General features: G+C 35.5%; 1 protein-coding gene across 1 annotated transcript; it reads right to left on the reverse strand.

Moving 5' to 3' along the window:
- Window positions 1–2,470: 2,470 nt before the first annotated feature.
- Window positions 2,471–119,105, reverse strand: LOC129266447 (rho guanine nucleotide exchange factor 12-like). The gene is made up of 39 exons (XM_064103408.1): window positions 116,336–119,105; window positions 112,632–112,689; window positions 111,704–111,840; window positions 106,228–106,377; window positions 101,901–101,981; window positions 92,684–92,812; window positions 87,574–87,705; window positions 86,952–86,990; window positions 77,358–77,573; window positions 76,268–76,399; window positions 74,785–74,973; window positions 73,869–73,889; window positions 67,930–68,037; window positions 67,438–67,536; window positions 66,743–66,785; window positions 65,889–66,126; window positions 64,869–65,037; window positions 63,990–64,101; window positions 63,128–63,271; window positions 62,388–62,471; window positions 55,562–55,588; window positions 52,437–52,639; window positions 47,742–47,825; window positions 44,449–44,501; window positions 38,390–38,422; window positions 30,170–30,250; window positions 29,481–29,653; window positions 28,381–28,613; window positions 27,384–27,536; window positions 26,542–26,659; window positions 25,805–26,059; window positions 24,842–25,006; window positions 23,736–23,964; window positions 22,843–22,937; window positions 22,307–22,371; window positions 21,632–21,710; window positions 13,640–13,722; window positions 11,972–13,235; window positions 2,471–4,597 (listed from the first exon to the last, which is right to left on the reverse strand). The coding sequence occupies exons 1-39, from the start codon at window positions 116,408–116,410 to the stop codon at window positions 4,551–4,553; spliced, it is 5,796 nt and encodes a 1,931-aa protein (XP_063959478.1). The 5' UTR covers window positions 116,411–119,105; the 3' UTR covers window positions 2,471–4,550.
- Between the last annotated feature and the right edge of the window lie 25,074 nt (window positions 119,106–144,179).

Raw genomic sequence — 144,179 nt, forward strand, 5'->3', positions numbered from 1 at the left:
CAATTTATGATCACATTTGGAGTTCAGACAACTAAGAATTGACCAAAAATGATCATCACCACTACAATAGCTCCCCTCAATATCAATAGAAAAGAACCTTAGAAAACACCAGAAAAACATAAAGTGTAAATAATGTGTGACACTTTGGGTTAACAAAATTTGAACACAAAACTAGCTAGTTACTTGCGATCAATTGCAAGTCTATTCGGTTTCTTGCAAAAGGATTGTTATCTCTTTGCTAGAGCTAAAATCGATCGATCGATCAATTGTGAATTTGAACAGAATATTTGCAATCGATTGCAATTATTTTCTTGCAACGCACCCCTCAGACAGTTGAAGCCAGAGTTCAGAACACAAACCAAACCCATTTACTTCTCCCACAGGTTGACTGGGCATATTAACCACATCAATCATGACTCTTGAATGAAAATATGATGTTCAACTACAATGGCACAAGAATGATGAAAATATTCAACAAAATACTAACTCTGGAATATGACATAGCCAGCCCGACAATCAAGTAAGAAAATAATATGACATAAAAAAACAAACTTGAACAATGGGGTCTGGGGTAGCGCTAAATCCAAAGTGAAACCTGTTCATAGAATGTCTCAAAACTGCATAATTATTTGCCATTTTTCCATCATTCTATTCTAGCTCCTAGTTAATATTTGTAACAAAGTTCCTATAAAATCTTTTTCAGTATTTACATGAGCTGCAATGTCTCCATTTCTAAATCTATTTTTCATCCAAAAAATTCCTTAAATATCACTGGAAATGACACAAAAGTATCTCTGAACATAATGGAAGACTTTTTGCTTCATGTGGGTATTGCTCAATATTTTTCAGCTCATGATGTACAAATGACGATCTATGTTCTACTATCCTCAAATATCAAATCTTGTACCAGATAAAACCAGCATAGACTTACATTGAACAGCACTATTCTAAACAACAGACATGTTTTTTTGCATTAACGATCATATCCAATTATTTCAAAAGGAGAAAGAAATTTCCTCTGTACTTACTTTGTCAAATCAATGCTCTAAATCACCCATCTTTATTAACCTGTTGACTACCGATTTCTGCAAATCCTGTATGCTTTGTACAGGGGTCACCCAGTTCCAGTAGGCAATGGGCTCAATTTAAAATTTTAAGTTTAAAATCAAACTTGAAGATTCTAGGAAATGCCTCTCAAGTTTGGAAAATCTTGGATTCAGGTTCATGAAATTTGTTTGAGCTGTATTTGGAGTTTCTCTCAAAATACAGAAAGAATCATGGGCACTTTTCTGTATTATTGTGAAGAGAATAAAACAACAAATTGATGTGGTTAAAATGCCTGAAGTGTGGATATTTAAATACTTAAGCACTTGTAACAGACTGGAATACATTAACATACAAAAAAAATAATAAAACCATGTACATAAATTCCTTTTCAGTGTATACTTGTAAATTAGTTTTAATAATTTGTATTCTATTGTGGCTATGGCAATGCATAAGAGAATGTACGGGTAACAAATCCAAACTCTAGAAACATTTCATGTAACTAAAGCTTCATCACAATAAAAGAAATATATATTCACCCTTATGGTATGCATAAAGCTATATATATATATAATTATATATAAATAAGATATTTAGAAATTAGATTTACACTCATATATGCTTACTCCACGGAACAGTACATTCCAATATATGCACTAAAAATAACAAAGATAATAATACATATTAATTATAAAATTCTGAGCAGGAAACAAAACCTCGATGTAGCAACCATAAAACGCACTGAAGACAACCAACGGCTAAACAGTTTGAATTTAAAGAAATGTTATCAAATCATTAAGAAATACCTTCTACATACTTCTTCAAACCATCATATTCCAGCAAAGAGAATGGGATTAGTGTAGATATGAATTCCAAATTGATATAAACATCACTTGAACATTTCTGAACATGATAAGAAAAAGAAATGTTTCTTCTGACCAGGGGTATATTTCATATTTTCAGAATAGGTTTTTTTTCCTCTACTGCTCTGCACTCATGTCAATGAATCTTTTAAGAAATCACTAGAAATTTACAGGGTCTCAATCCAAATTTGCAAATGCTTTTTAGCATATTTGAGAACAAAATGCTCTATACAGAGGGAGTGAGGGGGGATTGTACCAAACACCAAATGTACTACATCCAATTTCTTTGGGAATGAAATAGAAACAGCAGTTACTATGTTTTTATTTGGCTGGGGGCAATAGATCAAAACTTTTGTACATGGTTTCCAAATACACTTACAGTCTCACATAATTGAAAATTAGACTGCATCTTTTATGTTACAGGGCCAAGCAGGGATACGTTCTTAAAACCATAGAATGTACAAAGAAATGGACATTTGTGTAATGGTGGATATCAGCATGAGCGGGAAGCTGTTTTATAAAGTTGCTCGTAAAGTTATAAATAACTTTAAAGATGATTCAAACATTTTATCAATTGGATTCTCAAACATTGCAGATTTCTATGGCCAAGGTTTTAACATCACCTTGATGGGTTTGAATTCTTGTTGCCGACAAGCCTTTCAATGCACAGTTCATTATCTTATCATTTTTCAGGTTACAGGAAAGTCAGTCCAATGTTGTAAAAAACACCAGGCAAACATGAAGCATTCCTTTCAGCACAAGTACATATTCAAGTCGTTCACAAAGTCATGGGCAACATACAAATACTTTTATGAACATCCCCAAGAACAAAAAGAACATGATTTCAGTTCATAACATCAAACACCAAAGAACACTTGAGCAAAGATAAAAGTCCCAAATGCTCTTATACATGAAGTACATCACAATAATAAAAAAAACAATCATTTGAATAGCCCTCTGTATTCCATTCACAACAAGTGCACTTAGAACAAAGATCCTAGGAGCACCAAAAGACTGTAGCTTAAGATCGGCCAATGCTACGCAATCCTTGGACAATCGGGGAGCATTTCATTAAACAAAGTCAGTGATTTTCACCGACATATTTGCTCTAAACCAATCAGATGCAAGAATTTCAATAGCTTATAACAAATTCAGTCAGTGTAAATCAATGTCTAGTCTACTCATTTCATGAAAGGCTCCCCATATTGTAGACTGGGGGAAATAAACAGAGTTTAAATTAGAAATGCTCTCCAGGTTTCTCAGGAAAATGGAATTTGAAACAGATTCAGGAATTCTTTTATCTCAATCTAACTGCATTTTTCCAAATTACATCAAAGTCAGATTGTGTTACATGTGGTGGGTGTAACTGACTAGCTGAACCTTGAACCTTACACCCCTTGGAACAAAAAACCCAAAGGAGTTTTTGGGGCAAGAACCACACACTTGGACTCTAAATGAGATTACTTTCAATCAGATGAGAGATGTGGCTGAGGAAGAGATGGAACATTTCTCCCTGGTCTACTCTTGCAACTGATGTTCTCCCGATGATCATTCAACCCAGTCCAATCAGTTTCTACCTTTGCAGACCTTTGCTCAAAAATAGGAAATATCTCACAAATTTCAATGTCTCCAAACAGTGCTTAGGATCATCATTCAGTTCAAATACTGTCCTAGTGATGCTAAAATTGAGTTATTCTTGCAATAATGTTGGAGTGGGGAAGAGAAAGGTCTTCAGGAAGGCTCAAAAAGTTGATTGGGTCTCTGCTCTCCTGATAAATTGGGGAAGGCTATTCCACAGCTTTGGTCCGGAGATGTAGAAGGCTCTATAACCCCAGGTTGCTGAGAGAGTCATAGAGAGATTCATTGATGATAGATATTTCATCTTTCTAGACGAGACCCTCACTGCATGTGAGCCATCAAGATCACATGATAAACTTGAAAAGCATTTCATGAAGAGTTTTTGTCAGTAATTTGCGCTGACTCATTTGCACTCTGCTAATAAGATTGCAAGATTTCAGTAGCTTGTAACAGTTTCCAGTGCAAATCATCGTGAAACGCACTCTTGGTGTCTCCTTGGCAAGACTTTCTCCATAGGACCAAGTCTTGCTCTCTTTCCTCTAGAATGCTAAACACCATTCCTTCTACCGTAATCGGGCTTATCAATCCACCCCATGTCAAACACTTCAAGATAGATAGAACTGATGGTGTTCTCAACTGGACCTGGGGCCCGTTGCAGAAAGTTGCAATCAATCGCAACTTGATTTTCAACCAATCAACAGCATGCATTTGGGTCTTACGATTGATTTTTTGGCTTGCATTTAAACGCAACTCTTTCTGCAACAGGCCCCTGATCATGAAGTCCAAAATCACTTCTGAATCTCCTCTTAAATGAACAATTGTACTCTTGCTATTCAATCACAAGCATAGAATCAAATGAGATAAAACCCATGTGTCCATGGCAGGACCTGTCTATCTATAAGAGGCTATAATTCAGCTCATCCAATGAAGAGGAGTAAGATGTTTTTCTCCCCTACTGGGTGAGTCTCTATCCCTTGGAGCAAACTCAAGGAGGGAGCTGAAGTTTGCTGTATCCGTCTGACCCTCGTTTGATGCCCATGGCTGAGAAACTATCTACCATCTCACTCAGACCATCTCTGCTTCGGTTTCCTCAATGATTGATGACCTTTGACCTGAGAAGATGGACAGAAGGAAAGAAAAAAAGAAAAAGAAATGAAAATTAGATACATGATCATTCAATAAAGATATGTATAAAATAAAAAAATGTATAGGCCCTTATAATTTGTTTTTAATATATCCTAAATTTTACGACAGCAAAAATAGAATACCTAACAACAGCATAAATGGAAAACCTATCTCTTCGAGTACACATTTAGAGACACAATTAATTGTACAATAGCATGAAGATCTGTCTTTTAAATAAATAATTTGTGATCGATATCAGTTTAGTTCCAATTGAATCTATTGCAACTCTTTACAAGAACAGCTCTTGGTGAATTGTTAATCATTGAAAATTTGATTAATAGGAGAATGGGCTACATGGTAATTACAGTAAAATGAACATTAAGAAAAGAAGCAACTGAACACCACACTAATCTAAATTGATTAATTTACAATTACATGAGGTGTACATCTTTATTCTTTTCAACTTTCCCAATGTCTTTTCACTACAGAGAATGAGGTGGAGTTTCATAAAGCTGTTTGTAAAGTGTATGCATGACTACAACATGTTGTAATGAATAGGGGAGGGTGTGTTTCACAAAGGGTTATGTGTGACTTACATTCCTGCTTGAATCCCCTAGACATATATGGTCAAAATTTTATTAGGTTTGTAGGAATTCATCACCCTTTATATTTCAACAAGATAAAAATGGGACATCTCATTCAACACAAGAACAGGGAAGCGTTTTATTAGAAGACTGGTTGGATGTTTTATCCAAAAAGTCCTGTTTTATCAAACAGCTGCCATAGTGACAGTGCTTCTCAGCCAATCAAATTCAAGGAAATTGTTAGATCAGGGGAGTGTTTCATCAAAATTTTTGTCTGACAAGTCATCAGATCTAACAACTTTACATGATTCTGATAGGCTGACAAGCACAATTGCCAATGGTAATTGTCGGATAAAACAGGACTTGGCGATTGAATCAGTCCTGTTATGAAATACTCCCCAGACTAGTCAGAATGTTGATGAGATGCTCGTCCGTGAAGAAGTCATGGGTAAAATCATGCATAACCTATGGACAGCTTCATGAAAGACTACCCTGTACACAGAATATGACTAGAGTTATATATCAACACACACACAACTTGAAAATCTATATATCTACTGAATACAAGAGTGATAATGAATAAAGGAATATAATCAATGTGTTAATGTCTCTAATAACACCATAATACGAAGTGATAAAAGTTAGGAAATAGAACAGTCAAGTTCTTTAGATTTTAAGAATATGGAAATGTGACATGGTAAACTTGGGGACCTTTCATGAAGCATATTTTGATTTTTTTTATATACTGACTATTTGCTCCCAGCCAATGAGAGGTAAGGATTTCAGTAGCTTTTATCGGATCTATGTCAGTGTTTTTTTTTTTTAAACTGAAAAATTGCATCATGAAATGCTCCCCAATATATACATGTATGTTTGAAATGCATTAACACCAGAGAACCCAAGATATAGAAACCACCTCAAACCAAATGATGAAAATAGAGTCTTGCTTTAACACACATCAGGGGTCCGTTTCATAAAACTTGTTACAATTTACAATAACAGTTAAAAGCTACTGAAATCTTTTTTTTTTTATTTATTTATTTATTATTTATTCGGCACTTCAAACATATTTAAGAATTTAAGATAATTTACAAAGCAATATCGAACATTACATAAAATGACAGTATGATAGGCTGAAAGTAATTTGTTTATAGAAACATTACATTTGTTATTGTAACAAGTTTTTATGAAACAGAACCCAGAACTAAGTCTTCTTACTCCCTTATCACACAGGGGTGTACCATAGAAAATGAAATATGTTGGATAAGCACTACCATGCACCATCTTTCTCAAGGGTGAAGGGAAAGAATGAATCAGAGAATTCCAATTTTATTGTGTTATAGAACTAAGCAAAACAGCAGAGAGAGACCAGGGCCCCATAACACAAAGGTTAGCGATTGATCGTACGCTTGATTTTCACGATTGATTGTACATTGTAGTCAATGGAATCAATCGTAGAAAAATGTTCTACAATCATTGCTAAGCTTTGTGTTACGGGCCCCTAGCCCCCGTAACACAAAGATTAGCAATGAATAGCAAACATGAGAAAACACTTCTGATTGGTTCCTGGTCAGTATTTTGCGCCAAATGCGCGTGTAATGTTGATCTTGATTGATCAGTTCATTTAATAGCGATTGATCGCTAATCCTTGTGAACGTTATGGAGCCCCGATTTTTCCATGTCTTTAAAATATTCTATAGAGAGTATGGGGGGAAGATTTGTTATTTTCTAAGCAAAATATTTGGGATTGGAGTGCACAAATATTAGAATAGATTGCATTATTTATAGAAAACCTTGTCGATTGAGATTTTCAACAGTCGACAGACTTCTGAATTAAACCAGAGAGAACAGCACAAGACTATAGAAAAATATTTTGGCAAAAACCAGTCAAACAAAATATTTAAATAGATGAACCATTTCAGTTCCATTTACTTTATGAATATAAAAGTGTTAATAAGGTTTTGAAATTATAGATATTAAGAAACCGACAGCATCACTGCAATACACAACACTACAAGGAAAGAGATGTTTGGGACTACACAAAGTGTTTCTCACGAATGTTAATTCCCAACGTTTTAGATATTTCTCTTGTTAATCAGTCTTTTTTTCATCTTCACCGAATAATATCTCCCTGATATTGTTCCACTCAAAGTAGATGACACTGATTTAAAGTTTTATGAATGGTAATGTCACTACATGTATATTAAGGTCACACAAACACTAAGGATTTGTCTGTATTTAAAGCTAAATTCCAGTTTTGGTAACGATCTCAAAATGACTTTTTACAGAATCCAATATAATGACCACCCAAGTGTCTGTTTGTATGAATTAAAAATATGTGCCAAAGGATTCTGGAAGAAATTGTGTAATTGCTGAGAAATAAGCAAAATAAGCGCGGATTCGGGCACTTCCGTCGGATCTTTATTCCAGCAATAATAATATACTGTCCCACGTGTGCCTATCTGTGTTGGCGATCTTCAGTGTGATCGTTTTTCAGCTTAGATTTTATGATTTCACAGAGTTCAGTTCATGTAACTGTACCAGATCTAGATCCACGATGATATAGTAATATTTAAACTTGGTTTTACAGACTTTCTCACGAAATCAGTGTTTACTGCAACTACTATCATTTAGCTTTAACACTGCAAAGCTCTTTCAAATTACTTTACTATAAATGATGACAAATTTGATTAAAGGCTGTATGTTAGTAGTTGAGTCTTACATATGCATTCCAAGCATCATCAAAGAGGACCCCTGTTTTCATTTCATATCAAAATCATCATTAAGAAAAAAAGTTTGTTAGAGCCAGCATTAGACATTTAATCTAAGACATATTGAAGAAAAAAAAATCACTGTTAGAGTGCACCTGTTTTAATTAATGAAAAAGGGCACAATAAAGCAGATGCAAGCTTGAAAGTTAATAGAGAAAAAAAAATAGAGACACTATTTATATCATCAAAGAGAAAGGAAAGAAAATTTTAATAACTACAAAAAGCACTACAAGAGACAGTAAAGAGCAATTAAATTAATTCATTTAACTAAGCATTTTCTTTCATTGCTATACCCTTAAAGTTTATGTAAGGAAAATACTGAGATTGTTTCAAAAATTGCATTGCCAATTCAAAAATTTGCACGATTTATATTATTTGTTTGTTTGTTTTTCATTTAATGGCAGATATTGATATACAATTTACCCCCTTTAGAATTCTCACATGATTTTTATTTATGGTTCCACATAAAAGTTTATTCGACAAAGTAATGAAATTTTGTCCAAATGGGTGATACGACGGTTTGTATGTAGTACATGTAGATAATACATGAATATGAACTGGTGTATACAATGTATGGAGTATTACACATGAAGTACTGTGTACTATATTTCTGAGATTATGAATAAATACTAATGTATTGATATGCCAATTATAGTCATGTCAAGACTTGATTACCGTAATACTCATTTGGTTCATGAATGTGAATGTGAAAAGAGGCATTGATTTTGCATAGGAAAGCGGGGGGGGGGGGGGGGGGGGTCTCTGAGGCATCTTATCAAATTTCATAGCCGCATCTTTCTTGCAAGAATCCTGCAAGCATCCTTTCATTGCTAATGCTCACATTTCATCACAAGACAAAACAATTAGGAATGCAGGATTCCTGCTGAAAAGACGCTAGCTATACTTATGGCAAGGTGCCTTTACGAGCAGAAACAACAGTTGAGCTAGCCAAAATAGATAACTTTTCATTAAACAACTACGCATATATTTTTTCCCCAAAACCTTATCATTTCATCTGATCTAAACGAACTAATGATACAGTCACATTTCCCTACGGCTGCAGCACAGGAAGTCAAAAATTGCTGTTTTATCCATTTCTATTCAAACCACCTACATGTATGTGTAGCTGGTACAAAAAATGTTAAAACGGCAAAGAAAAAAAGGGGTATAAAGACACATCAAAAGCACTGCACTTCAGAATGAAAGAATCCTGAACTTTCCTATACATGTATGTATTTGTTTCTCTAACATTCGTTTTATTTCATCCCTACAAGCCTATTCATAATCTTGGCACACATTGCTTTGTGAGACATATTTACTTTAGATAATAAAAATAAAATCAAGCTCTTAAACCCGAGGCAGAGATAACTCAGTGTGGGGGTTCATAGAAAAGTGTATTATGTGTATAATATTGTGACCAAGAAGTGTTCATAGTGTTTAACCTGAAGTAAATGAAACTCCACAAATGAACAAAAATAAAATATTAAACTAATTACAGGTAACTTTGCCTATTAAGTCAAATCTTTTGTGACCACCAAAAATTGACAGGAGAAATTTTGATTGATAAGAGGTATACAATAAATGTTTAAAATCATAAGTGTATCGCTTAGAATTGCTTTGACATGGGCAAGTTGACTTAATGAAAGTTTACCAGGAATCGAGTCAAGAGGACTTCCGAAAATGAACAAGTATGGTATCACCCTTTAAAAAAAAAATGCTCACGAAACATGTAAGGAGTTAGGAAAGAAAGGAAGGGATGAATCGTGAGGCAAGGGCAGAGGAAATAATGACAGAACTGCAGAAGACTACAAACAACCAATAGGGAGACTTAACATACTGCATGGCATGGGCATAAAGCAAGTGAAATGCAGCCTTTAGACCCATTCTTGGAATACACGTTTAGCACGAGCAAGAAGGCCTCCTGAGAAAAAAAAAGGAGTTTCAAGGGGAAAAAAGACAAAAACAAATAAATATACGTCTCAATATTAAGAGGAAATTAAAAGACATGGCGTTCAGCACAAAGCAAGCCAGCATATCAAAAACAAAAAAGGCAATGTCAAAAAGTTGGAACTTTTGTAGTATGTTTATCAAGCTAACTTTATAGGTCTCTTGAAGAAATATTAATATTTCAATCAGTTCAACATAATGTCTACTGGTACTTGAATGAGCAAATTCCCTATTAAATATGCTTGGTAACAAATGATGTATCTGGTGAATATAATGTGACTGTTAATATTTGACTTGCATTCGTCAAATAAATCTACTACAAACCATTTCTTCTTATGTTCCAACAGATAATTTGCAATTTCGTAATATTCGGCGAATATAAATTTACTTGCCTTTCTCTCAAAATTCAATTGAATGAATTGATGTAATTGTAAAGCAATGTTTTTTTTCATTATTTTGTACTTATTAATGATTGGTTATTAAATATGAAAAATATTACCATTTACACAAGAGCTTAGTCAAACCTGAGCAAAGCACTGGGAATCAAGTCACTAGCTCAGTACATCAAGAAAATACTTATTGACAAAATAGTACAATGATAAAAATGCTAGCACTTTTAAAATAAGCTGCGCCATGATGCCCTATTAGTGTTGTGCAGTTTGTGTGAACTACTGCTTCTTAGTGTGTTTTTTTTTTTTATGAAAAGCTCTGTTTTGCTGATAAAATGTTGGATCACTTGTGACAAAGTCATGCATTAGTTGCTTTCTCACTAAAGCAAGGAGTGCAGCACATTACCTAGCACATGTATGAGAACCAATGTAGCATCATAAAAAAAAAAGCTGTAACAAAATTGACCATCAGTTGAGTTAAAGGTCTTTCTTTGAAGCTTAACGCATAATAAAATGAGATTTTTTTATTTTTTCAATGTATTGTTTTAATGAGTGCAGGAATCCACACTTAAAAAATTCTTAATTTTCGGATGAATAAGACGATAAAGAAATCAGGCATTTGCTCAGATGTGATAAATAAGTTGGAAAAGGGTTATCACGAGTCCTTAAATAAATGTTAAATAACATGTTTTTTGGACATCATATACTTCTTGTGATTACACACATACATGTAACATTCACACTTAATATCAATCATTGAACAGCCTCCATGATATTAGTCTTTCAATGTTAAATTCCTAAGAAAGTGCACAAGAATACCGATAGTAATAATGCATGTACATGTAGATCGATATGATACTCCGCTTCCCTCAGAAACCAAGAATAAGGGTTGCTCAGTTTAAAATTTGAGTTTAACTCACAGTAAATCTATGATAACATACAATGCTTCTCGTTATCGTTAGAGACATCATCTGAACCTGTCATAATTTAACATTTCAAGCAAAGGTATGAAGGCAGATCAAAATGTTCAATATTCTATTTTGCAATTTCAAGAGCAAGAACTGTTTTCTAATATTATTCATCAACACAGTAGTAATGATAGGAAATGTGAGAAAAATACTTTAATACATTCAAAAGCATACTCATTATAACTTGATCTAATCATATGCTGCCATAATGCACTATAGATAACTATTTATAATCACTATTACACCTGTATGTCAACCATGGACCATGATATTAAGAATATAACTTTGTTGAATAGTCAGTTTTCCGTTGAATAATTAAGTCCTACCTTAACCCATCTAGATTAATGACATGAAATTAAGACAATGAAACCTATCCAAGAACCACATGACTATGCTGAGGAGCTTTCTGCTCTGTAGATGGCGACACAACATTCGCTCCTGCGACAATTGCTCCAAGTATCTGAGGATAAATGTTAGAGCTGTGGCAGGGTTCTCCGTTCAGAATCAATTGTGTAAGAATAAGGTACGGTTGATGTTTGGTTGAATATCTGTGTGTTTACAGTGGAAGCAATTGTCGCAGGAGCAGACGTCATGGATCCTTGTAGAAATAAATATATCTATATCTGTGGAATGAATTTACAAGCAGCAAACAATAAGCCCTAATCATGCAGGAATGGATAATGTTTCCTTATCAATACAAACCTTGTGAATTCCTGTCTCCCGGTCTGCCCGCATCAGTGGTGTCTTCAATCTCCTCTGCAGAGCCGCTGATAAGGACGTCCGAAGAAGCAGAGTCTTCCGAAATGAGACTAACCGGTCGGCTACCACCTTCCCGACTGTCCAGCTGCGTCTGCTCGGAGACCGTCGTCAAGTCTGTTGTCGGGATCACGTCCGTCTTGATGGTCTGTAGCTTTTGCTCTTCCTCTGGAGTAAGCTCAACGTTGTCTTGGGTCTTTTCCTCTATGCTTGAGACAATGTCTTCGGCGTTGGGGATATCATTGTCCACAACTTCAATCAGGCACGGGTGGGAGCCTGGCTCCTCTTTGGTGGAAGATTCTAACTCATCAAGGGTTTGATGTTCATCAGATGCTTCAAGTTCTTGAGTTGTAATATTAGCATCACCTAATGACGAATCCTTAGTGTCAGCATCTACAGTCACTGGTGCTTTCTCAGTCTCACCTTCTTCACTTATCGTATCATCTTGGCTGACTGACTCAGTACTTACATTAGGGTTACTGTTAACGTCTACTACCGCGTTTAAATTTTGCACTTCAGAATTTGCTTCATCTCTGACCACGTCCACATTATTCTCCTCCTCGGCACATTCATCCTCCACCCCAACACCCACCTTCTCGTTACCATTTTCATAGTCTTGATTTGATTCGCTAATCTTGAGTTCCTCAAGTCCATTTGCGATATCCTCAGTGACTAAGGCCTCCGGTACACACACAGATGTCTCCTCGTCTTCAGTTCTTTCACTGGGTAACCCAGCGGCAGACTGCAACTCCAGGAGCTGCTCGTTCACTACCGGTTTCACTACCTGAGTGTCCGCATGGAAGATCTCCGGCTGTACCATCTCGTTGGGCGTCACCGGAACATCGGAATCCTGCTCATTCAAACTCTTATTCTCATCATCCACAACGACCGTCGCTTCCTCCGGGTCCGACGACTCAACCGTTTTAGAATCCTCCGACTCGGTAGCACTCGAATCGCCAGAGTAAGATTGCCGATTCTGTTGTTTGTCAGTCATTAGTCTGTCCTCATTGACAGTATTTGGGATAGAGTCTACTGATCCAGGGTTATTCTGGAGAGGGTCGGGTTGTAGGTTACCCAGTTCATGTTTCATGACTGTTAGTTCTCCTGTTAACTGTCTCCTTTCAGCTTTCAACTCATCATAATCTGACTGCAAGTTGCTGTTCTCCTCCTTCATTTTCTTCATTTCAAGTTCCTCTAAATGACGCTTCTCCTGTTTTAAAGAAAAATATCAAAGATTTGTAGGATATGATAATTTATAGAAAACAGTTCATGAAAATCCCTCAAAACTTTTTTTTTCCCCTTCCTCCTCCTCATTTTCATTCTTACAAAGGGATACTGACTCTTGAGCCATGATGGCCCTCCCTCCTTCCACTTCTTTCCGTCTTGAGCATCTCATTGTCCAGACGAACCTTACCTCGTTCCTTCTTCACCATATCTTTCCATGTAATTTGTGGTCTTTCATCTTCTCTTATGCCACTCATTTCCTGATCCCAAGCTCTTGTCACAGGTTCATCAACCCCCTTTTCTTTACCACACCTAAAATAATGTTCAAAAATTATTTTCCTTCATATATTCATGTCCTTTTAATATGAAACTGAATGGGTAACTACTTACGTTGAGTTCAGCAAGTTGCTTTGCCAATAGGTTCAGGGCCTTCACTAGGAGAGCATTCTCTGTTGACTCCCCAACAGCTTCATCTGAACAAAAAGGTAAAAAAAAAATCAGATACAAAGTGTTAAATGTGTTAAGTGTAATGTATTTATTACAGTAATGGAATGAAGTGATCAAACACTATTGATGAAGATTTCACAATAAGTGACCACAAAGTATTTTGGAGGTGATGTGGTGTAGTAGTTAAGGTCCTTGACTCTTAAACTAAGGGTCGAGGGTTTGAATCCAACATGGCTGTTGGCACTATTGTCCTTTGGCAAGGCACTCATTCACATTTGTCACCTCATCCCAGATGTTAAATGGGTGCCCGGAAGGATGCAAACGTCAATGTGATTAGATTGACATGTATGCACTGGTAAAAATGATTGCCGGCCTGGATACTCCCCAAGGAGTGGAGATGGTGCACTTTATGTGTGGAAAAATGATGGATCCTATGACCAGGGTGATAATAATTACAAAGTAAAGTGCTTAGAAACACAAAATATGAAGCACTACATAAATGTAACTCATATTATTCATTTATTATTGCAGCCTTTCATTCACCTCCCTCCCTAACACAGTGAGCCACTGCAGTTTTTTCGCCCTTTTTTCGCCGTTTTGTGTGTTATAACCTATGGGAAATTCAAAGTTGCAGTTTTTTCGCCGTTTTGAAAACGGCTAGAAAAGGGCGAAGAAAGGGAGAATTTTTGGAGAAAAAACGGCCAAAAAACGGCTACATTAGGTTTCCTATGTAAACCTTGAATTATTATGGAGTGCCATCATTGTTCAATATAAGCGGAGCTATTGATTTCCCCATGAAAACGGCGAGAAAACTGCGAATGTTAAGGACAAGGATCCTGTTAGAGGAGTGAAGATACTGAGAGAAAACGGCTAATAAACGGAGACAAAAGGGCGAGAAAATGGAGACAAAAGGGCGAATGGGTAGTAAGGCGTGTGTTGCATAAAACGGAGAGAAAAGGGCGAATGGGTAGTAAGGCGTGCAGTGCATAAACGGAGAGAAAAGGGTGAATGGGTCCCAAGGAGTGCATTGCAAGAAACGGAGAGAAAATGGCGGGAAAACAGAGAGAAAAGGGAAAAAAAACAGAGAGAAAGGGCAGATGAGTAGTAAGAGGTGAGAGCATGAAACAAAGAAAAAAAAAAGGTTAGAAAAAAAAAGAAAAGGGCGAATGGGTAGTACGAAGTGCATTGCATAAATCAGAGAAAAGGGGCAAGAAAACTGAGACGAAATGGCGAATTAGTAAGAAGTGCATTGCATAAAATTGCTTTAAAAATGTGAAAAAGTGTGATATGCATTGAGAAAAAGCAACTAGAAAACGTAGAATATATATTTGCAATATTTCTATAACCTTAAGATTTTCTTAAGAACTCCTTTTGGAAATAAGCTCTAGTTTTCATGGGTAATATTTAATAATAATTCTCATTTTCATTCATGTAAAAAAAAAATTGTTATTTTACTTTCGGGGGGGGGGGGGGGGGGGGGGGTTAGGCCTTCTTTCATAAATCTTATTTACATATTGTATAGGCCTACTACATTAATTGTTTTATTTCAACATTTTTTATATTTCATGTGGACTTATGTGAAAATAAAATTTAATTGAATTGGATTGACACTTCTTTGAATACTTCATTCTTTACTGTTATTTTCTCTTCTTCATGGGCGGGAACTCGAGGGGGACGCGTCCCTCACTTTTTGGAAAGGGGGGCATAATATCAAATCCCCCTCTTTGTGATCTTTTATGATGGAGAACAATAAATCATTTAAAGTCGAATGTAGTTAAAGAGCTTAAATTTGCCCTATTTACTAAAAAATGCAAAATTTCTCGCGCCGAATATTGGCACGCAGGTTGTCTGGGACATAATCTACAAAATTGTATCGTAATTTATTTCATGCAACTCCCTTCAAAGCTCAGAATGTTCTATGTTTCTATGGTATAAGAACTCTTTGTGTACATGAACAAAATTGCGATATCAGATCAATTTCTTATGTCTTATATCGTTTTTTTGCAATTTCTTATGTATTTCTTTGTTTTTTACATTTTGTGTTTCATTATTTTTTCAATTAAATTTGTTTGGGACTCTTCTGATATCATAAACAGCATTACATCTAGACCAGCAAAATAATCATACATTTATGTTTTTTGTTGAAAACACAATTTGCATTGACTTTGTACACGAAATCACATTTTTGAGCAATTTTGGGTGTGACATGTACTTATATAATAACCGCATACACGGGTGACGCAAAACTGGTCTAAAAAGTTGCGCAAGACTTGAAAGTAAAAATTTAGCGAGCGGCGAAAATTTTGCACGAATCGTTGAGGGGGGGGGCGGCCTAGATAGGTTTAATGGATTATTCTCTGATACCAATGACCAGTGGAGGACTGTGACCCAGAGGAGACAAAGCATTGGAGGGGCACAGCATTGTTCACAAACAATACAGTGCCCCTCCCATGCTTTGTCTCCTCGATCCGGGTCACGGTCCGCCACTGCCAATGACTTTTAAATGTATTACAAATTTAATTATGAACCAATAAAATCCTTCGAATAAACTGGCGTAAAGGGATGGGGCACATCCAAGAATCTGTATGGAAGTGGGCAGGGGCGGATCCAGGATCTTCCAAAAGGGAGGAGGGGGAATCTTTCGGGGGAAAATTTTGACAAGCCAAAAAAAAAAGTCTTCAATTCTAAAGGGGGGGGGGGGGCACATCTTGCTTTCAAATGGCAATTTTACTTTACAAATTTTAATTGTCCTTATCAAAAAAAGGGGGGGCACGTGTCCCCTGTGCCCCCCATGGATTCGCGCATGTAAGTGGGGGTATTTTGTACAAATATATATAGCCATACCCTCGCAAGTTAAGTGTACGATGAGTTACTGATGACATTGACCAAATCAATGTCGTTAATGAAACACAGAGGCAAATAAGGGCAGCAATATTAATTCCCACATACTTAATTTATTTCATCTGCTTATTATACTTAAAGGGAACTGTATATCACATCCTATAATAAATATTACATTTATGAATTTGGCTCAGAATTTTGAATGTTGCAACTTTCTCCAGTGGTTCTCTATTGCGTTTTCTGTCCTTTCACCTACGAACACACTGACCCCTCTTAAAAACTTCACCCCCGGTATGCACTTGCCTCCCACTTGGTATTTTGCCATTTTATGTTAATTCAAATACTCGCATGATAATATGCAGAAAGGCACTTTTCATGTTTCTGATGCTGCAGTCACATTTCCCCTACCGCGGCGTACGGCGAGTAAAAAAAAACAGCCGTTTTATTAATGTGTAGGTGGTACAAAAAAGTCTTAACGGATGTTTTCGACCCGCCGTAAGGGAAATGTGACTGGGCCATTGGTCATTTAAGCAGTATCCAACAAACCACTTTGATATACTTTGATTACTTGGGGGAGGCATACATCAGCCTCCATGATGTCATGAGCTGGTTCGATCTCGTTGGTGTATTGGTCAAAACTGTGTTTTATAGTGTTAAAGACCCCAATGCACTTGAGCTCCTTCATTTTATTTAGGAAAGATAACTCTTAAAATGTATAAAAGAAGCTTTGGAGTGAATGCCCTAGCTGTCGCGACTTGAATGGGGTCAATTAATTACACCGTCTCGCACCTTTTGTGAACAATGGATGAAGGTGTGAAAATTGCGGTTAACACCTAACAATAGGAAGAATCTGTTTCAACTTAAAGTTACGCCACATATCGAAAACTTGTACGCAGTGTACCGGACATGTAAAAACATAGCAGACGACGTTTGCAGACCTCGCGATCATCGTATGACTAGTGGTGCGGAATGTTCCATTGCGGCTTTATGGGTGAAATAGCATTACAGAGGGATAAAATGTATACACAGATAATGTTTCAGCGTTGATTCGCAATATTTTGAGTCAATTTTCATGAATTATCGTTGTTTGAACATTTAAACATCATTATAAAATGAAAGAAATAAGCAAAACTTAATTTTCAGACTTAGCTATGCAGTGGTAAGCTAGGATGCACCCCTCGTATACATAATGGACCCGTCACGAGTGTAGGTTTGCTCTTCGGACATCACTATCACAAAGAAAATCTCCTCTGATTTGATGATAAAAGTGCCCTATTTCCTTATTAACCAATCTCCATGGTTCTTTCATGAGTATTTGCCTTACAATGTGCCCTTTATTGTAATCTGGGCGGAAATTCATGATACCACCACCCACCGATGTGACGAGGGATATAATCCACCCGGGTACTATAAAAATGTCCCCCAAACCCATTATCCCAATACATATTCCTGACTATGGATGGTTTTTAGTGATTTTAATGTAATAAAGTGCCATATTTCCCACCAATTGAATGTAAAGAAAATTATGGTCATCTGATAGAAGAAGTTGTTACCATTCATTTCAGGGAGGCGGAAATTCTATCTGAATCAACGCTTGTCCTTGGTACACATTTGTTTGTGAAAAAAGGGTATAATGCAAGGGAATTCTGCGTGTTATAAGGGTGCGCGCGTGCAGCGAGGACCTTCTGTCCGCTAGTTTTCCATATGTGATCTCTTGTGATCTCTTGTTGTGTTTCTTCAACCCGGATGAATCCCCCAAACCACATTGTCCAATCCCTGACCTACTACAATAGTCAGCGTTTGTGAAAATGGAATGATAATCGAGGATGATAGTGTATTTGTGATGTAAATAATGATGTTGGTGATAATGAAGGGGGATGAAGAGGAAGAAGAGGACGAGAATGATGGTGGTGGTAATGATTTTGATGCGGTGATGATGGCGATAACATAATTATTTTTTTTCTTAATAAACGTATTATGTGTGTAAATTTATTTTAAAAAAAAAAGAAATTTTCTTTGTAAGAATGTGGATAAGATGCATATTATTTTATATTATCTTTGTTTTTTCTCTCTGATATTTGTGTTTGATTTGTCTCTATTGTTCTGATTATATATGCATGTATATATATCGTGATTTCGTTAATACCTTTGTTAATTCAATAAAACACATAAATTATATATGATACAGTGATTATACAATGAGCGTTATGGTTAACGATTTTGCACAAGCTGGTTATCAAAATGACGCTAGACGATTTTGGTAATAAGACCCACGTGGATTTAGACGAATTGGCATAACATGTACAATGAATCAATTGTAGCTAACTCAATAAAGTATCCAAGCACATAGGGCTTAATGTGACATATGGAAAGTACTCAATAGATCTTTCATTAGAAAAACAAAATCGAGAAAAGATCCCTGTCGTGAGGTAATAGCTTTACTCAAGTGATTGTCATGTAGACCTCTATATATAACTATAATGTATTTTATTTGTTTTGAACCATCTCTAATCATTGCTTTGGTTTTTAATCAATTATTTTTAATGTTTACAAGCTTTATACTTTTTAATATGTTCGGTAATATGTTACTGAATAGCATATTCAATGAGTATTACGTCGTTATAATCATCATATTCTTTAAATATAGTGAAAAAACTGGGAGCTTTATAACAATGCCAGTCACTTATTCGTTTTGTTGACGAAGGAATGTTTTGAAAGAAAAGTTGACCATGAGGCCGTTGTCTTTTGCTTTCTTGGTCAAGCTTTGATCTGTAAGAAGATCTTTGTCAGGACTGTATGAATTAAAGCAATAAAGTGTAATATTATCCTTCTATAATAATACAATAATATATGAATTAGAATAAGTATGGCACGAGTAGAACAACAATTTCTCAAGTAAAACTTATATTATTAATGATAATGTCGATAAAAACAACGATTACAACAAAATCATTAACTTTTATATGTACTGATAAGTAATTGAAAGCCAGTATATATATAGGTTCCTCTCTAGCCATCTTTATGTATTGTGCTTTTAATTGCAGATGCTAATTGCCCCGGTAGTTGCGTGCATGTCTTCTCCAAGAGAGCTTGTACATATAGCTTACAGGTGACATGCACGCAACTGAACACTTAAACAAAGTAAGAGCAATTAAACAATACATGTATACCTGTTCCATTACTGAATTTTTAAGTTAACAGAATTTGAGGAGACAATTTCCGAACTCCTTTATGCAGCATCTAAGTTCCCTTACATTAGTTACCATGTATTTAATTCCTTGATCATGGTCATATGATAAAACTCAAGCATCGCTTAATCTTCAAGGCTTCTGACAAAAAAAAAAATACTTGACGAATCAATGACAATTTACTTGTTACAAACATGTATCAATCGGCGCCTTATTGGCTTCATGAAGAGTGCCAATGTAGCTGATGTGATATTTATTGATAAATAGATTATCTAACGAAAATATCATTACAGCATCTAAGTTTTCAAATGGTATGAAATGCTACGGGTGTCTTCTCGTTTACATCAAACGTTAAGATAAAAAAGTCTTAATGTTTGCTCGCTCACAACTTAAAAAAAAAAAAATTTGCCCGATATGCCATATTTAGCCCCTTCAAAATCTTTGGCTCATTACGCCACTGATATGTTTCGTCACATGCACTTCTATGCAAATGCTAATATACTAAACGTTGTGAGCGAGGAAGCCTTAAAAAAAATTCGATATTTTCATTTTAAAAAGATCAAATTTTGTAAAGTAGATTTTGACATAAATGTATTTAGAAAATGATATATTTCACCTTTCTCTCTTTTCTTTTCTTTTCTTTCCTTTTTTAGTCGTCATTTTAAGGGGAAGCGCCCCCAAGTCCCCCATATGTGCACTTCTACCAATAGCATTATGTTGTTGTTATTATTTGATGAATAATTTTCGTAGAAACGACTGGCTCAGAAAACTATTAAACACAGCCTTTCATGAAAAGCTCCCCCAGTTGTCCCAAGAAGGTGTGTTTATTTGATTCCCCTCCCTCAACCCACCCTTTCGAGAAAAGCTATCCTGGTTTTCTCGAAAGGGTGCGGCCATCACCGCTCCGAAAAAGCAAACGATTGTAACAAGCCCAAGAAGATATAGAAAAAAAATACAGGAGAGTAGAGTATACTGCATACATTTAGCACTTTGCAACATCTTTCCAAAAGAAAATTTATGAAAAAATCATATTTACTAAGTATCTATTTTCTAAAGATAACAAACAAATGGTGAAAATTAGTTAATTACAGATTTTTGTTAATTCTCTTATGACAGCAGAAAACACATGTTTGGTATCAAACCACAAGTGACAAATCATTTCACATGCGAAGAGGGGCGCAATCGGAAGCTGAGAAGTTTTTTTTTTCAGATATAGGCCTATTGATTTCAGCCATTTTAAAATCTTAATATTTAGTAGGTATTCGTCATTACTTTATGGTGGAAGTTTGATGAATTTTAAGAAAGGTTTGATATGATTGAAAAAATGAAGATTGTTCGGTATATTCACCACCATACATTACCGTACATGTTATTCCAAGTTGTCACAATTGTCACTCATGCACCCGCTTGTGTGGTACAACATTATTTGCTGATTTGTACTTGTTTAGTCTTATTTATTATTACTTTTGTGCCTTTTGCCATTTGTTAGCTGTTTCCGCAAGGGAGACATTCGCCCTTTATTAGCCATTTTGTAGCCGTTTCCCACAAGGGAGGTATTCGCCCTTTATTAGCCGTTTTGTAGCCGTTTTCCACAAGGAAGGTATTCGCCATTTATTAGCCGTTTTGTAGCCGTTTTCCACGAGGGAAGTACTCGCCCTTTATTCGCCGTTTTGTAGCCGTTTTCCCGAATGGAGATATTCGCTATTTTATTCTGATGAAAATCATTGTTGGATACAGTTAGCTTTCCATAGTCGGTACACTTTTTTTGTCGCCGTTTTTTTGCCGTTTTCTAGCCCTTTTCTAGCCGTTTCCTGTGGGGGAAAAAGGGAGAAAAAAGGGAGAAAAAACGGCAAAAAAACGGCGAATCGCCCAAACCAGTCTGGCTCACTGTGTAAAGAACACTCACCTAGTACTGGTATTGATCTATTAACAATGTGAAGTGAACTTTGAAGTCTCTCTGAGATAGAGGCTTCCTCACCAGGTACCTGGATATTAAAAAAAAAACAATGATTGAGAGAAAAAAAGCAAGAGTTAATTACACAGGTTTTGAAGATAAGATGGCTACAAATACTGACAAACAAGGAAGTGCAAGAAATAAGGGGGATCAATGACATAAACATATGAATAAGGTGAGGATGGATGGGTCACATACATGTACTAGACAAAGACAGCACTAATATAGAGATGAAGACCTAAAGGGACACGGCGGAAAACTATTGAAGAGGAGATGAAGCCAATAAACCAAACCTGGACTGGGCTGGGGACACTTGCTCAGTACAGAGGAAACTGGCTCTCAACTGTGGAGGCCTTATGCACCGACAAGTGTGAAGAGGATTAAGGAAGTACATGCAAGTAAGGAGTTCCACACGTAAACTCATTTTTATTCAGGGTTTCATACAGGGAGGTCATCAAAGATAGTCAAAAAATATTTCTTCTCATTAGGACTTCATAAAAACAGGTTGGCTGTTAATAAGAAAGTTTGTAGATAAAACTAAGCATTGGAAGACATTTGTACCAAGTCCAAAAGCCACCGGCACAAAATCTTTTAATGGAAAGTATTTAATTTGAATTAATTTCTCACCTGATTAATTGATTTTTCTAGAGCAGTTCTGATGTCTTCAGTTGATTCTGAATCTGATTTGGTTTCTATTATAGGCAAAAACAGATAAGTTATTAGGTCAGATTAGCATAATCTAACAAAACATACCATGTATCTTTACTATATTAACATCTTTCTAGACTTCAATATATTTCTGTTATGTTACAAGTAGTTCAATTCATTCTTGTGAGATGGCCATAATTTAAATTAAGTGTGATCCAATCAAGGGCTTCTGTAATTATGAAAGATACAGATACTGAGGGAAGGGAAAATTGTCCATTTCGTAAAATTGAAAAAAGATAGTGTGTGACGTCATTTGGCCTCTCATTTCCATGTCATGTTATTATGATGTGCACATGGCTGCTTTGTGTGAAAACAGGTAAAACTTTAACATGTCAAAATATTTATGCTTACTTGAAATTAGGAAATTTTACTTCAGATCAAACTAAACCAAACCAAATTTTTCATCAGATCAAACCAAACTTTAGAGTCAAAGCTGTCACCATGGTAATACTGACCTGAGCTGTTGTTCAAAGTGACCACTTCTGGTTGGGGAGCAATGACCACATTGTTGACCACTTCAGGTGGCTCATTTATTTCAGGCTTCTCTGCACTGTTAAGAGAAAAAGGACCATGATTACATCGCTGGACTTCACTAGACTACACTGGATTAAACTGGATTAATCTGGATTTTACTGGGTTCTACTAGATTTCATTTGTACTCAATTAATTAGTAGTTTGCACAGTAAGCTGTCTTGCACATGCATCACAGATTTCCATGTCTTTTCCTGAACTGCCCCGCCCACAAAATGTTGTTTTCCGGTAGAGTCCTATTATTTAAATTGTGGCAGCAAGAGGAGGGGGAGAGTAGGAGGGTCGGGTTGAGGATGGAGGATGCAGTGAATGGGGCAAAGTGGAGGGAAGGGGTAAGGGCAATTGCTACAAGTGTGAGGTGAATTCAGCAACCCTCATTCAACAGGGACAAAACCAGATTTTGAACTTTGGACTCCTGCCGGACTGACTTTGTCAAAAGAGGGTAGAATATCATGGCATATAACAGCTTCTTCCTCTTCACGAAATCCTGCTTACAGCGGCGCCACTTAGAAATGGACGAAAAGTTTGAAAACCATCTAGAATCATCCCTGTCCTACATGAAAAGGGTAAACTTTCTATGGCCGAAAATAAGTTCAAAGAGTCTGTATTCAGCTTTAGTCTGATAAATGCATAACTGGGCACTGTGGCGTGCGCCTGTAATCCAGGCTGCATGGGGAAGTGACAAATTGATGCAGAGGTTCGAGGTCACGTCTTTCAGATGATGACGTGAAAGCATGGTCCCAGACGTAATTAATCATATCTGATTAATACACATCTGATAAAACTCAATTACACACACACGCATCCATGTACTTACGGCTTTGAGGTCTCCTCATACACAGGATGTAATTCCGGCGGTAGAGGCCTAGGATTGGGCGTTATCCTTGCGTTACGACGCCCTCCCTTGGACTGCTTCCTTTCGGTCTCCTGCGTGGTGTGGATAACATCCATCCAGGATTGTCTCTCCTGGGAAGAGTTTGTACAGAGCTCGTAGATCTGAGGACCAGCCGCAGACGAGGTACTGACAAGAAAGAAGGCTTTTTTATCTGGAGGAAAACAAAATGAAAACATAAACAATCTGTGAAGATTTTAAAGAAAAAGGATGCAGATAAGGAGGCATATAACAGAATGAAAAGGGCAAAGAGGATGATGTCTTTGTGGCAGAGTCTTTCAAAAGAGGAGCTCATAATACTGTAGATGTTGAGGTATAAAAAAGAAAGGGCATTTTTGCTTTCCACACAAAGTGAATCATCAGCATCAGGGAGCCGTTTTATAAAGCTGTTCGTAAGTTAAGAGCAACTTTAAGAACGACTGGTGAACCTTTCTAATGCGCTTAACCATCGCCAATGAATATACCATTTACCACAAGAAAGGATCACCAGTCGTTCTTAAAGTCGCTCTTAACTTACGAACAGCTTTATGAAACACCCACCAGGTTCGATCCCTCTTCAAATCATGGCAAAAACTGAAAATTTCCACATTGCAGCCCTTACACTCATGCCACGTGCCCATTATAAATTCCATTTGGTATTTTGAAAATTTGTACAAAGATAGATGTTAATAAGAAGCTGAACCTGGAGGTTCGGATCCAGACTGAAATGAAAATGAATTAAAAGTAAAAGCAGGGTTCCCACAGACATTCGAAAACAGAATTCCATGACTTCCCGTGACATCCAGGGAGTTATGTAGAATTTGGAATGTCACAAAACTGGGAAAAATGGAAATCATGAACACCAATAATACATGTAATAGCAGAGTATGAAAGTTGGGAACATGACAAACTGGAATGCTGCCATAGCCAAGAGGTAAATGCAATTCTATGACTTTTCACAAATTTTCCAAATTCCCTGACTCTTTCCATGACCACAATTTTCTCCAGGATTTTCCATGACTGTGGGAACCCTGAAAAGTGAAAGTACTCACTTGTAGCTACTGGCCTGCATAAAACTGTGCTGAGTTTGATGATTGGACTATGTGTTTTTAACTCTTCCCTTGCTTGGTTTGTTGTCGAATGGAGTTTCAGGACCAGCTTCTCATCCTGCTTTGATAGAAGTACTATCAGCTCTTCCAGGAGTAACACTTGGACCTCTGCATTGGGAAGAATGGGAGGATGAGAGGTTCATATGTGAGACATAGCTTTTCTTTGGAACCACTCTTCATCGATGTTGTCATCTTCTTTATCACTGACAAACTACATGATTGGATCATCATCAGATACCCTGATGATGATCCAATCAAAATCATTGTTAGTTCCCAGTGGGAGCCCTACTAGCCAATAGGAAAGCCCAGTGGCAGGTAGGGCGTATCCCCAATACAGTTGCTGGCATCGCCCAACTACGCTAATACTGATGCGCTTAATTACAAAGAGAGACAGAGAGCTTTGAAGGATTTTAGAGGAGAAGCAGACAAAGAAGGAAATCAGAGAAAAAAGGGAGGAATTAATATGTAGGGCCTAACTAATTGTAGCATGAAAAAATAATTTTGAAAATTGTCATGGATGATGAGTGAAACTGATACTACAATCTAATCTAAATAATATCATTATATGCTTGACATACAGTCGGCAGGGTATCGGGATATTTGGTACTAAAAGATATGACAAAATTTATGACTGCTATCCCCCTGTCATAACTTTTGTCATACCTTTTGCTTGTATAAAAGGATTACGCGCATCTAAAGCAGCGTATTTTTGGTGCGCGCTAAAGAGCTGAGACGAAATTTATGACAATTTTTGTGACAAAAGTTATGACATCCACCAGAATACCGATTTTGTCATACAGTGTATCTCTGAGAAAAGATAATATATGGAGAAAAGACAATGTTCAGAATACCGCCCCAGGATACCTCTCCTCCACAATCTACCGATTCGTCCAGCCATCCCCTTACCTATGCTTTTATTCCTATTGACTTTCCATGTCAAGATGCCATCATGGATCATCTTATATTGCGTCAGGCAGAAGTTCTTGTAATCCGTGACTAGAGGATTGTTGGACTTGTCCAGTGGTGTCCTATCCATCTTCGAGTCGTAGTCTGCAAGACGGAACCTGTTCTCACTCTCCTTCACAGCTTGGTTGACGTACGACAAGATCTCCTTGCTTTTGTCTAAGGCGCGTCCGAGTCGCTCGTACTCTGGACTTTTTGCTGTCAAGTAAAAGAGTAACGGTAAAATCTTGGAAAAGGTGCAAGTAATTTTAGCAAAGAAAAAGGGGACATGAAACATAAATGTAGATTTACATAGCAGGATAGATGTGTGATATCTATATGCTTGTACCCGATTTCCAGCTGCCGAGCAAAACAGGAAAACTCCCATGTCTAGAAACACCTATGAATCGTCAACCCAATGCTGAACACAATGCAACACCCACTGTTTCAAAATTCTTGATACTGCCCAAACAGACTATCAACTTAGGATCAAAGGACTTTTCATCGAATAGAGAAAGCCCCATCTCAACTAACAGAAGTACAATTACCAAAAAAGGTTAAAGATGCACATAATTTTGCATGTGCATGTCGGGCCAAAATTTGCTTAACAAAACACTTTCAATACAATTATGTTCTCACAAAATACCCCGGCCTAGTTAGAGTTAAAACAAACATCTGGGACTGCATAAGGGGGCACTTACCAGGTGTGTACTTGAGTAGATTTTCTATGAGTAGAGGATATTTGGTTAATCTTTGGTATCCGGTAGCAACAATGCCTGGCAGTGGTAATCTCCTACATAATGAATTCCCTTCAGCTTCCTGTATCCAACAAACAAAAAAAAATCACAATACGTGCATATCAAAGTTTTAAAAATATTGACCTAAAAATCTTGTGGAAATCTGTTGAAATCTGAAAATGCTTTGTTTTAGCCTCCAGTTCATGGTTACAGTATTAACAGTAACAATTTCACGACAACCTTAGAAGCAAATCTTAGCTTGAAATCACGCATTATGTGATGTCTTTAATTTTAATTCATATTCATCGTATGCCATTATTGTTGGGAAGAAGTTGACCTAAAAGCCAGTTTATAGTTACATGTACCTCTTGGGAAAGTTTGTACAATTGACCTTTCCTTTCTTTCATTATGATAGGCAGATTTCAAAGCAAGATATTATACATGCTAGCATGACATAGCAGGATGCACAAATTGTATAGACCAGGTGACTAGAATGGCACATCAATGAACGCTTGAAGGTATTTGTTGCATTTCCTTTATAAATGCATACGCGTGTTGCTATTACAATGTACATGGCAAACTGTTAAATACAAGTTGCTAATGGATGCATTGTTGCTTTCCGGTGGACATGAATAATCAAGACATCAAAATTGGTGCTTATCTCATTGAATATTAAACCACCATGACTGTGTCAATGCCACAAGACCATGATGAAAAATAACCTCGCTCATCATGTTTGATGAAATAAAAGAATAAATTACAAATTATTGATTTTCAAAGAAGAAAAGATAATTTTCTAAACTCACATCCATGAATCTTGATAAGGAGCCCTCCTTCTTGTCCTTTTCTTTCTCCTTCTCCTTCTTAACAAGTTTCTTGAGATGCTCCATGGCTATAGTCTGGTTCTGACAAAACACTGCACACACTCTCTTCATCGTCTCCCCTGCCTCACCATTAAACTAATGAGAAAAAAGGCAAAGGAAAATAGGGGTTAAAAATATTCTGCTAATATGAGCTTGTCATATTTAGGGAATATTGGATGGCCTTGAGTGGGATGCGTAGAAATATTGTACGAGCTGAAGAACAATATTGGATGAGTCGGAGACGAATCCAATATTGTTATTCAGCGAGTAACAATATTTCTACGCATCCCCACGAAACATTGGTCGTCCAATATCATTAATATTATTTGGATACCCCACAAAGCTAAACATAAATTAATAAAGCAAAAAAACGTTCTTCTTTACCATTTTATGTAAATCTTGTAATGAGCATGGCTACTGAGTATTGCCATTTTTAAAAAGAAATCTCTGTAAAGACGCGCTAGCGTATAGTGCAAGCGCATTTGAGTTCAATAAACTGACGCAATCTCGTTCCTTTGCCACACCTCCTGGCAACTAATATGCAATGCAATTTCATTGTGACGTAACAACAGCGCAAAATCATGTATTTACCAATGATAATTTTGTGGGCGGGGCAAAATATTCATGGACGGTTTTCATAGGCATACACGTTAAAAATCAGTTTTTAATATTTTGTCTCTTTGAAACAACCTTGTAAGACGTCAAAAAATATCTGCGCCTCTAAAACCCTACATCTAAATAATAATTAACCATATTTTTTGCAATAAATAAGAATTGAGAGATAATGCAGGTTTTTTTTTTTCAAGGATTATTTTCTTTCAAGTCCTGTGCAACTTTCGCTAAAAAAAAACGAGATGCCTGGGCACACTTAAGCACATGTAAGCTTGTATGAATAGTCAGATTTTGAAACCCGTTTATAATTTCTCTAAATATAACATACCCTTTCCAAAAGTATCTGGCTGACTTCTTGGATAATATGCGACGTTCTCTTTTCCCGCTTCATGGCGTTATTTAGAGTCCCATGAATTTCAATCATTTCATCAATGTTTGGGAAGATGAAGTTGATGGTTTCTCTCGTCAGACCTACGATCTCCTGATCTAACATGGGTAGGTAGAAGACCTTTCTTAGAACCTTGAGACTTCTGACATGGGTCTTTTCAGTATGGAAAAGTTCTGTCAGAAAAAAAAAAGATATAGTATGATATCAAAGGTAAATTAAAGTATTATAGCAAACACTTCTTTCATGAAAAGGTCTTTAAAATCAATGTTAATTATCATCATATCGTGACAGATCTAGATCTGGGGCCCGTCTTACAAAGAGTTGCGACTGATCCAATTAATGGCAACTATGGAAAGCCAGATGCATGTTTGTTCCAAAAAAAATTCTAGATATGAATGTATATCCAATTGAGTTCTTGACAATTTGGTGTGATCTCCTTGGTTTACAAAGGACATTTTGCAAATTTCCTGTAGAAAAAATTATGACACTGATGGATTTCCATAGAGTTACGATTGATTGGATAAATCGTAACTCTTTGTTAGACGGGGCCCTGGTTTATTTTACATAAAATCAACTTTGTGAAATCAAGAAATCTAAACAGGAAAAATTACCACACTGAAGATCTCCAACACAGATACGCACATGTGGGACAATGTATTATTACTGCTTGCAATAAGATTCAACATCTGACTAGAATGCAATGCTTGGTTTCACAGCAATTACACATTTTCTACCATAATCATTTGGCAAACGTTTTTTTTTTCTATTTATACATATGAACACTGGGGATTTAATTGCATGCTGTTCAAGCACACTTTCAGATCATTATTCAACCAAAAAGAGTTCCAACCTCAAATGACAGGCTTACTTCATTAGGCTTTCTCATCCTACCAGATTCCCATTCAACGCCTGGGTGGGGAGTGGCAAATTGTTTATTGATGCCTTGCCAAGGACATTAACCCGCCGGTGGGATCCAAACAAGCAACCCTCTCATTATTAGAGGATAGTTAGGACCATGACACCAAGGGCTCAAGACTTACCGTTGATGACCTCTTGCCTTTTAACTTCCTTTGGTTTGAGCTTCCTAACGATATCTTTGTCAATCATCTTCTGCCAGTTAGGTGTGTTTGCCTCGGCTTCAATGTCTGAATCGTCCTCCTCAACGGCTCGCGATAGATGTTCTAATGATGTCCTCGGCGAGTCCTGACTTCGACTAAGAAACAGAAAACAAAGAATTGTTGGCCTCATCGATATTATAAATAGTATGTCTATTAAGCCCCTTTCACAATTAATGGTGCGACTGCTTACAACCGTTGCCATTCTGTGCAACATATATTGTGACCAATTGATCGCAAACGATCGTGCAAGCAATTGTGAAAGCCCCTTTAGACAGAGATTTCTCAAAAACAGTTTGGATATATTTTCTAGTGATGGACATGGCAAGTCCCGACTTCTACGAAGAGCCAACTATTTTAACGCAACTGATACATCAAGCGCAAGTCCCTAATACACAGGTTTTATTGGCTGAAAATCAAGTTGTGTTCAATTTTCTTTAATGCGTCTGAACCCGATTCTTTCTCCATCGATTCCCTAGTCTATTATCTAAACTATAATGAATCTGCAGTCTACAAGCAGGTTCACCTAGTAAGCTTCTGAACAAAAGGGACATGACCTCAAAGACTACTGATAAATATTCTTAAGATGTCTTTGTGAAGTCACAACTACTTACTTTGTTGATAGACTTGATGATGAGCTAGCTTGAGATGGTGATAATACAGCAGCTACGGTCTGTCCATCCATATCAACATCACTAAAGAGAGAGGGAAAATAAAGCTCTTTGAAATGTTGCACCATACTTTAAACAAAATATAAAGCAAATCTTTACCCCCCCCCCCTATGATTGTTTTTCCCCATCACAAGATTGAGCTTACAATCTGAAAGCAATCAATTAAAAATACAATCAGATTGAGTATGTTATCAAAAATAAGATGTAATCAGATCAAAAATGCAATCAGATTCAATCAGGTTGAGTATGCAATCAGTCTTTCATGAGAGCAGTCAACAAGTGTAATGGCTATATGGTCACCTCCTCGATGACACTGAAATTCAGCACACAAAAAGTAGGGTTACTAAATAAATATCATAATCAATAATTTTTTCTTTGTCTTCCAATGTTCATCTTTACATCCCTTTTCAGGACTGCAAAAATCATTTAAGAGTACAAACATGCTACTGTGTTCTGAAACAAATGGAGGAATATAGTTTGCTTGGTACAACCAGAGTGATTCATTGTCAATAATTACAACTATTGATGCAAATTCTGATCTACAATCATTTATGATATTCATATTATTGTTTCAATTCCTAACATTTATGGTAATATGTATCCAATAATGCAATCGAAGATACATTTCTATTTAGATTTATAAACACATAAATACTGCTTTACTACTACACTGTACATGCAACAGATATACTAAAGACATCTACTATTAACAACACATGCCCACTATTACACAAAATGACAAAAGTGAGAAGAGTGGGGTTACTGTATAAAGAGTTTTTAAATATAATAACAGTAAGATTGAAAACAGAGAAAATTTGAGAATTGGGGTGGTTGTGATGAGGGCAGGTTAAGGGGGAATGTGGTTTGAGGGAAAGAAATAGATGGGAATAGCTGGAAAGAGATGAGAGGAGATGGAATCAGAAAAAAAAAGAGGAAAAAAGAGAAATGTACAGCTTGATAGCAAACAAGATGGGACATAAGGACAGAGAGGGAGAGAGGAAAGAAAAGATGAGGTAGTTAAAGCATGGACAGATCAATTTAATAGAGAGGGAAAGGGACTGAGAGAGAGAAATAGAGGAGGATCAAGAGAGAGAAAGAGTGAGAGAGACAGAAGAGAGAAAAGGAAGAAGATAATTGAGACAGAAATATGAAAAAAAGTTTAACTTGAAGAATGGCATTAAGTTACAGATAGGTGTAAGTGTGATATAAGAAAGAAAAAGGAAGATACAGGTAGAGTTAAGGGAAAATGTCATTGTGTTACTATCTCATCATCAACAAGTTGTTTTGAGAAAATGAAGGTGATAGAATTAGGTGCAAGAAGTGTAATACACTGTTCAGCCTATAACTCCCATACATGCCATTGATAGCTATGACAAGTCATTAAAGGTCAAGTCCACCCCAGAAAAATGTTGATTTGAATAAATAGAGAAAAATCAAACTAGCATAATGCTGAAAATTTCATTAAAATCGGATGTAAAATAAGAAAGTTATGGCATTTTGAAGTTTCGCTTATTTTTCACAAAACAGTGATATGCACAACTCAGTGACATGCAAATGAGACAGTCGATGATGTCTATCACTCACTATTTCTTTTGTTTTTATTGTTTGAATTAAACAATATTTCATTTTTTACAGATTTGACAATAAGGACCAACTTGACTGAACCATATAGTATTGAACAATGCTCATTCCACATGTTCAAGGAGGAATTAATTGTTGTTTAACTTGACAATAAGAAAATTAGAATATTTCATATGATAAAATACAAAAGAAATAGTAAGTGGATGACGTCATCAGTCTCCTCATTTGCATACCTACCTGGATGTGCATATCACTGTTTTGTGAAATTGAGCAAAACTTTAAAATGTCATAACTTTCTTATTTTACATCCGATTTTGATGAAATTTTCAGTGTTATGCTTGTTGAATTTTTCTCTTTTTATTCAAAACAACTTTTTGTTGGGGTGGACTTGTCCTTTAAAAAGATCCAATTGATAGCAAATATGTTTGTATATCTCATTGTTATATGCCTAGATCAACAGGTAATGTAATATGGATTTGAAGAAATATGACCAGTGCTCTCTTTCATAAAAACAGACAATTGATCTTTAAAATTCATTTAAACTTTTGTACATTTTTCAATAACCTATATTAGATTACACAAAATAGATTGTAACTTTAATATTACAAATGTTACAAATTTTCATGCTTTTATCAATTTTTCAAGATCGAGTAAATAACATATGGTAATGATATATATATAAATGTAATAGATTATAATTCAATAAAATACATTTCCAATTAGTTTCCCCAGAAACTCCCAAGATTGCTGGTATCAACCGGTACATTTTTTACTAATCTGAACTTGCAGAAGATTTAATTATTTAGAGTTATGTAATTAGGGAAACGGTTAGGTCAAGAAAGTATATTTCAAGATTAAGAATATGAAGAAAATAGGGAGATCATTATTAGAGGATGTTAACATCAGCACAAATTTGCTCAATATTGAGATACTATCCCGATCTACCCTCTAAAGGATTTAACTTCAGATTCAAGAATACCCATCTCCGTTATATAGTTCCTGGAGGGTGAAAGTTTCATAAACCTGTTCATAAGTTACGAGCCACTTTACAAACAATATGACAAATGAATGGTGACCCTTTCTTAAGAACTTAATCAACACCAATGGAAATCTGGTGTGTATTATTTACCACAAGAAATGAACACCAGTTGTTTGTAAAGTTGCTCAACACTTACGGACAGTTTTATGAAACACCCACCGAACCAATAACTGAGGGTGTCTTCACTTGCAAATTAATAGCTGCATAATTCACCACAGCATTCTACTTAAAAAAAAAAGTTTATGACTAAGAATTGAAATCTCAGGAAAAGCTGATGAAACAGCACCCTAATTGTATTTTCATTTCATAAGTGATTACTGATATAACAGAGGTACTCTTATGAAGAAGATATACCTTGTGAGATGCACAATTTAAGATATTGAACATGGATTAAATTTTCGTTATTGTGCTTCATTCAAGGGATATTTCAAATATCTGTAGGATTTGTACATTTTCAAATATTACTGTCGAAAAATGAAAATGCTATATATATATATCAAGATTACATTATATATGTTATTTAATTTCAATTAAAAATACAATTTCTCCATGAAAGATTACTTTTAAAGAACATCAAAAAAAAAATTCATGCTGTTTACTACTGTGCAAGTAACCTGGGGAAGTAATCTGAGCTTGGAAAGATAATGGGAAAGCTGCCAAGTCCTTTCTAATAACTAGGTGCTACAAATCTTTTCTAACAAGTTGAAAGTCAGGAATATATTTCAAATAGGCAAGAAGTTATGCAGAACAGGTTTCTTATAAAACAAACTTCATATATTTGGAGATATATACAGTATTATTGCATTATGTTAGTAGTCCCAATATGTACAAAGTAAATATAAAAAGTTTTGAAAAAAGCTCTTCATAGAGTGGTTATTTTTGCATTGAAAATTAGGAATAGAATTCTAATAGAGCCACCACTAACAAAGCACAGCTTCTATTCTATATCAGTTAAGTGTAATGAAATTGTAGTTACCTTATTCTTTTTTCAAATAAATAAAAAACAAATAGAAAAATATAGAACATATATTAAAACAAAAATTCAATGGACATAAAATGTTAGGCAAAAGGAAATAATATCTAAATTATCAAACAAAGTAACAAAACTGAAACCAGAGAAATTGAAAAATTATAATTTTGAAACCTTGGTAGTTAATTATGTAACATACTATTGATTGTCAATCATGTATTATTTGATATATTTACTTTTTATTCATATATTCTCCTATCACCCCCATAGACATATTCAAACATGCTAAAAACATCTTTTAAATTCCCCCTTCTTCTCAAGGAAGTTTCATTGTTAAAGGAAACCAGCTTCAGAAATGAAATAACATTTTTCAGGCAATTTGAGTTCTCACATTTTTATATTTGTTTATAATACTACAGAAGGGGCATTACACAAAACATGCAATTGGTTTCAATATAATGTTAACAGTCTGCTTTTTGGAACAGGAAATACCAATTGGCGAATAAAATAAAAAGAGACACTTCATATTTACCATTGATTTTTATCTTTAATGTTACAGGGTGTCTTTTTTTATCTACTTTATAGTCTGTCCAAGTGCATTAAATTATAAACTTTTTTTTTCTTGCTTTTCTTGCAACACAACCTAAGACATTGTTGTGTCTGACTTTGAAAAGTGTCTTCTAGCAGTGCCTAGTTTAATCTCACCTGGGTAGAGTGTGGCTAATATATAAATATTGTGAGATTTTAGGTACCACAGGGATTGGTGATAGGGCCCCTTTTTTTAAGGGCATTTGCATTGCTCAAGAACAAACAATAGCAGATACATTTGTTATTTTTCTTATTTTTTTTTATATTGTTTATTTGTCATGTTTCAATCGTTTGCTCCCTGTTTGGTTTTTTTTTTCTATTCTACATTGTTCTATTTGGTCTGCTTTTGTTGTGTTTGTTTTGGCCCTTTATTTTGTTGACATCAATCAGGACCATCAATGTAAGTAGACGTGGGAGACAAGTTGTCACTAACGTCACAGTCTTTAAGAATGATGTCAGTGAAAGCGTAAACAAGTGCTACCAGCACCTGTGGAGCGGGTGAAAGCTTCGAGATGGTAGCTGTCGTATCATTTACAACTGCTTAACCTGTGTTTAACACTGCTCGCCATGGTCTAAGTTTATTGTTATCTATAATCTAATCTCATTTCCGCCATAATTCCATTGCAGTATTTCAAGAAAAGACATCCTCTACTAGTATAACTGAACCTAGATGGCATTTAAAAATATTTTGTGTTTTTTAAAGCACCGCATTTTGGGGCAATACTATCAGATGAAATATAAAGTTAAGCAATCATTCAGGGAATCCTCTGAGAATACACAAATGGTTGGACAAATTTCTAGGATGGGCTTTAGCCCCATGATCAATCACTAAACTTTAAGTTATGAGGTTCCAGGGGTCTGTAACACAAAGGTTAGCGATTAATCCCTAATTTGAAAGGACAATTCTGATTGGTTCCTAGTCAGTCTACTGAGCAAAATGTGCATGCAACAATGATCCTGATAGGCCAATTCATTTAGCGATTAACCACTAACCTTTCTGTTAAGGGGCCCAGATTGAGAAAACAATCCCTAAAAGTTAAAAGCAATATTATGACCGAGAAAGTTTGTTTACTGTCTATCCATATACATGAATTATCTAAATATCGGGAACTTCCATCTTTATTTTCCTCCTTATACAACAGTGCTTACTGCCTACCAGTATATCTTGATTATGACTTGTCATGATCTTGGTGTTACAGCTATAAGAAGGACATCCTTGTAGTTGCTTTATGCAAGGGGCCTCCTGTCAAATGCTAGGACCAAGTTTCATTTATAATTAATTCCACACATCAAAAAACTATATTGCAATGTGTATATTTGAGTGTGAGTTGTGTATTTGGGTATTTCTTTCACTGTATTTGTTTATTTTCTTGTAAGAGGGCGCTTCTAATATTGAAAAGGAGACCACTACTTAATTTAGGGTCCTTCACCATTATTTCTATGTACAGTGAAATATATTTTTCTACGTAATCTTGTATTTTACAATGCTTGAAACAAATGGAATTGAATTATTTCACTTTTGGACTATCTGCCTTTTGGAGGAGCAAGAACAAGCAAAATGCAATGAGAAACATAGACATTTGGATAGATTTTCTTTCAGGACACTACTCATTTTTATCCAAGAGTAATTTTTATTTCAGACCTGCCTCAAATAATAAGTGATATTCCAAATTCCATTACTTCACTACTATTTCATTTTCATTCCTAAAAGAGAGAGATATGCTGCAAGAGATCATGTTTATTTTTTTGAATTGTGGAATAGATCTCACCTTTACAACATCCTACACCCTCCATATTTTTTTTATTCTTATTTCTATTTTTTCTGGTGATGGGGTCTATAGAATGATGGATATCATATATTAATATTTTCCTTTTAAAATGACTGTTAAAATTTCTACATAAATTTGAGTTATACATGTAAGAGACCAACACCAAAGCCCAAAACAACTAACAAAAAAACTGATTCCTTGATAGGTTAAAAACTTCAGGACACTTGACCTTCTCCCATAAATCTTATCAGTCACTGAACTTATCAATGTCAACGTCATATACGTCATAAAGTTACCAATCCTATGACAGGTACCTAGTCTATTATTACAGACCTTGTTGTCAAATGCTTTAGAGCAACATGTTGTTGTTGTTGTTATCTTGGGGTTTAAGGCGTGTACCATTCAGATATGAATATTTACGCCTCTTTACAGGTCAAAGAGTATATAGTCTGCACAACAGACTGCATTTTTATCATATTCAGAGTATTCTGATGATAATATGTAAAAACTTTTTTTCTTCAAAATAACTAGAAACGTTCTAATCTTCACAATATATGAATAAGTAAATAAGTAGGTTATATAATTGGCATACGTTTCAGTCAAGGGTGAATTATCATGTGAATAGACCCAGTATAAGAGATAAATCACTGAGTGCCTTATGCACATTATTCAGATAGACTTGCTTCATAGCTTTGAAAATATATAAATAAGTGGCATCATTTTGCCTTCATATGTAATTACAGGTATGCACCTCACAATCATCCAGATAGGCAGGTTTGTTTCATAGCTTTGGCCAAACATAACGTGGAATCACTTCGACTTAACGTGTAATTACTTGTATCTTTCTCACAATGGCAGGAAAGAATAACCTTTTTATTTCATAATCACTGCATATAATACTAATAAAGTTGAATCTTTTTAAACCAAAAGTTTCAAAGGGTCTGTATAATGAGACTAAGGCATGGAGTGTCACCTGTGCGCCAGGTATTACGTCAAAGAAGTGCCAGAATTCGGTCATTTCTTGGGGTCACGTCCGATTGGAGATGCACCCCCGAGGGGGGCAAGAAGGAAAGGGGGCTTGTTGATGTTTGATTGAACAGGGGGTTATTGGTGGTCAGTGGATTCTGTATGTCTGGAAATGATAGGGGGTTCGTTCGTATAGAGGAGGGGGTGTGAAGCTATGGCACTTCGAAAAAGTCTCGGCCACATTTTGTTGTGTCTTTCAGGGAGAGTATTCAATTCAGCATATTTTCCATCAAAATTGTGAATTGCATAGAGAACAGTCCAGTTATTATGCACTTCATATATATATTCTTTTTGTTGTTGTTTCAAATACCTTACTGAACTGTTTTCATGTACAGTGTAATCTTGAGAAGAAATAAAACATGCATTGCATTCGTTCAACACAAAGTTTATTACCCAGTTCTTAAAATCAAGATTAGCAAACACACTTGGGAAAATGTTACATACTGAAGATATCATTTCTATTTTTTTTCTAAAAGGGTTTCATAGCAATTATGTGACAAAACTACAATCTTTCGCATTCTTTTGAACAAATCCTTGTCTTAAAAAAAGTTGCAATTCTTTTTACACTTTAGGACTTTAACAAACTTCTGTTCTGCATCAGTTGTTGATAAAAAAAAAAGCTAATAAGCTTAATATCAAAAAGCTAATAAAGCTTAATATTAGTTTTAACTACTGAATTCTGTGAATCTCTCAGCCTTTGTGCAATTGGCAATGGGTTTTGGACAGAGAAATGAACCCCCCTCTACTCACAGGTCAAATGTGGTTATTGTCAATTGACGTCTTTATATAGCTTCACCACACCCAAACATTTATCCACAAAATCTCAACATTCAAATTCTGCCACCCACTACCCCGGGGAATAATATATACCAAGTAACCACTGGGGTAACATTTGTATGGAACTCTTTAAGAATACCAATAATTCAAATAAATACTTGATGTACATGTATAAACAAACAAGAGCTGACCAATTGCAACTCATTAAGACACAAGGAATGATCAAAAGGCCAAGTCTAAAAACTACTGTAGTTTTTTCACTGTGATACCATGGAAACGTCTTAGTCTATTCTATCATTGATATGCAATCCATAGCTGAAATAGAAGAGATAATAATATTCATCATAATTCTAGTGGCACGATTTAGTTGCACAATTCCCTTGCTATCACACAACACTATGGTGCAGACTTACTCAATTGATTTTGTATGGCTGCCTGGCTCAATGCTGTGCACAAGAAATAAGAATGACGCAAGATGATAGAATGCACGACAGTTCCCCAATCACAAGCATAGAGAGGAGACGTCGAAGGAGAGGGTGGATGGAGAGAACGAGGGATTGGTGCAGTTGACAGATGAGAAAACAAAAAGAAAACACCAAAACAAAAAGGGGGATGGGGCAAATGAAAGAAAGAGAAAACAGGCAAAAATCATATAAAATGAGGAACATTGGGTTATTTTTCTTTTCAAAATAAATCATAAACATGAAACGATGCAGGCAATGACGGACTAAAAATAACTATAAATAAAACATTGGGCATTCATAAAAAAAAGGATGTGGAAATTGCAAAATATGAATTGACAATTCTTAGAGTATTATCATAATGATAAAAAAAATTTAAAGGAAAATTATTACTCGAGTGAAACCTATTGAACATATACATTTCTTCTTCATTTTCTTTTTATTTCGAGGTATTCGTAACCAATTGGAGATAAAAGATGTATTAACTGCTGTTATTTTAATAAAAGTGAGTAAAAATTAGTAAAACATGCCTTGGGGCTTGGGATAACACAATAATGTTAAAATAACATTTTTTGAAAAATGCTACAAATCACAAATACTGAACAAATTTCACAAAAATTATTCCAAAAAATGCATATTGAAATAACAAAATAACAGTCAAATTGTTAGAATAGTATATATATATAACATGCAGAAAGCATTAATGTTAAAAGATGATGAAAAATAGTCCGAGAAAGTATAGGATGGAATGACAGGATAGAGATCATAGAATTTATCTCAGACCAAAGGGAACGGGTAAATGGGGGAGGTTGAAAAACCAGAAACTCTATCACTTCTGTAATTTCATTTTGAAATCTTGTCCTTCTCTCCGACAAAATATACAAAAGGACTCTCTCCCTCACTGGTGCACATACTTGAATTTGTTGCATCGTAAAATAAACTTTGATCTCGTCCTAACTGAATCTGAAAAAAAATCTCCTTCTTTTTCCTTTTCTTTTTATAGTTAAGTATACTACAGGTGGAATGTATTGCAAACAGAATTTTAACCTATACCAGTACAATCCCCTATGTTTCCATAGATTCACAACTGCTTGCATGATGTTAATATAATGCACAGATATGTAATTCATTAAAAAAAAAACAAGATGAAAATATGAGAGTGCCATATCAAAATCCTTCATATTTTTCGTTATTCAAATTGATCAAACCTTGGTCTGATAATATTTGACAGGAATTGAGAGATAAAAGGAAAATTCCAGTTGAGAAAAGATTTAGTACAGATATATGCCACAATATAAACACACACAAATACAAAAGACCAGCACAATATAGAATTATGTACACCAAGTATTTATTTCTGTTTCAGAGCCAAAAGGGTAGTAACTCTATGATGCATGCATGTATAAAACATTTGAGTTCGCATCCTTTTGCCTCCAAACAGATCATTATTGTCCGTTGTTACCTTTTCGATAGCCTTCCATTACCAGAGAAAGTGTAAGTAAAACAAGACAAGGTTTAATTTTCAATTCTTGTGCAACCAAAAAAATGCATACTAAATGAGAGGGCAGTCATTAGTATTAAAATAAACACACAAAACATTCCCAAGGCATCCTATATGTAGTTTGCGAGCAGAAGTTCCTGGTTTGGTGAAACACGTAATAAGGTCTGAATTTGAATGCTACCAAACAGGAATGGAAATTGTGTTGAATTGTCACAGCAAGTTTAGATGTTGGGCTGGTTTACTGCCTAGACCTACTTGATGGCCCGTATTCTGAAGTCGGGTTTAATCTAAACTCAGGTTTAAAGTTGTGGTTTAAGTATGGAAAGCCAATCGTGACATTAATCACTAACAGTAGAGATATACTATTTCAGCTTATTTGACTCTCAAATCATTCTCAATTGTCTAGGAATTATGCATAGATAATTGTCGTCACGATCAAAGAACCAGAAAAGAGCAGAGTAAACATAAAAAACATACAATGCAATACAAATTTTGACACTTTTGGCTTTCCATAATTTTAGCACAGAATTAGGCCATGGTCCAAGTTAAACCTGACTTCAGAATACGAGCCGATGAGTCTAATAGAATGTGAATAAGAGTTTATGCTTGAAGGCTATTAGCAACCTTTGATAAAGAGGAGGAATATTGGGAAGTTATAAAGTTTGTGATTCAAAAGGCCATGAAAAAAATGAGTGAAACCTGAAGGAAAACCCATTTTTGAAAGCAGAATAGGAAATTTTCATCAGAATCATTAAAGAAATTGCAAGGTTATCAAATTTCAACGGCCTAATTGACCTTTTAATGGTAATATCCTTGACAATTTTGCTTCTTTGTTTTTTTGTTTAAATTTGCAATCATATACATTGTTGTAAACAAAAATGTGGCTTATCTCTTAAACACAAGAAACATTTCACAAAAAAAGTTTCATTCATTTGATAACATGTACATTTTTTATAGGAGAAAAGCTCAATTTTGAGAGATTATAGGTTATGTCAAACATAAGTTGGTTCCCTTTTTTTGTGTGCAACCTACCTGTCTTATACTATCATGCTATTCCATTTTGTAACTCTATTATGTAATGATCTTTGTTCACCCAATCGGGTGTGGGAGGGACGGCCTGTGGGCCATGGCCATTAAGTTGACCTATTCCCTACCCAGGCTACCTGGTTGGGTGAGAAAGGGTCTAAAAACTATTCGTATTTTTGTACTATTTCTCAATCTTGCATTGTACATGCTGTCTTGTTTTTGATGAAGTGCCGAATAAAATAATAATAATAAAGCAGTAAAATGGGATTGTAAAACATTGACATATCTCCAGAAAATATGCCATTTTGAAACAATGTTGCCAATTTAAGGATTTGCAGGGATGAAATTGAAAGGAAAGGGCTCATTTTTTTTATAGTCCAAAGCACATACAATCTGCACTAAACCAAATCATAGGCCAGAATTAGTGAGAAAATTAATTGAGGTCATGTCCGTTAAACATGTATGAGTGTGCTTGAAATATAATTTTTTGTTCCTGTTTTGCCGAGGTCAGAGATTTTATATTATTGTTAAATTTTATCCTTTGAATAGAATTATTCTATATAAAAAAAAAAAAGTAATGTTTGTTTATATTTCTACGTTAAATGAATACAAATGTAAAGAAATACATATTGTAATGCCTGAATAAAAAATTATCAATACACAAGTAATAAATAAATATATAAATACATGTACGAAAAGGTGGTCGGCACAAATAAATCAAATATATGGGCGATTGTCTTGAAGTAGATGTAAAAGATAATGTGGTATGTTCAAAAACCAAATACTAACTTGTGCCTTTAAGAATCGGCCTTCATCTACCATTATAATAACTTGTTTGTTTGTGTTATAAGCACCTTCAATTAAAAGACATCAAGGTGCTGGTACTTCAAATAGACCTATTAATCCATTAAATTGTAACATGTTATATTTTTATTCAATAAAAATTTAGATTGAGGGTCAGTATTCCAACTGGTACTAATTCACATAGGGCATGTGGTAAAAGCCAGTGCTAACTTACATCAGGTTTAAGGAAACTCAATGGTTCACTGTATATGATAACCAGTTTGCTTATCAATAAAGGACCTGATATAATTCAATTCTAATTCTAACTGAAGTGATTTTAATGACTATCAAAATTACCTTGAAATATGGTTTCCAATAAATGAGCTTGTGATGATGTATCAAGATAAATTATTTCAATAAAATTTTAACGAGCAATTCATCAATGTGTTTATGTAAATAGCAATACTGAGAATAACTTCTTTTTTTTAATTCTTTTTATTTTGAACATGCTTTTTCTAACTCCATCTTCCCCTTTCCTCTTTATTAATCATAGCACTTTTTGCACTATTTGAATAAAAATTTTGTTTGTGCAAATGGAGTCCTTTATAAACTTGAATATGGGAATTTGTAGCTTACAACAGAGGGACATTTGTCACATTTCACGGAGCTGTGATTACCAAAGATCATCTGAAATATCTTAATTCAAATCACTGATTTCCGCTTGCGCAATCTATAGTGTATGTATTGTCAAAGCAAGTAGTACATAATAACGGAGTGTGTTAATCCAACAGATAAATTCATCAGTATAGATTCCATGTGTACATATTCAAAATCAAGGTTCAAGAGCTACTGTGCATGTATTCTAAACTAATTTTATCAATATTTGGTTATGATAATAATCAAATGATATCAATGTTTCTGGGCTTCAATGTTCACTCATGGAAATCAATATTCAACCAGAGCCCAATCTACACATGATTGATAAATGACACAAAATCTGAAAAGAAATTTTCTTTAAAATAACATATCTTGCCAGAAAAGCTACCAGCCAAGGAATCGCATGCAGAATTACGCAATCTAGCTCTTAGAAAAATTGTGATTTTTGCTGTCAGAGGTCCACCTTTTAATTAAAATCACTCAATTAAGGGGCTAAGAACACAGAATACAAATGCTATCACGTCATACTTCCCAAGATATATTATATGTGATGTTATATTAAATATATTTCTTTTACCCTCCATTTCCAACATTTAATTTCTTACTCAGGGTTCCCACAGAAATTTGAAAACAAAATTCCATTTCCATGACTTTTCCATGACTAAATTGCTGCTTTCCATGACTTCCCGTGAGTTATATACAATGTAGAATTTATGTAGAGTTATGTAGAATTGGGATGTCACAAAACTGGGGAAAATGGAAATCATGAACACCAATTAAAATAGCAGAGTATGATCACAGAGTATGGGAGTTGTGAGACACGACAAACTGTAAAGTTGCCATAGCCAAGAGGTAAATGCAATTCCATGACTTTTCCCTGATTTTCCATGACCACAAATTTTTCCAGGATTTTCCATGACTGAGGAAACCCTGATACTTCATGTATTTTTCATCTAGCTTGCATTTTACTAATAAACAGTTCAATTATAGTGTATGAATTGTTCTATATTTTTTCTATTATAGCTTAATTAAACTACGCATCTTGTTTTATGTTGAAAAATGAAGAATATATTTGTCGATATAACACTTGGTTTGTGTAATCTTAGTTATTGTTAGTTATGAGTATTCAATGTTTGGAACATATGGCAGACTTTAAAATAATAAGGCCCTTAATGTAGAATATACATGTATAGTGCATGAAAAATAGATACACAGTACTTAGCTTAAAATAATTTTAGTGTAGTTTATTTGGGGTTCTTTTTGTCAGAGTTAACTATGTGGTTTCAAAGATGATTATTAATGGTGCAATTGTTAAATCCAAACTCAAAAAGTTAGTTATTGTGAAAAGGGGTTCACTCTCATTAAGGATAACAAAATATCTAACATAATAATCAAAACGAAAATGATGAACATGATTTAAATAATAATCATGATAAGAGTACATGTACTATGATTACACTATAAAATGATAATAGTTACATCATGATTACCATAATGATCATTAATTACAATATAACTCCTATAACCTCAATGTATGACTACACAGAAGTACAAATTATGACTTAAAGAGACTACATGAAATATTTTTTAAATGGGATCTGTATTCATTCACTTCAACACACTGATATTCCCAGACAGGGGAGTGTTTCATGAAACAAATAGTGATTTTTAATTTCATTGACAAATGTGCTCTGAGCCAATCAGATGCAAGGATTTCCAGTAGCTAACAGCATCTGTGAGTGAAAATCAATAACAAAACTCTTCATGAAATACTCCCCTGGGGCCCGTTTCATAAAGCTGTTTGTAAGTTACGAATGACTTTACGCGTGACTGGTGACCCTTTCTTGTGCTATATGGCATATCCCTATGTAGCTGATTTATGTATAAGAACATGTTCCAGTCTTTCGTAAAGTTGTGCGTAACTTTACGAACAGCTTTATGAAACACCCCCCTGGTTAACAATCAATGATGAATTCAATGGAAAAATGAGAAAATTAATGAAAGAAATAAAACATTAATAAAGAAAACGAATAGAATTACTCACCTTCTTGATCTCTTGTTCTCATTAATTCTCCTTCCTTCTTTCTTCTCTTCTCCCTAAAGGTGATAGAGTGAATCAATAGGTCAGAGGTCATATAATCAAGCCTACATCTTTATCATGTTGCCAATTTAAGGATTTAAGAGATTATTTTCCTTTTAAAAATTTTTAGTCGATCGTGCGAAAATACCAACGTGATAAAAATGGCCATAGAATATAGATTTTTTTTTTGGCCCCAGTCTTCTGTTCTTATAGTTCATATGATTTTGTTTATGAACCTTTATAAAAAAATATATATATTTGCCAAGCCCATAATATATGTAGATAATTTGTCCACATTTTTATTTCTATGAAAATATTAGCCTTTAAACCAAAACTGAAAGCAAATGCCTTTGCAAAAAAAGCATTTAATACTCATTTTGTATACAATTTCTATATGCACCTATAAAAAAGTATAAGGGAATTTGGAATTTCACTCTTGTTTATCAAAAAAACTCTGATCAACACTTATATCAAATAATTCAAAGGAACATTAATTTAGTCAGTTGTAGAACTGCTAAATGTTCCTTCTATGACAACTATGATTAAAACAGTTTTAATTCCTTGTTCTGCATTATAGAAAAAGTAAAATACAATTAAAATATATAAATATATTTTGTATAAACATAAATTACAGTTTTACATGTACATGTAGGTATTACAGATTTGTATTTGTTGAATTTGCAGTACATGTAACTATCTAAGATGGGGGAAATAAGATATGGTTACAAAAAAATATGCACTAATCTAAGAACAAGCTTTTGGTATCTATTCTAGGCAAATGATATTTCAATGGGAACATATGAATCATATACAACACAAATGACATAGGTATGAAGGTAGTATGTAGAAGCCAGTCTCAACAATTTAGGAGGTTTTGTATTATAACAGGATAAGACAGGTACAAGGGAGACGGTTGATTGCAATCATCTTCTAATCTAATCTGGATTCAATACGATAAAGAGCTTGGGTAAATTGTCATGTAAATTGACCACGGCATAAAGATCATTCACATTTATGACCACCATGGCTCCTTCATGACCATAAGAAATATGATAGTTGTCAAGGAAAAATAATCGGATCATCTATCCATATTAAGAACGATGCAGAGAATCACGGTCAGAATCATAAGAAGTAGAATCAGCATTATCACATCTTTTTAGTCAGTCTCCTCCCCCCTTGCCTTTGATCTTCTCTCTCTCTCTCATCTTTATAATAAAAATAATCATCATCATCACCCTCATCATTATCATCACCACCATAATCATCATAAGCCAGGACTGAGAAAGACTCGCTCTGCAACTCAAATGGCAAAGAGAACAAGACAAAAAGCAATTCAGTCACAATCAAAACATCACTGCACTTCCACATCGTCAACACTATTAGAAGACAAATATAAACTAAAGATCATGTACTTACGACCCATCACTGAAACATAGTCCACATACTTCGCTACGCAACAAACGCCACCGGGCTTGCTAGCACACCGATTGTGACATTCAGACTTGAACCATCCAAACTATGTTCCAGATGAGTCCCTTGGTTTTCAAGAGGTAATGATGACGTAGCGACCTTTAAGGTTGAATGGTGGGAGCAGAGGGGTGCAGGAAGGGGGGTACGGAAGCAGCTAGGATGGGGGTCAAGAAAGGTCAGACAGGGGAAGGCATAAATAGGTGGTTTCAAACCGCCTCGATCACAAGAATCCCTGTTAAATGACGAGAACTTTTTTAGGCTGAAAAATACCCATTAATTATTCCTGCATTCACACCGCCCTAAAACATACCCTTCTGGATAAGTTCCTGAAGTTACGAGCATGCGCAGTATGGTCTGATAAGCAGCAAGGCGCGAAATTCAAAATCACTAGCCCAGCAGCAACCCATGCACGGCGCCGCACCCAACGACACGCTGGGCTAAAAGTTCCCGTAATTTGCTTTCAGACCGCCAAAATACCCACGACCTTGGAAAAATCCCCGCGAAAGTTCTCGTAATTTCGCCAAGTACCTACTATTTATCGGGTATTTTCTTTCGGGGATATTACGCGTAGTTTGCTTTCACACCGCCAAAATACCTGGTATTCTCTGATCGGGGTAAATTTCCCGATCAGAGAATACCTGGAACTGGCGAACTTCGAGGCGGTCTGAAACCACCTAATGAAGGCTGGGGATTGAAGGATGTGTGTCTGGGTGAGGTTCAATGGCAAAGGGGTATAGAAGGATAGAGGGGTAACAATGTAGCGCCCAGGGGGGAGAGAGGGGGTGGTAGTAATAGTAGGGTGCAGAATGGGAGAAGGAAGGGGTGCAAAAGCACCTAAAATCTGGGTTAAGGAAGGTCAGACAAGGGAAGATAAGGGCTAGAGATTGAAGGATGTTTCTTGGGGTTGAGGTTCACAGGTGAAATCTAAAGGGGTAAGAGCATCGCCCCAATGGGGGTATGCTATTAACAGCAGAGTGTGGATTAGGGTAAGGAAGGAGTGCAGATACAGCTGAAATAGGGTTGAAAAAATCTTTCACATCATCATGGTTGCGTAAGTCCTCCTCTTCTTCTTCGTAATCAGGACATCATCACCATCATCATCATCATCATCTACATCATCCCCACAATCATCCCCACCATCTTTACTCTTGGTACCTTCTTTCTAATCATTAGCTTACATAGTGCCATCAACATATAATCATCTTCAAAATTCGAATCACTTCATTTCACCATTCCTGTCTACATCATCACCACGACAACCACCAAATTCGTGATACCATTAATCATCAATATCACAGCACACTGGTCAATGGGTTAGAAGTATCCACAAATCAGTTCCCACCATATCAAATTGAACAAATTTTTTATAACATCAGAGGAGATCCTTAATTTGGAATGGATCACTGCTCTGCAAATTGGCAATAATGGTTGACTTCTTACCCATTTCCATAACTTGAAAAACATAAGTTGATAACATGACAATGATGGATAATGACAAATCAAGTTTTAATGAAAAGTTACCAATTATCATTATTAAACAGTTACCATTTTTTTGTATTACATTGCCAATTTAAGGATTGTGATTTTAACTTTCAATTAAAAAGTTTTTATTCAAGAACGGCAGAACACACTGCACTAGACACAATTTAATTTTTCTTTTGTGCATTTTTCTCTTTAGATCCATATATCAAGTGTGACTGCTAGCATTAAGGACAACAGAAACTGCAAAAGAGCCTCCTGAAGGAAAAACGGTACTTCCAAACCCCAACGATCATTCTCCAACTAACCTTCAATTTTAGACTTGATGATCGTTTGATAAAATTCTTCTTCTTCTTGTGATGTTCGGATTCCAGACTGGTTGGTGAGGGTTTCTGTAAAAGGGATGGAATACACATGTCTCTCTGCCTCAGATGCATCCCCTCACCCTCTGCCATGCACCCATTTATTATAGCTTATCACATCAAGCATACAGTAGCTTATATTATCCTCTCACTGCCCCCACAATAAGCCTGTTCACGGTTGTAAACTGTGCACGAGCAGAAAAATGTCATTGGAGACAACCATGAAGGTGGCTTTCAAATTCACTGACATAGATTGGATGATTATTCATGTATTCCTTTCAAAATATTTATCACATCCAAGCTGAAGAGTAATAAATAGAGCCTTCATAATCACTGGTATTTGACAGTAGCCTAAACAATAGTCAAATGTGCCAAAGCCAGACAAAAACAGATTTCCAAACTTTATCCCTGATGTACTATTCTAGTCACCTGGTCTATACAATGCCTTTTGTTCTTAGAATTTGAATACTCTACCGGTAACGCAACATCTACATTTGAAAATGATAGTGCTTATCCTAATGAAAAATCACAAAGGTCATTTGAGAAAAGTTGATCATGAGCTAACCGTGAACTGGCTTATTGGTAGCTTATCACACCAAAATCATAAGAGCTAATAACTATTCCCTCATCGGACATCCAAATAAATGCTGAATTGTAACACCTCTTTGCATTTATACATAAGTTCTTAAGTATTCCCTCAGTCACTTTAATACTCATTCACTCTTTCATTCACTCTTAGTTCATAGGCATACATTGATTCTGAATTCACTTTTTGGATCATGACCTTTTTCATCACTCACTCACTCACTCACTCACTCACTTATTCATTCATTCATTCAACCATTCATTCATCATTCATTCATTCAACCATTCATTGATATCACATTCCAAAGCCAACCCATATATAAGTCCAATACTGCACTGTATCCCCATAGCTTAATAAATGGATGGTCCAGGCTGGAGATATTTATATCTAAATAAATAGAGTAAAATTCACAGAGCAAAATGCTGAAAATTTCTTCAAAATCGGATAACAAATAATGAAGTTATTGAATTTTAAACTTTATCAATATTTTGTGAAAACAGTTACATGCACATCGCCATGAATATTCATTAGGTGGGCTGATGTCACATTCCCACTTTCCTTTTTCTTATATTAAAGAAATCATAAATATTTCATTTTTTCATATATGTGTAAATGATGTGTCTCCATTATGATGAAATAAGTTGCGGCAATAAATAACTAATACACTTAATCAGTTGTCAATCCAATTGTTTTAGTTCTTGGTAGAAAAATTTTGAATAAGCCCAATTTCATATAATGAAATACAAAAGAACAAGTGGGGATATGACATCATCAGCCCAACTAATGAATATTCATAAAGACCTGCCTAGAACTGTTTCACCGGAATAATGCAAATACTTAAAATTCAATAACTTCGTTATTTGTTATACGATTTTGATGAAATTTTCAGCATTTTGCTTTGTGAATTTTACTCTTTTTTTAGATATAAATTTTTCCCTTTAAGACATTCCTACCATGGCAGATCATGTCCCACCCATGCTCTATATAGGAACTTAAATATGATTGAAGTTTCTCCATGTATAATCAATGACAAAAGTAACATGCCAATTAACCAAATTATACCACCTATTAACGGCAGAATATATAATTTGTGTTGGATGAATATAAATAAAATTTATTATTGATAACAAGCAACATAAGTTTTGATTTTTTGTGATGAAAATGCAAAAGATATTGTATCTGTGTTCAAAAGTATTGAAGTTGATGAAAAAAGAAATTAAGAGAAACACTAAACTCCTTGTCATCTATTTCCTCATGATTTTAACCCCCATCTCCCCTTCATAATTATCAGTATTATCACCGTCATCATCATCATCATCACCATCACCATCATCATTGTAAATATTATCAGAAAAGGCAGCCACAAAAAAATAAATTTTCACAAAACATTTCCCAATACTGTAGAACAACACAATCTTCACAATACTAATATTACAACTAGAAGGAAACAAGAACATTTTCACAATGCAAACATATCAAAATTAAATAACATTCCGCTTTCAAATTTGGAAGAAAATAAAAGGGCAAATAAAACAATTCCAAATAATAGAAAGCTGTAAAAGAAACTATTCAAAATGATGAGATAGTTAAAAAAAAATACAAATCCATTGAGAACACCGATACCATGGTAATAGAAAATCAAAATAATTTCAGAAAATATTGACCAAGATATGAAGAGTACCCATGCAGAGTTGCAGAGCAAAATCAAGGTACTTGATGAAAAGTAACATGATTTAATAAAATCCATAGTGACTAACAAATATACATCAAAGAAGACAGACTCGCAATGGACAAAACAGACAAAATAATCAACCATTTTCTTTTTCTTATAACAGATTTGCAAAGCAATGCTACTGTGAAGAGCAGAGAGATCCTAAACTGGTAGTGAGTGACATAAGACCTATTCAACACAAAACATATCACAAGAACTATTCACTGATATTACTCTTGAAAAGTGAATGAACCACAATATAACATCAAACATTTCAGAACAAAAAGAAACGAGAGAAATGGTGCTTCCATAATCAGCATAATGAGATAAACATTACAAGTCAAACTATAGATGAGTTCACTTTGACAAAATAGACAGAACATGGACAATATGACACGGTAAACCAAAAGCTGATGAATTCAAGTAGATATTTATGTCGATGAGTGGGAAATAACAAGAGTGACCATCCAAATACTCAAATAAATATAAAAAACAGAGAGAATGTGTTGATTTCATGTTTTCGACATGGCAACTGAATTCCTCTGAAAACTGATAGTACAAGTAGTGCATAACCATGTGGCAAATACCACAAACAAGTAACTACAGATACATATAAATGAGCAAGGACCTCTCAAAATAAGCCTGAGAAACAAAATTTATACTTGAATTGAACTGAAAAATTGAGTTGATTTAGAGTGCACAGAAATGACGACAAGCAAACGGACATCATCATAAAAGAAAAAACGACTAACATACAAGTTGATGTACAAACAAATGATCCTCGCGATGTCAATCAATATCCAAACAGGTTATGATACACAAATATCAAGGAATATGAACAGCTATTTGGGGGGTTTGGAGGTGTAGGTTTGTTTGGAGTTTTTTATAACACAGTAGCTGCAAACAAGTGCCATGAGGTACTACTTCATGGAATGACATCCATGTAATCCAATATCAATTGAGGTTAAAAGATTTAGGTATGACGCCTATTAAAATGCTCCCCTGGGAGTAGAGAATATGGTGTGCAGTAGGACCAACCTTAAAGGGCAAGTCCGCCCCAACAAAAAGTTGATTTGAATAAAAAGAAAGTTATGACATAAAGTTTCTCTTAATTTAACAAAAGAGTTGCACATCCTGGCTGGTATGCTAATGAGGAGATGATGATATAATCCACTCACTATTTCTTTTGTATTTTATTATATGAAATATTCTAATTTTCTCCTCATTGTCAAGTGATACAACGATTAATTCCTCCCTGAACATGTGGAATTAACAATGTTTAATACTATATGGTTCAGTTAACTTGGTCCTTATTGTCAAAAAATCTATTAAAAAATGAAATATTGTATAATTCAAACAATAAAAACCAACAAAAATAGTATGTGATGGACATCATCGACTGACTCACCTAGTTGTGCATGTCACTGTTTTGTGAAAAATAAGCGAAACTTTAAATTGTCAGAACTTTCTTATTTTACATCCGATTTTGATGAAATTGTCAGCACTATGCTAGTTTGATTTTTCTCTATTTATTCAAGTCAGCATTTTCCTGGGGTGGACTTGACCTTTAACTGTCAGTTTTATGTTTGATATCAAGAATACAATGGTTGCAGGATGACATTGAACAAGGAAGAATGCATCTAGTCAACATGGTCAACCTTAGACCTGGTCAATCTCTCCTCAAAATCAGATAATGACCAACATCCATCAGGAACAAAGATCCAAGACTGGCTGATTTTGTTTGCAATGAACAGATTGGACAATTTACTATGAAAAAATTAAATGATAACATAAAACAAGAATGGAATGTATTCAGTAGTGAGACAAACCTCAGACTTGAGACTGACCAATTTTTATCACTTTAAAAGGACAAAATAACAGAAAGCAAATGATAACAGAACAAGAATGGCATGGATTCAGCAATGGAAAAAAACTAAGATTTGAGACTGGCCAAACTTGATCACTTAAAGAAGACAAATGAACAAAAATCAAATACTAACATAAAACAAATGGCATGCATTCAAAGTCAGGCGAACCTCAGACCCGACACTGGCCGACCTCGATGAAACAGACAGATGAACAGAAAGCAAATAACATAGAACTAAAATGGCATATACTATTCAGTAGCAGGATAAACCTTAGACTTGAGACTGGCAGATCTCGATCACATAAAAAGGGACAAACTAACAGAAAGCAAATGATAACATAAACAAGAATAGCAGGCATTCAGCAACAAGACGAACCTCAGAGCTGAAACTGGCCCATCTCGATGAAAAGGACAAACGAACAGAAAGCAAATGATAACAAAGAACAAGAGTGGCATGCTTTCAGCAGCGGGACGAACCTTAGACTTGAGACTGGCCGATCGTTTGATGATGTTCCTCTTCTGTTTGGGCTGTTTGCTTACCTCCCTATGGTCGTCACCCTGGGTCTGGCTGTCCAGAGAGGCCAGTGATGATATCCCGCTGTCAGCTGAGACGGACAGGTTGTCCTGCTTCTCAAACTGGTCCACCATGTTGGAGACATCGATGTTCTTCGCAACTTGAGCTGCAAGAGAGAAAAGAGCAGGTCATTAAGGTAACATGTTATCAAGGTGCGTTGCATCTTAAATGCATGATGGCCTAAATTCCCTTAAGATATTCAGCTGAGGTGCATGCAGATTTCTCGGTACCTATCTTTGTGCGTAATCTGGGGAGTGTTTCATCAACCTTTTTCATCTGACAAATCGTCGGAACTGACAACTTGTCAGATTATTGATAGGCTGAGAAACTTGATTCTCATTGGCTAAGAAGCACTGTTACTCTTGTTACTGTCTGGTAAAACAGGGCTTGTCGCATAAAACATCCAACAAGTCCTTTCATGAAAGGGTCCCCAGGTGATGTTTACCCTAATCGAGTAGTCCCGGTGGGTGTTTCATAAAGCTGTTTGTAAGTTAAGAGCGACTTTAAAACGACTGGAAATTCCTTCTTGTGGTATTAAAGTTGTATATTGAATTGGCGATGGTTTAGCACGTAAGAAAAGATCACCAGTCGTTCTTAAAGTCGCTCTTAACTTAAGAACAGTTTCTGAAATGGCACCCAGGTACAAAGCCTATGTGAATAACAGCAGTCAACAGTTCAATTCAGTGTACCCTGAGAAAGGACCAATAGTAAATATACTTTTTGCATAGATTCCAAAATTCATGCATGTTCCCAAGACTTAGACAATACTATATCAAATTATTTCGAACAAACTGTAGGTAGATTTTGTCAGTCAAGGTCTCAACCACAGCAATGAGCATGAATCTCAAACCCTCTACCCAAAAATGTAGAGTAATCATTAGACATTTTAAGTGTGCATGCAATTAATAGCCCTTTATACACAAAAACATATTAACATACCACTAATTAAAAAGAAAAAAAAATTGGCTAATAATATAAATATAATGAAATAAACAGGTACAGACAGACAAGGACAAAAATGGTTCACTATCATAACATTTTTGGGGATATCATGACAAGAGGCTGTTTTCTGGAGTGAGTGAACTCTTACTACCTACATTTAGAGTTCAGTAGGGCACACTACTTGCTGCTATGCCAGGCAAACCTTGGGAAAGCTACTAGGTTGCAATATATATTGGTCATTCAAAACTACACTTTGAATTCATATCCAACAGAAATATATTAACAGCAAATCAGTATGTACATTATTATGACTTACTACTCCCTGTTCTATAATAGCTAAATGTTAAAAAAAATCTTTATTTTTATTCATTCATGCAAATAGAGCAAAAGGAGTATGGAAAATGTCTCAGTTTTCCATGATAGAGATTACATTTCAAGATGCAACAAGCTCCTATACCTGTTTTATATTCCTAAAGCCATTTTCTTTTCATTTTGTTCCCACTAGGTATTCTATTTTGAAAAACTAAAGATGGGCATTGAGCTAACATGCATTTGAATAATCAATTGAAGTATTGATATCACTTATTTCATTAATTCATTTGATTCATTTTTTTTAATTCTAAAACGCGGTTTCAGAAATTCAACAAAGACCAGCACCTACATGCACCCTTTTTAATATTGAAATAAAAATGTAAGACATACAACTATGGGCATCAAAGCATGCATTAATCTTAATCAATGAATGATTATCATAATGAATAAAATTGAAATAAAAACCAATACAAAAGTAGACTCTGAGGCCCATGTTCTGAACTCAGGTTCAAATTTTATACTGGTTTAGAGTTGTGGTTTAACTATGGAAAGCCAGTTGGGGCACAAATTCACTAACAGTACACATCCATTTTATTAACTCATTGGACATTCAAACTGTCTGGGAATGATAACTGAAGTATTCTAAAATATTTTTCTTTATAATGAAAGCAACAGGAAACAAATAGTAAGCAAAGGAGATATACAATATAATCATAATTTTCTAAATTTTGGCTCCTCATAATTCTAGCACAGAGTTAGACCGTGGTCTAACTTAAACCTGAGTTCAGAATACGGGCCCGAGGGTGTTTCACAAAACGTACAATCAATTGTAAGTCACTTTTATACACAAATATCTATAGTAAGTCTTGGAATAACCTGCTGATATGTTTTTTCAGATAGAGCATATGAAATGATTATTTGCTGATTTGCTTCTGCAGACACAAAGCATTGGAAATTTATTTTATAATTTAGTTATAATTGATCCATCAGTTGCAAACTTGCAATGGACATTTCCAATTGATTGCAGCTTCTTGAAACCCCTTATGTCTGCATTCAATGGGTGTATCTCAGGTTTATAGCACGCTTATTTGGTATTCTACCAGTTCAATGTTATACCACGCTAGTGTGCAAAATACTAAACATGAGCAAATTTATTAATGCAAGACATGCCAAAACCATCTGTATTGGTACATGTCTCCATGCAAAAACTAAAAAAAAAAGAATGATTAACTTATCTTGAAATGACAATTGAAATAAGGTACCAGATAAAAATCTGCGGTTCCATGACATTTGCTCCGGCGACAATTGCTATGCTTTAAGTTCCAGACTCTAATTGAATGACCAACTTCTACCCTGCGTTTAACACTAAACCTAACATAATACCCTACTGCAACCCTAAACCTAACCCTACATTCCAGATGAAATGAAGCCCGGCATGCATGTAGATATTTCAATATGTGTTGATACACGTGTTAATTGCTGCAAATGACATACATGTACCAAATATACTACTAACTTAATTTTGTTATTACAAAGAGAAACGGACAGGCAAAAAGGTGATAAAATCGTCTATATAAAAATCTCCATGTTTTTACTATAGTATAAAATCAGATTAAACTAAAATGGGGAACTGCAATGCAAATTGAAAATAATAAAATTGACTAGGCAAAAACCATGCATATTTCCTACAATTTAAAATAAACAAAAACAAATTCATGCTGCACTTGCAAAATTATATGAGGAAAAAAAGCTGGAAAAAGCTGGCTATTCCTACCATTGTGCAACTCTTGTTTCATATGCGCTGTATGGATAATAGCGTGGCGGAGTAATCGAGGAGAGAAACGATACATAATTGATTAGTAAAGATCACAACAGTAGTCAGTGTATTTAACAGAATCCTCTGTGTACATCAACAGTGAGGTTTTCACTCCAGGTTTCTTGAAGACATCATTAAACAGGGTTTATTTCCAGGTTAACTTCCAAGAAAAGGCGTAGAAAATCCTTTTGGCTTCTTGAGTTTCTTCTTTATGTTGTTGATCTATAGTTTAATGCATCTACACATTGATATTGATATTCCAAAGTAAACCTAAAGTTGATGTCATGTTAACACAGCGACATGTATGCATACATATGTCAAGTAGAAAACAGAGCTTGGGTAGTTATTTAGCATGCACTTTGGTCGTAAACTCAGTTTTAAATGTCAGAAAATAATCAGTTGGAACATCACGTTTATCATATTAATCGACTTGAGAGTCTGTCAACGCTTAACAGGCAGGTGCTGCATCTCGACTGGGTCCGGATCAAGATTCCTGTGTGAACACTTCCTTTCCTGCAAGTAAATATTTCACTGATCCATGCAGGGAAAAAATGACCTCGTTCACATTGTAACAATAATCCGTACAATTAAAGATCCTCAGCTGTTAAATAGGACTTTAAACACAATATGTCCTTCACGAACGAGTTTAAGGAACAAGTTTCAAGCTATGTTGGTCCAAACCTACTGAGAAAGGTCAATCGATGTGGACAACTTCTAATGCACATTGAGAATTCAATACAAGACAGATTAACTGTGTTACGCTTGTTTATAGTATTCCTTACTCTCTCATCGACCCCTACGCTAACTACTGAGAGATAATATAACACTAGGATATAGATAATAGTTGATGGTAGTATCACTGCCGTCAATCCTATAGGCTTTGCTTCTTAGCGGAACACTATCTGGTTACAACACTTTTTATATTAATAACAATGTTCCATGAAGACTACAGGGCGACTCAAAAAAATAATATATACGTTCAAGTGTCAGTAGACTAAAATAAAGAGAGTTGCCATCTCCATACTCTATGGCATTATTACAATGTAAAGAAGGTAAGTTTTGATAAGTCAAGGAAGTAAAATAATTCATATACACAAAGACATAAATTCAAATGTGGCCCAGATCATTAAACCATAGTATAGAATACTACAGTGTGAGTAGTAAAGAAAATCAAAAATAGTGAGTTGATAATTCATAATTGTCTATGTTCGGTTCACTCTATTCAATCGGCTTTCCTTTTATTGGTTTCGTTTCACCCCCCCCCCCCCCCTTTCTCTCTCTTTCTTGTACTTATTTGTAAGTATGTTATGATTATGATTACATTGTTATTGTTCATTTTACATGATTGATATGATTTATTTTGATTTAATTGGGGCCAATTTATACAAGCAGCTGTGCTTTCTTTGACCCCTTTACACGTATCATATCTCTTTAATAATGTCAATGATTTGTATATGTATTCTTAACTGTGGAAATAAATTTTGAATTGAATAAACTTTAAAAATCAATTAATTCATACATAAATAACAATCATTATAAATAGAGTTTAAATGATTAGGGTGCCCCCTATAAGCAGAAGCCTGACGAATGGAGCACCCATTATAATAAAAGTGAATGAAAGTGTATCAATATATAAATAAAACATACATGTAGTAGAAAGAAAAAGACATTTAACCTACAGGGAAGGGAGGTGCAGGGTCAGGAAAGGCTGAGAAAATTAATTGTGATTTGGTAAATAATATTATCATTATTATTTTTGTTTATTGTATACATACAGCTAGTACTCTCTGTATACATACAGCTAGTTCTTGCTGGGAGAACAGTTTTCGGAACTGAAGTGGCTACCCTGGGTAAATATGCCGCTATTATTATTATTATTATTATTACTAGAAAAATTTTATGACTCCAAACAAAGGTGGAAAAAGCAGATGTCATTTCTGCAATCTTCTTCTTTATTTTTCCAATTGTAACTGAACTCCGATTCTATCCCTCTAAATAGAAATAATAAAAGTTATCTACATGTAGCTGGTTACAAGAAATGCACGACTTATTGACTTCCTTGTTTCTAGGAATACATCTAGGTAAGAGTGATCAAAGAAAAAAATCGGTAAAACAGTTGCTTAATACTGTACTGTCACTACACGCAATTTAGTTTCATGATGGTGTAACCCAATTACTTCTAAATACAAATCACATGTCAATTATACATAGAAACTGAAAGAACTACATGTAGTAATACAAGCAACTTCCCATACAAATGCCTTTTCAAAATACTGTTGTCAATTAATTGAGGAAGAAGTTCTTTAAAAATATCACTACTTATCATTTGTATTTTGAAATCCACTACTGTTCTGCATGTATTGATTTCATAATGAGGAAATCATGCAATATAACAAGTATTTACTATTTATTTTACAACATAGATGGGTGTTTCATATTCTATGCAATACTTCAATTTTTGTGTTCTTAATATTTCCCCTTCTTATTAATATTTTCCCTCTTCTTTTCTCTTTTTCTTCCTCCTCCTCCTCTTCTCTCTTCTTTTATTCTCTCTTCTTTTATTTTTTCTTTCTTTCTTTCTTTCTTTCTTTCTTTCTTTCTTTCTTTCTTTCTTTCTTTCTTTCTTTCTTTCTTTCTTTCTTTCTTTCTTTCTTTCTTTCTTTCTTTCTTTCTTTCTTTCTTTCTTTCTTTCTTTCTTTCTTTCTTTCTTTCTTTCTTTCTTTCTTTCTTTCTTTCTTTCTTTCTTTCTTTCTTTCTTTCTTTCGTTCTTTCTTTCTTTTCATGCAGAGAACCTCCTTTAATAATTCGAATGTTTGTTCTTCTTCTTCACTTTTTGCAATTCCTCTTTCCTATTTCTCCTCCTCCCATTCCTATTGTCCCCTTCCCCTCCCCCTCCACTTCTCATTGCATTCAGGCATAAATATCTAGGCTGTACAATATCCACCCAGCATATCTATCACAAGCTGTTAATCAACATTCAATATCTATCCGGTTTGACTGTCACATCTGATGTTTTTTTATGACATTTCAAGGTTATTTCCATGAAATACTGTGAAACTGATATCTGCCATGACATATATACATAATGGCATACAAAATATGCTTATGGTCACAATTAAGAAAATATATGACAGAAGCAAAGCACAGAAGCAAATCACATTTTTCAAAGAAAATTCAAAATTATGTGAAGTACACTCTGGGGTTTAGGTCATGAAAATATTTTGAGCACTCATTTTGTCAAACATTAAAAATATTCCAGGGGTTGTTTCATGCAGTTTATTATGACTAAATTCCATGTGCTAGTACCAACACGACATATTTGACAAGTAATCCCATTGATCAATATGTAAGAATGTGTGCCGCATTTGCACGCTCTGTCCAATAGTGTGATGCCTTATTTACTACATGTGACTTGGAATTTATGTGTGAGTTTCAGTCAAGTTTAAATCATTGTGAGGCACTCCCCCTGGTGACAAAAGTACAAAGTCTTTAGATATCAGCAATGCTGTATCTTGTTACAAATTACATCCTGCCCTCCGAATTAGAATTCATTAATAAAGACGTCTCCAGTAACAATTTAGGTCTAGATAGGCATATCGACACCCGCCTAATCACCAAAAAAATTTTTAAATATTTAGGCTATGCATTGAGCTTTTACATGTTCACACTTGTCTGACCCAGATGAAGTTCTTGTAATTATGAGCAAGCAAAAATCCTAGCAAAAGTTCACTTATTTTGAAAAGTACCAGAAAGTTTGTGAGTATTATCCTTGAGAGTTATTGCAAGTAACATATTTAATTAACACATCTTTTTTTTCAGGCAAATGTGTTCTTTTCCCCCGTTGATGGGCGAATAAAACACATTTTTTAATTTAACAAATGTGAAAGCTCCTATCATCAGTCAATGGAAGAAAAAGAACCTATTTTTTTTTGTCAGGAGAGTGGTAAAGCTCCTTTTTTAAGTTAATGGAACAAAAAAAGAACTTTCAACCCTTAAGTTCAATGATAAGGTCATATATCGTTCAATGATATCATATGTCATTGATCGGAGTATATAAAGAAAACACAAGGTCAACAATTCAATTCCTTAAGTACATGCATCAGAAAATATCCTCTTCTACTCAATGCGGAAAGAAAAGCATTTCCTGAATAAACAAATTTTGATTCCTCCATAAAACAGTTGCTTATCATATATAATTTATTTTAAAAATAGAGAGAGTTAATTCCTGGGGGCCGTTTCATAAAGCTGTTCGTAAGTTAAGAGCGACTTTAAGAACGACTGGTAAACCTTTCTTACGCGCTAATTAATCACCAATGAACATTTAATAGTGATAATCATTTAGTACAACAAAGGATCACCAGTCGCTCTTAACTTAAGAACAGCTTTATGAAACACCCACCAGGGATGCCAACCTTGTAAAATGAACTGCAGTATTTTGAGGGATGAAAACAGGTACATGTATCTTGGGTAGAAAGTGTTTTCAAATGTCAATGTATATTGTGTATGTGCATTATACAAATTGGAGAAAACTGTATTTCAGTAAAACCTGCAATATTGTCATTAAAACACTGTATAAGGTACTGCTATAAAGAAAAAGTTGGTGCCTCTTTAATTCCTAGATGAGGGCTATTTTCTTTCTTCTGTATTGTTCTGAATTAATGTTTGAGCTCGATCAAATAGCAAGAACGGCCTTTTGCAGCTTGCAGAGTTTAGTGGGAAGCACATTACCCTTACACACCTCACATGCCAACCACCCTCCCCACAAACACACTTTTTAAATAAAATTTAACATTATATCTCACATAACGGGACAAAAATAATATCTACAACTTCAAAAAGCAACAAGTGGAATGCCTCTGGCCGTCTCACCTGCATCACGCGATTCAATATAGCAGCAGTGCTGATTTTGAAAACTACTATAACTCGCACAAGATGTTCAGTGATACTTGGTTACTCTTATTTCCACGTTTTATGAACTAGACCAATACACTCATAGAGATATGATGGCAATTCAACAAATACCCCCAACGTGGCCAAAGTTCTTTGACCTTACATGATCTTTGACCTTGATCATGTGACCTGAAACTCGCACAGGATGTTTAGTGATACTCGATTACTATTATGTCCAAGTTTTATGAACTAGACCAACACACTTTCAAATTTATGGCTGTAATTCAACAAATACCCCAATTTGGCCAAAGTTCATTGACCCTAAATGACCTTTGACCTTGATCATGTGACCTGAAACTTGCACAGGATGTTCAGTAATACTTGATTACTATTATGTCCAAGTTTCATGAATCAGATCCATAAACTTTCAAAGTTATGATGGTAATTCAACAGATACCCCCAATTCGGCCAAAGTTCATTGACCCTAAATGACCTTTGACCTTGGTCATGTGATGTGAAACTCAAGCAGGATGTTCAGTGATACTTGATTAACCTTATGTATAAGTTTCATGAACTAGGTCCATATATTTTCTAAGTTATGATGACATTTCAAAAACTTAACCTTAGGTTAAGATTTTGATGTTGATTCCCCCAACATGGTCTAAGTTCATTGACCCTAAATGACCTTTGACCTTGGTCATGTGACATGAAACTCAGGCAGGATGTTCAGTAATACTTGATTAACCTTATGGCCAAGTTTCATGAACTAGGTCCATATACTTTCTAAGTTATGCTGTCATTTCAAAAACTTAACCTCAGGTTAAGATTTGGTGTTGACGCCGCCGTCGCCGTCGGAAAAGCGGCGCCTTTAGTCTCACTCTGCTATGCAGGTGAGACAAAAACTAATACATTGGTCCAGTATGTTAAGTCAGAATTGGGATGATTTCCAGAGAGCTATTACAGTACACAGAATAATGTATTCTGATGTAATATTTCACCCATCTTTCTTTACTGCTTTTTTATCTCTCTTTTAATATCTCTCCTATGACCTTGGGTGCCAAACCACTTGGACACTAAAAAAAATTCTCAAGAACATGAGACGTTACAAAACAAAGCAATATATTTCACACACATAAAGTATATGAGATATGTGAAGAAAAGAAAGGGTAGGTTCGTAGAGAAGATAGACTCGTAATGATCGTCCAAGCCAAGGTGAACATGGAGTTTCTTTAACAGATTACGATCAATATCACTGCCGTTTGTTAACAGGCAGATAAAAGGTAACTGGGGCCCGTTGCAGAAAGAGTTGCAATCAATTGCAACTCTAAAAATCATGCGTAACTTGATTTTCAACCAATCAACAGCGCGCATTTTGGACTTGCGATTGATTTTTTGACTTGAGTTTAAACGCAACTCTTTCTGCAACGGGCCCCAGAACATGTAAGTGCACATAAAAGAATTATGAGTTTTATCCAAAATGATGTAAAATTCATATTTGCGTACGATACCAACGCATATAGGCAATAATGTATATTTAATGTTATGATTTGAGAAAGAGAAGTGAAAAGAGAGGACTAAGTCAGATGCAGAGAAAAGGAGGAGTGGGAGGGGGAAGAGGAGGTGGAGAAGGAGAAGGAAAAGACAGAATAAAAAAAAAACAAGAAAAGGCAAAAGAAAAAGAAGAAGTAGAAAAGGAAAGAATAAGGAGGGAGAGGAGAAAGAAGAAAAAGGGAGAAAGGAGAAAAAATATAATGTGATGCAATACTCAAAGAAAAATACCTCCTTAAAGAAGCAAAACAGGAACTTTCCACCTCTTTAAAAAAAATGTAATTCTAATTAATAGAACGTTTGGAATGTGAACTGCATGGATTTAAAACCTCTTCAGAATACTCACCTAATTCATCATTATCTCCTTTCATATGGATAACATTACTGGTTGGACTAATAGGATTGGCCGTTGACTTGGAGTCATCTTTACCTGCAAGAAAAAAAAGTTCAAGTTCAAGTAAAGAAAGGTAATAAATAAAGTAAACAAAATTTTCATTTCTAAGCACCATTCCATCCTGCTAATCGCCAACTTTGTCTTCTAAGTGGAAACACTCTTGTGGAGCTTTTTGTGAAATGTACAGAAGATTTTGTTTAACGACCATTGTTATAAGCTACCGAAATCCTTGCATCTGATTGGCTCAGAGCAAATTAGTATGCGAAAATCACGGACAAAACTATACCTACTGTGGTTATCAGCATTTACATTTGGGAAATTCATTCTGGGGGAGCATTTTATGAAATGATACTACTAATAATAATAAAAAAGTTGTAGTATAGCACTTATCACATTATGATTATAACATCTCTTTGCGCTTACAAAGGACTTTGGCGGCCATAATTACTTACATGTACAGCGCACACAAATTTCAAGGAATTAATTCCTGCCGGGTACCCATTCACATCACCTGGGTTGAGTGCAGCACAATGTGGGTACATTTCTTGCTGAACAAAACTACACAATCGCTGGGATTTGAACTCACGACCCTCTGTTTCAAATGAAACACCTAGTCAGTCATTTTTACTGGCTGTTGTTATAAGCTACAAAAATCCTTGCACGTGATTGGCTCGGAGCTAAATATACCTTACCTTGGTTATTGGCAACGACTATTGGAAAATTCATCCTGGTTCTTCTATGCTCCTTATCCTTCTCTTTCTTTTTCTTCTTTCCAGGGCATTCCGTCGTTATGTGCTCTAGACATGGACCCGACTTATGTATGTTGAATTCACAATCTGAAAAGAAAAATGAGTCACAAATTCAAAGAGTAATTCATTAACATTTGTTTTCTAACATGTTGTCAGATCTTTGGAGTGAGTCATGAAGTCTGTTTTATCCAGCAGGTACCGCAGTAACAGCCGGACACCTGTGCTTCAAAATCCAGGTAAGTTGTTAGATCGATCAACTTGTCAGGCAAACAGAAGGTTGATGAAAGACCCTTGACAACCAGTGAATTGTGCAACAATCAATCACAAATATCAATTACAAAATTTGCAATAAATAGATCAATTTCAACTATGGCAAATCAATTCTTATAGCCTATTCTCTGCATAACAACTCTGTATAATTTTCAGGATAAGGATTAGGTATATTCACCTTGAAACATAATTTCTTCTTTCTCTTTTTTCTTCATCATCATGTTCATCTTTAGGTAATACTATGGCAAGGACCAGTAATTAGCTAACAAATGCAAATTATTGGAGGTTTTTACGGCAAACACCATGTATGTAGTCCTGAAAAGGACTGTTTGTAATTCTTTCTTGATTGTATGTTAGCTCTGAAAAGAATAACAAACAGTCCTTTTCAGGACTACATACATGGTGTTTACCGTAAAAACCTCCAATATTCTCTCCACCATGGAAACCTTCAAAGATCATCTTAATGCAAATTAAAAATCAATTGAAAGTCTTATGCTTGAATTCTTGCAAACTTGCCCCTAGTCTAAACACTTACATGTACATTGGAGTCCTTGATAGCCTATACCCCAGAGTAATCCATTACACTGGTTACAGAATGTTGTATTCAAGTACTGATTCTCTTGAAACACATGACCTTTCACAGATTGCTGGATGAGAAGAAAGAAGAATGACAAAGAGTTTGGTTAAATTGATGGAAAATGAACACCATGACAAGAGAGAAATGTTATTATTATATTATATTTAGTATTGGAATTTACAACAGAGTTTTCAAGTTCAGATGAGAGATGCATGAGATTTAAAGCAGGGAACCATTACTTGGTGTGAGATCATCAGGCATTGTGTTTAATGTATATGGGGATGGGCTGTTATACAGGCATGAGTAAGAAATTTCAGGGGATGAGCCAGTCCCTAATGTGGGAGTCTTACGCCGAAGATGTGGCATATCTGTTACAACTTCATACTTCTACACAAGGAGCAAAGAGTTACTCTTTCAGACAGCTTATTTCATTCCAAATAGAGAATGATTGAGAGGTCCAAACAGGACCTAAAATTAAAAGTATTGTTGCATATAGGGTCATTAAACAATGTCACCTGGACTTAACCAGCGATCTAGACGATTAATAGCCCCGCACTCACCTCCGCGCATGAGTGGACATTACGTACGGCGCACCCGCAATACCCCCCAATGACCAAGAGTCAGTGTCAAGGTCAGTTGAGAGTTATGTGTCCGTAGAGTCAAGTGCCTAAAAGTGAAGGTCAACTCGTGCAGCAGCTAACAGGCAAGAAGCTACCACAGAGTTGCTGTACAACAGGGCATCTTGGACAGACGGACACGTTTTAGAGACATCAATTCAGTAAGTGCCTCTCACCTAATTATTCAATAGTATTCATGAAACAGGTTTCCAGCACTGACCTTTTTGGTAGAGCGGGGGAATTTTAGAGGGCCTCTCCTGTCTTTGGTCATAAAGCTTGGAGCTCTCTCTAGGGCACTACTGGTCTGGTTCTTCACCCCAGCTTGCTTCATGAAGGTGTTGAGTGCTGCAGCCAAGGCTTGGTTCTTCGGCTCCTTCTCGGCCTCAGGTCTGTGGAGAGGCAATGAGAAGATGAACAAATGGCCTGATTTAGGAGTGTTAGCTCAGTCGGTAGAGCAATCTAGTGACCAGGGGAGCATTTCATCAACATTTTTATCTAACAAGTTATCAGGTTTGACAACTTTACTTGATTTTGATTGGCTGAAAAGCAATGTTTCTGATAAAATGGGACATGTCAGAGAAAACGTCCAACAGGTCATTTCATGAAAACGCTCCACTGGGTCTATTCCCACTTGGTGTGATAGTGCCCTTTGGTAAGGCATTTATTATCATATTCAGGTCCCTCACAGAGGATAATATGCCTTCGGTGGGAAAATTAATTATTCTTTTAACTTTAATATTGCGAAGCATGTAATGAAGCTTATGACACACAATTAACAGTTTACTGTTGTGTGAGCTAGTGCCTGTGGTAAGGCATTTAACCTCACTCTCAGGCCCCAAAGAGAGAACAATAAGCCTTAGGAGAAAAAAAAAATTTCAATTAAATATTTTGAAGCATGTAATTATGCTTATGAAATAACATTTCAGTTTCCTCATGAAACATCATTGCAAGCACTGACAGCACCTGGGGCCTTACTGCTCAAATTTTTGCAAACCTCAAAAAAGCTCCTCAATACCTTTACAGGGGTATTCCTGACTGAAAAAAATATAATTTGAACAGATATTTGTTTTCAGATTTTGATGAAATTTTCAGCATTTTGCTCTGTGAATTTTACTCTGTTTATTTACACATATTTTCTGCCCAAAGTACCCCTTTGAGTGCCTTATGAATCACCATATTACTATCATTACATCTCATCTTTTATTATTTTTGCAAAGAGGAAAAGATAGATCACACTCACGTTGTTAACCTATCAAGATGGGGTAATAACGTTGACTCTACGATCTTCAGTTCCTGTGCCTTGTCCATATCTTCATTAGTGAGGTACTGGTCTCCGAAGATGGAACCAAGTCCTAGCGCCCTCTTGTGACGGAAGTCAGCCAGGAGATCATCGACCTCCTCCCTGGCTAGGTTGCGAGCAGCGATGAAGACGTTCCTCATCGCCTCTTCATTGCTCTGCTGTGTGTTGATGGTGTGTTCTGAAAAGGGCAAAATATGAATGTTTATCTCTATTTCCATTTCCAGAATAAGAACAAGTGCATTTCTATGTCCCATTCAATTCCAATTATGATTCTGATTCAAATCATTAGCAGTTGTTAATTTGAATGATTTGTTAGAATAATAACAACTTGCACTGAAAGTATGAAACTGGACGGGAAGGAGACTGTACTACCACCAGAGGAGATACTACGATTGATGAACAGGCACTCAACTCAAGCCTACAGAATAGTGGACTTAAAGTAAGGAAAGAGACATATTTTATTATCAATTTATGGACTAGCATTACAGGTATATAATCTACATTTACTTATTGATTTAAGTACATTTTCATAAAACAAATAATTCTATACTTCCAAAGAGAAATATGCTTGCTCCATAAAACTGTACTCTGTGATATACTACACAGTTTAATACCAGAAAAGGGATATGCATAAAATGACTTTCACGCATAAACTTTTAAGGAGAATCTTGATACCATTGGGGTGTATAAACCAATTACCGGATGGGCCCTGGCTTACATTGAGTTGTGATTGATCCAATCACAACTATGGAAATCCAGTGACTACATTTTAAAAATCCATAACATCAACTTACCTATATTGTTGACAAAAGGTTCAGACATCTGTATCCTCAGAGGCTGGAAGAGATTGAAATGAAAAGAATACACAGTGAATACAGACATAAGAACAACGTCAAGCTAAACACAGAGACCATGCCTGCTGGAAGATAATTGTATTGTGAATTCATAGAAATCTTGATGAATAGAAGAGAAAATTTTCTAGCCATAAATGTTTTGGCCATTCCTGTGATGCCGTTCCTGAATAAAAGCTGTTCAACTCCCCAGGGAGTGGAGAATGTGCATAAACTGTGTGAGGGAATGACGGATTGAAACCGATGGCCAGGGTCATGTCAAATCTGTAAGCGCTTAGATACGTGCAGTGGATGTCTAAATCATGTCTTATGGACGTTGCATTTTAAATAACCAGATAGTAACTATAATATTTTCACCTTTAGCTAATCATTATACGCTCTGGAAATCACTGCGCAATAAAAAGCATAAAATCAGATTTTAATAATGCAAATTGGCAATGCTTCAGTAAAATCATAACTTGGTAAATAAAAATAACCATTTCGCTAGCCATATAATGCTTTGGCCATTCCAGTGGTGCCATTACTGACTAAAAGCAGTTTAACTTGAGCTAATCACTGCGCAATAAAAACCATAAAATCAGTGTTAAATAATACAAATTGGCAATGCTTCAGTAAAATTACAACTTTGTTATACTTACCCCTCCACTTCCTAGAAAAGTTGAGAAGATATCATAAACCCATTTCTTCATATCCCTCAAGTTTCCACTTGCATATGAGTCTGTGACTAGGTAGAAAAACTGTATAAAAAAGAATTACAAAGCACAGGTTGATTTCAAACATAAATGCCCGTTATTGTAACGATCTCATAATGAGTTCGCACAGAGTGTGTTTGTATGTACATTATTTTGGTACAAAATGTGTAATTGCTAGGAAAGTCTGATAATTGAAAATGTAAAAATTACAATGCATTTAGTGACGCTATACATACAAAACTACATAATACCGTTCACACATTAGAAATAAACATATCATCAATCAATACTAAAGACTATATGTACATCCATTTTGGATAACATAAGTTTTCAACTGTTTCTTGGAATCTATCAAGAGGTTTCATATCTCAGAGTGTGGGAAGCTTTTTCATTCTCTTGCTTCACAAAAATACATCAAATACCGCGACACAAACTTACCAGACTTGAAGGGTCGCTGTTTGAGATAAGATAATGCAGGAATACAGCCATGTGTGCTGATTTCTTCTGAAGCTGCTCAAGGTCATTGAATGGTCCATGATCTTCAAGCTAGACAAGATTCAATCAAGAAAACAGCCAAAAATTAGACAATCAAAGAAATACAGTGAAACCCATCTATACAGATTCAATCAATGAAAATTTAGAACGTTTGATAGAATAATAGACACACAACAGGAGAGTGTTCCATGAATCAAATAATAAGTTAAAGTCAATGACTAATTTGTTCTAAGCCAATCAGATGCAAGGATTTCAGTAGCTTATAACAAAGATCACTGAATATTTGTTTCATGAAATGCCCCCCTGGAGGTAAACTAGGCAATATAAGCACAGGATAAAAAGGAAAACAAGGTCCAAGAAATCTTTGAATGGTATTCTTTAAATATTCTAACCGAAGCAAAGATATCTTATTGGGCTAAAAAGCACTCTGAAAGAAAGCATTTTTGTTATATAATACCAATATGTTAAGAAAGAGTGAAACGGAGAGAGCGAGATATGTAGTACCTTAAAGATGGTAAAAGCGCACTTAGTTCCAGATACATGTATATCGCTGCCTTCTACTCAATATGTATTTGTTTTGAGCTTCGCAAAAAGACCTTACCACAAAAAAATATTAAATGAAGCCAGACCTAGATGAGTTAAAAATGTATATCTTTTTTTCTTGAGCCATAAATGATCAGCATTTATAACTGCAATATTAAAGATTCCTTTATAGGAAATCTTGAAAATTGCAAGGTTATTTTTCCCTCATTTTCCATAACCAGTACATAATACCGTTCTTGTATACATATTGCTGCATCCTACAGCATATCAAAATTAATGCAAAATACACAAGCACAAAAAGATATTCATTATTTTTTTGCAAGAGCCTTTTATCTCTACTCAAGATTTCCGTGACTTTTTGAGGGGGTCAATCAATCAAATTTCTAGGGCCCCATTTATACAAAACTTAGCAATTGCATGTACATGTATGACTGATCACTCTGTTTGATCTCTTTCTAAGCAATCAACTTTAAAAATAAGCTACACAAATCACCTTTCAGCTTCATATTTTATACCACGCCAGGAAGGCCTGTTTTTATTTTAATTAATAGTATACCCAGACCTGCCAACCTCTGGGAATGAAAAACTGTATTCTGTGATTTAAAAAAATGTATTTTTCCCCCAAAAAAATGTATTTCATAATAAAATGCTTGGCGCTCAAGCTGCATGCAAGCTAAAATGCGCACTGCTCTTGCAGATGGAAAAAAAAACATTGAAACATGTGTATATCTTCACCCTGGTTTTAACAAAATGATTGAAAAAAAACAAGTTACCTGAAATTACAATGATCTAATAACCATATTTGTGTACGTTTTAAGAAATAGAGACATATAGAGATGATTTTTATCAATAAAATTACGATTTTGTAAAAAAAAAATTAAAATAAAAAAAAAACATATTTTTTAAAGAAAAAACGTACTGCCGTATTTTGGTTGCAAAAACGTACTAAATACGCCTAAAACGTACTGGTTGGCAGGTCTGTATACCACTCATTTCATGGATACCATTAACTAAACTCTTGCTTGTCATAAAAAAGGGCAGATCCTGCTCTGTTACCCTCTTAATAATGTGGGTCAAGGACGATATTCGATATCAAAGGCTGTTCATAAAGTAACACAAAACATTATGAACTGGAATAAGGAGGAAATCAAACTGTGTTGCACACAAACAGTTATTACTGCAGACAATATCTATGATCATCTGATCATTAAACTCCTACATCTAATTTTCACAGATATATAGTTTTCCCTTTAACTGGGAATTAAATCATTGGAGATGTATAATATTAATAATAATGTATAATTATGTCTCATATTTTGATGCTTTGTTTGTAGATATAAGTATACTTTAGATACGGGTTTATAAAACCCTATGAGATAATGTTGACAGTTAAGGAATAGAATTTTAAAAAAACATTGTTGTTTAATAACAAAAGTGATTTCAATGCATATAACATTAGATAATCCTAAACACAATATGAAACACAATACAAAATCTAAATGAAATTGCTAAATAAATCACTTCAACCTCTATCATGAACAAAATCATGGATTCTAACTTATCACATGCTTTTATGGAATGAATAAAGTTCATCAAAATGGATTTACAACCTGGGGTTAGATTTGAAAATATCTCCAAGATGCAAAACAAACTTTTACAAATTCAAACACATGATCAACTTCAACTATGAAAACTTTTACAAAAATCTTTAAAAAATGAAAATAAATAAATAAATAACACTCTTCATTTTTTTAAAAGAAATGTACAAGTTAAAGTAAATAAGAACAGACAGGATTCTTTAAAACAAGTTTCTTAATTTGTTAGTTAAAAGGTGCACAATCATAGATTTAAAATCACCATCATAAATAAATTAGTTCTTGAGGATTCTACATAAAAGCATTACAATGAATTCCCACAAATTTAGGAGTTGTATTCATTAACCTAATTGACAGAAAAATTGGCTATTTACAAAATGGAAACAATTTTAACTGTAAAATTAGAATTTCCTTTTTTATCTCATCAAGAAGTTGCAAGAAGATAAACTCTACACTATAAAATATAAACCCCATTCAAGCAAGATCATATTTCCAGAAAATTTACAAAGTACTGTAGGTCTGTGTATAATGAGAAATGCTACTTGAATCTAGGCAAATTTAATTTTTAAGAACATTTTAAAGAAGCGAATGTATGCGTTATACAGATTCTTTTCAAGTTCTAGAATTCTAAGGAGAGGTCATGTTCCAAGAAAATATATACAGAAACTACATGTTTATGAATACTTGAAATAAATGTTAAAATAATATCCAAGTCCTTTGGAAGCGCATAGAGACATTTTTCATAATCGTGATATGCGTGCGCTATACAAGAACTGTTTATTATTATTATTATTAAATAGTGAGAAGATGCTGATGTATATAATTTAGATTTTGCTCTAGGAAAAAGAAAATCTGAATGTATGCATGAGGTCGTTAAAGAAGAAAGAAATTTGCATAATGACACGAACAAGCAACACGCAAGCTTTACACTGATAACAACAACAGATGGGAACAAGTACGTTTGTGTCTGTTTATGCCTGAAGAATGGTTTGTTTTTCATACATTTTCAAACTGGAATATACTTCGTCAGAGGTTAGGCTAGCTATAAAGTTTGTTTGGGAATTGATCGCCTTGTAATGTTAACCAACACCCCTGCATAAATGAATATAACTTAGTCTGCAGGCACAGACCCTTGGTTTTTGCAATACGCAAAGTGCACAATGCAGAGTCTGAAGAAGTAAGACTAGATTCACTATGTACTGTGGCTGGCTGTACACAGACAGACAGAGAGTTTGGCATCTAGTCTTCACTTTAAGGCGACCGCACACCTTACGACTGGTCTGCGACCCGATTTCAGAATAAAATGCCGTAGAATTTGATGCTAATATTGAGATTTGGAATATCTTACTGTGTAATGTTATAAATCATCGTACGAATACCTATGATCAAATCTGTGACTATGCTATCATCCTTCTTAGAATAAAAGAGAATTTAATATCCAGTCGTAATGACGTCATAGCAGTCGTACGATTGGCTACGATTTGAAACTAATTTGGCCTTTACTCCAAAATAAAGGCTTGCAATCTTTCAAAATGGTTATAAGATTATTCTTTCAATTGATATTAACCTCAAATAAAATGATATGTTCCATTCACATCTTCAGAAAATGAACAAAATGCGATTTGTTCCAAAATCGGATCGCGAACAGTCGTAAGGTGTGCGGTGGCCTTTAGACATGGTTTGGTTAAAGTGTCAGATATGAGTCTGTGCTTGCAGACTAAATGTAAGTGTGCATTTTACTCTCTTCTCCTCACCCTCCCCCCCCCCCTTATGGAACTGCTAGAGGAAACAAAATTGAAGCCTGCCGCATCCTGAATGTCCCTTTCTCACCACACTTCACCAAAATACATGTTAGATCTTGTAAACCCTACTCTTACAAATAAACATACTTTAATATACTACTCCCTTTCCTATCAATCTTAAATGTTCTATCATTAGCAAGAGCATTTGCATTGTACAATCCATTCGCCCTAATATAATGTTTCATTTTTATTACCTCTATTAGGATTGCTGCTTTCCCAGCCAAAGTCTTTCAAAAGAAAGGCAAAAAATGCTACTGTAACTTAATGATCTATCTACATTTTTAAATTTTGTTTTATGTCTTTTATAGCGTACTAGTACACAAAAGCTTTCCGATAAATGTGTTTAGTGATAACAAACGCCATTTCTTGTTTAGCATTACTTCTAGCACTGAGTTTTGCAAGAATTTCCTTTTTTTTCTAAAGAATTCCATGGCTGCATTCAATCAACACTGGAAACATGTTATTAAAGATGTTTGGTTCAAAGCTTTTGAGGTTGGTAAAAAAAGAACGTCTTTCAAAACACAAACAAGAAAGACTTAAAACATGTATGTTTGTGGAAAGGTAATTTTGCAGAAACATGATGGTTGAAAGGACTCGAATGTAACATGATCTTAATGATTCTATTATCAATTCTCTTCTGGTAACGCACTTTAATGCAACAGTCGCATCAGCAAAACAGACTCAAGACCGACAAAAGCTATAACGATCGGTTTGGAGTCAGTTTCGTTGATGCGACTCTTGGATTGATCAAGTGGCAGGGCTTGAAATGAGGGAGAATAAGGGCTAATGAACTTTACATGTAGCTTGAATGTTGTCTCAAAGTTACTATGGTTTGTGTTTGGGAATCATGAATTTGGATGTCTTGGTGGGTATTTCATAGAGCTGTTTGTAAGTTAAGAGCGACTTTAACAACCACTGGTGATTCTTTCTTACGCATTAAACCATCGCCAATGAACATTTAGGTGTATACCATTTACCACAAGAAAGGATCACCAGTAGTGAGTTTCATAAAGCTGTCTGTAAAGTCACGCATGACCTCACACATGACTGGAATATGTTCTCAGGTGCTAATTGAGCTGCATAGGGATATATCATCTAGCACAAGAAATGGTCACCAGTCATGACTGGAATATGTTCTTAGGTGCTAAGTCAACTACATAGGGATATATCACGAGCACAAGAAAGGGTCATCGGTCATGTGAAAAGTCATTTGTTACTTACAAACAGCTGTATGAAACACCCACCAGCGACTGAAACTTGATTGAATACACCCTTTATTGATTAGGTTGATCTACACCTGGGTGAGTGGCAGCAGTCTTGAATAAATGTTCTCTCCACTTATGTTTGTGTTTCTGGTGTAACAAAACAATTCGAACCAACCAATCACTGAGGCATTGTTTGGAAACGGCATAGTGACTTTAAAAAAAAAATGATTTGAATGAATTGAATGAATTGATTTATTTACTTCGGAACTGGTGCTTACAAAGGTGGTGTTTAATGAAATGTTTTAATTTTTATTTTCCAATGTTAAATTCACGCTTACCTAACACTGCAGTCAGGTTGCAATTTGTAAGTAATAATTGGCAATTAAATGCAATGAGATCCTCTACCCTTGCTAAAGAGCGGTTACTAATTCCAAATAAAATCATTTCCTATCAATTACAAAATAGTGGGAAATCCGCTACATTTGAAATGAAGAAAATCAAAGATCTATAGAATAGAGTTGAAGCTCTAATTCGGCATTTCCATCTTGAGGAAACCTATAGTCACATGACCTTTAACACCTCAATTGATTGGATGGTTTGAATTCCTTATAAAGCCAACTGAGGATGAATACAAAACAAACGCAACAAGCTCTTACAAAGACAGAAGCATGAACATGTCTATCAACCGTGGAGCAATATGCAGTATTGTCTTGTAAAAACAATGCATTTGCACTTACTTCAGGAGGTACTGGAGGCACCTACGATTTCCAAAAACCAAACATAAAAGAGGACACAGCTCAAATAATGATACACAGATTACAAAGAACAAAATTTACACTACATTTTAAGGTAGATAAGAAAAACAAAATCCTTGGGGGGGGGGGGTTGGTGGGGCAGGATTGAAGATTGACAATTGAATTGGTGGCACCGAAAATTTCCAAAAGCAAATTTAAATGAATACACAGCACGAATCAGAATACAGATTTTACAAACAACAGACAAATTAACACAAATCATACAAAATTCTATCAGCGGTTTTCTTACAAAGAATAATACAAGCATCACAAAGAACCAACATTACACAGATTTGACAAGAACACAAATCATTTTTTTTTTATTGTGCGAGTCTTCCCATTTCTGTCTTCAATGAGAGGGGAGAAAGTGTGGTGCTTTTGAAAGAAAAAAAATATCTAAAAATAAAAACTTAGAATAATGGCTTGTGTTTCTATGTTGCACAACTGTAGGCTTTAAAAAAGTCAATATTGGAACCGAAGCTGACATAAAAGAAGTGGGGAAACATCTTTACAACATTGAACAACCTAAAAGGTTGAAGATCCCTCTTTCCTACTCTCCATAAGACAGTCCCCATTAAATAAGTTTGGAAGAATTAAATTATCTTCACCTATCAATAAATTTCTGTCAGGGGCTACCTAAACGTCAATGAATTATTTAAAAACTTCTGTTTAAAGAGACCGATATTCCCAACTAGGCAGTCCGATTTGATAGGGACAGTTGGTAAGGATAAAATCATCTTCATCCACTAATACATGTATCGTAGGTAATAGCTACACTTAAGAGATTTAATGAATATAATTAGCAAGAAATGTGTTTGAAGAGCATTTGCCATCAATATGCTCATTGAGGATACCTTACCGGTTCGTTATCAGATTGGAAGTCGTCTTCATCCATACACATGATGTTCTTCTGGCCTTGGGGCGTTGGTCCAGGAGCATGGAGTGAGTGGAGTTCAGAGACCGCAGGTGCGTTGAACATCTCCGGTTGTACAACGGTAGGCATGTGAAACTGAGGCATATCTGCCGTGTCAGTCATCACTCTTGCATGCTAGATGGATTGAAAATGAAATGGACAATATTTTAGTAGTGTGGAGGTGTAGAGTGATCTCCAGTGTCTGACTATAAACAAGAAAGTTGGGGTTCAACCCTCGGCCCAATTCTTATGCTTACGCATTGTCTTGCCCATACCTCTATTTAGAAAATTCAACACTGCCAATTTAACTGATACTATCAAAATAAAGGCAGCACTCTTTATGTTTCGATATATGAATAACATGTTACCAGCTATATTCAATGATTATTTTCTTACGGTTGATAAAAAACATAGTGTTAATACAAGACAGAGAAAGAATATATTTGTGCCATATTCACGCTTAAAACTACGACGAACTCTATTAAACACAAAGGGGCTCAATTTTGGAATAGTCTTGACCCACTACTTAAAAGAATGACCACCGTTACTTCATTTAAAGCTGAAATTAAACAGCATCTTCTTGCCACTTACAAGTGATTCCTTCATATTGAACCAAAACTAAACAAACAGTTATATGATATATTTTGTTTTATCTTGTTTTGTCATGTACTTTGTAAATATTGTAACTTGTTTCATGTATTATTTCAATTGCTATTTCCTATGTATTTTATTCCTACTGTAATTTATTTGCTGTATTTGTATCACTGTTATTTATCTGTTATGGATCCCCCTGCTTTTCAAGCCTCTGGCTTTCCTAGGGTGTTTGATCCTCACATTTTACAATGTATATATCTACTCATGTGATTTTTACCTAATAAATAAATTGAATTGAATTGAAAAATTGAATGATCGTACACCCCCTTTTTTTACTTTCCGTCTTTTTGGCGAAGAATTCATATTTATTTTATTCCCTTTCATACTTTTCTTTTCCTTCCATATTGTTTTAACCAATACTGATTTTAATATACAAGTATCATAAGAATATTCATCTTTGTACACTTTTTGTTCTAACTCGTCAGATTCACCAATGAATTGCATTAATTAATAATTTAAATTTATAAATTGTCTTCCTATAAACATTCAATTTCTTCATCTTTATACCATAATTTTATATCAATGCAATCCATTTTCAGTGTTAATAACTCAGCAGTGCCCTTGTAGAAAGGGTATATTCTTAATTAAGTTTGTTTAATATCTCCTAATAATAATAATAATAGCTGGATTTAAAATCGATTTTTGCCTGAGGATACAAAGCGCTGTGATCACACTGAATTTTCATGATACTATGGACAAATAAATAAATTCGAAATTGAGTTTAAATGCAGTTGCTTTGTCCATAACAGTTTAAAAAAACAAGGTATTTATTTACATCTGATTCTATGAGACTTGTTTCTACCACTCCTTCCATAGGAGTGACAGCCTCCATGCCTAGCATCTTAGAGGTAGCTGCTTCACCATCCTCAAACTCAGGATCCATCGTCTCTCCTGGTAATGACTTGGTCTAAGAAAAGAAAGAAGTTAATCAATAAGAAACTATGAGACTCTTTTAACTTTGAATTCAACCTGGTAGCTATGACACCTTACTATAAGTCATAGAAACTGTCACAGAAAAAAAATGACAAGGGCCAGCCAGAAATTAGGTCTTGGCTCAAAGAGAGCGTTAATGTAATTTTCTTCATCTTTATGGCCACTTCAGAGGTTCGCAATACAAAATAAAACCTGAACATCAGCAAACAAACTAAACGTACTGGATTTAATTCTGGATTCTATTTCTGCAATTCTGGATTTCTCATACAACAGAAACATTTTATACAAAGGAATCCAACAAGCATCTACACTGCTAATCCTCATATGGGGGTGCAGCAAAGCTTCTGGGGGATTTCTGCTTAAAGACACCACACAGATTTTCAGTAAGGTACATAGATGGCTGAATCGATGTACTGAACCCAGTGGTGACTGAAATCCTAATTAGAAATAATTTTGGGGGGCAAAGCCATGTGTGAGAGCAATGATCTGACTCCCCAACTCTTTGTCTTATCAAAACATCAATAGACCTTATTCATAGGCATCACCAAGCCGCCATCTTAGAGGTTGAATCCATTGCCTTGCATGTGTTGATGATCTGCAGATGGTGCATCACTGACAACTCCGATTACACATATTCCTACATAGCCTCTGAAGGAGGGCGCTATGAGCTTATCACAAGCAAAAGGTATATTGTTAGAAAGGTCTGTCACATCTTTCCGTGCAAGGTTTGCAGGTGAGTCGTGCTTGATTGCCCACAACTCGACCGCAATAAAGTTTTGAGCATGTTCAAAACTTTTCTGTGTGCAAATCAGACTTGCGTGCACTCCTGAAGGCAACAGCCTGAGAGATACCCGCAACTCACATACAAGGCTTGCATGGAACGAAGTCACTGGGTCTTGAGGTTTACGTTACACGACTTTCACCATTCTTACCCTTCCTATTGCCTCAATGTCCTTCTTCTGTTTCTTGTCCCTGTTGAGTGGTTCAACCACGTTGACCTTGCCGTTTCTGACCTTCTGCCTGGCTACCTCCTTGGCCTGTGCGTCCGAGTTGTTCCTCTTGACCCCTGCTGTAGGCGACTGGTTGTTGATCCGGGTGAACGTCTCGGGACTACTTCTCTGTCTGTGGTGGCTTATTCCTTGTGGTAACTGTGTCATCGGTCAAGTTTATGTAGAGATAAGGGAGTAATGGATGGAAAGGATTAATTCCACATGCAAATCACATTTTCATTGTAAGCGCTTTGGGCCTTATGAGAAAAGCGCTGTATAAGTAATGAGTATTATTATGCAATAAGGGTACTGGATGCATGGTTCCCTGACATTTGCTCCAAGGACATTTGCTCCTTCCAAAATTCAACACATGAAACCAAACACAGGCCCAAACTTCAAACCTAATCCCAACCATAATCCTAACCCACGGATCATTCTGAACCAAGAATCCCATCACAACCTCAAGCCTTTATACCTTATATCCTGAGAGAAATTTGTGGAGGAGCAATTGTCGCAGGAAAAATAGTTGCATTCCTGGAAAAGGTTTACATGTACATTGGGGAGCAGGGGCGGATCCAGGATTTTCAAAAGGGGGGGGGGGGCAAAACAAATTTGGTCCAACCACAAATTAAGGATATTTCGTGCCCGAAAAAAAATTTGACAAGCAAAAAAAAAGAAAGGGTCTTCAATTTCAAAAGAGGGGGCACACCTCTGTTTTAATGGCATTTTTACATTACAAATTCTAATTTTGCTTCTCAAAGGGGGGGGGGGCACATGCCTGCTGTGCCCCCCTGGATCCGCCAGTGTTGGGGAGACTTCAACTTTGGTGTTTGTGTTAGTGCTGGTTTTGGTGTCGGAAGCAGTTCAGATTGCATTGGCTTTTAATACACCAACACCTAATGTAAGTTTCCATACAGGAGCCAAATTACATTACATTGGTAGCTCAACACCTGGTGTTGTGCTGATTTTTATGTAAAAAATCATTCCAAAAAGAAGAAAAGATCAACACCAAACTAGAAACTGGACAGTGACACCAATCTTTGATCCAGTGTTTGCAAGACAAAAGGTAGCAAAAGAGAAGCAGGTAACTGATCACTTGGCTTTAGATGTTTACCCAAAATTTTGAATAAGAAAAAGTTTCATTTATAGTAATGATCATCCCTACAGATGACAAATTACTCCATCAAATATTAGTAATACATTTTGGGTAACATAAAATCTCAAATCTCATAAGTATTGCAGAAAGGGTTGAATTTTATACCAACTTTATAAAATCCAATTGCAAATTCTTATGCATCATTGATTGGGTGAAAATCAAGTCACATTCGATTTTCAACAGGCTACTGAAAACTTAATTTTGTTCGTTATTCAGTTGATAAGTTGCAGGCAACTCTGTCTAAAATCTCTCTGAACAAAAGGGTCTGTTTGACCAACAGAGGCAAATATTTTGACATTATTGATTTACATGTATCACAGGTAAGTTTAATGTAGATTTGACTACACCCTTGTTCTCATTTTATGAAATAGTGATTTTTTTTCTTTGGTGTATATGAATGCTGAAGATTTGTTGTTAAAGTAAGCATAAAATATATTATGTTCATTGGTCTTTTCATTTGGTAAAGTAGTTTTTAATTGACCATTGATAAATCAACACTTCGCTTTTTTTCCACAAAGGCCCAGAATGCCCTGATCAATCCAGAATGTTTTAATTCATGAATTATAAACAAATGAATGACACACAGACTATTTACTAAAATTATGGCATTAAAAAGAGTATAAATAATTCATTTGTTTGCTGCAAGAGTTAAATACACCACATATTTTGCCCAAGTTGTGAGCCACAATATATATACTTCATATACTTTTTTGGTAAAGTTAGTTACAAATTAAAAGAATGTTAGATACAGAATGAACAAAATTGATAGTCTCACAAATTGTAAGTAATGAAGAAGTTCAGTTGCAATGAAAAGCAACAGGGTTATATAAATGAATGCGACCAGACATAAAATCATCAGTTTCTGTTAAAATGAATTAGTATTGGGGATTGAAGGGACGGGGAAAAACAAACAATAGCAAATTCTGTAATTCCCAAAGGAGTTTTATAAGCATTCTCTTTCAGTACCTGATGTTTCTTTCATGTTATGTGATGAACATGGTAATAGAGCCATTAATACTAAAGAGATTTAGTCTAATTGCTTCAGGTTTTATTGCATACATATTTTAGACAGCCTTTAGCCATAAACTAGGCCACAGTCTCAATCTTTGATATAAACTTTTGAGTTGACGAATTTCAGACAAATTTCCAACAGGGGATATTTTATTTCAGTACATCTTTGAGCTCATCAGTCAGACCGCAGGTCCCTATGCTAATGAGCAAAAAGGCTAGATTCATCCAAATCATCTCGTGGCTGAATCCTTCTCCTTGCAAAATCTCGTGATTCGTGAGATTTTCTTTCTCTAAGAATTTACCTGATTTAACCTCAAGTCAAATGAAATATTATTGCACCATCAGATAGACTTTATTGGTCATTTATTTTGTATCCAATATTTTGATAAATAAGTGAATTTCTGGCCGGAAAATGTGCCTCAAAACTGAATTTTCTTCCTGTTTTCTTTCGCAAATTGTGCAAAACTTTTTATTTTAAGCCTCAATGATATATATATCACCATAAAGCTGAACTTCTGTACTTTCTCACAATGCCACTCTTGAAATGCGGCACCTTTTAATCGGGTCAAGATCACACTTTTCCCACCAAGATATAAGACAAGATTTCTGAAATTTTGTAGTTGCATGAAATCCAGAGTTCTGATTGAATGGATAAGGTTCACAGAACAACAGGCGCGGGTAGTTTGAGAAGATTACCACATGGGAAGTGTGGCCTTCAAATGAACCCAGGCACTGGAACTGTTGGAATTTGCCAGTGTGGGGTCTCTTTGACCAATCAGAGAGCAGTATTCTTGTTTTCAAGCTGCTTTTTGTACTTGGCCAATGAAAAGTGTGATCTTGACCCGATTAAACCAATTCTTATTTTGAAACCTATACCATTTTAAAGCACACATATTCAGCTTTATCATGATCTAAAAATAATTTGGGCTCAAACAAAAATAAAATGTAAAAATAGCAGCTTTTGTCAGGTGACACTAATTATTTTGTAGCATATTTTAGATCAAAAGTTTAACCTATATTACAAAATATTTGAATAAATGGCAACACATGACCTAAAAGAATGATTCTTCTTCTTTACAATGATACCAAAATCATTAAATTCGATGCCCAATTAGAGCAGCAATGACCGAATGAAAAGAAGTGTTTTGGTCCGCATCAAGCTCATTAAATATGCAAAACTTCTCGTCATGAATATCACTTGGATGAAATAAGCCACTTTCTTGGGACCTGCCGACTGACTGTCATCTTTTACATTATACTATCATTAAATTATTCTTAGATTTTTTAGAACAAATATAAGCAAGTTAATTTCTCATCAAAGGATTGATATACTTTGCGTGCCATTTCCTTTTGATGCAATACATTTAAGGCAGCAATAAAATATGAAGCGATTTAATATCAAAATTAGTAAAAATGTTAGTAGAGTTAAGAAAACCAATACATTTAGCCAGTCTCTAACGGGTGAATAAAAACTTTCAAATAGTCAGAGTGTAAGATCAAGTTAGTGCTGGTTACTGATAGTATAAGAGGTTGCTTGTATTTGTCTGAATCTAATTAATATATTAAATACTGGCTGATGATGATTGTGACTTTAATAGTAGAATAACACAATCAAATAGTTCCATGTTTTCAATGATAACAAAAAACATACAGGTATTGCTTACTTGGAACAAAAAAAATGTAAATTGTGTTTGTAGTAAAGTGATATGGTTGTATTCATTTTTCAATAGAAACAAACAAAAAATGTTTTTAGAGCAATAGTATGTCATTTTTTCAGTGACATTACTTACCAAGTATGCATAAATTTATTTTTCGAGTATCATGTTTCTGGTACCATCAATGGCATATACTCGGCAATGTTATGTGATTATAAATCTTTGTATAACAGTGTGACTATTATCAGGTGCTTGTCATTGGAAAACTATCAAAATAGGGTGTCACATCTGACAGTTTATCCTAACACTCTCAAGCAAAGACAATCCTTGAAGCACAGATGGTACTTTTTGAAGGGGAAAAAGATATCTTAAAGGACGTTCCACAGTTAAAGTGAAATCCATGTCATTTTTACCAAACTTTGCACATAGATACTTTAGAACCTTAATATTCGAAATATGCAAAAATTAACATAGGTCCATGTGCTTGATTTTTTGGTACAGAGCTTCAAAGTTCACCCAAATTGATGTTCTTAAGAATTGCGCATTCAAAAGAATTTGGCATTTTTAGACCGCCCAAGACTACTACAATGAGTTTAAACCTCTATTACTCAGTCAAAATACATGAAAAAGTCATCAAATTTCGCAAGAGAGTTAATAATTGTATCGTTGGAATGGAGAATCTATTTATAGTGCTATTTGTTTGCAATTTTAAGTTTAACAGCACCGTCAGTTCTTAAAAATTGTGTAAAAGATAACAAAATCCCAATCTAAAAAATGTAAAATTTCAGTAACAAACTACAAACGTACAATAAATTAATGTTGTAACCCGCACCCGTTGCGGTACGGGTTAACCTGCCGGTATGCCCCCGATCGCGGGTTGCGGGCCGGGCCGAGTTCATTCTCAAACCCGCAGACCGTCATGCGAAAAAAAAAGGGAGAAGTAACGACGCATAATAAAAACATTAACAATGAAAATTGAGTTAGGATCATGTGCTTCTTACGTGGCGGATTCTTTTAGAGACGTAGATATTTCCTTTTAAAAAAATGCTGGCGTATTTTTGTCTTGTGAACATTAACAGTGAACAGGACTGAGACAGTTCGACATAAATACATCAGTTGCTCTTTCGAAGAAGGAGCGCGCGCCAGTGCAGCGCAGCACAGTCTAGTCAAAAGCAATCGCATAGGCCAATGAAACTCGATGTCGAGTTTCCCGTCCCATTTTTTCCAGCTCATAATGAGGATTTCATTATTCATTATTTTCCAGAAGATGAAAGTTTGACCTTTTGTAACCTTTGAACGCACTTTTATTCTGTGGAACTGTCTTGAAGCCAGGGAGCAAATCAATCATTTTTTTTAGGGGATTCCATTTTCATTTTTTTGGTAATATTTCAGGGTCTCCATTTCTACCGTTTTGGAGGCTACTTTTTTCATTTCGGGGGCTCTTTTCAAATGCTACGTTTTTGTATTTTGAGGAATCCCTGTTCACTTATTAAATTAATTATTACTTATTGTTTAATATTGCATGATTTTAAAGTTATTTTTTTCATGCTTAGAATCTTGGATGTGGGTGTGTTTGTGTGGGTGTGACTATGAGTTGAACTTGGATATAAATGAATTCAATATCTAATTTCTACTCCATCTAATTCCAGTACTTGGCCATGTAATAAAGGCCCACATACCCTAACTTTTCCTGATGTTCTTTGAAAACGCAGATCTCCACGAAAATTGCATTTCTCTATGGGGGAGTCTAAATTTGGTGAGAGTGAACTCATTAATAACTTAAATATACATGACAATGAAGAAATCATCTAACTTTATTTGCAGTTTTGAATAATATTCCCGAAATATAAACTCTGTCTGAAACATAAAATCACCATCATTGAGGCCATTACAGAGCGAATTGTCCCCCAGAGCTCTGGCAGAGAGACAGAGCTCAGACTGGCTAGCTAGTACAAGCGCCAATGCGCACGTGCGTGAGCCTCCCGCCGGCCTTGTAAAACAGATTGAGTTTTGTTTGATGATTTTTTTGTCCGATGCCGTATGACAACTCACCAATGCGAGGTTACTAGACTATGGGATTTATTGAGGTAGCTCGACCAAACCTCGAGCGATGTTCGTGCAGGCTCCACTCCACTTCACTACCGCTACATCGGGTAGGTAGAGCGTAGTGTATATAGCTATAGCAGAAGTGAAGTTGAGTGGAGCCTGCACGAACATCGCTCGAGGTGTGGTTGAGCATGCAGTGTCATTCCATTCACAAGAAAAAAACAAGAAAAGAATTACAGGTATTTTCATGATATACAAGTAATTGTGACTGAAAAGCTTATATTAATGTTTTATATCAGTTCTGAATCTAGATCTATGTCAAAATAGTAAAATAATGAATTATTTTCAGAATTTGATTCTTAAACGCGGTCCAAATTTCATAACGCGGGCGGGCGACGGGAAACTGAACATCGAATTTGCTGGGCAGCCTGGGCTACATGTAGCTAGCGCGCGCTGAGCTGCGGCTCCGATCCGAGGAGTTAATTGCGCGATGCTTTCGATTACGAGATCAGAGCCGACCCATTTCGGGTACAAAGTAACCCCCATAAACATTTTCTCTCCGGAATAAAAGGCGAATTTGCAAATTGTAAGTAAATTCACTCTAGGCTAGGTTAGTAGTTGGCATATATTTTCGTGATTTGAGCCTGTATAGTGTGGGGATTGCAGAAATAATTTTCATTTTTCAAAGATAAATTTACTTGCGGGTTAAAACCCGACGGGTCAGCGGGTCCCGCTTGCAAATTATTGGATTATACGGGACGGTACGGTTCGGGTTTTCACTTGCGGGTTACAACATTACAATAAATGCTGCACTTCATTCAAAATCCATATCATTTTCACCAAATTTTGCAGAGTTGTAGAGGAAGGTATACCTAAGAGGTACAAACATTAAAAAATAGGGGTTCATGTGCTTGTTTTCAAACTATCAGCATTTTTATCAGAGCAAATGTGCGTTTTAAAACCCAAAAAATGCGCCGAATGCTTAGTATCTATGTGAAGAAAAAATCAAAACCACTCTACCATTTATTCAAACTCGGGGTAATATTCGTGATTCTTGGCAGCACGGCAGAGTAAAGTATTTTGAAATTGTAGATAATATTTTTTTTAATGGTCCATGGAATAATTAGATTTTTTAGCTTCATGAAATAACGCATCGGATCTGCAGTTAAAGTGCAGACGATGAGAAAAATCAGCTCATACCCGCAGCTAATTAATCACCTGTTCATCCATTGTGACGTCAGCGCGCAGAGTGTAAACTATGCGCAGATCATAATGCGCACAAACATAACTGTGGAACGTCCTTAAACCATGAAAAAAAAATCACATTTCAATCTTTAATACTTGGCACAGACATGAAAATTTAAATTAGTAATACTATTCCTGAAAAGTACTAAAGGTAAAGCATATCTAAAACGTACTCAACACAATATTGTTGTTTCATAAAAACATTATTGAGACCAGGTAAAATTCTGTATCATTACTGCTCTGCATAGACACAAATGCATCAAGACCTAGACCGTTTAATCTTCATAATTATTGTCTATGTCACTTTGTTAGAAAGTCTGAATGTGTCATGAAAAAATATGCATCTTTGTTGTAAATTTCATTCTTTCTGTTGTGAGCTCAATATGAGATATGAAATAAATCTCCAAAATTCAAAAGACACAAGCAAAAAAAACATGCTCTAGAGCCATTTACCAGAGTACATCTAATTCATAATTTGAAGCTAAAATTGGTAAAAATGGTTTTCACAAATATCAGACACATATATCGCTCTGATCACTGTCATTTTTTAGTTTCATTTGTCCTAAATTTCAATGAGGTAAATAAATCAGACATCACTCAAAAAATGATCGGCTCTCTCTGAAGTAAGAGTGTGGGGGATACATTTGTGATTTGTAGCCAATATATCTCATCTGCCGATTTATTATTGAACAGTGCATTAGGCAACGGTGGTTTTGATTTGATGTATACTTTGCCCGGCACCATTGAGAGCATGTTTTGAAAGTATGAGATGCAGTAAGTCAAAGACAATGGAAATACTTTGAAAGAAAATAGATATCTTAGTGTAATTATCAATAAAAAACACTTTTTACAGAAGAAATATTTGTTTAATTATCAAGAAAATTGTAAATCACTCAGAAGAGAAGAGATAGATAGAAATTACTTCAAAATGTAATCAGTCAGGAAGAGACGTCAAATTCAAGAATAGATTCAGAAAAGAGGGCAAGCTCAGAGAAACTGATTTACAAACATTTAGAAAATATATCCTAAGAAAAAGAGAGTCAAATAAAGGTGTACAGAAAATGAAAGTGATTTCAAAGAGGGGAGCGAGAGACAGAGAAAGAAAGGGAGAAGGAGGAAGAAAGGAAGGAAAGAAAGAAAGAAAGAAAGAAAAGACTATTACAGAGAATGCCACAGAAAAAAAGGTGTAGAGAATAAAAGGAGGGAGAGGGGGGAGAGAAATAGCTGAGGAACAAGGAGAAAAGAAAACAAGGAAGAAAAAGGGGGAAAAGTGTCCAAGAAAAGAGCACAAGGAGTAGAAAAGACAAAGTGACGATGGGAAAAAGAGAGCAAAAGATGCAACTGTACAAGGACTCACACAGATGTACCTAACGACGAAAGGCAGAAAAAAATGAGAAAGTTAAGAACTATAGAGAAGATATGAAAGAACAAAGTATAGAAAAAGCTACGCAATAATACAGACAAGCAAACAAAACATTGACAGAGTCACAGAGAAAGTCACAGACAAGGTAGGGGGAGCTGTTCATGAAACATATAATGATTTTCACCAAGTATTGTTATATGCTACTGAAATCCTTGCTTCTGATTGGCTCAGAGCAAGTAAGTCGGTGAAAATCACTATTTGCTTCAATGAAACACTCCAAAGGAAACAAGGACATGATTCATGATAAAAGCACAGCAAACCCATGTCCCACTGCCACAATTTATATGAATCTATATCATACAGTATGTATCCCTTTTCATATTTATGTTGATTTATCATGGTGTTAAGTCTCTTTTCAATGAAGTAAGAGGTGTTGTGCAATACATGCAATACCAAAAGTACAATACGCAAAGGAATATTGTGGCAGTGGGGAGAGCAGAACCCTCATCATCGTGCATTCTCTGGGAATTATCCAACATTCAAGATGCTACAGTAGCCCTCAGGTACGCTCAAAGATTGGTCACGTCACCAAAAATTTACGATAAGTGATTGCCAATAAGATGAATATGCAGTTGACTATTTCAGTCATAAATTTTTCGAGGAAAGACGCAAAAGGTAGCGATGTCGCAAAGTTCATAATGTTCAACAAAAAAGTTGATTTATTGCCTTTTCGTGAAATTTGTTATCAGGGATGCCACGTAGGCTTGATAAAAAGTCTGAAAATCTAGAATGACCCCTTTCCTACATGAAAAAGGGTGTTTTCTGTGGCAAAGTTTAAAATGTCTGAATTTAGACTTTCATCTAAAAAGTGGCATCCCTGGCTGTCAGTGGTTGTGAACTTCCGAACGACGACGTGACCTATGTCAGTGAGTGCACAGCAGACTATGAGTATCTTAAATGTGTGATTACAGCATTGCCATGGAAGGGTGTTTCAGTGAATTTAAGAGCAAAGTGAGAAAGGGGCTTGTCAGAGGAAAGATTGCAATGTAGCAACAACTAACCCAAGGCCGTTTCACATCAGGAGCTTTTACATTCTTCTTCTGTACGAGAAATGAGAAACGAACAATGCTAAGATCGAAACGTGTACTGCGGAAAAAACTGGTGCTCACCAGAGCATGCAGTACTTCTAAGCATGCATTGTGAGCAAAATGGAGAACATTTTTCTCTCCTTACAAAAAGCAGTATTCCTTAATGCAAAGAGTCTTATCTAATTACTAAGATTTAACAAAGAAAAACACATATTATAGATTAAAAACAAAAACTATGAAACTACATGTAAATCTAAGCAAGAGAGACAGATTAATTTTGTTGCTAATTAATTTGTAACGAAAAAATCACCACACAACTAAATTCCTTCATAAAAGTAGACTACTTAACTAGTTTTCACAGCTCAAAAACATGCGACAATAAAATATGCGCAGGAATCCACTGAAAGATATTCAATTTCACAATTTGGGTCATAAACCTTCGTCAGAAAAATGGAGAATATTTACCAAGTATCAAGAAAGAAGGTGCGATTCCGCTTTCATATTTCTAATATGTAACAAGAAATCTATACCAGTCTACTTTATAATCTACGTCTCAGAACCCTCTCCAAATTCCCTATCCCGATCCCTACATTACCTCTTCTGGAATAGGCTGGAATTCTTCGTTCATATTCGTGTGATCCGAAGCCGATGCGTGTTGCCCCTCCGTGGCGGTGTACACGGGCAGGTGGGCTGGGGTGGACGATTGCTGATTATTGCTCCCACCAGCCTACAAATATCAAACAAAGGTTAAAATACAGGTTTTAATGATAAAATACTCAAAGTTAAGATAGAAAATCACAAATATCACTCTTGATTTATCATTATGTTGCTACTTTTTATTGTGTTTTCATCTACATATATATTGTGATCATATGCTGTACACACTCATGTATTTACAACTGCAATTAAACATCTTATCTACTACAAGAACAGGAGGTTAAAAGTCTAAGGGAGTTACATAACTCATCTGGAATATCACATATTATAAACATCACTTCAGGAAGCCCTGATTTTGATGAAGGGATATCGTGACTCTTTTACGGTCTATTCAAGTCAAGGGTGGTTTGAAACAACATTATCTCTTCATAGGTAATTATATATCTTTGAGCTCAAATCCACAATTATTTCACAGATAATTTTGATGTTCATAGGAACATAACTAATAAGAATGAAAAAAATACTTCAAAGCATTTTTTCAAACTTTAATCTGATTTGGTTTTGTTTGTTGCTTTTTTTTCTGAATTTTTTTACTCTAACATGGTATAGGGTCAAATAATGTTAAAGCAACTGATTCTCTCTTCATGTTAGCCACTGTGATTCAATCATGTTGAAAGGGTTGAAAGATTTACTTGTTTCAATTAGGTATTTAAACAGAAATACTACATATGCAGTAAATGTGGGAGACAAACACAATTTAGAACACAAATTATGCTTTTAATCCACTAAACACAAAATATACATTTAATAGATTAAGCACCTTACATCCCATTAATAAAGCATCAACACAAGTGCACAAGACATATCAAAGACGTACAAAAAAGGTGATAATGCAACAAACAGTAAACATATTCTACAAATGACTTGCGACAGAAATCTATTTATTGACACAAGCTACAATGTCAGAAAAGGTCATACGACCTTCTCCAATCAGCTACCTAATGGCATAACCTTTGACCTCTCTGTGGGGCAAAGCACCACAAGAGAATTACAAAGTCATGGTGTACAAATTTCAAGCACCTAGTCTACATAATCAGACTGTCTACATTTTGCAATTTATTTCTATGAATTTATTACTAGATGAAGCAGAGTTATAAGCCCTAGCCTTTCCAACTGACTATCAATATCCATTTGCCCCATACCTCTCCATCCCTCCCCCCCCCAAAAAAAAAAAAGGTCGACAAGTAATAACAGACTAAAATTTGACACTTCAACACATTATTCCATATCTTTATCAAGGTTGGAGACTAGACTCTAAATCATGTCTGTGTCAAAGCAGCCATAGTACATTAGAGAAACTAGTCTCTTACTTCAGACTCTGCATTATACATTAAGTAAAAATCTGCAGACTACATCCCCCATTTCCTTCTCCCTGTCCAAAATTCTATGTAAATAAGATAAACATGAAAAATTATTCAAAAAATACAAATAAAAGCCTTGTTGTAATCATGGTTCAAGCTCAAGTGATTATAAATCCCACATATCGCCTCATCCACTGTCATCCCCGTATCCCCCACCCCTTCCCCTCCCTCCCTCTCTCTCTGTGTTTATGAGATGCTCGTCGTTCCAGTCCAAGTCCTAATTCAGATGCAAATGATCACCCATGCAGCGAAGCAAAACTCCATTTTAAATACTACTTACTCCTGCAACTGAAACAGGGGTAACCTACTATATATACATCACTAGAGATGCTTGAATGTATTCTGTTCAGTAATTTAATCGAACCTAAGAAATAAATTTCATCACATTTTGCAGAGTCACTAATTATTTTTATGTACATGTATGAAGTATGTAGGTTTTAATACTTATTTTCTTCTCTTTTTTTGAGAACCCAAACCTAATTTCAATATCAATCCAATTTGCTCAAAATGTATAAGTACACATAATTCTAGCAATGTTCCTATGGCTTTCACTACATGAAATTATACCCAAGCTAATTATTGACTGCTTTTCACCTAGACATTTCGATTTTGCAATAAGTATACCTTTACATTTGCAACGAGTATACCAATTAAATTTGCATATTTTGCATTTTTAACACATTTCAATTCCACTAATTTGAGAAAATTTTATTGACATAACACACACACACAAAACAAAAACTGTAAAGCAAAACAAAGATAATTCTTCTCAAATAACTTCTTTTAGAAAATGAAAATGTCATATTCATTTCTATATGACATTAACAAGGAAATTGTAAAAAAAATGCCAATATGAGTTGAAAATTATGAGTAGTAAAATGAAATATAAAAACTGTCGTTTATTTCTTGATTTTTTTAATCATAGCATAATTCGGTTTTAACAAATGATTTTTAAAAATGATATAATTCCACTATACAAATGGAAACAAGAGAAAAGAATAAAAAAAAGAATGAATAAAACTGTCGCATACACAGCTGATTTTATGAAGAAAATGCTGTGAACTTCACTCATTTTTAGAGAGTGAAAGTCAAAGTGAAAGTCGAACTGATAGTGTACATAACCAGAATGTCAACAAATGATCTGATTACATATTTTGCCTGTCAAAAGGAACATTTGGAGAGGAAATGGAAGAAAAGGACTTTTAATTCTACTAAACGGAAATAAAGAATTGGCAAAAGAATTTATGAATAACTGGGTGATATATTACTAAAAACATCGAACCTAAAAGCATTAAATCTTAAAAAGCAGAGAGAAACAATGAATAGTCTACACAAAACACACAACTCTTAAGAATATTATCATCACTGTTGAGGGTTGATATTTTTTTAATACATGTATCTTCAAATGAATTATTATTTAAAGTTTAACAGAAGCAGTCTTTATGATGTTATTTTTTTTTTCTTTATCTCTTTTTAAGACTTGCAAAAAAGCAAATTATTACAATAATTTTCTCTATCAATTTTAATTGTTTCCGCATTCACTAGTGCTGCACATGAACTAAAAGCAGATTATCAACACATAATTTTACACGAGAATTGAATGTGAACAACAATTTCCAGAAGCACGATTTTCCTATTCTTCTCTTTATACAGAATGAATATAGGGTTTAATCAGATGTTATGCCAATCGCATTTAACCATCGCATTCTCCCTATAGCTTTTAAAAGCTGTTTCTTTCTTTCCTCTAATACTCAATCATACCACAAAGACCGCAATTATAATTTTCTGCATTAAAAAGTATTCAATACATTTACAGGTGCATGTTGATGTATAAACAAAGCAAACCATAAACGATAACTGTGCACTACTACATCTTACGTGTACAAGGCACAGTATTTTCAAAGAATATAATGAAATCCACATTATGCTATATGCTTCTAAGGCTGTGTTTATGCTTCCACTTTTCAGGCCAGAATCAGCGTTTCCAAACGTGATTAGTCCAAAACACCGTTGCGTCCATGCTTACTTTCATTTAAACGCTGTTTCAAAACACCGATCGTAAACTCACAAAAAGGTGCGTTTGTAAACGTCGTTTGACCAGAATCAGGCTTTCTGGGGAAGTATAAACAGAACCACGATCGTAAACGTGTTTAAATGACGTCATTTGGTACATGATTCCGGTGAGATGAAAATCCGCGGGCAAATACAGTCGCATTGCTCCATGGTCGCATGTTACCTCAATTACCTCTCATCTCCCTTGTTTTGCATTAGTATTATTACTAGTATTACTCTTCCAATTTGTCATCACGATGAACGTTGAGGGATTTACACCAAAAAAAACCCTGGAACATGAGTTATAATGAGTAGACATCGCAAGATGCCCCAGTAGCATAAACAAATAGATATTTTATTATTTTGTATACTTAATATTCTTTGGTTTTTTTTACTATTATCCTCACCATGGTGGAAATTATATGGCTATATCAAGAAGCTCCATGCAATTACTAAAATATCGGAAATTGTTCGATGTTTATATAACAGTCGACGTACCTTCCCCATTACAACACTCGGAAAAAAAAAACTTTCAAAAAAGGGCGCGCCCAATTTGACCTCGCTTTCTTGCTCAACAAAAACTACGATGCGAAGCCAGCTGGAGATCGTGATTTCGCCTCTGAAAAGTTAAGCATAAACAGCACTCCCAGAACCACGTTTACGATCGGCGTTTTGGATCGACGTTTGAAAACGCTGATTCTGTCCTCGCAATGGAAGCATAAACACACCCTAAGAAGTATAGGTATTAAATGCTACAGGAAATTGTAACAAAAGGGAATACATAACAAATTTACAATTTTAACTGTTTCAAGTTACTGAAATCATTTGATTTGATTGGCCGATAGTGAACTAGTTATGGAAACTATACATTTGTTTATGAAAAGAGACCCAGATATATTATTTCTTAAGAGTTAATTTTCTATAGGTTTAGATTACACATGCATCACATAGATTTTACAACTAATATTTAAGCTTGGTTAGTACTCCAAAAGCAATTTTCTATAGGTTTGGAGTTGGCCTAGATCTACGCGACTATCAACAGATATAAAATTAGAGGACTTAAGCGAAAACTTATTTTCTATTTCTGACCCCGCATTCAGACGCACAAATTGGTGTTATTTTCATCTGACCTATAATATGCATATAATACGTATATGTATCAAATAATACGTATATGACACCCATGATACGATACATACGAACCATACATACATGTATGTTACAACGCGTATGATATAATGTATGATATAATATGTTTGATGATACCGGTATGTATTATATTGTATGTACGATACAGTTCATGATAAAACATGTACATGTATGTATTAAACAATATACACGAGATGATCATTCAGACGCAACGGCCATCATAAAATAGTATTATGGGAGCATCGGACATAACACCCGTTGATATCTTGAAACGACTTATCAGTATTTATAAGAAGATTCATTTCGAGAACTTGCTTGTCCGAATGCGGGGACAGACACGATTTTACCACACTTTTGCCAACAACCTTTAATAGACGTTCTAATAGACGTTCTAATCTACGTTCTAATCTAACATCTAGCACTTACCTTGTTCTGTATCATATTATTAGCAGCCTTCGTAAGTTGTTTCTCGAGTACACTTATTCTCGTTTTAATTCCATTAATGTCCTTTTGGAGTTTTTCAGATGGATTATTCAAGTACTCATTTTCCGTGTGCTGTAGGCGTTCAGTGCAGGAAGGGAATAAAAATATGAAATGGATGCAAAAATTTGAAAATTAACAAGCAAAAAAAAAGGATTAAGAAAAGGGAGTGTGAAAAATTGACACACAGAGAAGAAACAGTTCACGAAACGTACCGAAATTCAGGCCATTAGGAGTTTGAAAGCTTCTAGATGCATTATTTGGAAAGATGGCGCTGATTTTTTCTATTTTTATAGCATTGTTATTACTAACTGACACTTGTCTGTGTTATCTATGAGAGATACAATGCATTATTTGAACTTTAGCATACAGAGCACTATGATAAAGTTGCTTCTTTTTTTATAATTTTTTTTTCATGTTTTTCATGAAGTAACAGGGTTTATTCCTTATTGTTTCAAAGTTAAGGATAGATTGGAAATGGCATTGCAGCATACAATAGAGCTTTACAATTATAGTTGCTTCTTTTTTAATATATTTTTCTTTAAATAATTGGATAAGTTTTTTTTTCTTTTTGTTTCAAAGTTAAGGATATATTGGAAATTACATTGTAGGAAAATCTAGTTTCTATCGTACAATCTTTCCGCTTATTATCTACAAGCTTTCAAACATCCCATACAAATAACAAGATGCATACAACAGACCAATGATCTGCAACAAACAAATAAACAAAAACTGACACAAAAAACAGACAAAAAATCTAAAAATCAACCCTAAAGGAAGAAAATAATGAGTGCATGACATCAAAAAAAAGGCTTCCCAAATTTTGACAAATTTGAAAGATAATCATGCAATGTCCGCAATATGTTGACAATATTTAATTTATCCTTTTTTTTGGAAAGAATTTCAAAGCAGAAGCATGTGGACTGCAAATGGCAAGCTGAGAGCGATGCAAAAGAAGAACGAAGGGTTTATCTTTTGTTTTCTTCCATTTACTTACGTCGATGGATTCTACATCGATACTTTTCTTGCGTTTATGCCATGCTCTCTTTTTGACGGAGGGGGACTTGGGGGCCTCAAGATTAGTGAGGCTCTGAGACCGTTTCTTATGCAGACTGGATTTGCGTCTGCTGAACGGCGAGGCCCACTAACAAAAGGTTTGGTGGCCAAAATAAAAAGGGGTGGAAAATGGAAATAAAAGAATACGTAATCAAATGGGGGTGGGGAATAATGATTGGATCGTAGAGAAACAGATAGTTAACCTAATGTGAGCTAAAAATGATGTCATCTTTTGATGCAATGCAACAATTATTTTCAATGCAATGGAATTTATCTTTTTAATGTAGTTTAGTGTACAGGATAATTTGGAAGAATAGCTCAGGATATATGAATGTAGCAAGCAGAAGCTTGGGGATTGCTGTTTTACAGTACATGTAATTACTGCACTTGTAATAATTAAATTCATTAACATTCAATAAGATAACATCATTTTCAGAACACCATCACATGACATGAAAAATGCTTTACTACTAATTGAAAATTGAATCCTACTGACCAAACTAAACAAATTCAAACGGAGTAACCTACCAAAAAAATATGCAATCATTAAAACAAATGACAACCAGCACTGAAATACAATTACCAATCTAGAAAAGAAATTGAACATTTAACAAAGGAGAAAGGTTTCAAATTAAATTCAGATAGAGAATATAAACTCCACATAACAATACAATAAAACAAATCACATGGCCATCATTAGTGTCAGAATTATCAAATTTGGAAAGAAAGAGAAATATCTGTCAAGAAAAAGAATTGAAAACATTAAATTCACAATATCGAAATGAACAAAGACAGATAATAAAATAATAAATAATTTGTTGGATGCCAAATCACAGGGAGGGCATTAACTACAAACCTTGCCTAAGTATCGTTTTTAAAGCGATATGTACCATCGAGTATGAACTCACCTTCAAGGTGTGCAATGTCAATACTTGCATTAGATGGGGAGAGGCATGTAACATGACCTTAAACTAGTATACCATTACTGTATCTAATGAGATTGGCATCCGAAAGGTGTTCAGGTGTGGGGCTTACAATTTCCTGTCAGTTAATATCTGTCTTAAATCTTATCTCTACCCCCCCCCCCCCACCTTGCCCCTGGCATTTTTTTTTCAAACATTATCTCTCACCTATAAAATCTTCTTTATTTTTCATTCTTATGACTTCTCCCTCCCTCTCCTCAACCCAGCACCCCCCCCCCCCCCTGTTCACTAGTTGGTCTGCATGCACAGACCCTGATTGGAACTTTTATCAATAAGTGTGCCTCCACTCAAAAGACTAGCACATGTATACAAAACTTGCTGTGAGGGCCTTCATTACACAAGGCATGAGTAGGCTGCACTTCAGACCCTTTACTCGAGTGAAGGGTTTGCCCAGCAGACTATTCACTACTCTTCTTTACCTCTCTTCTCTCTCCCACACTCCCTCATCTGCAGCCCTTACCCCTCTTTCTCACTCTGATTCTTAAGAGCATTTTTTTCATCCACAAACAAAACAGGCAAGGGGAAATTCCTAATAATCATTATGAATTAATAATAACATTGATATTTTGAGGAAAATAAAAAATATATATATCACAAACTGCCAACTTAAGATTTCCAGCTATGCTATACACTCTACTTTTAAAACAAGCTTGTGCATATCTACCAAATCAATTCCCTGATTTCATTCTTCTGTTGAAATTGATATTGAAATGATAAGTCTTGGCTTAAAAGAAATGTAAATCATTCAATATTCATACCCTAACCAAATCAAATCGATAGATTAAAGCGAATATCAGTTAATAGAGTGCACCATGGCTTTTGTAATACAAGCAGTAGAGCAAAAATAATTGCACAATATTTTTGAAAATATACTACACTTACCGATAATATCTCCCACCAGTATACTAAACAACTGACCCATTATACTCATATAAATAGACACAGGGTCGATAAAGGCGGCCTGTTTGACATGTGTTGTTAGATTCAAGTTTGACACCCCAGTACTGTCATATGTGCAACAAATGGCAAATCAATTCTATCTCTTAGTCTCCCTATGTTTGTATTTCATACGTCACAGTCTTTACTTTCATTATGGCCCTCTTTCAATATGATAAATTTCTCAATGACTCACTTTCTCTTTTTACTAATTCTTTATTCTTAAAATTCTCTCTTGCTCATTGTTTTAAGTGCCATCTTTACACCCAATTCCTAATTATGCATTAATAAGAATCTGCTAATTCAATTATTTTCAATTTTTCATTATCTGCAATAAATTGCAACACACTCATCAAAACAGTCCCACATGTTTATTCCTGTGTTACTACCTGTACCACAATCCACACAATAAAAAGAACCTTGAGAAACACACCCTCATTGACAGCAAACAGGATCTATAATTATCTCAACCTTCAATCCAACAGCTATATAGACCTATGTGTATGTTATAGAATACTTGTTTCAATTCAAATTACTGAATGTAACTTATTCATAATAGGCAGGGATTCATATTTGTATCATTTAATTGACTGGTCGGTCGGGCGGTCGATTGATTGATTCATTCATTAAACATTCATAGAATCATTCATTCATTCATTGTTTGATAGATACATGTAGATTGATTGATCCATTCATTAATTGTTTAATGATTGATTGATAGTTTGATTGATTGATTGACTGACTGACTGACTAATTAATAGATTGATTGATTGAATGAATGGTTGATAAATTGATTGATTGACTATTGAATGATTGATTCACTGATTCATTCATTTATACATTCATTCATTCATTCATTGAATCTTTGATCAATTGAATGATTGATTGATTGATTCATTCATTCATTGAATCTTTGATCAATTGAATGATTGATTGATTCATTCATTCATTCATTGAATCGTTGATCAATTGAATGATTGATTCATTGATTCATTCATTCATTGAATCTTTGATCAATTGAATGATTGATTGATTCATTCATTCATTCATTGAATCTTTGATCAATTGAATGATTGATTCATTCATTCATTCATTGAAACTTTGATCGATTGAATGATTGACTGATTCATTCATTCATTCATTGAATCTTTGATCAATTGAATGATTGATTGATTGATTCATTCATTCATTGAATCGTTGATCGATTGAATAATTGACTGATTCATTCATTCATTCATTGAATCTTTGATCAATTGAATGATTGATTCATTCATTCATTCATTCATTCATTCATTGAATCGTTGATCGATTGAATAATTGACTGATTCATTCATTCATTCATTGAATCGTTGATCGATTGAATGATTGATTGATTCATTCATTCATTCATTGAATCTTTGATCAATTGAATGATTGATTGATTGATTCATTCATTCATTGAATCTTTGATCGATTGAATGATTGACTGATTCATTCATTCATTCATTGAATCTTTGATCAATTGAATGATTGATTCATTCATTCATTCATTCATTGAATCGTTGATCGATTGAATGATTGACTGATTCATTCATTCATTCATTGAATCTTTGATCAATAGAATGATTGATTGATTCATTCATTCATTCATTGAATCGTTGATCGATTGAATAATTGACTGATTCATTCATTCATTCATTGAATCTTTGATCAATTGAATGATTGATTGATTCATTCATTCATTGAATCGTTGATCGATTGAATGATTGATTCATTGATTCATTCATTCATTGAATCGTTGATCGATTGAATGATTGATTGATTGATTCATTCATTCATTGAATCGTTGATCGATTGAATGATTGATTGATTCATTCATTCATTCATTGAATCGTTGATCGATTGAATGATTGATTGATTGATTGATTCATTCATTCATTCATTGAATCGTTGATCGATTGAATGATTGATTCATTCATTCATTGAATCGTTGATCGATTGAATGAATGATTGATTCATTCATTCATTCATTGAATCTTTGATCGATTGCATGATTGATTGATTGATTCATTCATTCATTGAATCGTTGATCGATTGAATGATTGATTGATTGATTCATTCATTCATTGAATCGTTGATCGATTGAATGATTGATTCATTCATTCATTCATTCATTCATTCATTCATTCATTGAATCTTTGATCGATTGAATGATTGATTGATTGATTCATTCATTCATTCATTGAATCGTTGATCGATTGAATGATTGATTGATTGATTCATTCATTCATTGAATCGTTGATCGATTGAATGAATGATCGATTGATTGAATGATTGATTGATTGATTCATTGATTCACTGATTGATTAAATAGTTGATTGGTAAATCAATAGATGGAACAATTGATCGACTACAGTTTAAACTCATCATTCAAAACCAAACAGAATTTGCTCACAGTGTAAATGACCTCAATGTTACCACCACTTGTCTTTCTAGCAGTAGTAGTGAGAGTTGCATACTTCTCAAGTATCTGTTCAGTATATGGTTTCACGGTTGACTATACCACTTCCTCTTAGGGTAATAATTGCTGAAGTACCCTGCAAAATGCTTCTCTACATGAAATTTGTATACATTTTTGAATGATATATAAATATACTGATGCCTTATTCAAACTTCAATATAAATACTATTAAATGCTATTATGAACTGTTCAAAAGTGTAATTCAAACTATAATAAAAGGAAAAGATGTCACCAATTTATAAAATGTCAAATCAACGATAAAACATTGTTGATTCACCTTAAGCATTTCAAAAATATTTTGTTAGAAATACACAAGAAAACTATAAAATTGACCTCTAAAATACCATACCAGTACCGATAATGGCTTGATTAGTGATTTAAATTAGTACTTACTATGGTTACATTAAGATCCTCGTATAAATTTTGTGCTTAGAAATCCAAACAGAAGGATGCAAGCAGCTCAACATCGGTCAAAAATAGATGCAAACAACTGAGGAAAGCCTTGGATAGTCATACCAACAGTTAGTCATATGATTGGTAGGATACTACTGTACTACCAGGCCAGTAGACAATTCTAACCAAAGTTATTTCACAGAATATATAAAACCACAGCTCCCTATATTGCGAAAAGACACCATTTGAACATCTGTCACATTGACGATGCGTATATGCAGGTAGGCATATTAATGCATGAAGAAAGTGCAGTTATAGGGCCTACTGTAATGTACAGTTTTACTGCAAGCTTTCAGAATTACCTATGAATGTCCAGGAATACTTTGGAGTATCAAATTAAGGAGAGTAAGATGACTATGGAAAACTAGTAGAACCTTTATTGAATTTGAATTTATAAAATACAGTTAAAACCTTCTTTTGAAAACTAATAGAATTGAACTCACCACTGAATAAAACTATTGACCAAGGTTCATGTTCATCAGGTATCATTTTCCATCATCCTTCACACAAGCAATCAAAACAAAGCTTCTTTGTACGCAACCTCAAGAAGTTCAGAAACAGCACTGGTCTCAATGATTACAGAACAAATTCATAGACAAATACTCAACAAAATGTCGAAAAATTATAAAATTATGATCCAGCTGGGCTGAAGCAGTTTCTTACACGAGGCTGGGAATATTCTTGTTTGCTGTAAAAATTCTTCGCTTGGAGAAAGTGGTCTGAATATTTAGCCTAACTGGGACTTGTGCATGAAGGTTCCTCTTGCTCAAGAAAATGAACACTAAGTTGTATTTGTGCTAGTCTTTGGTAAAGGCCCACAGGTTGGTGAAGTTTTCCTCAGGATCTGTTCTGCAGACTAAATGCATATTCCATCTCATCTAACTTCAAAATTTAAGAATACCGCAAGTTTACAATGAATAAAACTGATAACACTGCAACATTAGTGTTAACAGATAGGCCCTAATCACACTGAGTAGATTGCTTTGGTGTTATGCTGGGGGAATTGTTCTCTGATCACAGCAACTGGCTTCATCATACTCTTGAACCACAATATGCTTCACAGGAGAGGTGGACTGGAGAGGGGGTCCAAAGAATGACTGGTTGATTTGTGGAGTAGAAAGAAGACTCTACCCACTCTTCTGATTGTAAATTAATTTCAACTTCTAACAGGAGCAAGTCGCCAGCCGATACAACATTCACAAAAACAAGCAGCGGTAATAATCAAACAAATCTTCTCCAAATTGTGTATTTCGTCAAAACATGATGTTGCACTTCTACTGGTAATACACTCATAAGGAAATGGTAGTTGACTGTCAACTGCAAGGTACAAGTTCATACTCACTGACAATTCATTTTTTATACACTCCAAATCGTTTCAAGGGTATACGGTCATCAATATTACCTTTTCCCCACCAATACACTTCCTGGATTCTGAGTAGTTTCATGTACAGCTGTAATGACAATAATACCTCACCTCTATACTTACATCTCCCTGTCTAAACTTTGACTATTTCTTCTTCCAGAATAAATCCCTTCATGAAGAGGGAGTTTCACTGACAACTTTACACTGAATTCTTGCACCTGATTGACTGGGAGCAAACTTGCGAGTGAAAAACCAGTGACAAGATGTTTCCCAAAATGCTTGCAGCTAGTACGCTTTCGTCCAAATAAGAGAGATAACCATGCAGAATTTACCATGAAAACATTAAATGTCAAATGACAGGCCCTTTGTGAATATTCAAAAGAAGGGGATTTCCCTCAAAGGGTTGTAAATTTCACAATCAGTCCTCATTTTCAAAATAATCCAAACATAAAAAGTTTCCCCAAAACATGTTTTTCTAGTCTTTACTAATAGATGCAATTTCTATACTGCAATTTCATTTCCATTGTTGAAGGGGGTCTTTCTCTGTCTGTCTCGTCTCTCTCTTTTTACTTTTCACTATTGCATAGGGACCACTGTTCTTGCTCCTTTACATCCCTTGCTTATCCATTCACCCCACCCCAACTCCTTCTCCCTCTCCCCCTTCCCTCCCCCATCTCTCTCTATCCCCCTTTCCCCCCCAAGCTTTCACAGTACAAGCTTTCTGCATTATACACCATCTCTCTATCATTCCCAAAACCACAGTTCATAAGTCCATACTTTCAACGACCAATCAATACTAAAAAAACGCCTTCGCAAATCCGTAACGTAACACTACCAGGATTTACACACATAAATACCATGAACCCAAATAAATAACACTACTGCAATAGCTAGATTACCTTGACAACACCACATATTCATCACGTATTCAACATGGCTGTATATGAGGTTGCCAATTTACTAATCAGATACAAACTCATATTGCTAAAAGTTATCTTCCTTATTCATGATGCAATTATTGCTTTTTCTCGTAATTCCTAAAGAGAATTCTGATGTCCTAATTTAAACTGATAAAAATTCAAATGATGCAATTTTCCTATTAAACCTTTAAGCTATGACTTTCAATTAATGGGGAGATTATTACTTCAGATCTTATTGTAGATGCACATGATTTGATTACCGACACAAAGTGGATATTCGATTCCATGCAAGCAAAGAGACAACATGCATAGGCTATAAATGCCTTTCTTGATTTACTCTGATAGTTCAGTGGTATAAATTACCAACAATTCTATCCTTTCTGGATAATATTCTGATTATATTTATAAACCTATCGTTATCCTTTCCAATCAACTTGTGCATCCCATGTTCCTTCCATGAAGGGAGATTTGCCAATTTAATAATCTGGTAAAAGTGCAAATAGTTTTATAATTCTATTTTAAAACAAATGGCACTTTCAGATTAAAGATTTGTTTAGGGGCAGGATTATATTAGTGATCTTTTACATTAAATTTACATGATTGAACATGTGAAATGTGATGGTTATTTTTAAAAAAACAGGTTTGTGGGTGACTGATACTTACATTGCGAGAAGTCTTCATGTTTATTACTAATAAAATGGCATACCTCAAGGGCCCTCCTTAAGACCATTGTTATTCACACACATCTCCCACAGTTCACTAGGAGGCTTTCATGTTCGTTGTCAACAGTGAAAACCACTGACAATTCTTTTAAGCTACTGAAATCCTTGGATTTGATTGGCCAAGAGTCAATATTGTCCATAAAGATCACTACCCAAACGCTTCTTGAAAGGCTACCATGTTGGTTGAAAGAATAATAGAAGGGATCTATCGTTATGGTCTGAATACTTACGTCTAATAACGTCCTTTCTTGCTCCAGCATGCGTTTGAATGTGTTTAACCTTTCAGACTTTACTTGAGCGTCTTGTTGAGACTGGATAAAGACAAAAGAGATAAAGACAAAATATGAAATACAAGAAGGGGTGTGTATCGCAAGGTCAAGTATCACAAAGCAGTTTTAACTCATGCATAACTTTACAATTAACTGGAAAATTAGGATATATTTGAAACAGGGGCCCCCAACTCCAAGAACAAGAATATTCTACTAAAAAAAGGCCCAATCATTGTTTTGAATAAATTCTCTGTTACTCTGAGTTCTTATGAAACCATTTTGTTGTTGTAGTTTTGTTTGGGGAGTTTTTAAAGGAAGAACAAAAATGTCCAGAAGTCTGGCTGACACCCATGAGTAACTTTATTGAGATTACTTTCAAATTATCAATTTTGATTTTAGTACCGGTACTCATTTTAGCAATCTTTCATGGAAGTAATTCATTTATAATATCGACATGTATATATCTAAATTGCTGTTCGATTATAATCCTGACAGCGTCTATCTACTCTATGGAAGATGATAGATAATATTACTATTTGCTTCATACAGAAAGGTATCATTTTCCCCCTGAGTGTTATAGACCTTTAAAGCTCAAAACATCCCTCCAGCCCTTCCTTCCCTTCTGCCCCCCCCCCCCATCCTTAGCTTCATAATTTCAACCACGAATCATTCAGCAACATCTAATTACACTCAGCTGCGTGAGGCATATTGTCACCACCTGTCCATATTAATATAACACACTGCTCCGTTCTAAATTAGGCCCCAAATTGCCACCGCTTTCCAAATAACGAGCCATTATTGTGGTCAATTTGTTTAAAGTGTACTTGAAATACCCTTGTTCATAAAACCAAAAGTTAATTCCATTGCCAAAACAGATCATTTTCACCATACTAAATCTACAATGCACTTTTGGTTACTACTGGTATAGATGTAGGATATACAGCTATTTATTTTAAGATTATAGAAGCTTGGAATATGGTTTGAAATTAACATAAGGGAAAGGGAGAGAAGCGTGAATTTCTTCAAATTTACTTTTATCATTATTCAAAAGAAGTACATATGCACGGGTCAATGCAATGTTAATATAAAATCATTCCATTACACTTAAAACAATCAACATGTATACTGCAGAGCTGCCAAGTTGTATTTTGCATTTTCAGTATTCTTATCCCCCAAAATCAGTATTTTGACAAAAAAATCAGTATTTTTACCGTGTGAGATAAATATTTTGTATTTTTCCAAAAAAAAATGTGCACTGCTCTTGCAGATGAAAAAAAAAAAACATTTAAACTTGTGTATATCTCACCCTGGTTTTACAAAATGATTGAAAAAAAAACAAGTTACCTGAAATTACATTGATCTAATAACCATATTTGTGTACGTTTTATGAAATAGAGACATATAGAAATGATTTTTCTCGATAAATTTTGATTTTTTTTTTAATACAAAGAAAAAACGTACTGCCGTATTTTGGTTGCAAAAACGTACTAAATACAGAAAAATCGTACTACTTGGCAGCTCTGATACTGGCATTAATCCTAGGTAGCATTTCATGAAACAAGTAATGTAAAAAGGTACTGAAAATCCTTGAATCTGATTGGCTCAAAAGAAATAAGACACTGAAAATTAGTGACTTTTTGATTCATGAAACACTCCCCTATTGACTTTTTTCACACAAGGAAGCATCAATCCTAGGTAGCATTTCATGAAACAAGTAATGTTAAAAGCTACTGAAAATCCTTGAATCTGATTGGCTTAAAGGAAATAAGACAGTGAATATCACTTGACAACTTGCTTCATAAAACACTCTCCTATTGACTTTGTTCACACAAGGAAGCATTAAGTCACTCACAGTGCAATCTGTTATTGTATCGTTACGACTTAGCTGCTACAATCATAAATCATTATTAGCGCTCATCACAACTAGAAGGGGTGTAACTGCCCAGTTATAAATTATAATTCCATTCAGTACCATGCTAGTGCTGTCATAAATCACATGTATGATATTACTAATCTTGCTCACATATAAATTGTTATTAAAGTGACCATTAAATGACTGCAAAGAAAAATAATATTCTACTTTATTACAATCAAAGATGATATTATTCATTGCTGTTATTGCTAATGATTTCATTTACCTATAACTTTATTGTAAAGGATGGAATCTTGATTTCATACATCAAATTTCCACAATACTAATACTTTTATTGATCATTTAAACTCGCTTGTAAAATCAAAATTGCAATTTCAATCATATAAACTATTTCCAAGAAATTTAACATATGAGTCACTCGACATAAATTGATTGCATGAAATGGGACAAAATTTATGTCATCATTAATGGATTGAAAAATGAATGAAAGGAAAATTATATAATCCCAACAAATTGATTGCAATGTATGAATTGCGCCCAGTGAAGTGAATAATGGCAAGCTTTTGATAATTGAAACCATTTTTGTGGGGCTGAAGGTGCTGTAATGTGACAAATGGCATGCATTTAATATCTTTTAGTGTTAAGGAAATTTGTTTGTGATTGTTTTTTAGATGAAAATAATATAAACACAATGTTGATGAGCAAGCATTTAGTGCATGACAATTATAATCTGCGACCTTATTTAACAGTGTTTATGATCAAGGAATATGACAAAAAAGCATTGCAAACAAAGGATGAATGATTAAAACAAGTAGAAGTATACAATACAATGCCATGATTATATGATCAATAAACATTGATTAGAAATGAAATGAAATTGATGAGAATTAGCATAGGCCTGTAATCGTTTCAGGAACTGTAAAAAAAAATGTAGGTGTTAATCCATATGCCAGTTTATTGTTAATTGCTCCAATGGTATTTGGTTATTGTGTCAGCACCCAGCATGTCCTGCAAATAAAAAGAGATTTAATCATTAATTTTTTTTCTACATGGTGGTTAAGCCCAATATCCTGGTGTATGAAGAAAATATGAAGAAAGATAAAATGGAAGATGAGCGGGGTAAGATGAGAAAATCGCTGAAAAGGAAAAAAATAATAAAATAAGTGACAAATATTCTTCAATAACAGTGATTTTTAATGAACTTTCCAATGTGCCGCATCATGATAGTCTGAATATGCGAGCAAAATTTTGACTGCTATGTCAGCTATTAGTTTCATCCTATGTCATCTCCACAGCTTCTGATATGAAATTAGTGTGTGTTGGGCACTCACAACGTAGGTCAAAGGTCACCAAGAAGTTTGCAAAGTCAACATAATCTGTTCAAGGCATCCCCTGGAAGTTGAGAGGTCAATCTACTTTGATGCATGTATCAGATAAATTGGTCAAATGTAAGTGTCCCCAGCATCAACTAAATAAATGGGTCAAAGGTCAATTTATTCCAAGCACTCCATCCTCAGCTAAATAGGTCAAAGGTCATACAACCCTGTTCCAATACACTTAACATTAGCTACATACATGTAGGTCAAAGATCAATTTATTCCAAGGCCCCCATCATCAGCTGAATAGGTCAAAGGTGACAAAGTAGCTCAAAACTATTAAAGAATCCCATCTAAAGCTAAATAGGTCAAAGTTCAATTTGCTCAAACCTCCCAACATCAGCTTATTGTTCAAATGTAACACATTTCAAGAATCTAAACATTAGCGAAATAGATCAAAAGTTACAAAATAGTTCAAAAGGTCGATTAGTCTGCTTCTAAGAATCCAAGCCCTACCAAGGGCGCTTTGTTCCAAGCATCCCAGTATCAAGTTAATAGTTCAAAGGTCAATTCGTATGTTTAAATCATCCAAGCCACAGGTCAAAGTTCATTATGTTCCAAGCATCCCAGCATCAGCTTAATAGGTAAAAGGTCATAGTTCAAAGGTCAATTAAAAGGTCAATTAGTATGTTTCAAGCATCCAAGCCACAGGTCAAAGTTCATTATGTTCCAAGCATCCCAGCATCAGCTTAATAGGTAAAAGGTCATAGTTCAAAGGTCAATTAGTATGTTTAAATCATCCAAGCCACAGGTCAAAGTTCATTATGTTCCAAGCATCCCAGCATCAGCTTAATAGGTAAAAGGTCATAGTTCAAAGGTCAATTGGTATGTTTAAATCATCGAAGCCACAGGTCAAAGCTCATTATGTTCCAAGCATCCCAGCATCAGCTTAATAGGTCAAATGTCATAATTCAAAGGTCAATTAATCTGCTCAAAGCACCCAAGCATAGGTCAAATGATATCCAGGTGTTCAATTATAAAAAAAATCTGTCTCTTTCCCAACAGTACAAGCACCGGTTATAAACTGGTCAAAGGTTACCGTTCTGTTCACGCGGGTCGAGATGAAATTTCTTTGGGTACGGAAGGGAAGTGGAGAGTGGCTGCCCGGTGATTGGCTTAAACTCCTACAACGGTTGCAGTCGCAGGATGCCTCGTGGCTCACGTTGGTTAACCTGCGCAAGAGACCCATCTGGAAACGTGTGGAAGTATAGTATCAATAGCAAGCAAGAAATATAATGATAATATCTAGAATGAAACATTATGACATAGGTGGATTCTGATGCTGATTTAAAATCCTACCACCATTACAGTTGCAGGAAACTTCTTGTGAGTACAGGAGACCAATCTGAAAAGGGTGTACAACCACAAAATACTTAACAGGCAAGAGTTGTTAAATGATAATCATCTGGAATGAAATCTCATGAAATAAGTGGATGACACTGATTTAATCTCTTAAAACGATTTCAATCGCAAGTGTTTCACGGATTAAATTGGTTGACCTATCCAGGAGAGAGATCTGAAATAGTGTACAATCACAAAATAAGTAGTAAGCAAGAGCTAGAAGAAATAATCATATAGAAAGAAATATGATAAATTAAGGGAATGGGGCTGGTTTTAACGACTTCAACAAGGGAGTCGTGTGTCCTTTTCTCCATATGATTAGCGTTGAGGTCTGGAACTATGAAAATGATTCAAATACCAGCTACTAGTATGAAAGAGGAAAATTAGGCTTTAATACATTTTAAACAAATACCTCCAGTAAATATCATTAGTAGACATACATCTCAACTTATTTCAAGTATTACATGCATACAAGATTAAGAAATAAAAAAAAATTGGCAAACAAGGCAGCCATAGTTTGCAGTATCCAAAGAAGGTACAGGAATCTTATTTTCAAAGGTGTATGATATATTGTATTTCAATCAAGTATTTTGTGAGATATTTCATAGTACCACTGCTTGTGAGATGGGATATTTCTGAATATAAACTACTAAAATCACAGAGATTTTCATGCAAAAGACAGCACTGTTGATGTTCCACTTTTGAAATTACAATCTCAAAACTAATGGATGAAAGAAATCTTTATGCTGTGCTGCCTAGCTCCACTCATCGCTTCAGAAAGCACAGATTTGATGAATTGCCCACGTTAGCTGCCTTTCTCCCAGTTTACTTTGGGCGATCGTTAGGGCCAGGTGAAGTTTATTTCGATAAGGAGCAGCGGTTGCTAGCGTCAACTCTCCTGGGTTCATCAGCATCACGCGAAACCATCTTAGTGGGACTAGGTGATAAGGGGGCTTGATTGATGAATGGCTCAAGAATAACACTTTGTTTGCTTGCGGGACGGCAGGTTTAGGTGATAGTGATTTCATTATAAAAACACAGTACTATATCTACTTCGAATGGCTTGATAAGGGATTTTTCCGATGTTCTTCCCCTAGGTGCACTTTAAAACCCAATATTGTTTTCTTCAAAATTTGATTTTGGTGCATGATCCTTATTACCAAGAAAGTTCTTATTTCTAGACTTGGTTTCCCTATATAAATATCCTCCCTTTTATTTCTTTACAGTAAACATTTCTTCATTGTTGGGTAGAGTAAAGGGAGTTTCCCCAAGCCCAAGGCCCCTTTAAAAAAAAAGTAACTATTATAGTAACTTTGCCATTCAATGGTAAATATCATGGTATTTTTGTTCAGCAGCCAATCAAAATCAAGGATTCTATTGAAGTAACCTTTGGATGGCAAAGTTGCTAAAATAGAAACTTTTATGTAATGGGAGCCTAGATGTTGTTTCGGGATGTGGGTTTGGGGGTTCGGAGTTCACAGATGGGAGTTGGGGTATATATAGCAGGGCTCGAAATTGGTGGCGGTCCGGGGGCCATTGACCGCCTAAAGCTCCGTCGGGCACCCTAAAAGTCGGGTAGGGCTTTGGGCTTTGTGTTTGGTTTGGTGTGGGGCTTGGGAGTTAGGAGTTGGAAGTTGGGAGCTGAGGTCGGGGGGGGGGGGGGGGGTTGATGGGTCCGGGGGGTTGGGGATGGAAAGTAGGGTTGTGGTTGGTGTTTGGGGTTAGTGTTGGGGATTTGGGGTTGGGTCAAAGACCACCTATAGCATTATTTGTGTACATACATTACTACACAGCTTAGTTAAGCCCTAATGAATTAGAAGAGTTACATTCTATTTATAAGATATTTGCTCCTGGCTAATCAAATAGGACTGCAGTAAAAAAATAACAGGAAAATTGTAACTGACTACATGTAAGTGTAAAAAAAATGCTGCTTTACTGGTTAAAGGATCACTGTCAACAATACTTCAACTAAATATTAGAGAGTAAATTTGAAGTATTAGACAACGTACATTGTAACAAACATATTAAATATATTACATTTTTCAAGCAACATTCATTAAAATTTTAATAATGAACATATATTTTATGTACTGATAACAAACGCACTTTATAAATATATATATATTAAAATAAAACTACTCTATTACTATAGAGATAAAATTCCTTTCTTATTACGCAAACTGACGACATTCATTTTTTTCATTGTTCGTTAAATCTATACATCACACACATGCATGCAGCAATGCGCAGATTTGCTTTGATGAGAATACTGAAAGAAAGATATTTGGGGGTAATTCAAGTTAAAAAGATAAGGTAGAAAGAAAATTGAAAGCTAAAATAGATAATAGAGGAAATGGAGTAAAAGATCAATTCAAAGACGGATAAAATGCTGATTATCATAGGAATATTCAGGGTTTGACATGCACGTTAATTTTCCTCTGTGAGATTTTGTGGGAAAGGGAAAGGAGGCAGCATTTGTATATGGTTGCTATGGTGCGGATGTTTCAACCTGAGCAGTCCAGCGAGAATGACCGTGAAAGGAGGGCTCCCTCTTTAGTCCTGCCGCAGTGCAAACTTGTGCGTATTTCCCCACCAGCCCCGATGAGATAGAGGAGGAAGAGCAGAGAGGACATTCGCAAAGATCGTCGTACGACGTGGCACTGACCTCGTGTTGCTGTAGGTTGTAGGTACGTGAGCGGGCGGTAAAAAGGTTGAAGACGGTCCCTTTAGAGGGCGGCAGAGGCTGCTTCAACGTCATAAAGAGGGGTATGATAACAGTGGTCATGGGATGAAGATATATTAAAAAAGAGATATATACCGCATGCATGATTTCTTGACATAAATCAATAGGGAACGATTCATGCATTCAAAATAAATTTAAGAATAAAATGTTTGTCAAGTGGAATGACACATCACTGCAAAACTTTAGAAATAAAAAAGGCCAATTTAACAATCTACCAATAAGAAATGATTGATAGGGAACCTACTGTAAGTACGGTTGGTAATACCTCCAAGATTCAATTTAATGGATAAAACTGAGGTTTCATATAAGGGCGGAACCTTACAAATGAGAAGTGGTGCTCTTTCATAAAGCTGTTCATAAAGTTACAACTTTCTAAATTACTGGAATAGGGCACCACATTTAATTTTGAAATTTAGTTGGAATTAGTCTGCGGGCAAAGACCTTTGATTTTCACATAGTTCATAATGCAGAGTCTGAAGAAGTGAGAATAGATGCACTCATGGACTGTGGCTGTTTATTCCAAATTTAAAGTTTTGTCTTCACTCTAGAAATTGTATAATTTGATAAAGTGTCAATTTTGAACCTGTGCTTGCAAACTTAGTTGGAATATTGATAGATTTTTATCAATATTTTGAGCATGGCTTTTTTCAGTGCCATCATTAAACATTCTGAATGAGCAAACACATCTCAATGTAACTATAAAGTGCATCTCTTTCCAAAATGTCTTGATTGACAACTTGAACTAACTTGTTAAGTAGTGAGTCAATTCAAGAACTGCTTTCTTGAACACCCCACCCTCTCCAAGTTCACATATTTTTCACTATCTTTATATCAATTTATCACCAGCTACATGTACTTTTATTTATCAAGAGGCATGTTCATTTATTTATAGATTTGCTATAGGGGGTGATTTATCTTACTGTAACTCATGAACCAATATACAGAGTAGAATTGACAAGAACTGAAACTCTCATTATCTGTAAGTAACACTTGCAATTCCTAAATCTAAACAAACTTTTCTACTTTATAACTCATTATGGACTTGTTAATTACATTCATAACAATTTCTTATAATCAATGAAATGTGAAAGTACGTTATTACCACTTCAAAGCTCAAACGGAGGTATCCATTACAAATATGAACTAAGAAAAGATTCACCTCGAAACTAAAGAAATTACAACATTATGTCAAGTCAAATGTCATTCTCTCTCAATTCAATATTAATTAAGCCCTTCCAAATGTCTTCTTCAACTGTCTTTTTTATAAACATTGCTGATTTTATTACTTTTTAAAAAATATATTTGTCCCCTTCTCTCTCTCTCTCTCTCATTGTCTCTCTCTCCCTCTCTACCCCTACAAACTGAACCTCCCATCCTAACTTTTTTTTTCACAACCCCTCCCTGTCCCCTTCCCTTAAAAAAAAAATCTTGGATCTGGGGCCCGTTTCATAAAAGACTTGCAACTGTTGTAACTTTGCTATTATGGCAATACCATGGAAACCTTGATTGTGATTGGCTGCTGAGCCCTGTTACCATGGTAGTTGCCATAATGGCAAAGTTATCACAGTTGCAAGTCCTTTATGAAACGAGCCCCTGATGTAGATCCGATCTGTATCATCGTGCTTTGACAAAGATATATGTGCTTTTATAAAAGATGTATTCTTTGATATACAATAGGTTGGACAACAATGGAAGGTATACATGAGTGTACATAAATGTGGTGAAAGGACTCGGTGGATACGGATGTATATATGATTAAAATATAAGATGAAATGTAGCATGCAATATCAAACCAAATGACAGATGTATTTCAATGAGGTGAGGAACCTTAAAAGATGCCTCATACAAAAATCAAATTCTTCAAAATATGCATAATTTGAATTTAAAAACTATGTCAAATGTTCAGTAATTTGACTTGCAAAGTTGTTGATTATAACATCCTACATATTGTTTATTCATGTAAAGATTTCAAAATGGAGTTGAATTATCTGGTATAAAATTTAAGCCTGAAAGAGCTTTCAACAACAAAAAATTCTTCTGAAATATCTGTAATATAAGACTAAATACGGATATCTTGTATTCTAGGGAATGTAATAACAGGCTGGTCATTATTCAAAAGAAAACTTATGAAGTTAACAATTACATTTCATTTATCATAAAATAAATATTCTAACAATGATGTACATAATAAACCAGCTAATCACCACTAATGAAATGGATACCACATAATCAATGCAACCATTCACAACATCAGAAGAATATTCAAGAAAACAAAATAAATATATAAACAAGAACTAGCCAAGAACCTGTATGCACATGCACTTGATATCTCACGAGTCGATTGCAACAAAGTTTTACATTTAAAAAAAAATATATGTTTAATACACATTTCATCATAGTTCTATATGAAAAGGGACACTGTTTTACTCACATTTACAGGTTGCGGTGATGTTACAAGTGTCTTTCTTGACTCTGAATGTCGGCTGATACCCGGAGTGGGGCCAGATGGGGGCGGGGTAGGTATCCCAGGTGGTTTACCAAGTAATGTTAAAGCTACAAACGAACCAGCTGTGGGGGGGGGGCAAACACAAGACAAGAAAGTGAATTCATTTGAGGTTAATGATTAACTTCAGGGAATAATCATTCTGCAATTGCGTAACAATTTGCATTCCTCTTTTTCTGTGTGCTAGAATAAATGTCTTTTGTTTGGGTGCACAAATAGACTATTGTAACAATAAAGGATAACTGTAGAGAACTTTCACTATAAACCAAACATTACCACCAAGGGCCTTTTCACACATGAATCTTAAATCATCATTGTAATGATGATTGCTATTGTAATCGTGACTGTGATTAGCGTTCATGATTCTAATCATGTTCTAGTTTGGTTTCACACATGCTAAATATTCGTCATTAGCCTTATTTTTCACTGGAATCATCATTCAAATTACGATTATTTTTACCGTGTGAAAGGGCGGTTAGCTTCCCTAGACTTATACTGCCAAAATTTAACTATAATCAAAGCATAAACACATGTGTGTAATGAAGAGGTTATCAATCTCTCACCCCTTCCTCTCTCATCCTCCCCTCCCCTCCCCCTCCTTCCATTAATTAATCAAAATTTATTCATCAGCTGCTTTATTCAAATCAATTCAAAATTCCAGCTCCAAGTCAAACTGAAAACTCAAACCTGGCTAGCCTCTTTTCTTGCTACTTCTTTTATTCACTCATTCATCAATCCATCACTCCATCCATTTATTCTTAGTTTCTTTTATTTTTCCCCATTAGGTGTTTTATTTCAATTTTCAGAAAGACTGCAAAATAAATCAAGAATTCAAAGTGTGTAGTTGTATACTCACATTTGATCATTTTCACCACCTCCACATGATTGGATGATGTTACCAAGGTACCATTTACCTGCAAAATACAACAAGAACAAATATATATCAACTACAAGTTTCAAATGGGTCATTTCATAACTTTACACTGACTGACATATGGCATCCAATTAAGATAAAGCCAGTTTTGATCTTTTATTGACCATCTTCTATTTTTGACAAATCATGGGTAGACAAATTAATTATACAAGGATGTCACTCAGAATTGATATTTAAAAGTCTAAAAATCATACCAGTTTGTAAACAAAAATATTGTTTTCTGTATTTATATACAAGTTCATATGTCATCCTGAAAAATGTCATTCCTGATTATGTTCATCTATATGGGCCCATGTCACATACTTATTTCTAACAATAACATCACAAAAACATGAATGTACATCTTTCTTTCACTTTTTAATTCATTCTTCAGCTAGTTTTTTAACATATATTGACATTGACAGTTTCTAAATATAGTAGACATTGACAAGTAGCCATCTTAAATATTGACATGTACAATTGTATTTGTGGCTATCTAACATGGCCTGCCAAAAATAGTATGACAGATGCAGTGGAACGAGATGTAACAAGAGATTTGGAAGAAAAGTATGAAGGTCATAGAATAATCTGACAGCAGTCGGTCAGTAGTGGCCAGGCAACAAATCATTTTTATTTTCCGGGGCTACTTTTCACAACTTACTGCCTATATCTGCAACATTGGATAAGCTTTAACATTACAATGTACATGTATATCCAAACCACCCTTTTCTGGTTTCCAGGGCCGTTTTAAGCATTTTGGGGGCTACATCGCCCCCAGCCCCCATGTAACTTTTTCCCTGGTAGTGGCTCAATAGAGGGTAAAAAGTTGTCTTGTCTGCTAGCAAGGCTAAAAGCTCTCTACACTTGGAAAGAAAGATCAACGACACTGGCAAGATATCAACTCTATGGCCAAGGGGGCTTCTTCACAACCTTGTTATTTTTGCCATTTCAATTTCCGGACGAAACACATGGTGCGTTGGGGGATCTCAACTGGCCTAAAGAGATTTGAATGTTGCTATATTGGAGAGGAGGGATTTCGGGATGGACCTTGCATCAACAATTCATTATGGACTGATTGCATTGACGCCCAATGGCGACAATGCATTGTTCTTGTTCCGTATTCCTATTCCGTCGTCTTCTTCTTCTTCTTCTGCTTCTTCCACAAAATCCCATTTGTTTAACACATGGTTTTTGTTAGCTCTACCCTGGCTCCGTCCCTCATCCAAATTCATCCAAACTTTGTAGACATGTTGTCCAGCATCCCTAGTTGTGCACCTCGTCTTCCATTTTCCAAAATCACTCATGCATGACCATCAAGGCGCCATTTTGTAAATTTCAAGTCCATTTGCTTACCATTACTAATCTCGTCCTAACTCCCGCATCCTGCATGCTACAAACTTCTAACAAATTCCTATAGATAGTCAAAGAGTTGTTCCATCATTTGCGACGCATAACCTGACCTTCAAAATGCAATCTTCATGCCCTAAATTCAAATCCGAAATAGCCTTCCTTCAAAAACTTCATATTTATTGAAATGTAAAGTAAAAAAATCCTAAAATGGCCATAACTTTCTTGTTTTTATTCAATTCGAACTAATATTTTCAGGAATTATTACAGGCAACATATCATACTTACGAGTTAGTTTTCACGCATCATTGATCTTCCGGTATTGAAATAGCGCCCTCTAAAGTTTCAAAAACGCTTACGTTTGAATGCTCCTCATTGCGTCATGCATGGCCAAACCCGTACCCTTTTTTAGATTTAGGGTGTTCAAGATATGCCCTTTCATGCCATTTAGAAAAATATATACCTTACCACTGACGAAATATCTGAAAAATGCTCCCGAAAATCAGCAAAATACGCAAAAATGCACTATAATGCCAGCACAACTTCAACTTGGTCTTATTTCCTTATTATAGAAGCTTATCCTTTCTAACTTGGCAGATATGAGTATTGATATATACTATAACCGTTCGTCAACCTTTTGGGACAGAAACTGACATAGAGCTGACGTCAGCTTAAAATTATTGTGAAAAACTGTCATTTTTAATGTCTTTCTTTATATGGCATTTACTTCCGGTCTATTGCCAGCGCACAAATAAAAGTGGTATCAATGTCACCGCATTGGAATGCTCTTTCCACCGATACCAAATACGACATAGGTTACAACAGAAAATTTCAAGATAAGCCAATCTGAACACATGGTATACTGCTCACAATGCACATATTATCAACAATAAAATTGTACATAATATCTATGGCATAACGTATTATGCATGCACATCGTTCTGCTATGTACTTTACACTGAGTTACGTTTATGAACTGTCAGGGATATTTGTATGCTTATTCATATCACTCTCTCTGTGTCTTTCTCTCCCTTCTCTCTCTTTGTTGAGCGGCCATGGTCAAAAAATGGACGAAATCTGTTTGACTCGAGAATGCAACTTCCTATGGAGGGCATAATGTCCTAAATCCACTTTGATTAACATGTAATTTTTTTTAATTCCTCCCCTGCCTCCGCTCCTCATCCAAATTCATTTGGCAGACATGTTGTCCATGATGCATTATTGTGTACCTCTTATTTCATTTTCTAAAATCATTCATACATGACAGTGCATGCGCCATTTTGAGTGAGTGACATCATCATCTCTCTCATTTGGATGCAACTGGCTCGTTCATATAACTATTTTGTTAAAAATAAGCGAAACTTTGAAATGTCATAACTTTCTTATTTTACATCCGATTTTGATGAAATTTTCAGCTTTGTGCTTGTCTCATTTTTCCCTATTGATTCAAATCAACATTTTTCTGAGGTGGACTTGACCTTTCAATCAGACGCGTCAATGCATGCACATCGTTCTGAAACGATTGCAGTTCTAGTTTTTTTTCTTCTTGTTGGGAAGATTTCTTAGTACTATCATCACAAAGATGTCATCTGCAAGACTTCCTAGGGAGTAACATGGGGCCTGTCCTTGATTTGGTAAGCCTCATACGTGACTGATTTGAGAGCACAAACTGATTAACGGAACGAAAAAACAATTGGATTAATTCATGACTTTATTAACAGCAGAAGCAACTTTCTTATTAATTTCAGTCATTAAGAAATTCAAGACTTTCTTGTTAATTCATTGAGGAAGAATGGCATTAATACATTGTAGCGTTTTAATTTGATTAAACACATTAAAACTTTAAAGCATTTCCATATGGATCGCCAATTGCCACCACATCTAACAGCCCTCTTTTTGTAAGTATGACTTAAGTCGCAATTAAATGCCGACATGCACACGACATGCAACGCGCGATCTTATTGATAGATATGCAGTAGTTATCCTTGGTTTACTTCAAATTTGGGGGCGAAAAAGTGCAATTCGTCCAGCTAATTTGTAAGTGAAGAGACCCAGTTTAGTTTCTGCTTGGGATAATTTCATTCATGATACTGTACGTGTACCATCATTTGATTTTTAGAAATCCATCTGCAAGCCAAACATTTCGCCCTCTTGGACAGTTTAATAGAAAATACTAATTAGCTAAAATCTGGAAATTGAACAAACTCTGGCTAATCACTAGGAACTGGTCGCTCCAACAATAAACTTTTTTTTTTCCTCATTGATCAAATGGTTTAGAAATAGACCAAAAAACAACATACTTGAGCCTCATCCTCCGATGTACTCGCAGTCTCCTTGTTCCTTTTAGTTTTCTTCTTGCGATGAGAAAACGCCATTGTTATAATATAGGCTGTACCACACAATCGTTGAAAAAGGACTCAGTTACACCATGACATAGTAAAATATCATATGACAATGGGGGTAATAGTATGTGCTATTTCTTTGTAAGCCTGTTCTGTGGAAACATAACATGAACTTTGCTAATACATTCCAGCATTCAGGCTGTCACCAAATAAAAGTTGGTCCAAACCACAAAATTATATTCCAGCATGTCTGTTAATTATCCGTATTAAGAATCCACATGAGTTAATTCCAAGTTATTCCACAACAGGGAAACTGAAAATCCGATGAATTATTTATGATGAAAGCACTCACTTCGTAATTTGGGTCTGAAATGCCATTTTAAAGAACAAAGAGAAAGTACAACCTGGAAAAGGAATGATCAATTCCACTTCTAGTCTTATGCATATCTGTGATAATAATAGCTTGGCAACATGACAACATTGACGGATAAGATTTGCGAAATCCTTGTTGTATCAACTCTCTGGAGGACTGCTGCTTCCGACATTTTCTTCTTTGTTTATTCGCGCGTTCGTAAGCTTCCGCTGAACAGTGAGATGTACTACAGAGCTAGTGTAGTCCAGGTAAATCCCTGATAGAACAGCATCAGTGATATGAAGCATAAGTATACCATATGGTGTCTGCAAGTGTACCCTATGAAGATATACCTATGATGACGGCAATTAAAATGCAACCTCCATGCCAAATTGCTTCAGAGGTGACTAACGGTTAGGTGAGCTGTCGAGGCAAGTCCAGCAAAAAATGGAGTCCCAAACAAGGTGTATTCCAGTCGGTGACACCGAATAGAAATGCATGCAAAAGTGATGTGGTAAATGTTTCAATATGAGGTCTGATTTGAGCAGTGCATGGCGTAGCACGTAGGCCTATAGCCTAATTGCAGACATGATATTACAAGCCATCCATCAAACGTTGAAGTGAGTCTCAATGTGAGGGTGTAGAATGATGACATTCAATACAGCCTGCATGTGAAAGTTCACGCTAAAAGAGAATGAAATCCACTGATTCTACACAGCATATGAACTTGACCTCACAGTATTACCAAAGCCATCTTTTGAATGGCAACTTGAAGCAGCTATAAAGCCATATAAAAGAGGCTCTCTCAAGCTTTCTCTCTGTTTTAGGTGTGTCCGTAGTCTGTCAAATATCAAACAGTGCTCAACAATAGCATATTCTTGTAATGATGTTTACATTAGCACAATATCAACAACACTGTCACTTGTCAGTGACTTTGCATGTTTGGCAATAAAGGACAGGTCTGTATGTTCAGGTTTCACTGGAAGAAGCCGCCAACAGGAAAAAAAAAGTTTGTGAGGAAGACATTCTCTGCTCATATATTCATGGGTTCAGGTTCCTTTCATTCTCTGCACGTCATTCAATCAAAGTGATGATTCAATTGAATCATTGATTCAAAGCATGTAGGACACAATGGATGTTGAACTTCAAGGGGATTTCCAAGTCCAAAGAAGGTTCCGGATACAGGGTGCCACTTTGTCACTAAACACATCAAATATTCATTGCTTCTGAAATCGGAATTCACAAGTAAACTCAATAATAATAGAAAATGCGTGAAGAAATTCTTTTGTTTTCCTTTGAGCCTTGTATGAACGTGTTTCATGGCAACTATTCATAGCTTCCTGCAACTTTTCACACCTTTCCAACGAGATACTGGTACAACAACAATCTGTAGAACAATATAGAAGAAATCATTCCCTTTTGAGAGCCTTTTATGACGATAGTCTAGGAAAACTCTTCATTCATTTCAAGCGTTCTGTTGAGATAGCGGTCCAAAAAGGAAATGTAATCCAAGGATTGCCAAGATTGCACTTCCAGGTCTGTGTGTGATAACCCCTTGGAATTACTCATGAATATCTTCTACTTTCTGTCTCCTTGAAGATACTACCCTGGCTCACTGAAGGTCAAAGTTAAGCAGTCAAAGCCAAGTTCATAGGATGTTCAGAATAATGACAAGTGTGAACGCAGCATGACAGGAATCAGTCAGGTTGAAACAAACTAGAATGGCCATGAGAGTTCAAAATGTGAACACACCAGAGATGGATCTCTTTTCAGATAAATATAAAATGATTCTGGATCAGAAGAGGGTAGCTCAAATATCTCTAAATATGAACAGAGCTTCTGCAGAAAATGTCTATGTCAATATCATGAAGGAAAATGCCAATCAAGGCAAATATGTAGACCTAATTAAGTCCTGTTATAGCGATATAGTGTGTGAAATACTTTCTAAATATGATGTTCTCGAAATCTTCCCTCCTGATGAAAATAGTAAAGTCCAGCTCCCACAAGATGAGAATACAAATAAGAAGTGAAGTTCAGTAAATGTCAACAATATTTCCAAATGTGAACAAGGCTTTATCACAGAGTTTTCAATTAAAATATTAAATGATTCTGAAGATCTTGGGTAAAGGTCAACTGCCTCAACCTAAAATGTGAACACGGCTAGGAAGATCATCCTATGTTGATGCCAATGCAGAAACATCTGGCGTAAGAAGAGCAGAAAGGTATCTCCTTACAGGGGGAGAATGGCAGAGGAATAAAAAACTAAATCAGGGCACGAGCCGAGTCGCATCCCCTGGTTGAACCAGTCAATAGCTCACAGGTATGAATCCATAGAGCTCTCAGCTGAGCTTGAACGGTCAATACAATATCCCTCAAGCTAATGCACCCAGGCACCCCATCGCAGAGAGCATATACACCGATGATCAACTTTCTCTATGGTACTACTGCAAGGAGATTGGTATAAAGCCTGAGCAGGCCAGCACACGATGCATGCCGATGGTGTCATGCGGCCGCAGGGATTACGCAAGGCGCAGGAGTAAACAAGTGCAATACCAGCTGACAGTTTGGATGAAAGTATTCCATTTCAGAATCCGAGCTGGAATTCACAATTTAACCTCTCTGTATTTTCACTAAATGGACAGGAATCGAATTGTGTCATCCCGCTATATTCAGGAGAGTGTAAAACTCTGGAAGAGTTGCTGTTCTTGTTGTCGTTGGTTGTTGTTAATGTGGTGTTGGTGGTGGTGGTTAATGTTGTAGTGGTGGTGGTGGTGGTAATGATGATGATGATGATGATGATGGTGGTGATGGTGATTGCAATGATGGAGACAGTTATTGTTGTGGTAGTGTTGGTGGTGGTCAAGGTAGTAGTGGTGGTGGCAGTCGAAGAATTGGTGGTGGTGGTGGACAATGCCCTGTGCACCAGGTGCTACACAGATGTTCTTTTCGGCAATAACAATCAAATTTTCAGAAACCTTGCTCCTTTTACACTGTACATCGTGGACTCCCAAATGAAAAGAAAATGCACAGCTAATAACATGAAGCATACAAATTTGATCATTCAGTTCACAATCAAAATACACGAAACAGATTCCACTACAACGCAAAAAGGTCACTTGGACATGTTACATTTCCATCCCAACAAAATCTCTTGCGCCGCTGCGCTGATTTACGGGTCCGATGATATTGATGAATCAACAACAATTCAATAACTCCGTCAAAAGTAGATAATCTGACATTTTCAAACAATGAAAAAAAAAGGAGAAATATTCTATATGGAGCTTGCATGATACTGACAGTACAAAGGTGAACTATGACAAAAGCAAGAATAATATTCATGTGAAACACCAGTCATCAAGATAATTGCTATAACACAAGGTAATTAGACCAGCTAATATGCCAAGTATGCCCTTCACTTTCGATACATAGGAGAATAGTACTCAATCATGATATCATTCTCAACTAATTTGTACATCTGAAATTGTGTAACAACTGAACTATAGAGATTTCGATTGAGTGATATAAACTTTTGGGGAAAAGCAGCAATGGTACATAGAGTGAGTTCAATTGATGTAGGCAACATCAACAATCAAACACTTTTCTTTAGTGTCAAATCTGCCTGTGAAATAGTGTGTAAAAGTTTAACATTTGAGGTGAGCTTGTTATAATGTTCCAGCTTGCACCCCCCCCCCCAAAAAAAAAAAAACGAAAAGCAAAATATCATTTGAAGTCACAGAAAAACCATATCAGTGTACTCCAAGCCTTTGATAAACTACAACTTTTTTTTATTCTTACCATGTTCACATATTATCACTCTCAAACCACCCCTCCCAATGGCAAAACATAAACATACTTTAATTCTGGGCTATGCTAAATATTTCCTCCCCTCGCTTGACATTGATCAACTGCAGGTAAGCCATTTCTGTGTACAAATTTCATATTTTCAATATCGCATTTCCTAATTTCCTTGGAAAACCAGATCCCTATCAGATGAATTTCTAGTCCATTAATCGCCGCTGACAGGTTTTACTTCAGCCCCACATATTGGCAATCTTGCCATGTCCCTGAGATATGGGCCAAGTGTTGCCCCACATGTGTTTCTTTTACTGTACAGAAGAAATCACTAGTGGAGTTCACACAACATCCAGAACAAAACTCAAATCTAATTTAAAGCCTGTCAAAACTTTTGGTTAAGTTTTGCACTTGGAAAGTAAATTATAACCAAACGGAAAATAAGCAAATTATTGTGGCAGTTCTTTTATACATTTATTGCTAATTTGACGAATATAAATGTTTCACAAAACAATTTTTTACAACATAATCTTTCCTTCATAAATCAAAGAAAGTAATACAGGCCTACATTTACTGACGCTCAATACAAGTTGGAAATACTATCATAAACAATTCTTGTGCTTTGCTGTTATCAACTTTGAGGTCTTACACATTTTAGAATTACAGTGTACAAGTGTTTGTGTGAACTATCTCAAACTTGCACTGTTCATGAGGTGATTTGCTACTAACAACTTTAATGTCTTACATATTCTATGACTACAAGTTTTTGTGTAAACACGACTAACCATCCCAAATCTGCAGTGCTCAAGTGGTTTGCTTTTGACATCTTTGAGTTCTCACATATTTTATGACTACAAGCTTTTGTGTGAACACTGCAGACCATCCTAAACATGATGCACCGCTCAAGTGCCCCAACCCTGGAGAAACCGGAGCAACGATTACAAAATCCATAACTCATGTCTTCACTTTCTATCCTATTTAACCAATCACCTGTGAGTGTGAAGGTTTGTTGTAAACTTGTTCTTTTTGGCATCACTTGCACAGAAACAGAAGGACTTTAATATGATAATAATGCCCTTTTTAAAAAAAAAACATAGCTGGTTACCAACTGTTTGTCAACGACACAGATTATTCCCATATGCGAGCAATATTTCAAGAATTTCAAGTAGGTCTATTGATTTCTAGTATCATTATACTCGAGGATACTTTAGCCTGAATTTGTACATGTAAAAGCTAGAATAGAATACTTTTGGTATTTTTGCACCCTGAATTACGAATCATCCATCCATGCCCATTTCCTTGATTAAACCTTAGTACTCGATCGTGGGACCGATTTCTATGACTGATGGCATTGATGATTATATGTAAACACAGCAATAAATTGTGATAATTAGTATTACGATCAAACGCACAACATTGTGTCAGGGAAGGGCCAATGTAGTTCTCGTTAGGGTTCTTGTGCAATATTAAGAGTAGATAATCAAAGACCTCCTGGGGAGCACTTCCCAAAAGGGCCGTCTGCACCATCCCGAGTTTTCAAATTAGCGCGCTATTTCTGATCCGGCAAATTATCCCGATCTGAAAAATCTCGAGATAGTTGGCGGTGGAGACGCAATTATCGCGCTAGTTCGTAGGATTAATCTCGAGATTGCAATCCCAAGTCAACTCAGGTTTATTTGCAAAATAGCGCGCTATTTTACGAATTATCCCGCTAATTCGTCGGTGCAGACGCACTCGAGATTGGATTCGGGGTAATTTATTCATGACGTCAGTCCATAATGCAATTCGCGTTCCACTTCCGCCTTGGTCAAAACATAAACACGTGCGAAAGTCAACTTTATACATGCGAATAGCGTTCATCAATTGCCTAATAAGCAACGATGGTGTCCCACCAGTGAATGGATTTTGGGAGAGACCAGACCGAAGGGGGAGGCGCTCATCGACGATGGTCATATTCAATAACAACACTGACAGCAGTGTTGTCTTATTCCTTCGCAAAATGTGAGCAAATAGCATTTCTTTCCTCCTTCTCTCCCTCTCTCTCTCTCTCTCTGTCGTTGCCTCCTACTCCGCCATCATATTTAACGAAGAATACATCACTTCTTCACTCGCTGAGCTGAGAGGATTGTTGCATAACACCGGTCGAATTCGGCGAAAGTGCTAGTGAAAGGAGTACATTGCTTGCATATCGCGGGAAGTTATTCAAAAGCGCGGGCCGTTGAAACTCCAAGATCCGAAAGTGCGCATGCTCGTAACATCGGGCTTGTTGCCTCGCTCGAGCAGGAATCGCTCTTCTTGCGATGGTGGAGACGGGGTTTCTTGAATCTCGAGATTAATCGCGAAGTGAGCCGATCGGGCTAAAATCTCGAGATTGAGCAAACTCGGGATGGTGCAGCACCACCTAAAGAGTTCTGCCAGTGATTTTCACCGACTGATATACTCTCAGCCAATCATATGCAAGGATTTCAGTAGCTTATAAGTAACATAAGTCGGTGAAAATCACTGACAAACACTTCATGAAACCATCGCCTCCACCCTAGCACTCATAAAACACATGGGTTATCACTTAGAAGAGGTTGATGCTGTAATTCAAGACATTTATGAATTACACTCAATAAGGACGACAATCCCCCAGAATTAGCGTGCTCATGATGCGTCTCACATTGACAGGTTACCAACTACTGCATCTCTCAAGATTTAAAGGAACTGATCAGACCTGCTGTGATGATACTAATAATTGTGGAAGCACCGTGGTGAAGCGGTTCTGACTCTCAACTTGTAATCAGAGGGTCGTGTGTTCGAATCCCACCATGGGCGGCCTAGCGTCCTTTGGCAAGGCGTTAATCCACACTTTTGCCACTCACCCAGGTGCTAATTGGGTACCGGTAGGAACCGTCATTGTGGTTGGTTTAGCAAATGTGCGCCGAACAGGCTGCTTGAAATGCTATGAATCCAGCGACCGGGTATTAATAATTGTGAAGCGCTTTGAACAGTCGTAGATTGATAAAGCGCTATATAAATGCCAATTATAATTATTATCATTATTACTCATGATAATTATAACCACACTGATCAATGAAAATAAAACACGGGCGGTGTAACATAAAAAGATACTTTGATTTCTACAATCAAGTTTGTAATTTTGTACATACATGTAGTTTTCAAACACTCCTTACACGTGCAAAGTGATTAAGAAAAAAAAGACTGAATCATCGAAAAAAATACTGTCTCATGGATATCCTGTCCTAATGCAAATTTGAGCAAATTTTCAGCATTTGTAGTACATACCTGATTTCACACACAATAAAAATTAAGCCAGCGATCAAGTCATATCACAAGAACCATAGACAAATCATTACAGACTTCCATCCCCTCTTTGACAAGAGAACCAAAGTGAACAACATCCTAACTTTCCTTCTTCCAACAAAATCACATCTAGTCCAAGTCTCCAAGCCCTCTTGAGCTAATATTGCTACAGACAAAACAATCTCCTCTTGTTTCACTATACTACACTAGGAACTCTTTTTGGGCCAAGGCACAGTGCAGGCAGGATTACAAGGAAGTCGACAGTGATGCTATTAACCAAGTGTAATGGAGTACGACTGTAACTTAATGCAGGGAGCAGATAGAATTAATCCTTTCATGTATTTTGGTCCCTTTCTTTTTTTTGGCATGAATGAGCGATTTGGTGATCAGCAAGGGCAATGTGCTATTTAAAGGTAATGAAATGTTGGTGGAGAGTCAAATATTCCATTTGGGCCCAACGCTGGATAGCCAACAAGTGTTTGAAATATTGGCTTAAGAATTTTCTGAGACTTGATTCAAATATAAAAATTGCAATTCATAACAGCAAGTAATTGGATTATGTTTGTAACAAAAACAGTATTAAACTTAATATAGGACTCCAGAGTATGATATATTGATGTGCTATATCATGATGAGGCTTACTCGTATTTTGATTTGTGAATGTTGGCACAAAGTAATGGGGTTCAAAACCTTCACGTAGTAGTACCTGGCCTGACATGGATATTTATTTATTTATTTATTCATTTATCTGTTTATTCATTCATTCATTTATCCCCTTGTTTGTTCAGTCATTCATTCATTCACTTACTTATCTTTTTATTTATTCATTCATTCATTCATTCATTCCTTTATTTATTTATTTCTGCTCCAGCAAAGTGATTTTTGTGATTCCCTTTAAAAGTTGTTGAATAGTGTGCTTCACCAGTGTATAAGAAAGACAGTAAAAAAATGCTTGAATTATCATATAAACACAGAACCACTTGATCAGCAAAGGCTTGTGGGTGGGGCCTGGTAAATATCTAGACAAAAGTCATTGTAGTGTGTCCATTAGTTTGCAAGCACAGACCTGAGTGGTGTTTGATCAAGAAGTGGGTCTAGAATGAAGACTAGTGCAAGTTCAACTTGCCATGCCTAATGTCTAAATAAGAACCCCTGCATAATTTCTAAAAATTTTGAGAATTGACCACCATTATGGGTATATTTTCTTTCAGGAATATCATGAGCTCTTTCCTTCAGATTGCATTCTCACTGGCAAAATACAATCTACATTATTTTTTTTATCAGGTTTGTCCGATTATACCTTTAAAAGTAGCATTCTGTCTTTGAAAATACAGTAAATGTGTTAATAGAATTAATGTTTACACACTTTGTAGAGAAGTAAACTCAATTATTTTTCTTGATGGCATGTGGGGTACATACAATGTAATAGAATATAACAAGAAACCATTTTATTGCAAATCTATGTCTGCGTAGAACAGGGGACAACATTCTAATGATCAATTCCTTTTAATGAATACATGATGGAATGCCAACATCATAATCATATCAGCAAAGTTGGCTTGGGTTAATAAGGATTCCTCCATAGGTGGATTGGGGAAGGGGCAGATGTTTTGATTCCCTCGTTCTAATTGGAATGGGGTCCACGCTGGGCCGACGCACATTATTTAGTAAATGAACAAGTGTGTTTCAACTATGGATATCAGCTTCGTTTCATCTTCAGTGAAATGTCAGAAGGAAAACAAAGTATGATAGTGGGGCTTTTACAATACAATTTGAGTTTATGTATCAAAAAAAATATTTAAGTTGATGCAATTATTTGCAATGATGCAATTATAGCGACATATACTTTTGGGGGGGAATTTACAAAAACTAAAGACAAGACTAAAGACAATTTTCTTAGGTCAAATAGGTCTAAAATACAATGAGAATATATCACAATTTACAATATCTGATGGAGAAATAAAGTTCCTTCCATATATAAGTTGATATATAAGTTGAGCATTTATTAAGGATTATAGACATGATCAACTTTGAAGTTCACTCTAAACGTAACATTTTTACAACTTTAGAGAAGAATTTTTTGTCGTGGTATAAGAACCATCCTTGCATCTACATGTACATTGTACATGGAGGCTGCATCTGTCAAATCATGGATCTTTTGAGTTTGTCATCAGCAATTAAATTAAGATGATAGTATGAAAGGATGAGAAGCTGATTGAGAAGAGAGAGAGGGAGAGAACGAACAAGAGCGGGAAGCGATGAATCCAGCAGCGCTCCTGCTAAACCCTTCAGAAGATAATCGGAGCTTAATGGGTTTTCAACTGGCTCTCGTTTCTAACACGTTTTCCACATTCACCGCAGTCAATTGCTGCATTTTGTCTCAGATATTGGGGTATTGTTCTCACTGGTCATTAAAATTACACTAAAATCATCATTAGATTCTGGTTTACCTTTACACAATGTACATATGCACTTTCTCCACTCCCTGTGGGAGCTTGCCAGTATGAGCTTCATACTCAAATTGGCAGGTACTACATTTCAATGTTTTTCAGGAAAGGTCGCATAACTTTAGGGCACATTACTATATCACAGCACAAAGGGGGTGGGGGTGGTTCAACAAATCCCCTAGGAACATAAGAGAGGCATTGGGGGCAATAAAACAAGCATCCATGGCAGCACTGATCCATGACCATGGCCTTGGATGGCCTTTGATGACCTTGACTTAATTTGACCATGCATTGGCTTTCGCATCCTAAAGAGTACATATTTAACACCTGGGTGGAGAATGCCACAGCTTACATACAGTATGTACATGTAGATTGGCGTCTTGGCAAGCAAAGGACACTTCTGTCAAAGTAGGGTTCGAACACAGGAACAATTAATGCAAGAGACCAAACCACTACACCAGAAGCTTCAACAAAAGAGGATTGGGCATTTATATATTTAGACACAAACAGATATCAATCATTGTCAGGAACAGTATCATCAATGTGAAGAAATCATGGCATTTTGCCTCTGGTTCTCTGAGACCTGGGGGCCGTTTCATAAAGCTGTTCGTAAGTTAAGAGCGACTTTAAGAACGACTGGTGAACCTTTCTTACGCGTTTAACCATCGCTAATGAATATACCATTTTCCACAAGAAAGGATCGCCAGTCGTTCTTAAAGTCGCTCTTAACTTACGAACAGCTTTATGAAACACCCACCTGGGCAGACCCGACACTGCTCAGGATTTCAAGCGACAAACAGTAATGTCAATAGATATTGTCAGCACCAGCACTTCTATGTGTATCACTACATTATTACAGACATGCGTTATAAGTGGGACAGTGGGAACATGCCTTTTAACTAGACAATCAGCTGTCAATGTACGGTCTGAATGAAGTTCAAGGTCTGGAGAAGTGAACCATTGAAGCTCAAAGACTTCACCAAACACAGATTTTTCATGTTCGGCTCAGGGTTTTCTTTACTAAATCAAGGTGCAATCAGTCCAAATTGTTATAGTAAGGATATTTAATAGCATCAAGTCAGATAATACAAATTGGTGGAATAATCAAGAACAACAAACAAGAGGGTGGAATGCCACATTGATGCCCTGATGACTGATAGAATGAAATTATCCATATTACAAGGTCCCTTGGAGAGGACTCAAAGCCATCAGATGGTGCTTGCTTTTATACTAACAATTGTGCTGTGATCCCCCAGGCCATCGATTTTGGTCCTGTCTTAAAAAGAGTTGAAAGTGATCCGATCAATCACATCTATAGAAAGCCAGCAACATCAACATCCAACATACATGTTTTTTCAAAATATTTTCTTGACAAATCAGTATGCTTCTTTGTTTTCAATGGACATTGAGCAAAATTCCTCTGAAGAAAAAATTATGACAATGATGGATTTCCATATATTTGAGATTGATTGGATCAATCATAACTCTTTGTAAGACGGGGCTAAGATGTAACAAGGGTTATATACTTTTACTTAGCCTATAATCTAGACGGATGCTGCAGCTTTTGTGTTTGAATTACGTAAAACATCAGCAATACCTCTGATGCGCAAACCTATGCACAGTGCATGGAAAGCAGTCACAACCTACACACTCCGGTCTTGCATATTTTTGGGTTCTTCTTCATAGACAATGTCCACTGCGAGTTTCTCATTACAAAAAGCCTGCATCAATCCTGGTCCTAGGTTACGTTTTAGCCAGCATGCGCCAAAAACATACGTATTCCTTAATATCAAGAATGGCCTTTTGTTAACAATACAAATGATTCTTCAATTTGTCAACTGTCAATGTTTTCATTTTTTTTTTAATGCAATTCTCAATATAAAACGAAACTGGATTAAAGGGATGGTCCGGGCTGAAAATATTTATATCTTAATACATAGAGTAGAATTCAATGAGCAAAATGCCGAAAATTTCATCAAAATCGGATAAAAAATAATTAAAGTTTAGCAATATTTTGTGAAAACAGTCGTCATGAATATTCATTAGGTGGGCTGATGATGTCACATCTCCACCTTCCGTTTTCTTATGTTATTACATAAAATCATATTTTTTTCATTATTTCATACTTGTGTGAATAATATGTCTCCCTTATAATGAAATAAGTTGCAGCAATAAATATCTAATGCACTGAATCAGTTGTCAATCCAATTTTTTTAATTCTTGAGGGAAAAAATTTGAATAAACCTAATTTCATATAATAAAATACAAAAGAACAAGTGGAGATGTGACATCATCAGCCCACCTAATGAATATTCATGACGACTGTTTTAAAAAAATATTGTTAAACTTTAAAATTCAATAACTTTGTTATTCGTTATCCGATTTTGATGAAATTTTTTGGCATTTTGCTCAGTGAATTCTACTCTATTTATTAAGCTAAAAGTACTTTCAGCCCGGACCATTCCTTTAAAGGAGAGAATGGCTGACCAGAGATAGAGTACGTCTGGCATATGCAGGCTTTATACACGTTTAAGTGTGACAGCCTCTTCAGCAATTGTGTTGCTTTCTTCATTGAGATTCATTGAGCAGAACTGAACCTCCATCTTTTGACCTTTAATTTCAAGGTCTGAAGATCTACATCATAGCTGGATACAGGCCAAAGAAAGGATGGCAAACAGGCAAACAAGCAGTCTGCAAGAATAGACTCTATCTCTTCATCCGAGTCCCTGATTTGACTGTTTGGTCCAAAGCCGTCCAGTCCAAAGCCCAAAACATCCAACCTCATTTGGTCTATTTAATACCAGTGTGTCCAATATCCATACCACGGCAGGTCCCATTGTCCATATCATCAACTCATCAGTTATTGGACAAAAATGGTCAATGGAAAAAAAATGATGATTTGACCATTAGTTCATTTAGACCAATCGTTGGTCAAATAGCTAACAAACCAAACCATATTAGACCACATCAGTATTGGACCGATCTGCAATTTTTTTATTTGACCCTAAGATATGCACATGCAATGCCATTTAGAAAGCTGAAAAGGACCAGAGCCACTTTTTGTATATCTGCTTTGACCATTTATTCTATATTTTGTAGGTCCATGACCCAACCAAGCTTTTCTGAGTAGGGCATACATGTATAGGCCTACCTTGTTGCTGATGACAGCTTGTCTTATGAAAATGCGATATCTGCACGTGTTAGCAGAGTGACCGTGCATCAACGGCAAATGATGATGATGATGATCCTTCACGATAAGAAAATGAAGTGCAAGATTAAAAACCTGAGCCACGAGCAAAGTCTGTGTAGTCAGACTAAAAATTAAGCAAGCCATGAACCAGATAGATCTGTTACGGATGATGGGAGATGTGTATTTATAGGTTTGTAAATGATCACTACAGCCTGCATAGATCCATCACATACCTCCAGTGTCATACATCACAAGATGCTTGCTATGCTCATATGGTCGATTCCAACGAAAAGTGTACAAAACGCATTTTTTAAAGTACAAATTTCAAAGTGGTTTAAACTTTATTTCTTTTTACGCATGCAAAAAACATAGGTTAAACAACTCATAACAAAAATTGCCATCACTAATCTCTTAAAATGACCTTGTGCTGAGGGGGTGAAGTTAAAGTAAGACAAACGCCTGTTACCTACGAATACACGGTACTTATGTTACAAGCACATAAAATTATAAAACCATATGATATGTTTCATTTGAACAAAAGATGGTAAATTAATTACAATGCTATAGTGATTGTATGTACAAATTATTTTTATTTTATAGTCCCATGTTAGGCTGGTTTCTTGCATAATATATTTACTTTACCTTTTTTGAACTAGTGAACATTAAACATGACATTGCTTCACTTAATGTAGTTTCATTACCTTTTTAATACAAGTGCTGAATTCCATGCAATTATTAGTGGATGAAGTACCAATTTTAGCCAGCGATCAATTTTTAGTACATATCTTAAATATTTCTTCTGGCAATTATTTGAAAAATGCGTATTCGTAGGTAACTATATGTATACGAAGGTAACAAACACATTACGTATGAGGACAGAATGGGTTACTTCTCAAATCAAAGCCCCGTCGTAGCTATTATCAAACTTAACAAGTACAACGTATTTACATCGTATTTTCAAGCAATAAATACTTACTATATACTATAACAACGGTTGTTATGCTTTAAACTTACCATGTGGGTAGTATAATCCTAGTAATATTACATTTAACAAAAACAAAACAAAGTAACTAGCACAATACATCATGTAAAATATACTTTATAACAAACATTACCTATTAAACACAAATCATCATAAGAATTAATCATGGCTTCTGTAAACTGCCAATACATTTCATTGTTTAAACGTATTCGTAAGTAACGCTTTTTTCAAACATTTCTTAATAGATTGTGCTGCACTTATTATTTTCTTTTATGTAATATTTAAACATCAGATATGTTTATACCATGATTATATCAAGGATTTTCAAAATAAAAATACACCTGTTAAGTATTTTTCCCGGTGGTTATGTGTTTAAGAATGATCACACATGTACATGTAGGCATATTTTTGTTTATGTCCATGATAGTTTTGCCACGGAAAAAAAGTCTATCTCGAAACTGCATTATCAAAATATATTTAAAAACAACAATTACGCCATGAAGAATGTTCCAGAATGATTTTCGCTAATCATCTATCCAGGAATAAAATACTTATTCGTAGGTATCGCTTTCTTTATAAGGAGGTTTCCTTTTTTTATTATTTTCATTTCACATGAGTCTGAAACAGAAAGTTCAATAAAGCATTAATTGTTACTCAGTATAAAAGATGAAAGTTTGAGATGTTGATTTGACTCAACTGGGTATTCAGACGCTATTTAGGGTGCGTTTATCCGCCACTTTTTTACCCTATAATCATGATTCGAATCATGATTCAAATCATGATTCTGCAGAATCACGATTGCGTTTAGTCGAAATTGAATATAATCATGATTAGAATCACAAACATGAAACACGAAAAAAGGGGCGTTTGGAAAGACGTTTCTGCAGAATCACGTACGAAAATGTTCGAATAAACGATATCGTGATTTGAATCATGATTATATGACCTCACTGTGTCGGGCTACGGCTTTCGGTTTGACTCTTGCCAAGCTCAAGGCTCTCTATGTGCTCATTGTATGTACATGATTACTCTGCATGCATTTCTTGTCATGTAAAAATTCTGTGTTGGTCTTCGCATCGTCCACTACTTTTCATTTTTTGGTCATGTCTTCAACTTCAAGTTCTAGTAAATGAATTAACTGGACAGACAATGATCTCAGTTGTTGTTGAGTATAGAGTGTCAATATTAAATTGGATCTACGCTGAAATTCACTTCCGAACACCATTTTGGATTAACTAACAAGATGAATAGAAGCATATGGACCCTATATGATAGAAGTAAACTTAGGTTGAATTCTGGAAGCAAAATATTTTTCGAGAGCCGAAACACGTGCGAAAAACTTCCTCTGTCAAACTGCGCACTAGTGATGCGCACTGGATTGGCCCGAATCTGAGGAGAAACAGCTTTGGAATGAAGGTCGTCTAAACGCTGATTCTGTGATATCGTGATTCATGTTTGTGTTTTGAATCATGATTCAAATCATGATTCAAATCATGATTCTGGCTTGAGGTCGCATAAACGCAGCCTTACTTGGCCTGCTTTGAATTTCGCATAAAGCTTCTCGACCATCTCCAACTCATTTGGTCAAACGTTAAGCAACGCGCCTTTGTCTTCTTTTTGTGGCTCCTCGACTTTGAGAAGGATGTGGTTACGATCGATTGTTCCCACATCGCTCTGTCCCCACTTCCACTTTGATCGAACGGGTGTCATGAAAGAAAGAATGAAGTCGTCATCAAAACACGTTTCTTGGCCATCGTGATATTCTGAAACATCAGAGGAAAAATATATCTAATCTAATCTGTTTGTTTTAAAATTCCTATAAACACAAATTAAGCGCCAATAACGCAACTTATATTAAGGTAAAATGATTCATATATTCAGATTTTACCAGTGCGATGACAAGTTTACTGCACGATCATATTCATAGCAACAACACTAACACCAATCCGTATAATAGATACCACATTTTTACAATTTTACTATCATCAAAGGTCTGAATTCGTATTTTGATTACCTACGAATACATACTATTACAATGAAAAAAACGGTGAAACACAAATATTCAAAGACACTATAGCGATTAGAACAAGTATAATATGGATATCCAATGACATAACTTAAAACATAGTTTAAGAACACCATCACATTTTAAGTAAAATACATTTTCCCAATTATGGAAATCTGAAATTGTCATCAATGTATTTACAATTATCATAAATTAGTTTTCAAGTGTGAAAATGTTGCATATTTAGCTCTAAATATTAACACACTTATGTACTTTCACGTATTACATAGCATAATATTTATTTCAACTGAGAAGGTACATTGTCAAAGGATTATAAACAGTGCACATTCCCCAATGTTGCCTACGAATACATGTTGCCTACGAATACATTCCAGTATCAATCACGGGCTCAGTCTAGTGAGTTCAACTGTGGTACGCATTATGCCCAAAGACAATGCTATGTTATAGAAAGGGAAAGTCTTCACACAAATAGCCTAAAAATATCCACTATTACTAAGAAAATGTGATAAACAGGGCGATCCAACTTTATATATTTTTTAATTGAACAGTCAAAGTATTATGTATCCTTTAAATCCGTTAATAAAAAAAGTTTAAACATACTCACATAAATACGAAACCGGCATAAAACTGTTGTATCAACTCCGATGTTCGTACAACGTAGTGCAAACGTTCTGTTCTGCCACGCGGTGAATACAAGTGTCAACGGAGGGCAGCAACTATATTTGTATTCGTAGGTAACACGTTGCATCATAAGAATTACCTACGAATACAGCCTTTATTGCTAAAAATTTCCAACAATACCTAGTTCTATATCATGAAATTTTTGTAACAGTAACAGTAGTCATTTTTCCATTTAATAATATGAAAATTCTTCACTAATATACTAACCTGTTCACAAAACAGTGTTTTATAAAATTATTCGTAGGCAACGTACTTTGTTGACCAAATGGTCATTTTTGGGATTCGACGTGTATATGGAGTTTATCATAGAAAGTGAAAGAATAAATACAATGCATTTTTTATGTGAACATATTAGGCTATGCGTTAAGCACAAATCCGTCTAAAATTTACTACAACATGACATTTGGAAAAGCTAATAGAAATTGACATTCGTAGGTAACGCCCAATTTTACCACTGGGAAAAAAATCATAAAAAATTGAGGGATAATCAAATAAAGGTGAGATTTTCAGAACACAATCGTGACATATGTATCAATCTTATGGGAAACTTTAATATTGCTCAAAACCACTATTTAATTTCTACCATAATGGAATTTGAAAATTCATTAAGAATTTTTTTCCAAAAACGTGCAATTTTGACAGTTTTTCGCTCATAAAAACTTAAAAACTGCACAAAAGTACATTGAATTATATATGGCGCAAAAGGTCTCATCGCCGTCCATCTGGATAACATAAAATCAATGCAAATGAAGCCTTCGTTCAAAAATGACACCTATGGACATCATTTGTACACTTTTCGTTGGAATCGACCATATATTCATTCAACCCATCAGAACCAATAAAACGGTAAGGGCAAGGACTGTATCATGTTCGTTGCAAACTTGGGAAGTATTGCCCCCCCCCCATCCCCAATACTGCACCCATGTACTAAACCCATAAAAAACCTCAAACTTGAACTTCATGTACACAGGCATTTTGAACCCCACTTTAAAAAATTTGATTTTGAACACTAACCTAACTAACCCATATCCTAAACCAAACTATACAGTCACAACATGGAGGAGTTTGACTTTCAGAGCACAGTTACCTACTGACAACCATATTAAACTGGAGAGCTTCCAAAGATGAACAAGAGTACTTTCCATGGACTATGCAATGAGCCGGATGTGTTGCTATGTTAGAGCAGATATCATCCTTTGATGCTAGAAGTTAGAAATTACCAAAAGACACAGTACCAAACTGAACTGGTCGATAAAGCCAAGACACAATCTGACCCTGATTTTTTCTGCTCCAAAATATTCATCCAAAACTCTTATTTACAGTGAATTGTTTCTTCATCGGGTGCCAAACCCTTACATTTATTCAGTGTTAATCATCACAAAATGTCATTGTCTGAACGACGGCATAAAAATATGATGTCTGAACAATCCCTGCTTCACATAGCTTGGCAAACTAATAACATAAAACTGTCCAGATGGGCAGGTGTGATATGAGATTATTACATACAATCGGTGCAACGATCGCTAGACAGTCTACATTAAACAGAGGTGCTGCACATAATTTCCAAATCGACATCCAATGTAAATCCAACAGAGAAAAGACTGTAAAATTTTAATATTTTATATCAAAGGCAAAAAATTGTCTGCACCATGTTCTGTATCAGGTTTTCCAGAGAACTAAACAAAAATACATGATTTGGCAATGATTAAGGCTCTAGGTTTGTCTTGTAGAAACAGAATTTAAAAGAGGCTAGATTTGTGATTTTGGCAACGATCAAGGCTCTAAATTTACCTTATAAAACTGCAAATCATATTGATAAAGCCCATAAACTTAAAGACTTTGTCATGTATGCCATTTGAAGCCAAACACTGGGTAAAAGTGTGATTTGAATAAAACAATTTATTTTCTTTTAAATAGCCCAAAGCCCCCAACCCTCAGTGTGCAATAAATATTTTAAACAAAATTTCATTTGGTTTTCACAAAGCAGGAAAATATAACTATACAAGAAATCTAACCTTCTACCCTGCTTTATTATATATACAAAAACAAAATTTGTGAATGGAGCAGCAAAAAGGGGGGGCACCAGGCCCCATCAGATTGTAACCATGAATTACAATGAATGATGTAAAATTAAGGAATTTTTTTTTTGTTACTATGGTGTAATTTTTAAGATTTTAGGTTAATTTGTAGATGTGTATATAGTTGTAGCTTCCAGACAAGAGAACTGTTTCTGAACTATCGCCTTGAGCGTCTAGATGGTGTACACACTCTACAAATCTACACTATTATTGTTATCAAATACATGTAAATGAAAATAAAGCATTAGCACATTGAATTTAAAGACAATCTCAAGATCTTACCTTCAAATTTCAGCTAATAACTTTTATTTCCGAGATATACAGGTACACATGAGAGACAGCTCAAAAAGATGACAAAGAACTTGAGCCCAAGAAACAACTAGAAGTCACATCCAAGTAAATGTAGGCACAGGCATGATATTGGTGCCTTGACAAGTTCGACTGCCTGACTGCCTCCCATAAGAAATGACACACTGTCTTACCTCATTGCTGAATATGTCTTCTCCATGTAATTCAAGATGTTTGATTTTTTGGGGATATTGCTCACTGATCATTCAGACAGAGAATAAAAGCTGTATACATACAACACTACCTACAGGTGTAAACATTATTTTGAATTTGAATAAGACTTTCAATTTATTCAAAAAGAGTCAGTTAAAATACTGATGTAAAAACAAAAATATACATGACCTAATTGAATAGTGGATTAATTAGAGTCTTATATCCTTTTTTTAATTAGTGTCTTTGAAATTCAAATAAAAATACAAACTAATCAGTTCACTTTCAAATCACTTGAAAATATTATATCAATTCTCCAAATGCTTCAATCGTCAGATTTTTTTATGTTTTCATAGATATGAATATTTAGTAAAGATGATTACTATTTTTTCTTATGTATTTCAAGTACTGTATTCTCCGCAATGATTCCTCTAAATGCGAGTTTGGCACGAATTCCCTTGGTGTGAACAGGGTCAATCAGAGGTGTAAGCACCAATTTCCCAAACAAATCTCTTGCTAACCAAACAATAACAGGCCTGCTGATAGATCTGTGTTGAATGAAGGATCCGCAGCACAGAGAATCACTGTTCTAAAGCCTCCAAGAAAACTTCCAAGAAAGAAGCGAAAAGATCTGGAACGGAAGTTTGACGCTGTTTCATGGAGAAGTGCGAGCCTTTACTGCGTCACCTCAGGTCTGAGGCATCGTCTTACAAAGAATTGCAATAGATTCAAACCTACATTCATCTCAAACATGTGTAATCAAATGATGGGAGATGCAATTAAATTCAATTTGAGTTTGATGTCAATCATTCTCTGCAAAAGAATCCCTGGGATGCTATGTCAGACAAACATATAGGAAATTGAATTAAAATAAGAGGGAGTCGTTTCATAAAGCTGTTTATAAGTAACGCTCGACGTTAAGATCAATTGCTTACCCTTTGTCGAAAATGATACACACCAAATTTTCACTGGTGATTCAACTCACAAGAAAGGGCCAACAGTCATTCAAAAAGTTAATAGTAACTTACGAATAGCTTTCTGAAACACCCAGCTAGACAATGCATTGTGAGCTAATGATAGTACATAGGTTTACATTTAAGAATGCATTACGTATCAATCAGCATTAATACGAGAATTTTGTTCTTAAAAATTGTTAAGGAATTTAATACTAGATTACTAATTTCAATATCTTTTATTTCAATAAATCATTCTCCATTAGACATGAGAGAGGAATCCATACACCGCAGGTCCTGAACCCGTGAGCAATCAGGCTGAAAGCAACGCTCACGACTCCTACATAGATGAAACAAACACGTCATTGACATTTTGGATTTAACATTATTAGCATTGCTTGCTGGCTTGTTGGCCGATCCAATGGATTGTCGGCTTGACAAACTAACCAATCATGTTTATAAGAAACATTACCAGTCATTAAGTTCAAATTCTCCAAATGTTATTGTGTAAGCATGTCAATGCACTGCTCCATAATACCTCACCGCGCTAGATAATCTTGCATGCACATGCAGTTGAAAATGCTAGCCAGATGAGGATGAATGTGGCAGTTTACAGTCTACTGACCAACAGTCATTTGATATCAAACTATAATGTTCTAAGGCTTGAGCAAAGTCTAATTGAATCGAGCACGTATGTACAAATATTCATACCTCAATGAAACGCGTCATATACCGTAAGCTACAACATCTACAGTATAAGAACATTATAAATTTTTAGCTTTTCAGAGTCTTCAGATACCAATAATTCCAAACTCTTGTTACTGTTGTTGTTTTGTTAGAGTATCAGAGGCAAATACAAACTTTGGTCACAAATGTCATGGGAAGATTTTCTTAAATTGTCTTTTTTTTTTCCATTTTAAAAAGAGATATAAACATGTATATGATGTATAACAAACAAATATTCAAATTGTGTTGTCCCTATAGAACTTCAGGCATCTGCGCTTCAATGCCATCCATTTTGATGAGGAAAGTTAAGTCAACTTCATTTATTAAAATGGGGTATGTAACATGAAGTCAATGTTGTTTAGACATGTCTTTACCACACTATTAAAGAATATATATCAAAATAGTCACTTTAAGAAATAATTCATAGAGCAATGTCAAATACATGTTCCACGATCCCTTCCAGGGAACTGTTTCATGAAGCAAACAGTCTGTGATTTTCACCGACTTAGAGGCCGTTCTCATTACGCTTTCTAAAACTAGTTTACTGGAAACCGATTCAGGAAACCACTTTGGAAGATCGCTTTGCTAGCGTTCCCACTTGATCACACGAAAGTGGTTTTCATAATCACTTCACGTAAAGCGCTCTTGTTGCTATGGAAATGCTCTCAGTGGGGTGACACGTTTCTCACAAAATTTGAAACCGCAGCATAGGCATTCTACACCTGTCGTGTGGAGTAGCGCGCTCAGAATGTGCGAAGATCGCTTCCCGAAGAACGGTTGTGTCCTCACTTACGCTAAAACCAGTTTAACGAGGCAAAGCGATCTTGAACACTACATCGCGAGGTGGTTTTCCAAACTGGTTTGGAAGATCGCTTCCAAGACCGCTTCGACCGTTCTCACTACGCGTTAAACTAGTTTCCACTAAACTAGTTTTAGGAACGTAGTGAGAACAGCCTCTTATTGGCTGTTAAGCCAATAAGATGAAAGTATTTCAGTAGCTTAACATTTCCAGTGAAAAATCAATGCATGATCCCTATCTGAAGTCACAAAAGTCATTACAGGCCTTGGCTGAGGAAATGGCAATGCCACGAGAATCATGGGGGTGAACTTCACATTACTCACAAACATGATTCGATCATTCTTCCTTCCTCTTCTTGTAGAAAAACTCTTCGATTTCAAAGTTAAGCAGGCAAAAATAATACCCCTTTCATAAACCCATCCTCCAATTAGCTGCCTAAGAGTAATGCGGATAATTCAATAAAAATTGCGTTCACAAACTCCAAAAATAATCCGCATTATTTTTACGAGCACCCGTCCTGAAAAAGGCGGATAATCGTCATGACAACTGGACACGCCCCCTCCGATGCGGTTGTGTTGGAAAAGGGTGACCTTGTGACCGCACCATGGCAATTATCCGCATTATTTGAAAATGCGTTCATAAAGTCAAAATCTGGTCCCGATGCCGCTATTATGCGGATAATTGCAGCATCAAAATAATGCGGATAACTCTGGTCCTCCTCCGATTTTACGACCAAATTATGCTGCTATTAGCCGCATAATTGGGTTTATGAAAGGGGTATAAGTTAACATTCCAAACAGTCATGCTATCCGGTACTTTCCCATTCTCGTTGGAAATGAAAATAGGATCATGTGGTGATATTTTAAACTTTCCCATTAATTCTGAAATTTTTACACTTCCATCGCAGTTTTCCAAGGTGTTGATTAGTGCTTTTGTTTAATTTTGATCCTCGTTTGTCTACAAATTAACATTACGTTTTGGAGGAAAAAGGGAAAGTACCACATAGTATAACATTCTTTTGTAGGGAAAGAAAGAAATGAAGTCATGTGGTACTTTCCCTCATAATGAAAGTGAAACAGGGTTGATAATTAAATATACACAGATAAAATTAGTAATTTCATCAGTGGATTTTAAATTGGTCATTAACCCTCTTTACATGATATAAACAGTCATTAACTTCAAATCTTTTTCAAAGTTTCTGCAAAGATACCAATCCTCTCTGCACCATTTCTATAATGTATCTGTCCAAAGTGTCCATCGTATTTGTAACTGGGAATCTAACGCATCATCCCTGCCCCAAAGGTCCAGCAGCTCCCGATCACTCGTCAAACATCAGCTGAATCATCGATCTGGCCAAAGCGCTAAAGCAAACAGGATGTCGCGTCCGTGCACGGAGATCGTGCCGCCGCTTAATCAGGCGACCATGCACCTGGGCATCCCCTGGCTCCGACCGACTTTACGGGGGTGATCAAATCATTTCCCAATCAAACTCATTCAACTTGAATTACTTCTAAATTATACAGTGGATTCATCAGTTTCAAGACAAATATATTGAGTGGCTAAGCTTTCCTGCTTTAATGTAAAGTACCTGCAATATGCCTGGAATTAACCTAGAAGATAGTGTATTAACAGGCAGGCTCATGATCATTTGTGTATTGGGCAGGCAAAATAATTATTTCTTATCTTCATGGGCTACTTTTCTCAACCTACCGCCTAAAATCAGCAACATTGGATAAGCTATAACTCTAAAGTCAATGGGTATTTTCAGGGACTTTCGTTGTACTTTCAAGGGCTCTATTGAGCATTTCGGAGGGGGGCAAAATTGCCCTGAGCCTCCTTGTAATTTTTTCCCCTGGTAATGGACTAATATAAGAAAATTATATTCACATTTCCAGAATGACCAACAATTATTACTATCTATTTCACAAAGGAATTGAATAAATAACAAATTTTAAGTTTCCCCCCCCCCTTCTCCCTCCCCCCCCCAAAAAAAAGGGTGGGTCTATAAAACATTTTAAATTTTTAATGGCCCTTCCCCCCCCCCCCCCCACAAACCTGTTTAAAGATTTATATATTTCCTTTTGAAATGAAATATTTCATTCCAATACTCCAATACATTTCTAGTGCAAGCAAGTATATGGAGAAAAGATAATCCTCATTAGGCTGCTCTGCTAAACTCATCATACAACATAGAACCGTGAACGTCAGATATCTATTCTAAGTTTACAGACTGCTTTCTAAAGAACTTGAACTTCAAACATAATCATTTTTCTGCTTCTGTTCATTTCAAGTAACCTTGTGTACTGAACACTAAGAAAAAACACCAGTATTGTCCCGAGAGGAAAACCTCCATAAGTGTTAAAAACACCTCATGAAATTTCAACATGACACCAAACAGTTTTTAATAAGGAACATACTGTGAAATAGCATCAATACAATAATAAATACCAGTGAAGAATGCTTTGTGTGGTCCTTTGTAAACACTGATATTGGAGTTCAAAACTTGGAGTTCAGAATATTATTAAAAGCCTCTGCTTATATATTCCAGTGGTAATTTACTATTAACCATCCTCAATCCCTCTATGGGTTGGGGATTTTTGTTGTTTTTTAGGGGGGGCAGGCCGGATCACTAATTTCTTTAACATTCAAGATAGCTTTTTTTTTTTTTTTTCTTTTTAATTATTTTTTTTAATGAAATTCAAATTTCAATTCAATATAAAAAATACTGCAACACAGAACAATCAAGTGCAAGCCAGATAGCCCCATACATACATTGCAAATCCATGCAGTTGAATCTCGGAGACTACGATCATCATCTCCAATTTGTAAGTCATAACATCTTCATTAGTACTAAAAGCTTTGGGGAATGCCTCCAATAAACCTTGTAAATAGTCTCCAAATTCAATCAAATTGCCACATTCCCCCGGGGAATAAATTTGAACATTTGCACTACTAAACAAATTGACTAGAAGTGTGCGAAACACTTCAGAGATATAGTAGCTATTGCTAAGTAATGTTTTCAAGTGGGTTGTTGGCCCTTTACCAAACTGCCCATTGAAAATCATTGCGTCAATCCTAGCAAATAATCTGTTTTGAGAACACAACATGATTTCATTTCAGTGATTTCACTTTCATTCATTGTAAGAGTACATTAATCATCTAGGCCTATATTCATTCATTCACTCATCTTTCATAACAATTCTGATTACCTTTACTTTACTCTCTGGATCTTTGCTTTGTTTATCTTTTAATTGCATTTTTTAAAATTCTATTATTAATTTATCTAGGCCCATTCATTTAATTGTCCCTTTATCATTAGGTCATCAAGCAAATCAAATCAGGAGATGCTGAATGCATTAAAACTCAATGACAACAATGTACACCAAATATATAATAGTTTTGTAATTATTTATATATATTTTTTAATTCTACATTTTATTTTTTACCACACAAATTTTCATTTTCTTTTGTTTCCAAATATTTATCTATTACTGAATAAATTATAGAATGATGCAAAATACTCATTCCTCCAGACACTACTACCACCCCCCCCCCCCCCCTTCATCAAAAAAGGTTGGCAAATGATCAACATTTCTACAACCAAAACTTCTTTACGGAATAGCCCCTGGAAGGGGACCTCAAAGGAAACAAAAACTCTAATTGAACTCACCAAAAATATGAAATCTCTCTCACGTGATATATAATAAATCCAATAGATTTTCCAACTTCTGGATTTACCAGTAGACAAATATTCTTGAAGGACAGATTTGAAAATTATATATTCCTCTCTTCCCGATATATGAATACAAGTTCCGCCCTTCTTAGAAGGGGATTCCTCTGCTTCTTTAGATCGAGTTCGGGACGTCTTAAGCAAGTAAAGTGTAATGATATGACTTACGAGAGTTTAAACCCTGACTGGTAATTTCACACTAACTGTCACGGATCAGTCTCAGAGCTTGTTCTTTCTCTTGCTCCACTTCCACTTCACCCCCTCTCTCTCTCTCTTTTCCTCTCTTCCACCAATTAATTTGGGAGAACAATTTAGAGCTCGTCATCAGAAGAAAGGCCGCTGGCTGGTGAGGAATGCTGGTGGAGCAGAACCTGATGTCAACTGCCCAGCACCTTGAGCCAAATGTCATGACATACATTCCCCTAGCTTCTCATTTACCTCCTTTGATTTCTCCTTGTCCTTTCATCTCATGCTTACACACCCTCGCAATCACAAATCAGTCATTGATTTTCACTGATTACTTGTTATAAGCTACTGAAATCCTTGCACCTGATTGGCTCAGAGCAAAATTGTTGGTGAATAATACTGATTATTTGTTCCATGAAATGTTTATGAGTTTTGGAATTCATATACCTTGAGAAGAAAATACCAGGTTGACGAGCAGCGTGACAGCCAAAAAAAATATGTTATCGCCTAAAAAGAATACCCAGAAACCATTTAATAGGTAATTTTTAAAATCTGTATTCCTACTTCTATTTCATTTTTTTCCCATTCACTCATTCCACCCCATCCATCTAACCCTTTCTTCACAGCTTATCCTACAATCCCAACAACTTTCCCCTTCACTTCTTCATTCTCCTTTTCTCGATTCCCCTACTCTATCCTTCTCTTCCTTTCCTTCACTCCCCCCCCCCCATCCATCCATCCGCTATGGTCCTACAATCACAACAAAATTTCTCCTCCACTTCTTCATTCTTCTTTTCCCCCTTCCTTCATCCCCTTCTCCAATCCTACTTCCATTCCATTCTTTCCTTCACTCCTCCATTCCCATCTATCCATCCCCCTATCCCTTCCTCCACAGCTGGTCCCATACTCCCAACAACTTTCTCTGCCCATTGCCCACGCATGCTGAGCAGTCACTGCATGACACCGCATGCTCGCCATAATTCTCTAATATTTTTTAATACTCGCAATATAATTGAACACCTTGAAAGAAACGGTGCAATGGGCATAGGAGCAGTGTCGGTCACACTTCGAATCAAACTTGAAACAAATCTTAAATCTAATTCCTGGTCATTTCACTGGTTTATTTCCAATTGGTCCAATTCATCCAAATACTGACTTGTCTACTATCATTTGGTCTACCATCAATTCGCCAACTATCAGTAGACAAAAATTTTGGCAGTTTACCATTTCACTAACCAAGGCTATGCCTATGGCTTTGAATGCCCCTCTAAATGGCCTTGGTTATGTTTGGTACCCTTTTGAATTTTACCCAATTTTTGCTGTTATACATGAAGGTGCCCTGTAGAAATGTGGCCTTGTCCTAAAAACATTAAAATATAAGGCACGTTATTGCGTATCGATAAAATTGGAGGATATATTTGATATATCCCTATTATGTTTACTTACTCTCTGTCTTTTGAGGATCCTTTGGTGATTTCAAGTTTGGTGTTGAAATTTTGGTTGGTATAAGAGCATCAGTCATTACACTAAACTCAAAATGGAAAAGGTGTTGAGATTGATATCTCAAGGTGTTAAACTATCAATTAAGTCAATGGTATCACTTTTGTTACCCCTTCATGGTCGTTGCAGGAGGAAAACCATAGGACACCCCGTTTACACTCCAAACATCAGCAGCATCAGTACACCAATTCCACTAACATTGATGCCCAACTACACAAAATCAACACCCACATCAACACCAACAGTACACCATCAATTCCACCAACATCAATGCCCAACTACACAAATTCAACACCCACACCAACACCAACACCATACTTGAAATCACCCAATCTCTTCAGTGTGACTGAGGATGTACAATGAAGAAAGTGAGGCAGAGTTGAAATTATGTAGGCTGCACAGCTACATACCTACTCATTATTGGTGTGTATTTTGGGATACAATATGTGGCAAAGATGTTTAAAGGTCCTCATCTCAGACGGAATATCATTTATTTTCTGGCTATACCAACTAGACTAGGCATTAATTGTCTTGATTTCACATAATAACGGATGAT

The sequence above is a fragment of the Lytechinus pictus genome, chromosome 8 (genome assembly GCF_037042905.1).
Source record: "Lytechinus pictus isolate F3 Inbred chromosome 8, Lp3.0, whole genome shotgun sequence".
Lineage (NCBI taxonomy): Eukaryota > Metazoa > Echinodermata > Echinoidea > Temnopleuroida > Toxopneustidae > Lytechinus > Lytechinus pictus.

Bases quoted from the DNA above. Each gene is read 5' to 3' on its own strand.
- LOC129266447 (XM_064103408.1), bottom strand. From the start codon at position 116,410: ATGGCGTTTTCTCATCGCAAGAAGAAAACTAAAAGGAACAAGGAGACT. The intron at 23,965-24,841 runs GTGAGTACTTTC...GTTTTCCTCCAG, and splicing joins ATGCAGGCCAGTAGCTACAA to ATAAAAAAGCCTTCTTTCTT. The intron at 22,938-23,735 runs GTAAGTACATGG...TTCTCTTAACAG, and splicing joins TATGAGGAGACCTCAAAGCC to TGCAGAGAAGCCTGAAATAA.